The sequence below is a fragment of the Mytilus californianus genome, unplaced genomic scaffold (genome assembly GCF_021869535.1).
Source record: "Mytilus californianus isolate M0D057914Y unplaced genomic scaffold, xbMytCali1.0.p SCAF_15, whole genome shotgun sequence".
In the NCBI taxonomy this organism is placed as follows: Eukaryota; Metazoa; Mollusca; class Bivalvia; order Mytilida; family Mytilidae; genus Mytilus; species Mytilus californianus.
This window is the reverse complement of record NW_026262637.1, coordinates 1,727,933-1,872,111: the sequence shown is the minus strand read 5'-3', so window position 1 is coordinate 1,872,111 and position 144,179 is coordinate 1,727,933. Positions and strand designations below refer to the sequence as shown.

The window sequence follows — 144,179 nt, the reverse complement described above, 5'->3', positions numbered from 1 at the left end:
CTCTGATGGTTCTACATCTTGACAATGCTCATACATTGGTATCCTGTAATCAGCACTGATGGTTCTACATCTTGACAATGCTTATGCATTGGTATCCTGTAATCAGCACTGATGGTTCTACATCTTGACAATGCTTATGCATTGGATTCCTGTAATCAGCACTGATGGTTCTACATCTTGACAATGCTCATACATTGATATCCTGTAATGCATTGGTATCCTGTAATCAGCACTGATGGTTCTACATCTTGACAATGCTTATACATTGGTATCCTGTAATCAGCACTGATGGTTCTACTACTTGAAAATGTTTATACATTTGTATCCTGTAATCAGCACTGATGGTTCTACATCTTGACAATGCTCATACATTGGTATCCTGTAATCAGCACTGATAGTTCTACATCTTGACCATGCTTAAACATTGGTATGCTGTAATCAGCACTGATGGTTCTACATCTTGACCATGCTTATGCATTGGTATCCTGTAATCAGCACTGATGGTTGTACATCTTGACCATGCTTATGCATTGGTATCCTGTAATCAGCACTGATGGTTCTACATCTTGACCATGCTCATACATTGGTATCCTGTAATCAGCACTGATGGTTCTACATCTTGACCATGCTCATACATTGGTATCCTGTAATCAGCACTGATGGTTCTACATCTTGAGAATGCTCATACATTGGTATCCTGTAATCAGCACTGATGGTTCTACATCTTGAAAATGCTCATACATTGGTATCCTGTAATGAGCACTGATGGTTCTACATCTTGACAATGCTTATACATTGGTATCCTGTAATCAGCACTGATGGTTCTACATCTTGACAATGCTTATACATTGGTATCCTGTAATCAGCACTGATGGTTCTACATCTTGACAATGCTTATACATTGGTATCCTGTAATCAACACTGATGATTTTACATCTTGACAATGCTTATACATTGGTATCCTGTAATCAGCACTGATGGTTCTACATCTTGACAATGCTTATACATTGGTATCCTGTAATCAGCACTGATGGTTCTACATCTTGACTATGCTGATACATTGGTATCCTGTAATCAGCACTGATGGTTCTACATCTTGACAATGCTCATACATTGGTATCCTGTAATCAGCACTGATGGTTCTACATCTCAACAATGCTTATGCATTGGTATCCTGGAATCAGCACTGATGGTTCTACATCTTGACAATGCTTATGCATTGGTATCCTGTAATCAGCACTGATGGTTCTACATCTTGACAATGCTCATACATTGGTATCCTGTAATGCATTAGTATCCTGTAATCAGCGCTGATGGTTCTACATCTTGACAATGCTTATACATTGGTATCCTGTAATCAGCACTGATGGTTCTACATCTTAACAATGCTCATACATTGGTATCCTGTAATCAGCACTGATGGTTCTACATCTCGACAATGCTTATACATTGGTATCCTGTAATCAGCACTGATGGTTCTACATCTTGACAATGCTTATACATTGGTATCCTGTAATCAGAAAATGATGGTTCTACATCTTGACAATGCTTATACATTGGTATCCTGTAATCAGCACTGACGGTTCTACATCTTGACAATGCTTATACATTGGTATCCTGTAATCAGCACTGATGGTTCTACATCTTGACAATGCTGATACATTGGTATCCTGTAATCAGGACTGATGGTTCTACATCTTGACAATGCTGATACATTGGTATCCTGTAATCAGCACTGATGGTTATACATCTTGACAATGCTTATACATTGGTATCCTGTAATCAGCACTGATGGTTCTACATCTTGACAATGCTTATGCATTTGTATCCTGGAATCAGCACTGATGGTTCTACATCTTGACAATGCTTATGCATTGGTATCCTGTAATCAGCACTGATGGTTCTACATCTTGACAATGCTCATACATTGGTATCCTGTAATGCATTGGTATCCTGTAATCAGCGCTGATGGTTCTACATCTTGACAATGCTTATACATTGGTATCCTGTAATCAGCACTGATGGTTCTACATCTTGACAATGCTTATACATTGGTATCCTGTAATCAGCACTGATGGTTCTACATCTTGACAATGCTTATACATTGGTATCCTGTAATCAGCACTGATGGTTCTACATCTTGACAATGCTTATACATTGGTATCCTGTAATCAGCACTGATGGTTCTACATCTTGACAATGCTCATACATTGGTATCCTGTAATCAGCACTGATGGTTCTACATCTTGACAATGCTGATACATTGGTATCCTGTAATCAGCACTGATGGTTCTACATATTGACAATGCTCATACATTGGTATCCTGTAATCAGGACTGATGGTTCTACATCTTGACAATGCTTATGCATTGGTATCCTGTAATCAGCACTGATGGTTCTACATCTTGACAATGCTTATGCATTGGTATCCTGTAATCAGCACTGATGGTTCTACATCTTGACAATGCTCATACATTGGTATCCTGTAATGCATTGGTATCCTGTAATCAGCGCTGATGGTTCTACATCTTGACAATGCTTATACATTGGTATCCTGTTATCAGCACTGATGGTTCTACATCTTGACAATGCTTATACATTGGTATCGTGTAATCAGCACTGATGGTTCTACATCTTGACAATGCTTATACATTGGTATCCTGTAATCAGCACTGATGGATCTACATCTTAACAATGCTTATACATTGGTATCCTGTAATCAGCACTGATGGTTCTACATCTTGACAATGCTCATACATTGGTATCCTGTAATCAGCACTGATGGTTCTACTTCTTGACAATGCTTATACATTGGTATCCATGTAATCAGCACTGATGGTTCTACATCTTGACAATGCTTATACATTGGTATCCTGTAATCAGCACTGATGGTTCTACATCTTGACCATGCTTATGCATTGGTATCCTGTAATCAGCACTGATGGTTCTACATCTTGACCATGCTTATGCATTGGTATCCTGTAATCAGCACTGATGGTTCTACATCTTGACAATGCTCATACATTGGTATCCTGTAATCAGCACTGATGGTTCTATATCTTGACAATGCTCATACATTGGTATCCTGTAATCAGCACTGATGGTTCTACATCTTGAAAATGCTCATACATTGGTATCCTGTAATAAGCACTGATGATTCTACATCTTGACAATGCTTATACATTGGTATCCTGTAATCAGCACTGATGGTTCTACTACATCTTGACAATGCTTATACATTGGTATCCTGTAATCAGCACTGATGGTTCTACATCTTGACAATGCTTATACATTGGTATTCTGTAATCAGCACTGATGGTTCTACATCTTGACAATGCTTATACATTGGTATCCTGTAATCAGCACTCAGGGTTCTACATCATGACAATGCTTATACATTGGTATCCTGTAATCAGCACTCAGGGTTCTACATCTTGACAATTCTTATACATTGGTATCCTGTAATCAGCACTAGGGTTTTACATCTTGACAATGCTCATACATTGGTATCCTGTAATCAGCACTGATGGTTCTACATCTTGATAATGCTCATACATTGGTATCCTGTAATCAGCACTGATGGTTCTACATCTTGACAATGCTTATACATTGGTATCCTGTAATCAGCACTGATGGTTCTACATCTTGACCATGCTTATGCATTGTTATCCTGTAATCAGCACTGATGGTTCTACATCTTGACAATGCTTATACATTGGTATCCTGTAATCAGCACTGATGGTTCTACATCTTGCCAATGCTCATACGTTGGTATCCTGTAATCAGCATTGATGGTTCTACATCTTGCCAATGCTCATACATTGGTATCCTGTAATCAGCACTGATGGTTCTACATCTTGCCAATGCTCATACATTGGTATCCTGTAATCAGCACTGATGGTTCTACATCTTGACAATGCTCATACATTGGTATCCTGTAATCAGCACTGATGGTTCCACATCTTGACAATGCTCATACATTGGTATCCTGTAATCAGCACTGATGGTTCTACATCTTGACAATGCTTATACATTGGTATCCTGTAATCAGCACTGATGATTCTACATCTTGACAATGCTTAAACATTAGTATCCTGTAATCAGCACTGATGGTTCTACATCTTGACAAAGCTTATACATTGGTATCCTGTAATCAGCACTGATGGTTCTACATCTTGACAATGCTTATACATTGGTATCCTGTAATCAGCACTGATGGTTCTACATCTTGACAATGCTTATACATTGGTATCCTGTAATCAGCACTGATGGTTCTACATCTTGACAATGTTTATACATTGGTATTCTGTAATCAGCACTGATGGTTCTACATCTTGACAATGCTTATACATTGGTATCCTGTAATCAGCACTGATGTTTCTACATCTCGACAATGCTTATACATTGGTATCCTGTAATCAGCACTGATGGTTCTACATCTTGACAATGTTTATACATTGGTATTCTGTAATCAGCACTGATGGTTCTACATCTTGACAATGCTTATACATTGGTATCCTGTAATCAGCACTGATGGTTTTACATCTTGACAATGCTCATACATTGGTATCCCCTAATCAGCACTGATGGTTTTACATCTTGACCATGCTGATACATTGGTATTGCACAAACAGTATCATGCGTTTCTAATTTTAACTTTAGATAACTTTTTTACGCTTAATCCATTGTATTGCACAGATTAGTGTTTTAATCTGAGAGAACATGGTTTGTTAATTAGTTAAAATTGTGCTTTGAAATAGTTTTCTGTAATGCGAGAACACTTATATCATAACTCTGCAATTTAAAAAAAAAATTTGTTTGTTCTTAGTACTGGTCTCGGATGAGTCAAGCCTATTTTAAACTGATTTTTACAGTTTGTTTTTATGATATTTATTGGCGAAGACCGTACGGTGACCTATAAAAGTTCATTTCTGATTTGTCTTTTGCTATTTACTGTAAAGTTGCCATGCTGAAAATCATACCATTCCAAGTCTTACTCATGTTAGCTGAAACTCGTTGCCATGTTGAAAATCATACCATTCCAAGTCTTACACATGTTAGCTGAAACTCCTATGACTGACTAGGGTATAGAAATATGGTCATCCACGGATTTCTCCCGTTCCGGCAGTAAAAGCCTTACTAGGTAGAGCGTCCGATTGGCTGTGTGGGATGTATAAATACGCAGTCACGTACAGTCGGAAATTGAACGTTAAGGGCATACGATACAGTTTTGATCCCATAATGAAATTTTGATGAAAATTTGCATATAGGCTATTTTTTACCTGATTAAATCAAATATGTAATAAAAAATATATCATCATGTGCTACTTTTTGAGTAAAATAAGGTTGAAATTTCAGATATTTACTCAAAATTCGGATTTGTGGACGTATTTTTCATTTCGACAGAAATACAGCACTTTTTTGTTTTAAAAGATAAACACAAGCTGTTTTTTGTTAAATTTTTTGTAATTTCTGTTTTATATAAATGTTCTATAAATTTGTTCAATTTTACTTTTTACAAATAACTCATATTTATCAAATGTTCATGAATGTAGAAAAAAAAGTCATTTTTTGCTGTATATTTATCAAATTAAAAAAAATTGCACTATTGACTTTTTCATGAAAATTGGTACACATAATCTTCCTACGTAATCAAACCAAATGTCATTTTGAAAAAGAGGGGTCCATGAACTCGTTTTCAAGTTAAATCAGTTTGAATGATAAAAATCAGTCGAAAACTGCATCTTTTCCCGATAAGTCACAGTTTGACGTCGCGAAAATAACAATTTACGTTAGCAACGTCATTACCTCCCCTGTAACTGTATCGTATGCCCTTAAGGATGGTAGCTCCTCTAGTTATTGAATTTTTACCAGATATTCGGAATCCCCTTGTTTTATCCATGTAGTGCCATAAACAATTTTGCCCGCTAACCCCTACTTTTCTTTTCATAATTTTATTACATATAGTTTAAAAAGCCATATTTGAAAAATTTATAAAATCCTAGTTATTTTTTCATTGTTTTTGAAAGAAAAAAGGTACCAGTGTTAAATGTAGGGAAAATCCAGAGAGAATCATTTCCCGCCAAATTTTCAAAGGCTTATATCTCGAAAACAAGCACACGGGCCTTTTATTTTTTTAAGCTTTTTTATCTCTTTTATTTGTATTCTATCAATTTATAACAGTCTTTTAAAAAACTTGTTCTTTTGAAACAGAGTAGCAAACATCCTTAAATCAGATATCTCGTATATAGAGAACCATGTTATCTGTACGTTAAAATCCTTGTAACAAAGTTCTGAGGGATGTGTTAGTAGCGTGCTGCAAGACAAACTCTCTGTATCTATCCAACCTCTTTTCCCAGTAGCAATCCAAATTTCCTACCCATCATATCCCGGTCGACACTACCTTGCAGAACACACCTATTGTACCAGTTGTTGATTTGTTTTCGTCCTAAACATGCATGAAATATTTGTCGCTGGACGTGAAGCAAAAATCAATCATGTTAGTTGATATACAAAATAAAAAGTTTGTCATCCCAGTGATTTCAGTTTAAAGAAAGAGGACTTTTAACTAAAATTATCACTGTATATCTACGGTTGCAATTACGAGTTTCTTATGTCATTTTCGTTATTTATAAAAACAGTTAAAAGCGACATAAGACATCAAATGCAAGAAAAAAAAGACAAATAGTTATAAAATGACAACACCATGACCAAAAAAGTAATACGCCGAAAATTTAAACAATATTATGCAAATCACGTCTGGAAAAATTAAAGAATGAGCAACACTTATTATCACCATTAAAAAAATATTCGAGAGCATAAATCCTAGTAACGACATGAACCGAACAGTCCAATCTCCATAGTTTAACTTTTCAAAATGGGATAAAACTTTCAAGGGGGCCATAAAAAACACAAGTCGAAGTAAAACAGACAACATCATGGCCAAAAGAAAAGATTCAACAACATGAACCCCATCAAAAAACCGTGGTGGAACTACAGTGTTTCTGATGGGACAATAGTTGCTTGTGCCACACCCACCGTGTTGCTCATGTTATTATTCGGAAACGTTTCATGTTGTCTTGAACCAGTCCGAAAGCCATACAGTGTAGACTTAAAAATAAAACTTTCCAAACAAATGAATTGCAATTAAAAATGTAGACAACTTTCGTTTTGTTGTGTTGTGGCGTTTTCCCTGGTCCGTATGTGTATTTGGCTGTGTTTGAGGAATGGTGTTGTTCTTGTTTTGTTGTTTTTGTGATGTATTTTCATATTAAGTTCTTTGTTTTTGTTCTCTTTTAAATATCATCTTATTTTGAAAAGAACATAAGTGAAACAAAAGTTAACTGTTAGCATTATTATCAATTGGAAAATATCATTGTATCCTAAACGAATATGACAACACAATACTTCGAATTATAAACTACTTCGCCTTGTGAAAATATTTCAGAAATATAGGTTAATTACTTCTCAACCTTTTTTAATGTTTTAAGTCCCCGTGACAAATACGTCCATACCATATATATATATATAAATATATACATGGTACATGGTTTGTCATCCCAACTCCTCTTTCAGTTTGCAAGCGAAAACTTTTATATAATTCAAAGATTTATTTTTATGGTTTGCATATTATCAGGATGGATTATAATTTTCTTAAAAACAAAACATGACAAGTTTAGTTATATGTACATGTTACCGGGAGACTGGCTACTGGAATGACGATGGTCCTCCACCATAAATGTAACCGGGAGACTGGCTACTGGAATGACGATGGTCGTCCACCATAAATGTAACCGGGAGACTGGCTACTGGAGTGACGATGATAACGAGATGCAACCCACGACCGATTGCAGATATTGGCGATGCCAACGATAGACAATGACTAGGACCTAGTCACTTGACTGAGAACACTCGCTTTAACTCCACTGGTAGAATTAGACACAAGTCTTATGCAGTAGTTAACAATTTAATAATTTCAGGATGGAATACATGTAGTTTTACAAATTAGGCGGATGTTGTCATTCTCACCGAATGTCCCTTAAGAAGAAAAGAGAACTCTTCCAGGGACTTCCGCCGACGTATTCGAGTTCGTTTGCGTTACCGCACATGGCCGTGAGGACCAAACTCCAGAAAAAAGTAAGAATTTCAGAAAACATATTTAAATCAAGAATTTTGCTAGGTTACAATTTCATAATAAAAACGAGGTTATCGAATGACAATGAAATAATACAATAAGCACTTAAAGGATTTACAAAAGAATATAACAAAAGAAAATAACAAAAATCTGTCGCAAGAGTTTTAGGTTGATTAAGCGCTAATTGAAATGACTAAATGATTAGTTATGCTTTATGTAAGAAAACTTTAAAAGAAATATGTAAAGCTGTGACTTTGTCTGTTATTTATCAAAAATATTATATTGAAACAAAGTTCCGTCTTTGTGAAAATATACTGACACTTAATTGTTATTTATAACACAAAAAAAGCTTTATAAAGAAAAATCGTTACATGTTAATAACATTACTTTGACGGACGAATATTGCAAATCAAATGATGTCGATAAAATGATAATTAGTATAACAATATAATGACAATTTATGACCGAGCAGTTTGTCAGTGAAAGTCGACAAATATCCGATTTAAGAAAAAAATTCTTCTCAAATAGTTCCAAATGAAGATACGCAATTTACACAAATTATCGCTATCACATATACAAATGTATTATGCATACGGGTTTCACTGACTGTCTATCTAACTCCTCCTACAGTATTCAAGCTAGAACATTGTATCATGTAGAGTGGTTGCTGACAAGGAAAGTACTGTAAACATACCGAACCTAATGGGCTAGACAACTTTTTATGCCTAGTTCACACGTACATTTAATTCGAATTGAATTCGAATCGAATGCGAATCGAATTCGCTAATCGCGTTCACACACTTTTCCGTTTTAATTCGAATTGATTCGAATTGGCTAATTCGCATTAACCAATTCGCATTAGAAATCCGTTTTTGTTGATACGAATTAAAAGTTAACGTCGTTCGGACAGTAAAGCAAATTTGACGCGTATTGCAATTCGAATTAGAATTAACGTTTGGACGTAAAACGATTCGAATGCGAATTAAACTAATTCGAATTAGTTAATGCGAATCGAATTCGAATTACGTGTGAACGCAGCATTATATACTTTTGTCTGTTGGTCCTTTTAGTTTTGTGCCATGACGTTGTCAGTTTATTTCGACTTCTCTGATTTAACATATATACAATGTATAACTATGTATTGTCAAGTCTAAATTGCAAACAACGTTCAAACCTATGATTGCGTTGGATAAAAACCGCAATTTTTATACGAGTGCATGCAAAACAAATTTCCAGGTAGAGGGGTCTAAATACAGCACAAACAACATTTTCCAAAAGACAAAGAAATGAAAAAGTATATTTTAATAAAACGCAATTGACTAGCAGGTCAAACAACGGATGTTCTTAAACCCTGCTAACTGCCATTTACGATTGCCAAATAAACGAATCACCAGATGTAACAAAACGGATCTTAACTATCAATTTAATACCAAACAGAAAACAATAAACTTGCGGAAAAGATGGTATACCGCAAACAAAAGGTGCAAAAATTAGCATACCATATCCGGATTTCGACCATTAATGTCTCTTCAGTGATGTTAGGAATCGAAACGGTATTTGGAAGGCCACACAATTTACCTCAATTTAGGATAGACTCTTTAATTTTGAAGAGTCGAAATAGGATGAACGGATCATATAAACCCGAAGGCAAATATAATACAAGCCCAAACGAAAAAATATAAACAAGTCTAAATTGAAAACAACGTTCAAACCTATGATTGCGTTGGATAAAAAACGCAATTTTTATACTATGTATTGTATATTTTTTTCTCAATATATGATCAGTCACACTTGCATTATGTATCATAAAAGCTCAAGCTGCTGAAATATTTACCTATAAAAGAAATATATCACTTAATTTTATTGAATATTATTTGTTTAATCTCAAATAAAAATGTTATTGTCATGTCAACTGTTTATGCCTTTCGGGGCCCTTAATTGGAATAAATATCCTTCATCTCTATACCTGTATACTGTGGGTTTTCAAATAGACAGGAGTTTGATTTTCTTTAAATGCTCCACAAATGACATATAAAGTTGCTTACATCCACGTAATATGGGCTCTGGTTGATGGTTGTCACATTGGCAGTCATACTACATCTTCTAATGTTTACATGGTCTTTCACTTTGTCATTTTATGCGATATTAAGCCTGCGGGGTACATGGGTTACTCGGTTAACGCCTCTTATACAGTTTCCAAGCTATAACTTTTGTATCATTCAGAGTGGCAGTACATAAGCTAAGGGTGTGCATAATATGAGGTTCTTTATTTTTTTTCCCGAAATGGACAAGATGTTAAGATTAAAAGGTCAGTGGTGTACCCTTTTTGTTAAGTACACATACAGTGGTGTAAAAATGCATCGATGACGATTTTTTTTATCTGAGAAATTGAATTGATTACATTTGTCCCATATTTGCTGTTAACTGGATAATTCACTTTTGTATATATTTCTTGTATGTTTTTTTTTAATTTTGATTTGTTTATATGTTTCGGAGTTATGTGTGACGTCCATTTTCTCTGAACTATTAAACATGTTTGTTTAGGGACCAGCTGAAGCCCGCCTCCGAGTGCGAGATTTTCTCGATGTGTTGAAGACCCACTGGTGGCCTTGATCGAGCTGTTATCTGCTCTTTGATCGGGTTGTTGACTCTTTGACACATTCCCCGGTTATATCTCAATTTTATATTGTATAATATAAATTCACATATGTTACGTTCTGTCAGTTTTGCAAAAATTAAGTTAGAAAGTTTTAAAGGAACAACTGTAAAAACAATAATTATCTTACATCAATTCATAACGGTGATAGAAAATAGGTTTTACGGAAACAACTTGAACCATTTAAAGCTGTACTTCAATATCACTGTTTGGTAATCTATAGTTTGATTGCCAGCACATTGGCAACTTTCGGAGAACGTGTTTTTCAACAGTCAATAGGCATTTCTATAGAAACCAAATGTGCTTCTTTTCTTGTCAACTTGTTTATTTGAGTTTTCCAGGAAGAATGAAATAAAAAGCTAGCATTTTCCTCCACCTTTATGTTCTCTTATATAGATGATGTCCTCTTACTAAATTACGTCTAGATATTGGCAATGGTTGTTGGTTAGGAACAGTACTTTACGACAAAAGAGATATTTACAGCATCCAAATTGTGAACTTTTCTTTTCTATGTAACAATATTCCGGCAGCGCCTGTATATGGAGTAAATATATCCTTGTTGATGCAATATTCCAAGGCATAATTTCATATTATGTGTTCCTTAATAGAGGGTTGCTGCTTACAAGGAAGATGTTGAATTAAGGGTTCCAAGTGATAAAATTAAGGTCATCCCTTCGAAAATTTAACGGACTCCATCATGAGTTGGTTTACCATTATGGGATATCTGTGTCACAAATGACCACGAATACGTCCCATTTGTCATAGCCACAATCCCGTCCACTTTGTCTACATTGTGACAACACCTAATTAATACTTAATATGGGCAACACGATGAGTGCCACATGTGGAGCAGAATCTGCTTCCCTATCTGGAGCACCTCAGATTTTGTTAGGGTTTGTGTAGCTCCATCTTGAGGTTTTTATTTTTGACTTTTTTCGCTAGGAAACATTTCCGTCTCTATTCATCACATCCTAATTTTCCAATGGCAGTCCAATTCCCCAATCCTCATTCCAGGTCGACTCTTACCTTGCAGAACTTACTTAATGTATTGTAATCTTGTTAAATCTCGTATGAACGCATATTTTCAACGGATCGTAAAGAAAACATCAATCAATCTCAATTAATCAATATTTCTAGCGGAAAGATATTCATGCATAAGGCGGGGTATCATTTTTGTCTAGACTTACATTAGCTTCAAATGTTTGAAAGTTTTCATTGTGCTCCATTTAAGGTCTTGAGTACTTGAATAATGTAGAAAGTGAATATCTGTTGTACCGGTATACAATGCGTAAAGTACATTGGTTCAGAATTACAATACAGGCAAAATAAAAAGAACAGTAGAAAAACAAAGGATATGGGGTATCCATTCATGACACAAAATCAGTCTTGTTTCAAATTTGATAAATTATACGAACACCCAAACGCAATGATGTAAGAAAAAAACAATAAAACTTTTGAATAAGTATTATAAGAAAAAAAGAAAAATCCGATGATTGATTCATATTAAATAAAAAAGAATAGGTAAATTACAGATATTAAAAGGAGAGGTCGTTGCCTTGCCACCGGTTTTTGGTGGGGTTCGTGTTGCTCAGTTTTTAGTTTCTCTGTTGTGTATGTGTAGTGTTATCTGTCTTTTCGTCGTTTTTCGATTTTGGCCATGGCATTATCAGAAAGTTTTCGACTTTTAAAAGTAAGTTTGAATATCCTTTTGGTATCTTTTGCCTCCCTTTTATTATTAGACATTGAATGACAGCATAAAAATTCTGACAGACGCAATACTAACAGATTAGTTTTCCACTCTCACCGTCCGATTCCGAAAAAAAACCCCACATTATCTGTTTCAACCTTTGGTATTAGGTTATTTCAGTTGATATCAAGGTATGCCGTTCTCACATGATTTCACACTAAGTAGGTTTTCCTAATTCAAAATTTGCACAAGAAAGGCCATATTGGTCTTTTACGTTTGCTTAATTTGTGTCGCTGGATCTATTGACGTATATCACACACCTTCTTTTATTCGTATGCAAACAAGTACGACCGAAATTGGAACGTTACAAGTCAAATAATATATACTAAAAAGATGTGGAATCATTGCCAAAGCCAACTATGATTTGAGACAAAATACCTGTACCTTGGATTACTCCATTTTGGCGTTCTTGTAAATTGTGGATATATGATATTTAACTGAATTTGGTATTCAGTTTTCCTTTTAAGTTTACTTCTTTAATGATTTGTTTGTCCTTTTCATGTTTTGTCATTTTGTGATTCCCGTTTAGCCCATCTCGTTGGTTAACATCTACTTGTTATGTTTGTACATCAATTTGCTTTGATTGTGAAATATTTCTTTCATAAAGCTGACATGGTGACTTGCTAACGTAGATTATTACTGCAGTAAAGGACGACGAGGGGGGTATTTAACGACCTTGACTACCCATGGAGGTCTTCAACGGGCGGTTAAGGGATATGGCGATGTACAGTTTATAGTAGAAATTACCTCGTTGGTGGATTTAGGGATACTGATATCAGAATATATCACAGACATTAGGAAAATAAAATTTTAGCTAATGTTAAATGCTTTATTAAAGAAATACGAATGTATATTTTTATATAAATACATGATGCAATTACCAAAAATAATTCAAAATTTCAGTTAGCCAATCAGATAAATTGTTTTAAATAAATGTAAGTAGCAAGTAAACTCAATGACAACAGCCGAAATAGGTGTTATACATAAATTACATTTTAATAGACAACATCATAAATTCAAGACAAATTCATATTTACAGATTTAGTATGATACACATGTTCTTGCTTTCTTATCAGCGTATGGAATTTACTGACCCTAAATGTATCGTATTAGGTCACTAGCACACTGTGTAACTAAAAATATATCTGAATTTAGTCCTACAATGTAAGATTCTAAAATAGAGCCTAACAATGCTAGATCTGCAAATTTGCAGTAGCAAATTATGGTCCTTTCCTAAGCGGGATTTGAACACAGGCTCCTGTGTTATCGTGGCACCTAGATAATTTGAATAATAACTTTATTTCTTTGCTTGCCAAAAACAAATGGTTAATAATACATTTAATACATAGCATATATGGCATTTGTTAAAAGCCCTTGCCATTAACATTATGATTTGACCTTTAGTTTTTAGATACACAATGTATTTAAGATTAGAAAATAGAATCTCGTGTAGTAAAGGCATTGCTCATTTCTTTCTTCAAATCGGATGGGGCATACCTCATTGAGACAGCAATCAAACATTATGAAAGCAAAAACATAATTTGAGGGTCAACATTCACTCTTCGTCATGTACAAAAGTGTATAGCACACTTTGTACATACATGATTTCAATTGTATTTCTTTTAAAGTTAAATTTTACCGAGACTTTTAAAGATCTTCAATTAATATAACGATAACTTCCCTAAAATTTACTAAACTAAACATTATTATATTTAAGTAAGTGGATAACAAGCAAGCAAACAGAAACTATAAGTCGATGAATGACAGACACTAGCCTGACCAAGAGAAACAGAGCAATATCAGCTCTGGACCTGTGTCGCTGATTGAGGTAACATGTATCATAACTGATCATTCCCAAAAATAAGTGAAACTAAGAAAACTTTGATCCTTGTACAATGAGTGCTGTACAATTTCAAACTATTGGCAAACAAAAAGTGGCTACACGGTGGATGTCAAAATTGCTTACACGCTACAACTCAATATTACCAAGCTACAGACCAAACATAAATTCATTCTCTTTAAGCTCTAACATTAGATCTTGCTTCCTCCATGTACAGAGACGTTTAAAATCTAGATATATATCAAGAAAACACATACACAATCTTGTACTATATATTTTCTGAATTTTAATGTTGATGATTAAACAGTAATCATGTATGGAAGAGAACACAATTACACGCTGAAAGAACGATCCCATTAGTTAGTTAAAAGACCTGTATCCAAGTCAGGTGTATGGAATCTTCACAAGGCGACAAGGTGTATAAACCAGGAGAGGTGGGGAATCTCTATAAATATATTTAGCAAACACCTTTACATATATATGTTGTGTACAAGTTATCATTTTGTACAAATTATAATTTGTATTTTGACTTTGTACAAATTATAATTTGTACAAAAAGTAATTTGTACAAAATTTGACTAAAATTCACTTATAACTTGTACAATAATTTATAGTATGGATTTTGTTATAAGAAAGCATTAATTCACACTATAGAATTTTTTATCAATGATCACGAAATAAACCTTATTTACAAAATACAAAAATAGTTCTTTATCATTTGTTTTAGCATGTGAGTGAATTATGGCATCGGGAATTGCACAACATCTTTTGTTTTTTACATTTAAATTTAGGAGTGCTGCACCCCCTTTGCATTTACATGAAAGAAACCCCTGACCACCAGTTTTTGAAAGTTTTTACTGCTTCACGTAGCGAAAGTTGAAGATCAGGTGCCATTGCTGCGAACAAAGATGTGTCTTTAACAGCTTCAATTTGGTTTCTAGACAAATATCATGTTTAAATTTCTACAGCTGTTCCAATGCGGTACCAAAATTCTCCAGATTCAATAATTACACCTAAGATATTTCGAGGATTAGTTGGGACACGATCATACTGAGGAATTGGTATAATGACATTATCCCCCACAGCAAGTTCTGATAATTTCCGTTTCATTTTCTTGGTTAGATATTCAGCTTGGATCTGTTGGCCAGACAGCGCACGCTTCCTAGCATGTATGGTTGGTTTTGCAACGTCAGTGTCATCCGAATTGTCACTGGGGCCAATTTCTATTATACTATCAGAATTGTCACCGCGGCCAATTTCTATTACACTATCTGCATTGTCACTGGTGCCAATTTCTATTATACTATCATAATTGTCACTGGGGTCAATTTCTATTATACTATCAGAATTGTCACTGCGGCCAATTTCTATCATACTATCAGAATTGTCACCGGAGCCAATTTCTATTGTACTATCAGAATTAACTGGCATGCATGTATCAATGACATTTTGGGTATTTTTGTATTTTGTAAATAAGGTTTATTGTGTGGTCATTGATTAAAAATTCTATAATGTGTATCAATGCTTTTTTTATAACAAAATCCATACTATAAATTATTGTACAAGTTATAAGTGAATTTTAGTCAAATTTTGTACAAATTGTAATTTGTACAAGCACTTTTTGTACAAATTACAATTTGTACGAAATCAAAATACAAATTATAAATTGTACAATTTTTTTGTACAAATTATAATTTGTACAAAATGATAACTTGTACACAACATATATATATATATGGGGGTCATTTTTTTCAATTTTATTATATAGGGGATATCAAATTTAGAGTTAAGGAAGTATCTTGGAGGTGTTGCAAAGAGGTAATTTATTCATCTATTATTTTTAGGGGGAGGGTGTTAGTGGAATATTTTTTTTTGTGGGGTGTGGTGTCATTTTTTTTTAAAGAGCCTAATATGTTAAGAATTTTGTTGAAGTTTCTCCTCTATCGGGTGGTATCATAGTTTTACCTTTTACATTTGTCGTTGCATGAACATGTAATGGTCCTTGATTGGCAAACATTGAGGCGATACGCTATCTTTATCCAATTACAGCCTCGATTGAGGTTACATATATATGTCATATCTTAAAAATTATTAAAAAGTTAAAATAAAGGATCCATCAAATGAGTCTTACATATAAATCTACCTTTCGTCAAATTGTAAGACAGCTCTACTAGTAAAATCAAAATGACTTTACCTGCTGATTTAGATATTGTGCTGTCCTTTTTTTTTCGGTTGCTGTAAAATGCAGGTCTCAAATTTACAAAAAAGATATTTATACTTCAGAAGCCCTTGTTATCAAATAAATATATGATTCGTTATCGGTTTTCTCTAAAAACGCACATAAAAAGAAAGAAAATCTGTAGACATACAAAATAAAACCTAAAGTTAAACAACTGTATATTGTGTTGGTGCAATATATGAAAAGCACCAAAATAAAATTATAATTATAACTATGGGCTCTAAAGAGCCCGTGTTGCCCACCCGCATCTTCAACAATTGCCACTTTTTTTTTGTAAAAAAATCATTATTAAAGGGAAATAACATTATAAAGAGGTAAATGACAATTTCAGCCTTGTTGACGTATTTGTTGATCTTATCCTGCTGATTATTTTTCTTTTTAAAATTTCATTTAATCTATTATAGTCAACATCGCCAAAAAATGATACATATTATGATTTAAGGGTAATTACTCCAATAAAGAGTCAAATGAAGATTTCGACCAGATGGCTTATTTGCAGATCTTGTCTTGCTGATCATTTTTGCGTTTTAAAGTTTCTATCTATCTATAATAGTTTTCAAAATAATAGGCAAACATGAAAAATTGGGAAAAGTCGTCACTTGAAGTCAATGACTTCAATTAGGAATCGATCAACGACTTCGGTTTTACTAATTTTTTTGCAGATTTTATCTTACTGATCATTTTTTGCTATTTAAAATTTCTATCTATCTATTAAAGTTTTCAAGATAGACAAAAACGCAAAAAAATGGGGAAATCGTCATTTAAGAGCAATAACTTCAAGAAGGTGTCGACTAACAATTTCGTTTATGTTGACTTATTTGTAGATCTTGGCTTGCTGATCATTTTTCAAACATTGCATTTTACCCCTATGTTATATTTTTAGCCATGCCCACCTTGGACCTTGTTGGTCGGCAGGCTGGGTCATAGGACACTAGATACCCAAATGATGATTGTGGCCAAGTTTGTTTCCAATTGCCCCAATTGTTTCAGATGAGAAGAACTTTGCAAAAGTTAACGGACTCCGATGGACGACAAGTGAGGAGAAAGGCTCACTTGACCCTTTAATGCAGTTGATCTCAGTAATAATTATACATATACTAGTATGCGTCTAAAATGTGTACAATAAAACCAAAATAAAAAATGGAAAAGGTAAATAAATATACAAATATCAACAATTATTTCGGATAACATATATCCTTCATCAGCATGATGTGAAATTAAGTCATATTAATCTATACTGTTAAAAATCGTGAATGTAATACAAATTAAAAACCGAAAAACGCTTGTATAATTCTAAAATATTGAAGTTAACACAAATTAAGTATTTACAAAAATCGAGGCTGCTTTTGAATACACCCCAAATGAAACAACACTTTCAGCTGCTGTGATAAGCACTGCAGCATTTTAACTTCATAAGAAGATACTATTATAAAATTGTGTAGACAAATATATTGGCTGAGCCGAAATATTTGTCAATACGATTTTATGACATCTTTTTTTTATTAAATATTTTATAGATCTTTTTGTTGTTCAAACTACAGTGCGAACATACATTATTACAAACAGTAAGTGAATAAAATATATATGACATTATTATTATGCGACTAGGAAATACATTGTTATGAAGGTTTACAAGTCTTCGATGTGAATATATACAGCATATGATATTATCTTATTTTATAACATCTTGTTAGTATATTACTTTCTTACATATGTATCGCGACACAAATATTAAGACTTTTATGTATATATAATATATAGAAAAGTTTTATGTTAGAAAAAAGTTAATCATTTGTAATGAGGAATGAAAAGAGTAAAGATATGAAGACAATTATAAATGACTAGGTGAAACTGTTTCAATGGAATTTTAAACATGTGTATCCCTTTAATCTATAGAAAGAGGGACGAAAGATACCAGAGGGACAGTCAAACTCATAGATCGAAAACAAACTGACAACGTCATGGCCAAAAATAAAATGACAAACAGACAAATAATAGTACAGATGACACAACATAGAAAACTAAAGACTAAGCAACACGAACCCCACCAAAAACTGGGGGTGATCTCAGGTGCTCCGGAAGGGTAAGCAGATCCTGCTCCACATGTGGCACCCGTCGAGTTGCTTATGTTATTACAAATCCGGTAAATAGTCTTATTCGGTAAGTCACATTCGTGAAAAGGGAAGGGTATTGTAGTTACGACATAAGGAACATATCCGATATCATCTGTGAAACGGTTATTCCATAACGGTCAACCAACTCGTGATGGCGTCCGTAAAATTTACGAAGGGATGACTTCAACTTCACCATTTGGAACTCTTGGTTTAATAGCTTCCTTGTGAGCAGCAATCCTCTATCAAGGAAATCATGATAGGAATGTACAGAAGTCCGCGAAGAAAAGGAAATTTCCTTCTAATAATGGGGACATTTTGTATTGGCAAATGCCAATATATATTATAAATGAATGAGGTTCTTCACTCTATATAGAGTAGATATAATAAACAAATTTATCAAATGTTAGGATGGTACAAAACCTGCCGTGCCAAGGTCTTATCATTTGTCAGTTCAAAATATGTACGGTTCAGTAGTGACACAGTGTACATTTTGTTATATTTGTATTAAATAGGATAGTTAATGGAAAGGTCTACACTATGAAATTAAGTGATCGAGGCAAAGCCTCATTTCATGGTATGTACCTTTTCCTACCCGTTGCAAAATGTTTGATACATACTCTCTTCTTGTGTTTTGAGCTTTTGATTTTGCCATTTAATTATGGAGTTGTCTCATTGGCACTCATACCACATCTTCTTATATCTATTTCCGTTTTGAATTTTTCTCGGAGTTCGGTATTTTTGTTATTTTACCGTTTGGACGAAACCTATGGTTAAAATAGAAAGGTCTTATCAAGACGATTAAGGGTATATTTGGTTATATTAAGTGGTCATAACAATCTTATCTTTTCTCTTAGCTATTATTCTCATCAGTAATGAGGAACATTAAACTTCATTTTGCCAAACTTGCGGCTTAATTTATAACAGTTAGACCAGGAGAAGCTGCAATTACAGCAGTAAAAGTCAATAAAAAATACTTAGAAGTATATAAAAAAAAACTGTTCTGTTCTGTACAGGTATGTACCTCCGTTTACTTCATACCACTTCACCAATCGGATCAGCAATTAATATTTACTTATCGAAAAGCGGATACAAATCAAAAATAAAATTTGTTTATGTGTATTAAGAAAAAGATTTAAAAGTCTTTGGTGCTTTAAAATATAAAATGATATTAATCAAAACTAGTACACAGCACAATTGCGGTAATAAGATTCACCACTTGTATAAAAATGTTATTTACAAATTAGTAGTTTATAAAAGATACCAGGCTTATTATTTTGTACGCCAGACGCGCTTTTCGTCTACAATAGACTAATCAGTGACGCAAATAGAATAAAAGGCCCCACCCCTTGATAAAATAAGAAAGAAAAAAAACTCGTCATTTCGAATTATTGAAGTAACGGACCATGCCGACTGCTTCATTTTTACTTACCATGATATTTCTATATTTAAAAGAGATGCCAAAGATACCAAAGGGACATTCAGACTCACAAGTTGAAAATAAACTGACAACGCCATGGCTAAAAAAGAAAAAGACCAACAGACAAACAATAGTATACAAAACACAACATAGAAAACTTAAGACTGAACAACACGAACCCAATCCAAAAACTGGGGGTGATCTCAGGTGCACTTTGATATTATGAAAGTTGATAATGATTATAACAAACTTATCTACTTGCAAAATAACATCAAAAAGTTTCAAGCAAATACCAAAAAGTATAACTACACTAACACACCTAGTTTATCAATCAAATGATTTACATATTTTTGTGCCTATATTTTTTTCCACAAATACCATCATCATGTACTCTAAAACCGCCAAGTGAATAATTTTCCTAAAAAAATAAACTGTCCAGATGGGGCCTCGGAAAATTACCCTTTATTAGCAATCATAGCCTTTTGCAGTTACAACATCATTATTATACAAAACAATTACAAAATTAATGAACTAAAATTACACAAGCAAAATCATTCAATTATAGTTAATTGTTATAAGCTATAGATTAAAACTAGATAAAATGCTAATCCAAACTAATTAGCCAGATTTGACACCGAGTGATAGCAATACACCTGTATGCTTATTTTATGTAAAAAAAATGTACACGCACATGCAATTATGGGAAGTTATGAAAAGATATGCGTAATTGAGTAAAACAGATGCTGAAAACATTCTTTCTCTGATTGACTGATTGAGTTAGCAAAAGGTTCAAGAACAAGTCTTCTTAACATCTGAAAATAGAAAATGAAAATACTGCGAAGGGTTTTGTAAAATCCCTAATTTCGAGTTCAAACTTAATATCAGTAATGTATTTTTCTTAATTTGAATAGACCATTGATTGTTTAAATATATTTGTTGAATAGACTTTACTTGTTTTCACTATTTTATAGTGACTATGAACAAAAGACATATACACGGATTTAAAGAATACATTTAATTAATCTAAATAGTATTAATCAAAAACTTTGCTTTTTATTAGATATTGATCCAAAGAGTGGAAAAATAAAGAAAACATTGTGTATTCCTATGTGATAGCATGAATGCATGTGGGATATATATCACAATATCTTAGAAAGGACCAAACCAAGTGAAGCATAATAAAATGGTCAAGGTAACCTATTTTTGCATGGTTGATTACCTATCAATTGAAATGCAGGTCCAACACAAGATATGTTTTTTACATACTTCTTGTCTCTGTTATATTTTTTTGTGGGTACAATCACGTTTGTATGTGTATTATATTAATCTGAAAACACTTATCTCATTTTTTTAACTTTCTTTTTTACTGATTAAACACGAAAAACCTACGAAGATAATATTTGACTTGTTTCCAGAATTTGAGTCAGAATAATATGTCCAGATAGGGTGACATGTCTTCTGGTGGACTTTTAACATGTGAACTAGCATGTTTTTATTCTGCTGGATCAGCGTGTCGGTCTAAGCATGGACGTATTATATTACTTCCATGGTCTAACACAAAACAGGATTCATTCCAACACCACATTAACATATTCTCACCCTGATATGCCTTTGATCCTTGATACTAAGAGACACGACATAAGTTAATCAATTTCTAACTTGTGTGTTTTTCTCCTCTTATGAAGGATATCAATTCAATGTACTGCCTTTACATTTGATTAGAAATTTTTTTAATTTCTATTATACTTTACAGCAATTACAGACTGAAGCACTTAACATTAACTTGTAAACAAGGTAGTAATTGGTTTTTCTCTCTACAACATCTTTATTGCACTTAACTTTGATTTTATGGCAAATAACTCGACTTACAGCAGTTGGCCGAGAATCCCTGTGAATAAGTCACTGAATAACCAGGGATATCACGCTGTGAATTCATATTTGTAAATAGTTAGTTTTACAAATCAGAGTTAACACAAATATTTTTGAATATATAAATAAAGGCAACAGTAGTATACCGCTGTTCCATAGTCATAAATCGATTAAGCGAAAACAAATCCGGGTTACAAATTGAAACCGAGGGAAACACATCAAATATAAGGGGAAAACAACGGAACATCAGAAACACTGAACTGCAACAAAAACAAACGCCAGCATACATAGAAATTGGATATTTGACAATTGCCATATGTGTTAAAGTCACATGATTACAGTTTTGTCCGCTTTTGTTTCTCAGTACTATAACTTTCTGATCATTGCATTTAACCCTTTCTTTAAAAAAAACGTCAATTAGTTGTCCTGTTGAATGGGTCGTAATTGCTTTTCTCGCAAACAGCTTGAACTTCAATTACATATTGTAAGTGGTAAGTTTTGGATTCTTATTTAGTTTGTTTCTACATTCTGATTGAGCTGTCATATGATAAGTTATAAGCATATGAGTTTGGAGACAACTACTGTCATTCGTTTTCAGTAAGCATGCCATTTAAATTTACCACCACTCAGAAGCATTTAAGGCATAGCAAATATCGTATTTCTGAAAATAGTAGATATCTAGCTATTCATGATCATATGTATCTTTTTATATCATTTAAAAATGTGCTGTTTTAGCTTTAATCAATTTGTAAATTTCGTATGTTGTCATAAATTCATTTCTGAAAACGGCATCTATATCTTTTTGTATATAATTGGATATATGAGTACATTTGTGAATTGACGAGATCAAGATAGTTAAGAAAAGATTTATATTGTGATACATAGAATTATGCACTTTATAGCCCATTATTATTTTTTTTATATTAAATATATGTGATCCTATGTTGGTTTTGATTACAAGCACACATACTTTGTTCCAAAATTCATGAAAGTATTCACATTTAAGGAAAAAAAGTGTTAGTAGTCTTCAGTCAAATTATACAGTACACACATACTGGTATCTTGTATGTTCCATTGTTGTAGTAATTGTTTACATGGGAGGATGTAATGGAGCAATTTCCATCGGTAAATTTTATATTTGTTATTTTTTAGATAAAAAAAAGTATATTGAAACATGTAGCGTGTACTTATTGGAGTGATTGATTCTAATTTGAAGACGTTTTTCCGTTTTAAGAATCATATAGGTCTCTCATCATTTTGGATATTTAAAAGGTTATATATTGTTTTAGATAACACATTTTTCAATTAGTTAAGTTGTTCTGTTTACAGTCAAGGACAAGTTTATCCAATTAAGAAAAACTAAACATTTTCGTTTAAATTTTATATTTTTGTTACCCAACAAGATTTGCTGCCTAATATTTTGAAAGTTTGTGATGAGTATGTTAATTGTTGGTGTTTTATAAGCTTTGTTCTAGCTTTTTATTGAATTTAGGTAAAATGAGGGTAATGTATTACTTAAGTTGGGTATTGAGTTTAGTGATTTGAGCTTGCTTTGTCTCTTTTGTCTCTTGTGTGGGTCAATAGATTTTTCTCGTCTTGTTTTATTTAAACAGGACCAGTGTTACTGTTGAAGACTTTTGTCTTTTTCAATGAATAATTTAAACAAAAAGATCGATTATTTTATGAATTTAATCACTGAATCTATAAAAATAAATCTTAATTATTTCAGGGATTTCGTAAAATCCCTAGTCAAAATCAGGGATTTTACAAATTCCTTATAAAATATATATAGCTAGTAAAATTCGAGTGATAATTCATATTTACTGATAATAAAAACAAGAATGTGTCCATAGTACACGGATGCCCCACTTGCACTATCATTTTCAGTATTCAGTTGGGGTCAAAATTTGGCATTGAAATTAGAAAGATCATATCATGGGTCATATGTGTACTTTCAAGTTGATTGGAGTTCAACGTCAGCAAAAACTACCTTGACCAAAAACTTTATCCTGACTTGACCAAAATCTTTAACCTGAAGCGGGACAGACGGACGGACGAACGAACGAACGGACGCATAGACCAGAAAACATAATGATCTTACTACTATCGTAGGTGGGTATACACATAAAAATAAATTACCTTTGATATCTCACGCTATACCTGAATCGGTTTCACTTTTGTCATCTCCATCACCTTAAATCAAATTTTAGAAATACAAATTAAAACGGTTATAAAGTTTGTGTCTTACTATCTCGTGCACATTTGTTCTTATGTTCATTTTGTATATACAGTTTGTGACAAAGGATTAGTTTGTAAATAAGTATTTTTATAAGCAGTTGTATGTAATGAATTAACAAAAATTATTATGCTATTTGAAATAAGGAGATAGATAGATACATTATTCTCTAAAACCAATTAAGAAAGGTACAGAGGGGGAAACATAATAATTAAACATACAATGATTAAGGTGGTTCATGGAGTAATTTTATACAAAAACAATACAAAAATACAAAATAATAACACAAAAATACAAAAATTCAAAAGTAAACACAAAAAACAAACAAAATCAAAAATAAACCCAGAAATATGATATGAATAAAAATTAAAAGATACGGATTCTTAATAAAATGTCCATTCACCAGGTTTCTTCTAATGCAGATACATTAACAGCATATTTGTTAGCTTTAAATATGTCATTTCATTCAATATTCCATTTGCTTATCTTATCTCCATTTCTAGTTATTTGGCCGTTGGTACATGTTTTTTTCCAACTGATACTCCGTCTCAAAGATCAATGATATTTCTAATGGGCAGTGGACGTCTGAGTACAATATTCTAAAGTTGAGTACAACGGAATGACGAACCATTTGTACGAAATCGGTAGTTCCACAGATGAACTTTTACTTGTTAATTTGCCTGATATATTTCCGTCAATACGATCATTCATTGTAAACAAATTATTAAATTTGCACATGCCAAGAAGCAAGTTGCTAAACTTTTTTTAATTTCTATCCTTATTACCTCTTATTTTATGAATATTACAATTTACTAGTTTGTCCTTCTCATTTTGCGGTATGCAATGAAGATCATTGATCTCATCGACAATATTATTTGGATCTATTTGTATAAAATCTGGATCGGTGTACGATCGGGTATTGAAATCTCCTGCTAAGCATATATATTTACAATCGCTCGACAAAGTTAATAGTTCGTTCTCAATTTCACGGAAACCATCGCATGAGATATATTTAACATTTTCTGGTGGAATGTATACAGTGCCAAATAGGGCATCTTCATCTAGTTTAGTTTAAGCAGAAGAGAGTTTAAACCAAAGGACGTATTTGCTATTACTTTTGATAATTTTAATGTGTCCCTAAAAAGTTTCTTTGAACCCCACAATTAAACCCCCGGATCTCCTGTCATTGAATCTCCATCTGTTTTTATCTCTAAAATATAGCTTGGAATAAAAATATCATCGCAGTCATCGGTGTTTGTCTCTTGTAGGAAAATAATATGATATGAGTTTATAAGTTCAATCAAGTCCGGATATTGCATTCATCTTTTTATACCGCAAATGTTCAAAGAAAGTATTTAAAAAAAAAGAGTTCGAATCTTAGAGTCCCCATCCGCAACATTATTCAGGTAGATTACTGTTGGAAGAGTTAGTTCGTGCTCTTTTACTTGGCCTGTTCGCAGGTCTAGTCATTTCATTAGTTACTTTTGTTCCCTGAATCTCGTGGTCTGGCATTAGGTTATATACATTTCCATCTATTATCAGTTTATCTTTTATGATCATTGTAGCATTTTCCTTGTTCTTTTGCTTCTTTCATTCTTGGATAAAGATGTCTTCTCCTTTCTTCGATTTCTGGGGGATATTGAAGTGGTTCCTTTTCGGTTTGGACCGACTTCTTGAACCATTCTCAAGTCTCTGTTGTATATGAATCTTGCTACTGTTGGCTGTGTTTATGTTTTACATTGTAATTTCTTTTATTACGAATCGATGGACATTGCCTATTTCAACCAATTTATTTATTTTTATGTCCTGTTTAATAAATTAAAGAGATGTGGTATGATTGCCCATGATTCGACGAGTTCAAATGACACGGATTTTTTTAGCAATTTTAGGCACAGGGACCCGGTTAGCGGATATATTTTTTTATGTGTTTAATCATTGTAATTTTATGAACTTAATATAAAAATAAGAAGATTTTTTATGATTGCCAATGAGACAACTCTCCTCAAGAGATCAAATGACACAGAACTTAACAACTATAGGTAACCGTGCGGCCTTCAACAATGAGTCAAATCCATACCTTTGTTTGTTTTTCGTATTTCCTGTCTATTTGTATTAAATTATTATCGTTGGCACCACGATTTGTATGTTAACTAGCAATGTGTAGTTACTTTCCATGTCCTTATACTGAAAAATTCTTAAAGGATCTAAATCTGCTTTTTGAATAGCCTTCTCGTCTTTTAATAAAAAAATAATCAAAAATATTGCACAATGTGACTATAAATCATACAAAGACATTCAATTCTTTCCTAAATGATTTTGCTATGAGACGCATGAATGGGTTTTCCATGGAATCAAAATAGTTAAAAGACAAATTAAAGGACGAAGACGAAGAGCATTGATGACCCTGAATTTCTAAAGGTTTTGCCACCTAATGTTATCAACGCTCAGTCAAATTGTCACAATCGGGAATGGGATACAGATTTATAGATTAGACGACTAGTCTGGTATTTAAATATCCTGGACATTCAAAACATGTGGCTATAGTGAGTAGGGTCATTAAAGACTACTTTTGTATGCTAACAATGTTACCTTGGTATAGATCCGTTATATCCTGGTCTGTTATAATACATTTCCATTCTTCGTCCTCTGTTACTCCATGATGGTGTGGATAAACACTATACACATTCCCTAATTCTGTAAGAAATGTTAAATCCTATGTGTTATGTGTTGTAATATTTTACTTTCTTTTGAAAATTATCTGTTTTTTTTAAAAGAAAGATAATGTTGCAAGAATAGTGTCATAAAAGTTCTATTCTTTTATTAAACGTAAAATTTTACACGCCAGAACGTGTTTTTTTAATTTATTTTTTATTATTTTTTTCGTTATTTTGTATCTTCTTAACATATTTGAATAATTTTGTTTAAATATATATAAATTACTGTTAATAAATCGCACCTACATTCTGTTCATTTCAGGATACTTAGATAATTATAACATACAGTACCTCTGCGTCTATTGTATCTACCCATACTTGTTATTCTTCTGCTCTTCCTAAAAGGTGTCAACATTAGGGTTTCTCTCACGTCAAGAAATGGAGTACGAATGTTAATCGTTTCTGAAAAATAAATTAATTGGTGTAAGATGTCGTAAGTTTTATCTTTTTTCATATACCTGACAGTGTGTATTCTACTTAATGATTTCTATTTTGTCTGCGCTGAAACCTTAAATGTCATTTTCAATTTGGTCCATTCGGTTTGTCTTAATACTTATAATCAATATGTTTATTCCATAAATTTCTATAAGTGCTTAATCAATGGACTATTGGAAAGAAACACACTTATATTCATAAATTGTTAAGTTTGGGTATAGACGTCTATACAAATAATGAAAACAGCTAGTTCCATAACTGCCAACACATATAAATATATGATGATGATGATGACAAAAAATAAATGCGTATTTTGACCTATGTAAATATGAACTCTGCTTTCTACGGGACGACACGCGGAGTCGGATTGTTAACGGAGATTATTAAATTGGTTGCAATGAATTACCGTGATTTTCCAGTGAAACAAAAACCGATAATTTCACATGTGAAATAAACTCGGTTATTTCACTCCTCTGCCGTTATACAACAATAGTAACAACATAAACGGTACCAATGTTTTTGCGCCAGATGCGCATTTCGACAATCAATATCTCCTCAGTGATGCTCGAGTCCTAAATATTTGAAAATCCAAAGCTTATTAAAAAGATGAAGAGCTATAAACCAAAAAGAACAAAACAGTATAGCCAAAGCCGGACAAGGAATCAGAGCTTTGCATGAGGGAGATACATTCCTTAGTTTGAAATAATTTCCAAAATTTTGTAACAGCAAATTTTAATAACACAAAATCCGTATTTTCATGCCAGTACCGAATTACTTCACTGATAATTAACTCATGCGCTACGCGCATTCGTTAATTAATGTGTTGTTCGGTCACTCGTTGAATATATTTCTATATTTGAATTCTTCGATTAGCCTTTCTATAAATGGAGAATAGAAACGGGGAATGTGTCAAGGAGACAAGAACCCGACAAAGAGTAGAAAAGAGCCCAATGCCACCAATGTTTTATCAACAGAACCAGAAAATTGTTTACAAGGCAATAGTTCGCAGTTAGACATGTCAGTCTATCTGGACTCATTATTCTGATTCCAGCCAGACCAGTTTTTGCTCTCACTCCTTATTTATACGTGCTTACATGAGAGGCAGTCAATACCAATTTATAGACTTTGGCTTAACATGGTCAGGGATAGAATTATTTAAAGTGATTTTGTTTTTGCAGAACTGCTACCATTTTTAAGAACACACTGTTATCATTATCAGGTTGATCCACCTGAACAAGATGCTTTTTTGAGGGTCCTATATTTTGTTGGATTATATGATCTTTCATGAATGTATTTGGATTTCGGAAACATTCGTATCAGTTTTTGCTTCGAATCATGTTAGTTGTACATTTAGTTTCGAAATTGTTCTGCAAACTGCAAATCTCCTCATTTCTAATTAATTTACATTATACATTTTGTCTGAAAGTTGAGGTAATGTTTTGGCCTTTGTTGGATAAATCAACATTATTTCAGTAAAATTGGTATTATTACTGCTATATCATTATGTCCAATACGTTTGTTTACTTTATTATGTCAATTCGCAGTAGATATCTATTTTTCAATTTCACGTCCTATATAGTTATGAAACAAGCGTTTGTCATCATGTCATACACTTAATTTATGTAAATGCCCTACTTATCTTTTGAAAGATTAAATCGCCGACGTTCACCATTTGGCAATCCAATAGGTGCATGCACTATGCCAAATATCGGATGGACGCACGAAATCATTTTTTTTTCATTTACTAGCACTAGGTCCACACCACTGCCGGTATACTGAGGATATCATCAACATACTAGTAGTAGTCAGTACTTTCATGATGTTTTACAGACTTTTCCTAAGCTCCCCGTCGATAAAATAAGAGACTATTAGGAAATTAAGGTTCCGAATTCCTCAGGCAAAATTGACCTTTAGGCTATTTTTAAGTCCCTTTTGGTACCTGTATTTTCCAAAACAGTTCTGAATTTTGGTTCATCTATGCTCATCAACGTCGTACTTTATTTGGCTTTTTTACTTTTTGATTCGAACGTCACTGATGAGTCTTTTGAAGACGAAACGCGCATCTGGCATGCGCAATTATTAGCCTGGAATCTTTGATGATTATATTGGTCATATAGATAGAGCTTGAAGTATTTAGGAAAAACAAACATACCTGGATCTCAAGATGTTTGAGTTTGAAGGTTATTGATAGGGCTAAATCCTGCTAATCGCTACGGACTGAACAAAAATAATTAAGTGGTATTTTCTGTCATGTTTTCTGTTCTTTTGTCGGGGTGTTGTCTCTTTGACACAATCCCAATTTCCATTCTCAATTTTATATCGAACAACTTTAATGTTTCTATTAATTTATTTATGGTGGTTTATAAACCTGTAGATTGAAAGGCAATATGTTGTCTAGTAGATATCCAAATAAGGCCAAATGTCACTGTTATGGATAACCTATCCGAAACTGTACATAATAGAACAGTGATTCTTCTTTTTGCATTTCAAACACGATTTAGTACAATTAAATCACATAGCAACATTAAAATATATAACACTGCTAACTAGTATGAGTCTGAAATGGGCAATATTTGTACTCGATTGTACTGTTTTTTACTCGGCCAATCGGAATTGGTCTGAATTTTGTTTGATATTTTTCGACTATAGTCTGAACCATACTAGACATTCTGAACTTGTAATGACATGTACTCTACCATTTCTAAACCATTTAAAAGAATCTGATATCTGAACCACACTCGATCAAGTCTGAACCATAATCGACCAAGTCTGAATCATACTCAACGAAGACTGAACCATACTCGACTAAATCTTAACAATCCTCGATCTATTCTTAATCTCTCAGTTTCTATTAAGAGTTTATTCATTTACAAAATTTGTTTCCCTTAGCTAGACATTTGACCAAACGGTACTATATAAGTGATTTGTCAGATGAGAAAAATAGCCCAAGGCCACAATGGGTCTTCAACACAGCGAGAAAATCCTGCTTCAGCTGGCCTCTAAACACAAATGTATACTAGTTCAGCAAAAATGGACACCAAACTAAACTCCGAAACATATTAATGAACCAAAATAAAAAGAAAAAACCACACAAGACTAACAAAGGCCAGAGGTTCATGACTTGGGATAGGCGCAAAAATGCGTAGGGGTAAGTATAATGCCATCATAAATAACACGAAAAGAACATAATCCGTATAAGGCCAACAACTGGTTTAAGAATAAAAGTGTTTATTTTTGATGCAAAGACTTTATGAGTGAATTAATATTAATTCCAAAAAAAAAATTCCATCTTTAATGACTTGACAACAGTATCGTAACTATATCCCCTCTGAATAGGCCTAATTAAATTAAAGATTCGGTTAGCGTTTAAGGTGAATGACGACTTTTTTTTTCTTTTTATAGAATATTACCATAAAATATAGGATGTCAAAATTCCAAACGTATACGATATCTCCACGTTGATTGATATTTACAAATGATGTCTTTGTATCGAAGATAAAATTTAGTAAATAAAGGTAACAGTAGTATACCGCTGTTCGAAACTCATAAATGGATTGAGATAAAACAAATCCGGGTTTCAAACTAAAACTGAGGGAAACACATCAAATATAAGAGGAGAACAAAGACACTACAGAAACACTAAAATGCAACACACACAGAAACGAACTATAAGATAACAATAGCCATTTTCCTAAAAGTTTTGATAAGTTTGTGATATCGAAAACCTTGTTGTAATAATTTTCAGTACTACAGATATTTCATTCGTTAAAACCAAAAACGTTGTTACATACACGAACTAATCGAACAAATTGAGATATATAAATATTAAGTATTAAGCTTCCCGTTAAAGATCTATATCTATATATTCCGTTCATCCTATTTTGACTCTTTAAAATTCAAGAGTCTATCCTAAATTGAGGTAAATTATATGGCCTTCATAATACCATTTCGATCCCTAACATCACTAAAGAGACATTAATTGTCGAAATCCGGATATGGTGTATAAACATTTTTGCACCTCATGTTTGTGATAAACCATCTTTTCCACAAGTTTATTGTTTTCTGTTTGGTATTTATTAATATTAAGATCCATTTTGTACTGGTGATCAATTTATTTGGCAATCGCCAATGGCAGTCAGCAGGGTTTAAGAACATCCGTTGTTCGACCTGTTAGTCAAATGCGTTTACGAATTTTTTACACTCTAAAAGTAATTAATTCCACGATTTTTGTAGGCCTTATTTATATTTATTACCGGTTTTGTTTTATTATACCAAGTGTACAAGTAAGTAGAATAGACAGTTTAGTAGAGAACAATGGGCTGGATACGAAATAAATCTAGATTTGTAATGTATTTTGTGCAGCTATTAAATAGTTGGCACTTTTATGTTTTTCGGGTCTGCTTGTAAAGAGGTAGCTAAAAAACAATTCGTTAACGATGTAATTTCCCCAAATTGAATCAGTTGGAAAGTCATTACCTTTGCAGAACCTCAATATAAAACTTACGTCAAACAATAATGACATTATAGGCAGCCGGGACAAAAACGAATTCCTTGCCGAGTTTTTTGGGTCGAGTACGGTTCACATTTTGGCACAGACTGGTCGAGTAAGGTTCAAACTCCTGGGATCGGGTATTGTTCAAGCCTTAATGTCCTTTGGTCGAGTATTAAAGTGTTTGCTATGGAATCGACTTAACTCGAATATACTCTTTCCGAATGGATTAAGGCGATGTAATCAAAATAAAACAAAAATGTACGGGTCTTAAATACACATGCTTTACCGATCTTTAAAGACACAAAAGTCTCTTTCCTCAAACGAGAAAAACGAACGGCCTATGTTATGTACAAAAAAATGAATGAAACACAAATATGTAACACAGCAACAAACGACAACTTCTGAATTACAGGCTCCCGACTTAGGACTGGCACATACATACAGAATGTGGCGGGGTTAAACTTGCTAGCGGGATCCCAACCCTCCCCCTAACATAGGACAGTGGTGTAACAGTACAACATAAGAACGAACTATCAAAATCAGTTGAAAAAGGGTTAACTCATCAGATGGATACAAATAGAAATACATCAAACAAAAACACAGAGTGGACGTGGTCGGGTACTTGTACATCCCAACAGCATAAACACATAAGTACAGATCTGAGAGTACTCGTAGTTATTGACAGCTAGTTCAAACCCAATACCAACTGAAAAATAAATCTTGCATCTAAGACTAAATTATCAATCATTACACATCCAACATCCAATGGATTTAGTGTATAGGCGTCATAAACAGTCACAGAAAAACATGACCTTGTGCAATTCCAGGATACAGGTTTCGATAGATTGTAGATCCATGAAAGTGCATATGTATATAACAATAATATTTAGTTTGCTTTTAATTTACTGATAACAACATCAATATTTATACCAATAAAACAATATTCAAAGATCTAATTACAGTGTTGCATTAGTAACCTTTTAGAAAAAGTTTATTTAAAGGATCGATACGTTTACCAGGATCGTTTTTAAATTTCCGGGCACGGTAAACAACATCTCCGTAAAAATCAGGATCTGAAATAAGTTTTCTACAGGTACAAACAAACTTCAAAACCAAATGATGTCTTACATCAATATCTGAGTTTTAAGTTCTATTGTGATTTCATTAATTCAATTAACTTTGAGCAGACTGGTTATTCTTTCCTTGGTTGAAAGAAGGAACAAGATAACAAGAAGGAAGTCTAAAACTATAGTCGAAGAAACAGAAGCAATATAGTAGGACATACAACAACCTGACATTAAAACAATACATAGAAATGTACGAATTAACCTTACCTGAAGCTGTTGGTGATGACAGTTGCTGCGGAAGGTTATACAATCTTCCAAATTCTTAATTTTCGTTCTTATTTGATAAAAAAACTAATATATTATGTGATAGTGTAATAACATAAAAACAGAAGCCGGATTTGTGATAGAAAAGCACTTGGTGAAAACAGTATTTATTTCAATCTTAAACGAGAATGAATTTCTTAACATGTCTTTGACTTTCAACATAGAAAAAACTTATTCTTACAGTTTATTCATTAAAACACTTTTATTATCCCTTTTTCGATTATGGTAATTTAGTTTTTCTTGATATTGACAACATTCGATGTGTTATCTTAACGAAAGAAAGCAAAACGATCCCTATTTGAAGAGGGTGGTATTTGAATAAAGGCAACAGTAGTATACCGCTGTTTAAAAGTCATAAATCGATTGAGAGAAAACAAATCCGGGTTACAAACTAAAACCGAGGGATACACATCAACTATAAGAGGAAAACAACGGAACAACAGAAACACTGAAGTGTAACAAAAACAAACGCCAACATACATAGAAACGGACTATTTGATAAAAAATTGTTTGAGACAAATGCAAAAGCTTCATTTGAACACTGATTCCTGACAAATATCATATCAATTTCAAAAAATCATTTAAACGATAAACTTATTTTTAACATATGAATATTGATACATTGAGAAAGATTTTGATTTTAGCTCAAATTAACTATTTCTGGAGGATGATTTGAGAATTGAAATTTGCTTAAATGGAATTATGGTTTTCTGTTCTATAGAGTTCATATGATTTAAGGTGTAATACCACCAAATCATAGTACGTCACATCCGGTTGCATACGAAAATAGGTCGAAAAAAATATTCCCTTGAATTTGACATTTGTAGGTAATTGATCCTACATTTCATTGCAGTAAAACATTTCTGTGTCATAAACATATATCTTGGGTATTTCAAAGCACCATTTTTTTTTATTTGGGGTTTCTATAGAATATTTTGGAAACTTGAGGTTACATGGTTACTAAAGCTTGTACACGGGTTACAAAATTGGAAAAAATTGATTGGTTAACTTCCAGTGATGGTTATTTTGTTATATACAATGAAATGTTATGTGAAATATTTTCTATAGTACTGGACAGGATAAAACTTTACTCATGCCAAGTATTTCTTTTTTTGAAACAAAGATAAATTCTGCACAATATTTGAAAAGTGCAAATTTAACAAAGACTAATAGGGGAAAATCAATGGTGGTATTACACCTAAAATAGGAAGCTGTACATGCACCTTTGACCTTGTGAATACTCTCATGTGTATAAATTTCTTGCTATTCAAGTGAAATATTACAAATAATGAAATATTCTGAGTGGACTGAGTCTTCAAAACACATTTTATGAGAAAATTTCTTTGAAATAGGACTTTACCATGAATATTAGTTGACAGAACAAGCCATACTTAGAGTTTTGGGGAGCTTTTTCTCCTTATTTCTTATATTCTGCTATACTAGAAAATTTTTCATAAGAAAAACTTTAATAAATATATAGTTTTAAGTAAATGAAATTACTTTTAAAGCAGTAACAACAAATTATTCACCAAAAGAGAAGCTTTTTATGTCCCTCTCTGGAACGCGGCGTAATTTAAGTTCTACGTAAGGACTTATTGAAACCTCCTTGGAGACAGTAAACTTTTATTCGGATAGCTCATTCAGCTTGAATACTTCAATTAATCATTTATCATAACATTTCTATCATAAATGAGTGAAAGTTACCCCCAAATTTCTATTTATTGGCCTAAAAAGTAGAAATTTTGAGGAAATGAGAGGTATAAATGGACCAAAAGAGACCTTATAAGGAAGACAAAGAGGTCCATTAGTAGTATTTATCATCCTAAAGTCATCTTTTGTATCATATTCAACCGTTTGTAGGCAGATGAGATAAATATTTGAACATTTATTGGTCCACACTTTATTCTATCATGATGCGGCTTGGTTTGAATTTTTCGAAGTAATTTTGCTCGAATCGCTGTAGATGTCGTCTTACATTATACTAGATTTTTCTCAAACTATTGAACTGATTATGACAAAACTTGACAGGAATGCTTGAAATAACCAGTATTACAAAGGAAAAAAGACACATTCAGTTTATTTAACATAAAAGTCTTCTTTAGGTGTAATACCACCAAATCATAGTACGTCACATCCGTTTGCATACGAAAAAAGGTCGAAAAAAAATATTCCCTTGAATTTGACCGTTGTAGGTTATCGATCCTACATTTCATTGCAGTAAAACATTTCTGGGTCATAAACATATATCTTGGGTATTTCAAAGCACCATTATTTTTTTATTTAGGGTTCCTATAGAATATTTTGAAAACTTGAGGTTACATGGTTACTAAAGCTTGTACACGGGTTAAAAAAGGGGGAAGATTTGATTGGTTAACTTCCAGTGATGGTTATTTTGTTATATGCAATAAAATGTTATGTGATTTTTTTTCGATAGTACTGGACAGGATAAAACTTTACTCATGCCAAGTATTTCTTTATTTGAAACAAAAATAAATTCTGCACAATTTTTTGAAAAGTGCAAATTTAACAAAGATTAATAGGGGAAAATAAATGGTGGTATTACACTTTAAAAAAAAAAAACCAAAAAAAAAAACCAAAAAAAAAAAATCAAAAAAAAAACTCCAAAAAGAAAACCAAATGTCATATAAGAACCAGAAAAGGTGATTTTCTTGAAAATCTTGCAAAATTTAGAAATGTTCATTCTTGACGTTTGACCTTGATTTACCGAAAATTGAACCGTGCGAATTATTGACGACAGGGCGAAACAGAATGTACAGTTAATAAGCTTTTGAATGATATATAATAAAGACGTATGTTAGGTGGGTGCATTAAAGTCGTTAAGCAAGCGACTTTTGAAAAAAATGTCACTCGCCTTAAACGTTAAGTTCAGATCAAAACAACTTTTAAAAACTTACCTGTGCTTTTGATTTCATCTAATACATCCGACAACCATTTGTCATCATTACCAGTGACATTGATTTGTTTAGTTTCCTTCAAAACATTTGGTACCTGTATATTTTCCAGAACTATTGTTATCACGTTTGCTGGGTTATATTTAAAATCCTCAAAATTTGGGAGTTGTAAAGAGTCTTCCGTTGTAGTTTTTCCTATGATATATATCATATTCTGAACAGTGACAGTGTGAAGTTGTTTTGACGGCACATGCAATAATTCTTTTCGTGAAATCTTCTTGGACTGTGACAAAGCAGAATAAAACCATCGTATCTCGTTGGTATTCCCCATAAGCCAAATCAATCTATAATTTTCATCATACATTGGATGATTACTATCATATGACTCATTTCCTGAACGATCTTCGGTGTATCTCAATATATATACCATGGACACTACAATATAATAAGTTAAATACAAATTATGTCCTCACCCTGTTTGATGGTACCAATGTGTCCTCTTGTATGACCGTGAAAAAATTTTCAATTCACATTTTGAAATGGTGGAAAGCCTTAAGTGCCAATAATACACATCTTGGTTCGAAATTTAACTCAGTACAGCCAACAGCTGGTTAAAATTCAGAATCAGTATACCACTACTTATATAAAAAGAAGATGCTGTTGAGTGATTTCCAATGAAACAACTGTCAATTGGTCGGTTTCGTTGCTATAGAACTGTTTGAATCGGAGGTTACCACTTATCAAGTTTCCATTAATTCGGGTACAGACATGAACTGAAGAATACATTATAAATAAAGGAGTAGCCAAATTGTAAGCACATTCAAATTGTGTTTTCATGTTGTACTTTTTCGGCCTTTTGGTTTCGATGCTTACAAAACCTGACGTTTGTGGATTGCAAAACGTTAATTTCTAAGGATACCTCACCCCCAGTTTTTGGTGGGGTTCGAGTTGCTTAGTCTTTAGTTTTCTATGTTGTGTCTTGTGTACTATTATTTGTCTGTTTGTCTTTTTATTTTTTAGCCATGAGGTTGTCAGTTTATTTTCGATCTATATGTTTGACTGTCCCTCTGGAATCTTTCGCCCCCCTCTTTTGATATCGTATTCTACAAACCTTGTTGGAATAGAAATTTTGACACTGTAAGCTCCTATTTTAGAAAAAGGTCATAGATAATTTATAATCATAATGTGAGCTTCATGTTTTCATAGGTGCATAAAATAAATCAAAGACGTTTAGCTTGTCCTCAAAATCACACCACACCTTAGCAATTCTTGATATTATAATACAAAATATCCAAGCAATCTTTTATAATTTTGTTTCAGCTTTTATGGCTTTCTTGTTTTCACGTTTTGAAAACAAGACATCTTACTTACAGAGATAAGTTTTGATAACAAGATTTGTCGGCACAAAATGCCTCGATTGCAAAAAAACGCCTGAACCCATTATTAGTGGAAATTTGAGAATGAATGTCTGTACGACTGTTATTTTTATGAAATATTAAAAATGCAAAGCCAATAATTTAGACACAGTTCAGCGGAGCGAAACAAGACGTAAACTCAATCTATAACTGATCATAGAAGACTAACATACTAAAAATCAGCTCAATATGTGAAAGCAGCGAGAAAAAAAGTCCGTATTACTGCTTTTTTCATGAAATTTTCAAAGTCCAAACCCAGTAATTTCTGCAAAAACCAGTGGAGCGGACCAAACGTAAACTCAATCTGTAACTCATCATTGTAGACTCACATACTAAAAATCAATATGTGAAGGCGTTTAGAAAAAAAAGTACGTATAATTGTTCGTTGCGGAATGACGGAATGACGGAATGAAGGAATGAAGGAATGACATAATGACGGATAAGGGTAAAACTGTATGGCCCAACAACTCTTTTTCAGGGCCATAATGAAAAATGTTAATGCTATTTTGGGATACGAGGTTGAATTGAAAGGTAAACCTAATGATTGTAAAAAAGAAACAAAGCTCTGGGATTTTGTTTTGGACTCCAAAGTCAACCATGTAAAATGGAAATTATGTTGTCTAGATGAAAGCTAGAGGGAATCGAAATGATCAGTTTTGAAAGTTTCATTAAAACCAAGAATATTAAACTAATCTATAGAATATTAGAAAGACCAACACGAAGTTGGGATGCAATTATCAAAAACTAGCTGACACAAATTTTGGTATAAAAATGTTTTTATTTATATGCCTGTAAACATCCTACCAAAACGCTTAAGCAGTTACTGCATGGTGTGAGATTCATTAAATGACTGGACATGAAAGAAATAATATTCTAAAAAAAACGTATCTGTTAATAATAATATGAAATGAAAATTGAAATTTTTGTTCTTCCCTTCCTTTTCCAAGATTCATATCGCCAATGTTAAAGATTTTTGGAATATCGAAACAGAAACTTAAAATTTAAAAATTTTAAATTATAAAGAAACTAAGGTTTCAATTCCCTCAGGCAAAGTTAACCTTAGATGGATTTTCGGGAAAATTTAGCATTCGGAAAGGTCAGAATGAAATTAAATTTACAAAAAATATATTCAAAATCTGCTCTATATATTTTTAAGAAAGAAGTAAATGATATTATCAAAATTATTACAAAATAAAACTAAAAATCATATACAGTGTCAAAAAATAGCAACAATCAACATTTAATCTATTTAGACGTGGATCAGTTTAAATATAAATATATATATTATTTTCATTTTGCATTAATACTTTGGTGATCGAATATCGTGCCAGTTTACATACTCTATATAGCTATATACACTATGTAATCAATTATGTATTCCTTCGATTGTGTTTCAGATAATTATTGTTAAGATTAATAAAAGCTTCTTACTCTTTCTGTTTATTATATCCATAACATCTGAAAGCCATTTGTCATCAGTACCAGTGTCATTGATTTGTTTGGTTTCTTTCAACAGATTTGGGACAGTCATTTTGTCCCGGACTACAGTGACTGTGTCAACGTCAAACTGAGACTGAACTTTCGGATACAGTAAAAAGTCTTCTTCTTTTGAAAATTTAGCTACGACACATATGATACCCTTAATTGCTGTCTTTTGCAGTTCTACTAAAGGCATTAAATTCATATATGAGTCTATAGTCTTTTCTGATTTTGATAAATCAGAATAAAAGCATCGTACCTCTTTGGTATTCCCCATAAGCACAATCAACTTATAATCATCGATATCATTACGTGTAGCACGCCGACGATTTCTTTGAATTTTTCCAAGTACGCTCTTATTTATCAACCTCAATGTGTATACCATGGACACTACAATAAAAGATTTAAATAAATATGAGGAAACATATGATTGATAGTACTTATATTTCGTTTTGAAATACCGCCTTTCAAAACTCAACAAGAAGACTTATTTAGGACAAAGCCAACAAGTAAAACTTTCAACAGTAAACAGCTTCAACCTTCAATTATATAAGATTACATGTACTATCCTATGTAGACTACAATGCAGAGATTAAAAAAACAACAAAAAGAACCTCAAGCTACATAAAAAGCACACTTTTCACTGTTAGTGTAGTATCATACATGTTTAAAAAATATTCATCAAAGATAAAAGTTGCCACCTTCTTCATGTGCCTGTCACAATTGGAAGCCTGAAATTCAGTCCGTGTCGTTTGTTATTATCAATTGAATGTATTTTTTGTTTTAGTCATTATGATGACTTTGGTTATCTCGTTTGAATTTTCAAGTATGCGGTTTGGGCTTTACTCATTGTTGAAGACCATAAGATGATCTATGTTTGGTTGGATCAACATCTTTTGGTTTCTGCTTAATATTTATCTCATCGATAATCAAACCACATCCTCTTGTTCATATTTTTATTAACAGAAAGAAAAGAAAAAAAACCACTTGATATACACTGAGGAGACAGTAATAAAACGACAAAAAGATATTTAGTGGTCAACTTACGGTCTCCAACAAAAGATATTTTAACGATATGTTAAGCCTGAAGTCGTTTAAGTCCAAATCAGTCAATGACTTTTTTGACAGATAATCAAACAATGTACAATCGACAAACAGTTATTATACACACAGAAGAAGAAGTATACTTAACAACAAAATTATTTTCATTTACCTGTGTATAATATGACGCAGGTTTCTTCAAAAGTGATGATTTTCTAAAAATTGTTTGACATTTCACCGTGATATCATACTTAACTTTGTTAAAACCTGTTTATTTACTTTTGACTTTATTATTTATCCCTTGTAATTTTTTATTAACTGTGTATTTGCATTCAGGTGTCACAGGTCAAATTTATTCGTTCATTGTGTGTTAATTTACGTTTTTTGATTGAGTTAAGCCTTCCAATTGATATTTTATAGTGTGTTTTTCTATGTTGTGATGTTATACTATTGTTTCAGAAAAGGGAGAAGGTTTGGTACCATTAAAACGTTTAATCCCGCTGCAAATGTTTGCACCTGTCCTAAGTCAGGAATCTGATTACAGTAGTTGTCGTCTGTTTATGTAGTTCATACGTGTTTCTCGTTTTTATATAGGTTAGACCGTTGGTTTTTCCGTTTGAATTGTTTTACACTAGTAATTTTTTGGGGCCCTTTATAGCTTGCTGTTAGGTGTGAGCCAATGCTTCGTGTTGAAGGCCGTACCTTGACCTATAATGGTTTACTTTTATACATCGTAACTTGGATGGAGAGTTGTCTCATTGGCACTCATACCACATCATCCTATATCTATATATAAGGAAAACGAAAATGGGGAATTTAAATTCATGCCAAAAATCTTTCGGTGGAGGAGAGTTGAATTTGGTGATCTAGATGGGTAAACACTGACTGCCTCGCTTGACATATAATGCATGACATATATATTCCAAAGCATACATACATCCGAATAACTTGAAAAGAAGTAATATCAACTTGTCATTAGGAACCCTTGGTTCAATATCTTTCTTGTAAGCAGCATCCTTGGGAAATATTTATTGTCCATGAAAAGCGCAATATGCAAAAACTCTTTGAGAAAAAGCAACAAGATAAGTTAAAGGCTATCAAGCAACTTACTTTGTCTATGTATCACATCCATAACATCTAAAATCCATTTCTCATCATTGCCATCTTCATCAATTTGTTTGGTTTCTTTCAAAATAATTGGTACCGTCACATTGTCCCGGACCACTGTTACAATGTCATTTTTCAAAGATCCTAAATCCATAATAGAAAAGTCTTCTTCTTTTGAGGATTTAGTTATAATACATATAATGCTCTTTATGTTTGTCATTCGAATATTTCCTGTTTTACTAAGCATTAATTTCATACTTGGATCCATGGTACTTTCTGACATCTTCAATGTAAAATAAAACCAGAGTATCCCTATAGTTTTTCCTTTCAACAAAATCAATTCATCCCTCATCCCCTCAATCTCGTTAAAATAATGCAGTGGTGGATATCTTGAAGGACCATACATACATATGTATACCATAGACGCTACAATATGAATTGTAATATTATTCTATTGTTATCATGTAGTTTAAACTTATTCTACATGCATAGTTAACTGTGTTACTTTCTCCATCCTCGTAAGTCCCCTTATTAATTGTTAATTTATTACACAAATCATGTCAAGAACATTATGTCAAAACTAGTTTTTAAGGAATATTTACGCTTGTCAATGTTATATGTTCTTACAGAGGAATGTGTTTGTCTCTAAAAGAAAGAAAGATACCAGAGGGACAGTCAAACTCATAGATCGAAAAAAAAAAACCGAAAGACCAACAGACAAATAATAGTACACAAGACACAACATAGAAAACTAAAGACTAAGCAACACGAACCCAACCAAAAACTTGGGGGTGATCTCAGGTACCCCGGAAGGGTAAGCAGATCCTGCTCCACATGTGGCACCCGTCGTGTTGCTCATGTTATTACAAATCCGGTAAATAGTCTAATTCGGTAGGTCACATTCGTGGTGAAAAAGGAAGGGGATTGTAATTACGACATAAGAAACATATCCGATATTATCTGTGAAACGGTTATTCCATAACGGTCAACCAACATCGTGATGGCGTCCTTAAAATTTACGAAGGGATGATTTCAACTTCACCATTTAGAACTCTTGGTTCAATAGCCTCCTTGTGAGCAGCAACCCTCTATCAAGGAAATCATTATAGGAAATACAAGCCCGGAAATATCGTACCAATTGGGAGATATATACTCCGTATGCAGGCGCTGCTGGAATGTTGCTACATAGAAATGGAAAGTTCACAATTGGGAAGCTGAAATCATCTCTTTTGTCGTAAAGTTTTGTTTTCAACCGACACTAATTATCAATTTCTAGATGTAAGTCAAGATATGAGGCAGACTTAACTGTATATGTTGTATCCTTAATCTCTAAATCAGATCAGAAGTTTTTGAAACACATAACCCCTCCCCCCCCACCCCCAAATATAACGGTATTTACACCACGAATTTTACTCTGAGTACAGACAACCCTGTGCACCCGGAAAAGTTGAATTGCATGACAGGAACTAGACAATTCAATTTAAATGCAATTTATGTTCAGAAAGTTATAAACTTTCTGGATTTTGATATCAATTTTTTTTCATTCATGCAGAAGGTGCCAAAATAAACTAAGTTTGGATAGAGGTTTGAGAAAATCCCTCATATAATAAATGTTGTGAGTATAACCAATGTTATTTCAACTGATTGGGCGGAGCTTACGTTTTAATTTGCACAAGGACAGTCTATTTGAAGATATGTGTGATAAGGGTGATTCCCGTTATAATAATTATTATGAATTTCTAATCACCAATCAGTGTCACCAATGGCACGAATGAAATAGTTTTAAATGTATAGCATTTATGTGTGCTATAGCTAAGAATTTCAAAATGTCGGCTATTGCATTATTCTATCAAAAACCTTTGTTACACCCTATTTTTCCTTCCTTAAATATGATCATACTATTCACCTTTACCAAAAAAGAAATTTTCGATTTACACATGTATGTTTTACCGCTTCTCAGACTTACTATTTATGCACATCTGCTAGTTCGGGTAAATCATTCTGTATTACGAATCATGGCAGAAGGTAAGAAGATAATTTTTTATTGAAAGTTTCCTCTCAACAAAAAAAAATAGTTTACAACTTGTCAAAGTTTTTTTAGTCACAGATTCAGCAACCGACGGCCACTCCAATAATAGGCTTTACAAAGAGGCAGAAGCTAACCTGGTTAGCACCAACCCCAACAACAACAAAAAATGCATTCGTAATGAAAGGAATAAAAAAGTATGTCAAAACGTTATAGGATAACGACATATGTATAATTTGCAACTACATGCCGTCGTCATAGTTATACTTTCATATCCACAATTACCAAAATGTGACAATTTTTACATGTTTTAAAATAAAATTGAGAATGGAAATGGGGAATGTGTCAAAGAGACAACAACCCGACCATAGAGCAGACAACAGCCGAACTCTATTTAAAAAAAAAATCAACGCCTGTGTCTCTCTTTTTACTTTGCGAAAACACATATAGTGTTTACATATTTTAACCCACCAATGACCACAATTAGACACTTCATTGATGAGTTTATTCCTAAACACCTATCCATAGATGGACTGGTCTATGATAAGCGAACCGGTTAAGCCCCGCTTAGAGTAGTGAAATAAATCAAGTAATAGTATTGATTCAAATGGACAATAGATGGACAATAGACATCTGCAAACATTAAGTGATTTAAACTGTGTAACTGAGTGGACCGTATCAAATGAAACTCATGTGTTTGTTTATTTTGCTATCATCTGCAGACTGGAAATAAAATGCACATCAAAATCCAGGTAATTTTTAATTTTCTGTAACATAGACTACATGTAACTTTTAAATATCTAGGTCCTGCCACGCCTTAAAACTTTCATAGATGCATCAGTTTGTCTGTGCTCATAGCAGATTTTGTTGTGTAAACACGGTCATATTTTGCAATTCCTTTTGATGAACCTTAAAAAAGAAATATTTGGTGTTTTTTAAGTAAAATTAGAGATATGAGAATACGTACGTCTTTAATGCGATGCAATAGTAGTTTACCGATGTTCAAATTTCGTGAATCCTTTAAGAATATACAAATCAAGATAAAAAAATCTAAAGAAAATTAACTAAATCGCATGAAGTCCAAACGAAGCGATACCAGTTGCGTCGATACGATAACCATAACTAATTAGTAAATATTATCTTATTAATGTTGTAATAAGATCTTTGAATATTGTTTACATTGGCACAATTATCGATTTTGTCATCAACAAATAAAAACATAAGTAAATCTGTATTCTTTTCGAATGTTTTTTATGGGATGTATAAATACACATCCATGTTTATTTTCTATATAGAGATTGCTTTTTCTATATATGACATAACACATATTCATTATAAGGTGAAATTCTAACTATTCTATTGCCTGTCGATACTCTTATTTTGGCATTGCACAAGTCATGTTTTCTTTGACTGTCCATGACGTTAAAACACTAATTCCCTGGAATAAGTTTTAATTGATTTTAGTGTCTGATGCATGATTTTTTTATTTTTAAATGTTTTTGGCTTTTAACAAGCTTCCAGTAACTGCGAGTACTCTCAAATCGTACTTTCGTGTTAATTTGACCTGTCATGAGTGATTCTCGTTTCTCTTATTTCATAAAGATTAGGCCGTTGGTTTTCCTGTTTGAATTGTTTTACACCAGTCATTTTGGGACCCTTTATAGCTTGCTGTTCGGCGTGATTCAAGGTTCCGTGTTGACGGCCGTACTTTGACCTATAATTGTTGAATTTTTACACACTGTCACTGTGATGGAGAGTTGTCTCATTCGCACTTATATCACATCTCATTTCTATATAGGCGGCGATGAACGCACCACCCACCCGAATCTAGTCACAATGTCTCAAACGGGAATATCAGTTATCGTGAGGTTTATCGAAGCCTGTCCCCCCTAAAAAATGAAATATTTCAACTTTGCACATAATGAATAAAAAATTAAAAAGAAATACATATGAATTACACAAGATTTAATGTTATGACGTCAGAACTTCTTCATATAATGCTTTTTTTTTTTTTTTATAAAAATGGAAAATATTATGCAATTATCTTTCCATCGTGCACAGCCAAGAAAATAATTCAAAAAAAGAAATGCTGACATACTTGTTGAAACTAAAATATATTTAAAAGAATTGTTTTAATTCAGTAATTTCACATTATCAGACAGCATATAACTGCTGTTGTATATTGAGAGATATGATATAAAAAATATTATAATAAATGATTTGGAAAAAAATCTTTATTATTTTCAAAAACACTGTTAAGCTCGTTCTTAAATATAAAGATTAAATATTATCATCTTTTTTTTTTAATGTTAGTAACAAAGGAGAGACGGGTTGGAGATTTTCTAACATAAATGATGTAATTTTAAAGGAAAGATGAAATATACCAAAGGGATACTCAAACTCGAAAATAAACTGACAAAACCATGCCCCCTCCCACAAAGTGACAACCCCCCCCCATACAACAGGATATAAAACACAACATAGTAGACAAAAGACTGAGCAACACTAAACCCGCAAAACAGTTAGTGATATCAGGTGCACTGGAAAGGTAAACAGATCCTGTTCCATAAGGAGCACCAGTCGTGTTGCTCATGTAAGTACAAACTCGGTGATTAGTCTAATTCGGTAGGATTAATTTTGGGGAAAAAGACAGTATTGTACTTACAACAATTGAAACATATCCATCGTCAACAGATATTCCATCGGCCAACCAACTCGTGATATCGATGGTGTTCGTAAATGTGTTAATGGGATGATTCCAACTCCAAAAAGGGATGTAATAGCTTCCTTGTCAGCAGAAACCCTCTATCAAGTTCAATCATGATAGGAAACGCAGGCCCTTGAATATCGTATCAACTTGGAGATATATATAATATGCAGGCGCTACTTGAATATTGCTACATAGAAACGAAAAGTTGTATCTCAGTTGGTCATTCATTTATATGAAACAAAACAGGAGCAGCCCTCAATTTGTTTTGATGTTGGTGACCTTCTGCTGTTGTCTGTTCTATGGTCGGGTTGTTGTCTCTTTGACACATTCCCCATTTCCATTCTCAATTTTATTGGAATGGAAATAACTTGCTGTAAAGTGTAGATAATTCAAATGTTTTGATACTATTGCAAGTTGAAAGAGTCTTAGATTGTATGTACTCTAAAAGATCTCTAGAATTTGTTACTTGTTACCTAGAATAGGTAGTTTCGCAGTTACATTGTAGCTCGGCTTTGATCGTTGATTAGATTGATGTTGATAATTTCAAAAGAAGTTTCGCGGAGCACCTGAAAGACCAAGCAATACATTGTTGTTTGTAAGGACACTTAGGTAATTTGGGTATCTAGGTAAAATCCAGTTCTTCATCTTTGGTTAACATTCCAAAACAACATTAAATATACATATGATTATCAATGATTGGTAAGTGTCGTTGGTGTATACAATGAACTTTCAACTTCCAGGTAAATAATAAACCTATATCATTTATCAAGCAGTTCATGTTAAAAAGAGGCGAACGATACAAAAAAAAACCATTCAAACTCATAAGTAGAAAATGAAATAACAACGCCATGTAATGTGATTTACTCACAAAAACTATATTGTTCGAGGCTTTATCTGGATGCACATCAACATATATAATATAGTATAATGAAGGTAGAACATGTGCTTTGCAACATTTGGGTCTTTAAAGATTGAGGTAGCATATGTATTCATAGACCCATTCGGATTTTTTTTAATTCTGACTTCAACAAACTGACAGTCTTAATCCATTCGGAAAGAGAATCTACGTTGTCTAACTTGCGTTTAATCAAATGCTGAGCATTATCCCCGACAGAATAAATCAGTATTTTAAAGTTGTTTTTCCAATTGAAGGATAATGTGGGATTTCAAGTTTTGCAGTTAATTCGTGTTAAGGTGATAGATATAAGGAGATGTGGTATGAGTGCCAAATGAGACAAATCTCTACCCAAGTCACAATTTGTGAAAAAGTAGACCATTATAGATCAAAGTACGGCCGACAACACGGAGTCTTTGCTTACACCGAACATCAAGCTGTAAAGTGCCTCAAAATGACTAGTGTAAAACCATTCAAACAGGAAAACCAACGGTCTAATCTATATAGAAAACGAGAAACGATAAACACTTAAGAACCACATCAACAAACAACCATTGAACAACGGGTTCCTGACTTAGGATAGGTGCAAACAAATGCTGCGAGTTTAAACGTTTTAACAGGCACCAACAGTCACCCTAACCTGTAATACTAGTGTAACATCACATAGAAAGACACACTATAAAAATATCAATTGAAATGGCTTAACTTAATCAAATGAAATTCCTAATAATTACTTTTTCATATAAAATAATATTGTTTGATGCTCTGCCTGTTAAAACAACACAATATTTGTCGTGGAGACAGGAAAAAGAATCAACACCCTCGGGCATTCTGAAAGTGGTTAAAATCTTTGAGCGCAATGTACATCATGGTTTTTTAATGCGCTAATAATTGCATGACCGAACAGCTTTCATCGATTCAGATAAAGTATCAAGTTTTGTCCACCCTACTCGCGCTTTACACATTATCTTGCATGTTCTCAGACTGCATTCATCCTTTCTCCTCAAGTCATAGGTAGTCTCCACTATTTTGGGTATTTTGGTAACACAACTCATCTCAAGTTGTGCACTGTCTAGCAATCGTAGAATTTGATTTAAGAGTTAAAATAATATAGATATTTATCTTTTAGACAAACAATTGTGATTTGATAAAGGAGGAATGCGAAAGGCTTAAGGAGCACGTTACATCATTTAACATGCAACTATTTAATACGTATAGTTTTTAATACAGGTTTAGTCTAGAACAGCATATCGTACCCATATATCGATTTTCATTGAAATCCTACAACAACAAAACTACTATAACAGGTAATTAAAGATGATGAACTACATCAGTACCTAGAATCTATTATTCAATACCATCATGTTTTATTTGTAAAGTTAATACGGAATATTCATCAACAAGGTCTTGGTATCTTCCTATTAACTTTTTACAAAAAGGTTGAGAAGTTCTCTGACATAACCATTCATTAACCTTCTGCTCGGACACTGGTGACATTTTATAAAGTATGAGTAGCAGCTGCAAGCTCTTGAATAACAAATGAGTTGGGAAATGTATAATTACAAAATTAAAATCGCCTCGTTTGTCATAGATTCTGGTACTGAAATGACCGCTTATGTCAAATAGAGGCATTAGTCTAAAAATGAGGGAGAGGAAGCCGTGTCTGTCGATTCTTGAATTTATAGTTCTGGAGGATATATTAATGAAACCCAATCAGAAAAGTTTGAGGTGTTAATGGGAAGAACATCATTAATATATCTGAAAGTGAAATTAAACGATCTGGCTTCTTTGATCTTCTTGTTTTGACAAGTGTCGGAAGATCTCCGAATCATGTGAAAATAAGACAAGGTCGGCAAGGAGAGGTGCACAGTTTGTTTCCATAATAATTGCGACAATTTGTTGAAAAAGTCTACCTCAAAATTCAATTTGTTTTGTTTGTTCTGTTGTCAATAAGAAACTTCAGCATACTGATCACTATTTCCTCTGTGTAGCATGTTTTACCTTTTTGTTCACTATTAAAAAAATATGTCGTATGGTATTCCAAAGTAATAAATTAATAGCGTATGCTATCATTTTTATATTATAAAGCATTGTGGATTATTTCTTTTAGACGATTTTTAAATTTTTACATGTGTAGTGGTGATTTACAGGGTTGAAAAGTCAGATGATTGATGAAAGAATAAGTTTCAAAGAAAGATCGAGCTTTGAAATTATCCAGAAGTTCTTCAGAGGTTTCTAGAATCCGAATATGGTTAATACAAATATGCGAGTAAACAGTTTCACAGTATTTCTGAACACCCTCTTTCACTGCGGATATAATGTTTGTCAATTTAACGGACACTTCCGTTGTAGAACAAGCAGATGAGCCTGCAATGTACCGTTGTTTCTGCGGAATTTTGTGAAACTGAGGTATCTAATACAAACAAGTAAGTTCCCAAATTTGCTGTTCAATGTAATGTTCATTAAAGCAATGAAGGACTTATGATTCGCCATAATCTCATCCTTGTCAAATGATATGTTTTTTATATTTGATTACATGCGTGCTCATTTATTCGTAATTCTTTTACAAGACACTCGTAGTAGAACGATTTACAGACAAAGACATGTTATTGGACGCTTTGTCGGAAGGATCTGTTCTGTTGTTTCCCTAAATTTGTGACTATTAAATCATACCCTTAACGTTTAACACAGTTACTATAGAAAATTCACAAAAATCGTATGTTTTTTACCAGGAATCAATTCGGAAAAAAACATTTAAACACATAGTTTAATTTGCCATAAAAAACTAAGTACAAAAGATGTTTCTCAAAATTAGCCATTTTGTCAGAACAGCTTAGTTCTTACTGCAAATGTGACAATTAGAATCAAATTTGAAATATTTTAGCACAAAGGTTTCTCCTCCCTAATTCCTAACAATACTAGAAATCTTATACATAAAATCGTTTAGATTAGACCATTGGTTTTCATGTTTGAATGGTTTTACACTAGTCATTTAATTTTTGGTGCCTTTTATAGCTTGCTGTTTGGTGTGAGCTAAGGCTTTGTGTTGAAGGACGTACTTTGATCTATAATGGTTTACATTTACAAATTGTGACTTTGATGGAGAGTTGTCTCATTGGCACTCATACCACATCTTTTTATATCTATATAATAGGTGAAAATGTCAAAAGTAGGGATACAACAGTCAACATTGTGTTATAATCTTAATCACTATAAAAACAAACAATATGTCAACAAAGAAAAACAAAAAGGTATATAGAACATAAGCAAAAACGAAAGACAAGAATACAAAAATTTACCAAAGCACAATAACACAATGACGGGATGTATAAGTACCCAGCCAAATGGATATAACCAAAAATAGACTAATATCTTATATAGATATAAGAAGATGTGGTATGAGTGCCAATGAGACAACTCTCCATCCAAGTCACAATTTGTAAAAGTAAACCATTATAGGTCAAAGTACGGCCTTCAACACGGAGCCTTAGCTTACACTTAACAGCAAGCTATTAAGGGCACCAAAAATGACTGGTGTAAAACCATTCAAACAGGAAAAACCACGGTCTAATATATATAAAAAACGATTATGTCTGTTTGTTTTGTTCACGCATTGTGGTCAATATAATGGAATTTTATGCGACTGTCATACAATTGAGAGGTTTAGCTAGCTATAAAATAAGGATCAATACGCCATTTTCTACATACGAAAATGCTTGTACCAAGTCAGGAATATGACAGTTGTAATCCATATGTTTAATTTGTTTGAGTTTTTGATTTTGACATTGGACATGTTGGATAAGGGACATTCCGTTTTGAATTTCCCTCTGAGTTCGTTTTTTTTTTGTTATTTTACTTTTTACATTTATCAGTATGCATGAAATAAAAATGTGTATTAAATATTTGCATTTTGGCTTTAAATGTCTTGAATTTAGTGCAAAAATGCAAAAACAGCCGTAATTATAATTAAGATAATGAAGATTTGAGCAAAGACTTTACCAAAAACAATTATTTGCAACACCATATATTTTTCGTATATGTAAAATTACGTATTTCGATAAAGTTAATGTTCATATCTATTTTGTCCAAAGAACCTAACAACAAAATGGTCACTTTTTGTCAAATACGACAATTTCAAATGCATTTAGACGTCACAATGACGTCACGCATGATCTGTTTGCACTAGACTGTCCATATACTATTAACCTGGTTATTTGTGAGTGAAGTCTGAAAAACATTTACGCTTGTTTGTAATTTCAGGAGCTAAAATATGGCTCTTATAATACCTCCTTTGTGATTAGTTAATACAAAACAAAGCTTTTTAAAAGATGATAGCCAAATAACCACGTCGGCATTTTATGCACAACATTTGAGCAATAAGTTATCGTCATCCTACCAATGCTTTTGGAATTTGCGTTTACAAAAAGAATTTCTGAAAATATCTATACATTTTTATTCAAATAATATGCTTAAAAAAGTAAAATAAAACAAAAAAGTGAACTCCGAGGGAAATTCAAAACAGAAAGTCCTTTATAAAATGGCAAAATCAAAAGCTCAAACACATCTAACGAACTGAAAACAACTGTCATATTCTTGACTGGGTATAGACATTTCCTTATGAAGAAAAATGGTGGACTTAACGTGGTTCCTAATTTTAAAACAAGTAGGATATGATATGCATATCTGCATTGAATGCACAATTACGATACTAGCATCAACGTCAGATTTATAGTTTTGGAGTTTATTTTTCGCTAAAAACAACTAACGGAGCGACTGACGGACGGACTGACACAGTGAAACAATAACGCTCTTACATTATCGATGTAGGCCCCAAACTATCTTGAGACTATCCCATTTCTATTTTGAAATCGTGTTTAATTCAGGTTTTAATGCATGTTATCAAGATGTTTAGAAGCCTCAAAACGAATTCCCTTTCAACCGTCATAAGCCATCGACTTGTTAGATAAAAATATATTTAAATGCCTTGTCGCTTTAGCAAACAGGTTTGACAGGATGTGCACATCAATATTGTGTAAGGACAACGAATAAGGGATTTTTTTTATCTTTGATGCGACATTATACAGATAAAAAAATCTCTTTAAGAAACTGCCATCTACAAAATTTGAATATTTATGAAATACCACCAAAGATAAAGAATTTTAGGTTGGCATGTCAGACGGGCATTTTTGTCAACATGTGATATAATAATGCCGCTCGAATCAAAACATTTTTATGACAAAAACAGGAACAGAGATGAAGATATTAAAAAAAACAAAAGTAACGAAAAGTTGAAAGAAACCTTGTTAACACAATGTATGCTCTAATTGCAGTTCCTGTAAATAAATCGGCGAAAAGTTCAAAGAAAAGATTGAAGGACATACTGACGGATTGACAGACAGACATACAGAGAGGAATAAAACAGTATTATCCCTCCCTTTGGGCAGAGGTATAATTATAGTTATGAGAGTCTCCAATAACTTATAAAAATTGAAAAGACCACCATTTCATTACATGGATCGATTTTTGAAGCTCTTCTAGTTCTGTTAAATCTTGCTTCAAAATAATAAGTTGTTACAATTAAATATTTGCTTTCTGAGAGAAAACATGGGTAAAAAATAACAAAGTTTTACATTCCAAACTTTGTTGAGTGGCTTATGCACTATAAGAAGAAAAATTTTAGATACTGTTCGAGGATAATTTGGAAAATATAATAAGAAATGAAATTCGTTAAAAATTAACTCATTATAGATACAGGCTTTAAATTTGTACGCCAGACGCGCGTTTCGTCTACAAAAGTTGCATTAGTGACGCTCATATAAAAAAGTGAATGTCCCCAAAACGTTGACAAAAATTTCGAAAGGTTTTGCCAAATACAGCTACGATTACCTATTCATGGGGTGAAAAACCGTAGTATATCGAAAAGTTCAAAGTTTTCTTATAATTATGACGACAATAATGATAATTGATGTTAACATTGAAGTGCAGACTACTAGTCTGGTGATACCTTCTATAAGAAAACCTCCACCAGCAGTGGCATCATTCCATAGTTTGTGAATAAACTAATCAGATATACCAGGAATAATTTTGTACGCCAGATGATCGTTCAATCTACAAAAAAACTCGTCAGTGACGCTCACATCAGAAACGTCAAAAAGACAAATTAAATTACGAAATTTACGACAATGTTGTCGGAGTTCGGTATTTCTATTATTTTACGTTTGAACATAAACATATACTAAAGTTTTACTTGTAAATTATAAAAAAGAAAGATTTATTTAATTTTGAGCTAGGTGCAAGTTTGACAGAAAAGTTTTCAATATTCTATTCACCCCATCCTTGCACGACATATATTAATATCTCTTTGTGAAATCTATAAATCGTAAAATAATGTTAATACTCTTGATATATTCACGTTCCATTAATTAACAGTCAAAGATATACAACGTATGTGTTTAATACATGTGACATACATGATATAGGGAACAGTTAACGAAATTAGTGTGACGTAAAGCTGCTTTTCTTTGAAGTGAGAATTTCTTCAAATTATAATATTTCGACAGCTTGTTGTTTTGTCACCCTATCGCTATCTTCTTCGAATGTTGTAGTCCTACAGGGTATTGTTTAGTAGTGTTTTATTCTGTACTTGGTATGGTGTTAAACACTCATATTGGAATAAACTATTTTACCATTAAATATTAGTAAAGATGACAGTATTTAACCGGTGTTTAAATCTGAAGATAACGATTAAAACGATAAGATAACAAACAAATAACTGAAGGGAATAGAATGTTCTCCGAAAGGAGCGAGACTAAGTGAGCATACCCTGTAATGAATGTATCACCCACCATTTTATTGTTATCAAATCGTTATAAAACATTCAAGTTAGTGCACAACATGTGAAAAATGGATCTACATTGGAAAGTTAAAGTAGTTTAACTCTTGAATGGCACACAAGACAATGGTCATTTTACAATCATAAAAACAGCATAAAGTTTCATATCAACCAACAAAAGTTTACTCGATTTAGTGGACTTTCGAGAAACAGCGTTAAATCCGGTAGGTTAAAGTCAAGTAATTCTTTAACAATTAACAAAAAAAAAACAATAATAATAAAAAAAAAAACAATGAAAAGAATAAAAAGGTGGCTTCCGTTAAGGTTCTTAATTTGTTTCAAAACATTCCCTTGCTTTTATAGTGATTAAGATTATATTACAATGTTGATAGCTGTACCCCAATTTATGACGTTTTTACTTTTTATGTCTGTTTGTTTTGCTCACACATTCTTGTCAATATAATAGAATTTCATCGGAGTTCGTAATTTTTGATATTTTACTTTTTGCTTGTGTATGACATGTGGACAAAAGGACGGACAATGATATGTAATAAAACGCCTCATCCTCACAATATGTGAAGCTAAAATAGAAAGTGATATAATTATCTTCCATCATCGTTGTTTGAGATATTTTTTAAGCATATGAAAGACTTACTTGCTTTATTGATTGCATCCATAACTTCTGAAAGCCATTTTGCTTGTCTACCAGTGGCATCAATTATGTTGGTTCCTTCAAACAGATTCGGTACAGTCCTTTCATCCCGGACAACTGTAATGACGTTTTTTGGCCAACATTCGAAATCTTTAATACTTGAATACAGAAAAAAGTCTTCCTCTTTTGAACTTTCTTGTACGACACATATAATGCTTTTTACAGTTTTTCTGCAAAGTTTCTCAAGCGAAATTTGCGTTAATTTGATCTCTGAATGTACGGCATTTTGCAACTTATACAAAGCAGAATAAAACCATTGTACATCTAAGGTATTCCCCATCAGCAAAACATCCTCATGGTTGACATCATGGATTTCACCACAGGAGAATCTCAATATGTTTACAATGGAAACTACAACAGAAATTACTAATTACGTCAGGAAGTGGTTAATAGTTTGAATTTACTTGTATGAATAAATAAAGGCAACAGTAGTATACCGCTGTTCAATAGTCATAAATCCAGTAACCGTTTGCAAAATTTAACATTACCTCAAATGAATCATCTTTGCGAAAATGCACAATATGCATTGATATTGGCAAAAGAAATCAACGAAACATGTTTAAAAGAAACATGTATAAAATACCACCAAAATCCACAAATATATTTTGTAATGGTTCTACCAACAAAGTTAGATCTTCCATATTTTTGGTCTTCCTACAGCAAGATTGAAACCTGCTTCCATGACATCGTGGCAATACCGCCTACACTATTTCCAGCGCCCGAGACCACTTGAACAACAAGGCTGTATGAAAATATAAGTTTCGTTATTGAAATAATGCCTTTCCTCCTCATTGTTGAGCTAAATGTGAGACGAATTATAAATATATATATTTATCATGGAAACACTAAAACCACAAGCAATATGATTGAGAACGTCTGTACTAAAGTCGTCACAGGTTTAGACGTATATTTATATTTAATCATGTTGAATAGCACATCTTTGCTTTTGTTCTCTTGGTTATGATGATGTCTATCGATGGAATTATAATGTATAATTGATTTTGGTACCTTTTAAATGTGAAAGAATATAACTAAAACATCAAATGTCTAAAAATTAAATGAAATGCATCGAAAATTGCATTAACTTTAAATAAAATGAGATGCTTTAATTCTTAAAGTTATTCATGTAGAGCTATAAAAGTCAACTAATTCAGGGAATTTAATCTTTATCACAGATCCTTTTCAGAAATTACGTCAGAATTAAAGACTACCACTGACATTCTCTATCGGATAAAAGAGGGGCGAAAGATACCAGAGGGACAGTCAAACTCATAGATCGAAAACAAACTGACAACGCCATGGCTAAAAATAAAAAGACAAACAGACAAACAACAGTACACAAAACACAACATAGAAAACTAAAGACTAAGCAACACGAACCCCACCGAAAACTGGGGGTGATCTCAGGTGCTCCGGAAGGGTAAGCAGATATGTGGTTATGAAGGGCTAACACCATAAATTATATAATACTTCGTCTGAAATTTTGCGTTAGCAAATTCTAATTCTTCCCTCAGCGGGATTCGAAACCCCGCATCTGAGACATCGTGGATACATCTTGAACTGTGTCCAGTGTTCCAGACCCCTCAACCAACTATGCTTGATTAAAATATAAATTTCGTTAGTCCTTGTCGGTTTTAGTTAGGGTTGTAACACAGTGTATGATGTATAGTGGCAAGTAAATGATATACATTGCAAATCAGCTGTTTTTGTCTGTCGTAAAGGTGGATAATGTTATTATCATGCAAATAATATATGTATAATACAATTACAATTTGAGGTAGCGGCATGGTAATTAAAATTATCATCCTTTACGACTGACAAAACATTGCAGATCTGAAAGGTACACCATCTACATGCCACTATACAGCATGTTCTGTGTTACAACCCTAAATAAAGCCGTATGTACGTCCACAAATATATCGTTATTAAATACGCGACGTTTTGTGCGTTGAATGTACTATTTCTTCTGGTGAATATGCTGTTTTTTTTCAAAATCCAATTCACATATATAGAAAAACCTTCTTAAGTTCTATCACGATGGAATAATTACACTTAGGTCCTTCTTGCTTATTCTACGTCTTTGTCAAATACAATATATCACCAAATCAACTAGATATAACCCATACTGGTCTTTGTCTATTCATACTATTTATTTTTTTGCGATTTTGTAGTCTGGTCAAATCAGTATTGTCCGTCTTTTTTAATGCATTTTAATGTTATATTTAACATTGCCATAAAAGCGGGAGTTTTAGCCACAAAACGAGATTCAACCCACCATTTTTTTCTTAAAATGTCCTGTACCAAGTCAGGAAAATGGCCATTGTTATATTATAGTTTGTTTCTGTGTGTGTTGCATTTTAGTGTTGTGTCGTTGTTCTCCTCTTATATTTGATGTGTTTCCCTCAGTTTTAGTTTTTAACCCGGATTTGTTTTTTTCTCAATCGATTTATGAATTTCGAATAGCAGTATACTACTGTAACAGTTGCCTTTATTTATCCTCTCTGTAGTCAATGAGTGCTTCGGCTACGATCCATTACATATTATAGTCTTTTTCAACTATAATCATTTGCAATATTAGTGGCATTTGGGAGCTATATGAGGTAATATGTTATCTCTCTTTGGATATATTTGGCTAGGAACAACATCTTTTTCTTTCAACCACATGTTTATTATCATACGGAAACATACATAACAATATATAAAGGCAAACAATGACGGACCAGACATGAACAATCTACGTATAGTAATTGCAAATAAACATCATCACCCTCCTCCCCCACCATTAAAAAAAAAACCTTTGGTCCCCAAAATTTTACAACAATGAACATTAGACTATATCATACTTTCAGCAGCACTTACAAATATACTGCAATGAAAAGTAAACTACAAAACCATATACAGCATATCATCAGCATAATTAAGACACTCTTATTGTTTCATAAACATTTCTTATATTTTTATGCTCAACTATACATTTCAAACAGGTCTTGCTTTAAAGAGCAATGGTTTTTCAACAGCCTAACACACGTATACAAAATGATGTAAGGGATGTTCTATTCTATTCAGTGTACGGATTGCACATAACTTCACATAGACAAAACAATTATTTCAACGACGAAAGAAGAGAATTACACAAATTAAATTCAACTTCTTAAAATGCTGATAAATTTCAATTCTGACAACAACTAAAATACATAAAAAAAAAAAAATAAATAAATAAATAAAAAAAAATGGTTCAAACGAAAATCAACATCGGGTTATTTTTCTATACACCCTGAACACACGTCATACACATTCTACATAATCCAATACTTACTCAATCCTAGCATATTAAAAAAAAATATTATTAAGTACAATATCAATATCAAATAACATAATGAGACAAATATGGGAAATATTGACAATACACCAGCTTACGCACACAGTGGCGGATTTAGTTGCACATACATGTAACGTTTTGCTACAGCATTAAGTTTGCTTTGCGGAAACCAAACTGATAAGTTTGTACGAGATAATCTATGTTTGGTGCATTAGTGCGTTGTGCAATTACACGTATTTTTCGGTTTTCATCACTCGAATTAACCTCCGAAGTATCAACACCATCACGATAACATATAGGTTTTTAAGAGTACGTTTCGGTCTGGGCGTAATCATCTTAGGTTTATTTGTGCTGTGAGCTGTATCGCTAACTATAGACTTGTCAGTAGTATTCTGTTATACGATGTTCGATGTTGTAGTCGACTGAACGGACGAATCTATCCAAACTTGACCAGCCTCCTTGACATATGGCTGTCGCACATAAGGGGGTTTAAGTCTGTTTACATGCACGGCGTGTTTAATAAAATTGCCTGTTGTTGGATTGCGCAACATAACCATATGATTGGTACAAAGTTTACTAATCTTCATTGGTCCAATGTACTGAGGTTTAAGCTTTGGCCTTGGCCATTAGGTTTGGATAAAAAATACACATAGTCCTTTTCCTTATAACACAATGAATTCTCAGAAGCATTTTGGTTTGAGACTTGTCGATATTTGCACGGACGGTTTACTGAATTAACGACAAATATTTTTCCAGCTGTTTAACATACTCCTCACAACTTTTCAGAACTTCAATGTCGGATTGCAACACGGAAATTTAGGTCTTGATCCATACACAATCTCATATGGTGAGTATCCAAACGATCCATTCACAGCGATATTCATACAGAAAACAACAGACGATAAATATGTGTCCCAAGATTGAACATTTTTCTGCACTTATGGCGTTAATCGCTTTGCAAGACTTTGATGAAACCTTTTGCAAAGGGTTAGGCACTGGTGAACAAAGCTGGGAGTGAAATGATGTTTTAGTAACCAATGTTTAGTAACCAATTCTGAACAAAAATGCTGAAAACCTTTTGCCATATTCCATTCATTGGTCGGTAAGACGCGTATCGCACACTTCATATGTAGTAAGGAGTTGGAATAGTGCATGTGCAACTGAAATAACGTCCCTTTCAGTAAGAAAAATCGAGCAACCAAACTTGTTGAACATGTTACATGTAGTACATGTAGTAAGAATGTAACAATTTCATTTGTCAGTTGTCGGAATGGGACCGAAAATATCGGCCTGTAAATCTTGAAAAGGTTCGAGCGGTGTCCTGTAAGCGGTGATTCCTAATTTCGTGTTTATATTTGTCAATTAACGAGTCAGACAAAAGTGACAAGAATTAACATAGATCGACATCACATCGGACATTTTCTAAAAAGTAATGTTCCTTGATTCGATCGTACTTGTCACTGATTCCTCCGAGTGCTGCTAACATAGAATCATGATGTATTTTCTAAAACTTATTGATAATTAGATAATTGTTTGGTTCATTTGATTGCCGGATCCTCTTATGAAGACAGACACTATCATAAAACATGAAATTTGCACAACTTCTTCTGATATTTTTTGAAAGAGGGTTTCATTGTAAGTGTCTGTGTACATACCTTTCACAAAAATGTCACTTTCTGATGTAAGAACCTGTGAAAAACGTCAGTGTCGAAATAAGTGTCTGTTTGCATATCTGTCATAAGAATATCGTCGGCAGACGGTTGATTACACTGAACATAATAAACATCACTGTCATTGTAGTAACACGGGGTATTGGTCCTGTATCATATGCGAGTCAGTTTTACCAGTACTAGCAGTGCTTTGAAAATTGTCAATTTGGTTACAATTCGTTTTTGTTTTGTTCTCATGTACAATACGCCATTTTGTCCATCGACATCATTTGGAAAATCTGTATCACCGTCATAGCCTTCGGCAACCGCTATATCAAATTTCGGAAAAAAAACGACTTTTATTTATAACTTTATGGGAGTTGTCAAAAGTGTCCGTTTTAACTTGGCAGTCAACATCTAGAATTGGTCGAGTACATGTTTCACTTGTCTGGTAATTTTATACCATCTGTTTCTTCGTTAATGTATAGCAAGATTCAAAGATTAGTTTCATATGAATATGGTGTTGTACAATATTAGTATACCCCATACCAGTATTTTCGGCGAATTAACTGATCCCTTTTAACATAATAGACATTTTCCTTGCTTAGATCAAAATTTGACATAAAGACATCAAATGTACTAGTATTAGTTTTAGCATCACATTTGTTTTCAACATCATTACAGTTTTTAGTTGTATTTGTACGTGTAACACAATCATTGCCATTTTTATCTAATACAACATGCGAACATTGTGGTCTACAAATCTGATAATTCTCAATAATAACAGTAAAATCTGATAAATATTTACCTTTATGAATTTTGATATGATCTCTAGTTGGATTTAAAATTCAGAGGTATAAAATCATCTACTGAAACACCTACAAGAGCTTTTGCGATAAATATGCCCTTTTTCATACAAAAGTTGCTATATTGCATAACAACAGTTGTCCAATATTTACACATTTTATAACGTCACCATCAATCAATTTGTTCTGAATCTGGTGGTATAAATACTGACTTCCTACACTTAATTTGCTTTGAAGAAACAGAAATTGTAATGGTACCAAAATTTAAAATCATATTATGTGCTTTAAAATATAGAATTTCAAAATTAATGGATTTGAACACTCTACAATAACATATACTTTCAAATCATGAGTACCATGTACAGTAGTACCAGAAACATGTGCAGTACCAAGCACGCACATCTTTTCATCATTTGCTTAAATAATATCACAACCATTTTCATCAATTTCTGATTTATATTCTAATTGTAGTGACTGATATAACTCTGAAATCAAATTTATATTAGAAACTGAATCTGACACATTAAAATTTTCACAAAAATGAAACTGACAATGACATAAAATCTGAACAATGAACAGAAATATTTGAAGAAGTTTCAGAAATATTATCACTGGTAATTGTACTTGTACGCTTCACCCATTTTATGTCTGTCTCTACTGGGCCTATACCACTCCAACGGCACTGTTTTGCAAAATGACCATGCGCACCACATTTATAGCAAGGTGACGGAATACTGTTTCTCCTGATGTTGGGGGAACGATGGATTCATAGAATTGCACTAATTTTGTACGTGAAGTCTGTCAACTGTATTTGTAAGACGAAAAATCTGTTCTTTCTCTGCAAGTTCGGCGCCATCTGTTCGAGCTCATTGTACACACTGCTTAGCTTTTTGCATACCACTTGAAATGATACAATCATTCGAAGCACCTAAGATTGTACGATAACCATAGGCCTGATCCACCTGCGCACTATGTAATACCGCGGCATGGTTTTTAGGATTTCATACCCGCACAAAATATTTAATATCAGACGGTAGGCCAAAAATACATTTTGTCAAAATGTCTAAATCAGGTGTTTGTAGTTTAGGAGCCTCTTCTACAATTATGATTTAAAACTCCTCCAAGAGTTGGCTTGGCACCAACTGCGTACTGTTAAAAATTTCGGATTGGACCAATAAATTTGAATTGTTATAGTAGTCATTATTGATATATTCAGTTTTGATTGCTTTAAAAAGTTTTCGTCGTTTATTAGGTCCATGTACTTTTGATTGTACCGTATTAAACCGTACTCTTGAAGGGCCAGAGAGTGTACATAAAAGGCTGCTATAACTCGTTTTTCATTTTCAGGAATGTTAAAAACTTGATATGTCATACAGGATGTAAACTTTTCCAAAAATGTTTAAGCATTTTCATGAGCATAGCCACTACTGAAAATTGGCACAGTAATTTCCTTATTAATGATGGAATAGGGACTGTGATATATTGTGAAGTTCGGTCACTTTGTTTTGGCGTCGATGACGGAAATTTGGCATACTGGGAAAGAGATGGTAGCGATTCATCTATATTGTCAAATAAAATGTTGTTTTTGATGGGCCTTCGAGGCGTTTGATTCTGTGTAAAAATCATTGTAATTTCGTTTTTTTCTACTTATTGTCGCTAACGGGTTCTTCATCATGTAAATTCATGATAACTATTATTGGGGCTTGGGAACTATATGAGGTAATATATAATCTTTATTTCTATATATCTGGATAAGAACAACATCTTTTCCTTTCAACCATATGTTTATCATTATCCGGAATCATACATATCATAATATAAAGTCAAACAATGACGGAACAGACATGAACAATCCCTGTTAAGCAATTGCATATATACAACACATTGCTGCTTTTGTAAAAATGTGGTAAAAAATTATGAGGCTTGATACTTTTTTGCACAGTTTTAGTGATTCCCTTCAGGAAAATTATGAATTTACTGCTTTTTAAGACTAACTTAACGTTTAAGATGAATGTTCTTTGAGAAAAGTTAGAGATTTTCAGAAAATATCATACGCTTTATGCTAAATATTTTACCTCGAGCGATAGTGAGGTGTAAAATATCAGCATAAAGGTCATTGACAACCCTTGGTAAAACTAATATAAATTCAAGCCCCCATGAATCATTTCTACCCTTGAAGGAAAAAGTGGCCAACTATTTTGTATTCCCATTATTGTGTACGTTGACGTAAAAGACAACAAAAAAAAAATACAACAAAAAACTAACCGAATTTTGACATGCTTAAACCATTTACAACAACATACTTAAACAGGTTTAAATGAAGTTAAATGAACATGGAAATATTGTGTATTTTTCTGCCAGAAAGGTATGCATTAATCTTTCTTGCAAAATCCAATGAAGTAGGTTGGATGTGTATCGCTTCCAACAAATAAGATCTGTATTACAACCACAAGTAAATATTTAAGTCCTTGTTTGATTTAATTTGTATAATTACGCACTTGATTATTGAAAACCATTGATAAATCTTTCTTTTATTTAAGAACATTGGCTTTCAACAAATTCTTATCATCGTTTGTTTATGTTTTTATGTTTCGTACGTCACAGTTTGAGTCGATGGTTCAGTGACGTCTGTTATACCGATTGACCTCACGTAACTCACTGGTGAAAAGCCTACGACGTGGGAGTATAATTTACGTGGCCCAAACAGATCACGACCCCCTGACAAACAATATATTCGCATTTTTCCATGGGTGTGTACCCCAAGCATTTGAAGAACGTCATAATAGATAATCACTTTTGTAATTTCTTCAAAAATCAGGTTCCGACTTTTGTTAACAAAAAGTATAATAACAAAAATACCGAACTCCAAGGAAAATTCAAAACGGAAAGTCACTTAGCAAATGACAAAAACAAAAGCATAAACACATCAAATGCATAGAAAACAACTGAGTTGGTACAGGCATTTCCTTATGTAAAAAACGGTGGTTTAAACCTGGTTTTATAGCTAGCTAAATCTTTCACTTGTATGACAATGGCATGAAATTCCATTATATTGACAACAATGTGTGAGCAAATCAAACAGACATATTTGGTAAAAATGTCAAAAATTTGGGTAAAATGGTAACACTGGGTTGTAATTCAAATTATTATAAAAACAAACAAAAATGTCAACATAGAAAAACAAAATGGCATGTGGACACTCTATAGACAAAGCACATAAGCCAAAATGAACGACGAGAATACAAGAAATAACCAAAGAACAGTACCACAATGGTAGGATGTATAAATACCCAGACACGCCAAAAGGATGTTACCAAAAGTGGACTAAACAGTAAATGTTAAAAATATACAAGGACATATAAAAGAGCATTTTAATACGTAATTAAGATGATAACCAACGTCACTACCTAGAATCTATACTTCAAACCCATTAGGTATTATTTGTGAAGTTGATACGGAATATTTTTTTTCAAAGTATCCTTTGATGCATTTATTTAAGAAAAAAAAAGAAACAAAAATACCGAACTCCAAGGGATATCCAAAACGGAAAGTCCTTTATAAATAAGCAAAATCAAAAACTCAAACACATCAAACGAATGGGAAACAACTGTCATATTCCGGATTTGGTAATGATCGAGTAAACCGGTTTTATAGCTAGCCAAACCTCTTACTTGTATGACAGTCGCATATAATTCCATTATATTGACAACAATTTGTGAGCAAAACAAACAGACATGATAGGTAAAAATGTCAAAAATTTGGGTTCAGCAAACAACATTGTAATATTATCTCAATCACCATAACACATAGCTATTTCCACAAAGAAAAAACAAAATGGCATATTTACACTCTATAGACAAAGCACGGAATAAAAAAGACCATAGCACAATAACACAACAGCGGGATGTATAAGTACAGAGCCACGCAAAAAGTATATTACCAAAAATGGACTAACAGTTAAGGTTAAACATATACATTTGACAAAATAAAAAGATCACTATACCGCATACTTAAGATAATTAACAACGTCTGTACCTAGAATCTACACTAAAAGATAAACATGTATTATTTGTGAAGTTGATATGAACTTTTTATCAGAAAGGTCTTTTATATTTCAATAAACTGTTTAAGAAAAAGGAACAAGACATTCTTTGACAAAACCCTGATTCTTAAACTTTCTGCTTAAACACTTTTAACATTTTACAAAGTCTGAGTAGCAGCCGTAAGCTCTTGCATACCGAATAAGTTGGGAAATGTATATCCCATATGCAGGTGATGTTGATATATTGCTGCTTAGATTTCTTTAATTTCTATCCGGAGGATATATTAATGAAACCCAATCAGAAAAGTTTGGATTGTTAATGGAAACAACATCAACAATATATCTGAATATGAAATTACATGATCTGTGAAACGTATATCCCATATGCAGGTGAAGTTGATATATTGCTGCTAAGGTCGGAACAATTTATTATTTCAAAATAAAATTCATCTGGTTTGTTATAGATACTGGTACTGAGATGACAGCCTATGTTTAATTCGAGGTATAAGTCTAAAAATGAGGCGGAAGATGCCGTGTCTAATGTTTCTTTAATTTCTATCTGGAGGATATATTAATAAAACCCAATCAGAAAAGTTTGGATTGTTAATGGAAATAACATCAACAATATATCTGAATGAAACTAAATGTTCTGGCTTCTTTGATTTTCTTTGATTTTTGACAAGTGTCTGACGGAAATCCGACTCATATGGAAATTTGAACGGTATCGACCAATATTTCATTGTTTTGATCAATAACATATATTTTCTTATCCACAGGCATTAAAAGGGTACATGGAAGGGCTAAAACATCGTCTGTCTAAGTTTGATCTGTGATTTGAAAAAAATTCCACAAAATAACTTTGAATACAAATTGGTACAAGAGAAGCATATAACTCTAATGACACGGCATATTAAAACAATATTCAACGATCTAATTACAGTGTTGAGATGGTAACCTTTAAGAATATGTTCATTTAAAGATCGATAGGTTCATCCGGATCGTATGTAAATTTCCAGTCTCGGTAAATAATATCTCCTTAAAAAATAAGATGTGCTATCCCGTTTAAAATAAGTTTTCTACAGGTACAACCAAACTTCAAAACCAAATCTTTATATCTATGGAATGATTTAGCAAAGGTTTTAAGTAATTTTGTGGTAACGGAATCCCTGACTTACCAGTAATACATAGATTACGTTCATTGAAATTCAAATCATCACAACAAACACGGGCATAGCGAACGAGCTGTGATATTTAAACCCTTAAGACAGTGCCAAAGGAACATCACCGTCCAAAAAAAAAAATTAACAATAGGGAACAAAAAATCGTTCCTTTTATCATAAATTTTAGTGTACTAGAGCATCCGTGTAAAACTGAAATATTCAAATCTAGGAAAGGGCAGTTATCACCGTTTATATTTGATTTATTTAAAGTAAGTTCTTTTGGATAAATTTCCGAAGTATATTTAGAAAATGTTTGATTATTTAACGAAACAATATCAATGTTTCCTTCCGTGTTTAATAATTTTTTTTTTTAAAGTTTAGATAAGAATTCCAAAATAACTTACTTGATCTATTTATTGCATCCATAACATCTGCAAGCCAGTTTGCCTCATTACCAGTTTCAAAGATTTGTGTTGTTTCTTTCAGCAAGTCTGGTACAGTCATATTTTCCATAACTACTGTTATGACATTATTTGGCCAACATGCAAATTGTTTCATATTTGGGTGAAGTGAAACATCTTCATTTGAGTTCGCTATAACGCATATTATGCTTTTAATAGTGGTACTGCGAAGTTGTTCAAAAGGTACTTGCACTAATTGCATCTTTGGAGTCTGATCATTCTTTGACAAAACATTATCAAACCATTGTATCGCTTTGGTACTCCCCATTACTAAAAGCAATCCTTTATCAATGATTTCATTGCCCTTTACATTTTGGATATATCTTTGGCGGCGAATATAGTGTTCATCTCTGTATCTTAGTACGTATGCCTTAGACGCTACAATATGAATGTGTGAAGTAGAGAAAAATACAGATGTATACCCGTTATTGCTTTTATGACAACTTTTGAATGCACTATTCATTACAAGATGAATAATGATAGAAAATATCTATAAAACATATACACGAACAGCAAAAACAATCTGACAATATTTCACACAATGAGTATTGTATTAATACATTTTGAAGTATTCTGCAAATTTATCGATAGAGAACAGGGAAACAATATCGAAAAATTGTTGAGCCTACTTGTGAATTAACTTTTTTTCCCAATCTTACATGCCGTGTGTGTGTTTTGGTTTAGAAAATAATTCGGGAGAAAGCGTCATTGAGTCAACAAATAAACGACAACAGAAACCAAAGAATATATAATGGGTCACATACAATCTTCAACACAAGACAGGTATCTTTATAACAAGGCAAGTTTTTACATCTGCTTTTATATCTACTTTTTACAACTAATTCATCATTAACATATGACCCAGGAAAACTTATGACGAGGTTTCTGGCAGGCACATTCACATTTGCCAGACGAACTATTTGTATTTAATCAAAACACGTTTGTATGTAGCGATAAACAGATTAACACGTACATCTAAATGATGCAAAAAAAAAAAAAAAACACCAAACAACTCTAAAATAAAGGTTTAATAGATACATATACAAATTAAAAAAAATTTATACATCGTTTTAAAGAATGCTCGCAGTTACTGAAAGCAAGTTCAAAGAACTAAACCTGATGTAAACGTTCAATTAAAAAATATAACGGTCTTTTATATTTGAAAAATAACTGCATACACGTAAAAATGAAATTGAGAATGGAAATGGGGAATGTGTCAAAGAGACAACAACCCGACCATAGAGCAGACAACAGCCGAAGGCCACCAATGGGTCTTCAATGCAGCGAGAAACTCCCGCACCCGGAGGCGTCCTTTAGCTGGCCTCTAAACAAATATGTATACTAGTTCAGTGATAATGGACGTCATACTAAACTCCAAATTATACACAAGAAACTACATTTAAAAATGATACAAGACTAACAAACGCCAGAGGCTCCTGAACGTGCATATCCAATCATCTAGAAAATATCCACCCACACTTATCAGAATGTGTCTCAAGTGACCATGGATTTATTCCTCATGTCGATAGGTTACAAAATGAAATTTTTAATTGCCTTTATTACTTCGAATGAGTAACATGACGGATGTCACATGAACTATTTACCCTAAAAAAATATATGTTTTTGCGGTCTTTCAAATACCCAATTTTGAATTATTGCCATATTTCCCAGGATCCTAAGAAGAAGGATACTACCGGCACTAGCTTATATAGAAGGTTGATTTATATCTTGATCTTTTCCTCAACATTCTTCAGACTAAACTCTGTTACAAAAGTGATCATTTTAGCTTTCTAATTGTAAAGTTTCTACTCTCAGCAACGAGATCCCGTTTGAACCAACGTATAATGTTTACATATCACAACGGAAACGTTGTTCATGTTCATGTTCACACTTAACTGACTTCATTTTCAAAGGTTGTGTTCCTTCAACAGAACATGTGCTGACACATTTATGAGGAAAAATGACTTAAATCAAAACGTCTACAGTTTCTCGGTCACCATTATGAATTGATTAACCGACACGATATGTCTATGTCTCAACTCATCTGTGACACTTTTAACAGTGATGGATCTCTATGTGGCAGAAAATTGGCACCGTTTATGTTATTACTATCACTGGGTCGATGCCTCTGCTGGTAGGCTGATAGTCCCCGAATGTATCACCAGCCCAGTCATGAAAATACGGATTTTGAAATATTATAATTTGTTGTTACAAATTTTTGGAAATTATTTAAAATTAAGGAATGTATCTTCCTCATGCAAAGCTCTGATTCCTTGCTCGGCTTTGGCTACACTTGCATTGTCCTTTTGGGGTTTTAGCTCTTCAAGAAACTTTGGAATCTCAAATATTTAGGCCTCGAGCATCAATGAATAGATATTAATTGTCGAAATGCGTATCTGGTGCAGGAAAATTGGTACCGTTTATGTCATTATTATTGTTATGTGCCTTTTTTCGCTTTTGTAATGGCATTGTCCTTTTACTGGACTTTATTTTAATCACCCCTTTTTTAATATAAACATTAATAACCGGCAAACGTAGTGTATTGATTGTCAAAACAATAGTACACAGGCTTAGATTCTTCTGTTATGCGTCTTACGAATCCAGACTAAAGGATTTGTTTTTATATCGCGGACGATAATATCCTTTTGGTGTCTTTTGCCTCTCTTTTATGAAATAGATATGCCCTAGCTATATAGTGAAATTATGGAAGTGTATTAGCGCCACACATTTTTTTTATATTTTTTCCTATGTTTACGTCATAACATTCGTACAATTGTGAAGCTATTAAGTCAAATAGACAAAATGATCTTTCAGCTTAAAAATGAATTATTTCTAATAAAAAAATAAATGAATTTTGATGTAAGAAATCGTTTGTTGAAATCTCAGAATATGATAAAGATTATTTGATAAAAAATCGTGGGATTTGAAATTTCAATCTAGTGAAGTATCTATTTGAGATGCTTGGGTAGCAATATGAATGTACATAATTATAATAATAAAACTTTTTCATCTACTCATTAGTATGCCATGATAAGCATTTTACTTTGCAATAAGTACAAAGGGTGGTAAATTTTAATATATGCAGCCTCCTCCATTCATAACAGCTGCTTCCATTGAAACTTAAATAAGAAATAAGATTAAAAAAAATGTTTGCGTTATTTCGTAAATGTTTGCGTTATTTCTCAAAGGTTTGCGTTATAAAGTAAACAAAGGAAGACATATAAGTAAACAAAATGTGTGGCGCTCCCGTACTTCAAGTTACCTGCCTTTTAATCAATAATTTGACACTCTATTTGAATTGAATATACAACTTACGCATTGTCTGTACTGCATCAATAAATTCTGGTACCCAATCTTCGTTGTTTCCAGTTGCATCAATAGGTTTTGTTCCTTTCAGTAATTTCGGTAAATTCATTTGATTTATCAGTACTGTTAATACATTTGTCGGCCAGAGTTTTATGTGCTTAATGACCGGATGAAAAAGATATTCAAGTTGAAAATCTTCTGAAGGTACACATATTATCCCTTTCAGACTATCGGTATTCAAAGATATCCAAGAATTTGGTTGTACACGGATCTCGAAGTCTCTAAAACTTGTCAGTTTTGATTTATATTTGGAAAGAATTGAATTAATGAATGAAACATGCTTGAAACTGCCTAGAATGAAAAATGTTCCATTAGTCTCGTCACAATAAGGTTGTCCATGTATTAAATTAAAGTTTCGAATCCGCATAGAATTTTTCTTCATGAAAAGTGTTAAACTATACAGCGTTGATCCTGCAAAATAAGTTGCATAGCTGTTAAACACAATAGTACGATAAACATCTAATACTCAGATACATATAAGAACATTTTGAATAGCAATATTGCACCTATTTGTTGTGGTAAAGAAATGTTTTATAGAAATACCTCGATCTACTGCTTAAATCGTCAAATATTAAGTAAACGTTAACGATTACACCTCATCAGAGGCTAAAAACATTTTTCTATTTTTCATTTTTAATCAAATTTCCAAAATCACAAAAACAAGACAAAAATTGCACTATAAACTTGTTCCGATAGGTTTTGTGTTTGATACCAGAAGACTGAAAAGTTTATTGACGAGAACTGTTGACGTAAGCAGAAACACATTATTCAATATTAAAAGAAAGACCTTGTGTCATTGGTCAAAGTTATAATATATATTTCGATAAGAAGTCTCTAGATTTATTGTAGTTTCTCGAAGAAGCTAAAATTTGCAATCATTCAAGAAAAAATATTCAATCTTTAGGATCAAACCCTCATTATAGGTTTTACACAAAAGAAACATTTATTATGTCATTTGGTCTCTGGTGGAGAGTTGTCTCGTTGGCAACTATACCTCATCTTATTTTTATATGATCAAAGATCTTCAAAAAGATATCAAAGTCGCTTGAACCATGTTAGAAGTATATGTGCACATTATCAATATTTTATTTCACAAATATAATTGATACAATGTGTAAAGTAGCCGTGAAGCAGACACAATAATGATTCGTAATGCTGGCCAATAAGCCATGAACATAAGCTGAAGGCTAGTGAAACATATCAACAGGACACATAAACTATACACCAAATAAAGCTGACGTTTTTTATGTAGTTAATGAAAATAAAACGAATCAAATAAGAAAAATTAGTCAAAAGTAAAACAACAAAAATACCAAACTCCAAGGAACAAAATGGAAAGACCCTAATCAAATGGCAATATCCAAAACCCCAAAACATCAAACTAATAGAAAATGACTGTTATATTTCTGACTTGGAATATGCATTTCATTATGTAGAAAATTGTGGATCAAACCTGGTTTTATTGCTAGTTAAACCTTCAACTTGCATGATAGTATCATAAAATTCAATTATATTGATAACAATGAGTGAACAAAACAAACAGATATAATAGGTGAAAATGTCAAAAATAGAGGTACAACAGTCAACATTGTTTTATTTTTTAATCATTATAAAAACAAACAAATATGTCGACAAAGAAAAACAAAATGGCACATAGACAAAGCACAAAAGCAAAAATGAATGACAAGAATACAAAAAATTACCATAGCGCAATAAAATAATGGCGGGATGTATTAGTACCAAAACACGCCAAAAGTATATTAACAAAAATGAATTAAACAGTAAAGGTAAAAAATTTACAAAGACAAATTAAAGAACACTTTAACATGTATAACACGTAATTAAGATGACAACGTCAGTACCTAGAGTCTATACTTCAAAACCATCATGTATTACTTGAAAGTTGATACAGAATATTTATAAACAAAGTATTGGTATCTCCCGATGAAATTTGTCAGAAAAAGGACGAAAGTTTCCTTGACATAGCCCTGGTTCATCTTTTTGATCAGACACTGGTGACGTTTTATAAAGTCTTAGTAGCATTGTTAGCTCTTGGATAACGAATGAGTTGGTAAATGTATATCCCATATGCAGGTGAAGTTGGTATATTGCTAGTAAGGTTGGGGAAATGTATAAGTTCAGAATTAAAATCGTCTCGTTTGTCATAGATTCTTGTACTGAGATGAAAAATTCGTAGTATAAGTCTAAAAATGAGGCGGGGGAAGCCGTGTCTGTTGTTTCTCTAATTTCAAGTTCTGGAAGATATATTAATGGAACCCATTCAGAAAATTTTGGATTGTTAATGGAAAGAATCTCATTAATATATCTAAATGTGAAGTTAAATGATCTGGCTTCTTTTATCTTTTGTTTTTGTGACAAGTGTCTGAAGAAACAATTACTGATATAAAAATATGAAGAGGTCGACAAAGAAAGGCGCACAGTTCGTTCCCATATGAATTCCGACAATTTGTTGAAAAGGTTTACCTCCAAATTCAACAGATATATTGTCATTAAGAAACTCCAGCATACTGATGACCTGCTCCTCTGTGTAGCATGTTTTTCCTTTTTGTCCTCATTAACAAAATATGCCGTATGGTATCCCAAAGTAATATATTTATAGCGTATGCTACCATTTTGATATTGGCGATTTTTCAATATTATATGGGGAATGGTGGTATTCATGGTTGAAAAATCAAAAGTTGTGATATAATTAATTTCAGAGAAACACCTAGAAATAAAATTCTCCAAAAATTCTTTAGAGTTTTTTAGAATCCACATATGGTTTATACCACTACGCGAGTAAATAGTTTCACAGTATTTCTTAAGACCCTCTTCCACTGCGGACAGAATATTTGTCAATCTAATATACAATTCCTTTGCAGAACATGCAGATTAACGGCGAACAACCCACGAAAGGGACACGGCCAATAAATCTAATCAAAGGGATATTTACGCGTCATAATAATTCTTTACAATAGCTTTAGTTGATCTTCTATTATAGGAAAACACTACATATTTGTTCTTATTTCTATGGGTGCCAAGTCATACCGGGATTTACGGAAACACAGAATTGTAAATCAGGTAGAAAAGAATGACCCAAATGTCAAATGTAAGGAAGAACTGCTCACCCTTCCAGAGCACCAGGATTTATTACCCTTTTTGTAGGATTTTTCGTATCTTTTCTCTTTTTTTAAAACATTGGTAGTCCCCAATTTCAATTTGTGCTTATGACTTTTATCGCAACAGTCCCGATTTAAGTAGATTGTTTATATTTTGATGTGTAAATTGTTTTTAAAATTTGCATTCGTTGTATATACTCTAGCAGATCATATGATTTTTTAGTATCCACGTCTGGTTAACTCTCCCTTGCGTTAGAGCAGGTAGTTATACAGTAGCTTTTAAACCCGGTTTTGATTGCTGATGAAATACATGTAGATTTTACTAATTTTGAAAGGAAGAGGTTTTGTGGAGTATTTAGCCGAGTGAAGAACATTTGAGTTTTTCATCTTTGTTTCAAATTTGAAAAAAGAAACTAAAACCGAATGATAACTGTTTAGAATATCCTCTTTTATAACTGTCGTTGGAGTGCATATTTAGTAGAAGGGAATTCTCAACAACAAAATACTTTTTCAAGCAATTAATATCATGTATAATACACACAACAACTATATTGATTGAGGCTTTTCGTTCCTGGTTTCAATAACACTTTTGCAATGAATGTATGACGAGTGCTTCACACCAATATGCTCACCGATGAAAAAAGTAACACGACCGTTCAAAGAACCATTAATTCTTATTATATATTATTGTATGAACAACTTCACAGAATTAATTCTATTGGAAGGAGCATCTACATCTCTATATGCATCATCGTCTCGCATGATATTTAACTAACCTTAAGTATTTTAAAGTCGCTTTTCCAGTTTATGATTTACGTGCAATTGGCAACACATTTCGTAGAGACGAGTTGTTGTCAATGCTTAGGTCACCAGTCGTGTTGAAGGCCTCATTGTGACTTTAAAATGAAGAACAGCAATACAAGCGCTGTTCCTTTGCTTATTGTGTGGGTTTTTTGCTGTCCATGTACTAATTTATGTCAATGTGTGGATACCCAATATCCCTTCTTTTTCTATAAATGCAAAAAATGGTCATCGCTGCTTCTATGAAACCTTACAAAAATATTAAATCAGATAAATTTTGTTAGGTCTTGAGTCTTTGAACCTAAGAATCTGGTGAGTTTTGTTTTGCCTCAGTGACAATGTGGGGGCAAAGGGTACCTGGGCGTGCTCACAAAGTGTTTTTCATTGAAAATGTTATCGCAATTTTGGAATGTTACAGCTGTCATTCTAGCTGATCACAAGAAACATATTATCACATTTCAACATAAGTTCCTAATAATGATCATAATAAGGTTCAATTGAAAACTTCCCAGTACAGTATGTAAATCTGGATGTATCTCACAAAGAAAAGGTTATGAAACCGTTTTGTTTGCAATAAATTATTGTAAAAAATAAGCATTTAACTTATCTTAAAATGATACTTTAAAATACAGTTGAACAAAGAACGTACCTGTCATAGCTATAGCATCCATCACGTTAGAAACCCATTCTTTCTCTACAACACTAATACTGATTTGTTTTGATTTTTTCAACACATCTGGAAGCATAATGTGATCCCTTTTTATTGTAACGAATTTTTTTGGTAACAGTTTAGACTCACTGAGACATTCCAGCAATGGTTTTAGATTATAAGATTCTTGTGATGACATAGAAGCAACAAATACAATATGTTTCACTTGGTTGAGAAGCTTTTTTGTCATTTTTGTGTTCTGTATCTGACAAATTGGTGTAAGACTTTCACAAACAGTTAATATTGATTCAACCCACTCTACATCATCGAAACATCCCAGTAGTACCATATTTGTATGATCGAGATTCGTTATCGTTATCCCTTTGCTGTCATCATCATTGGTACGAAAAAATGGCAGTTTAGAAGGTGGAATCAATGCATTATCTTTAATCTTCATACTATACACCATTAGTACTACAATAACACAAAAGAAGAAAATATAGATATGTATTCGTGTACAGTGAAAACAAATGTCTGAATCAATTTCCATTTTGAAGAATGTCAATCTAGATTTTAACTAGCAAAGAACATTCTTACATTTTGATTGTGTATCTCAAAAACTGTTAGCACGCAACTGATCTTATTTTTATTATCTTCAATGATAATCTCCGAAAATTGACTCTTAATGAAATAGTGCTCGCATGGTAGAGGTTGGCTTCACTGTGAAATTTAGTCATTGTTCGACGTGAAGAGAAGAAATCGTAGATATTCGTAAACCATTTAGAACAGACAAAATCATCCTACATTACCATATTTTAAGATATCAGTGTGTGCAACAGGTAAACAATTTATCAAGTCTCTTTAAAGTAAAACATATGTGAGTCAAAATACTTAAACGTTTATATCCATATATACAAAGGAAGAAAGATATATATTCAAAACATCGCAGGTGACCGTTTCTAAAGTTGCAAATCATACTATACATTATACTAGTAAAAAGTATAGCAAATATACTCCAAATCGATTTCAAAAAGGGGAAGTCTACATAAACTGACAAAATCAAACGCTATAAATGAATATAACAAGTGAAAAACAGCTACCATAGATATGCTAAAGTCACATTGTTCCAAATGTTTAAATTTGTAGTATTGTGTTGTAAATGTAGTATTTGTTTATAAATTTGGTCAAACTGGTCTTCCTAAAATACATGCTGTGTATGCTGTGAATATATGAACTATGTATTTTGTTTTGCAGCCTGATTTTTAGATGTCCTTTTGGTCATTATTTTCTTTACGTGTTTTGGTATTTATGCTTCCTTGGCTTTCAAATATTTGGCTTTGAGTGTTCCTGATTAAGATAAATCAAGAAAAGCACCTGAAGAAACGCTTTGCTATGTGTCGTTGTAAAGACTCTTTTAACTTATTTGCTTAGAGGTTGTCCTTTTTTTTTTGCCTTGATAAATTCAATAATTGGTCGAATAGAGACTTTTTTTTTCTCTTACACCTCTGATTCACCTAAGATGGAATATTGAACGTTTTTTCGTCTGTGTTATATATGGAGTTATAACCTAATTATTGAATATTTGTTTACTACTTTTTATTTTAGATACATAGATGAATGTCAAATGACCTGAGCCGTCTTTGGCAAATTAAATATGAATTTGGGCCCTTAATTCTTCTTAAACTTCGTACTTAATTTCACTTTTCAAATTTTTTGATTTGAGCGTCACTGTTGAGTTATTTGTGATAAAACGAGCATCTGGCAAACGTAATGAAAAGCCTCTTTATTTTCGGAGATTTTTTTTAGCCACAACTTGGTCGTTGCCAATTGTGAAGACGATATCATTTTTTAGACGATTCCATGTTTTATACGAAATGCACGTCTGGCGTATCAAATTATAAGCCTGGCATCTTTGATGAGTCTTTTTTCCCCCCTCTAAACCAATGGCTGTTGTATGAATGATCGGCATATGGATTTAACAGTCAACTTTGGTTATTAGTAGCAACACACATTATATGATAGTAGTGCAAATGAAGTGGGATAACGGTTTCGGTTAGAAAAAAACATGAAAGTCATAGATTTAGATTATTGAAATCGTTGTCCTAATATCTCTTTTATTCAGAATTTTTGTAAAAATTTGTTATCAAAATTACATTTGGAACCATTGTATTTTCCATCTATGTCAGGCTAAGTTCAAATGTCATAAAAATCTTAAAAATGAAACCCAAACAAATGTGCGATTGACATGTTAATGCATGATATATTTCTTGCAAACTTATTAATAAGTATTGTCTATATGTTACCGCCAACTTCTCTTTCGATGCAATCTGGATTGTCAGTAGTTTCATTGATTGGACTTTCAATTGCTGTAGTGCTTCTATCAATCATTGTTGGTACAGCTTGTACAGCTCGATTAATCGTTGTTGTGTGGTTAATCTCATCAATGGAATATCTAACCGACCCTGAAATAAAAAAGCTACTTATGAACCTGGTTAATGAAAATATGATACACTTAAATAGTGGAATATAAAATCGAGAGCATACATTGAGGTCCATGAATATGACAAATTCTATGTATTTTTCGTTTATATCAGCGACAATAAAGTAATGGTTACTTTGGGGATCATTACACAAAGTTTGCAGACATTTGGAGTATAATAATACTCGGAAAAGAACAATATGTATTTTAAGAATACCAAACACAAAAAAGGCAATGTGTTAAGCTTCGAGATACTTATACTGAATTGAAGAATAACAATACTGTAGTTGACAAATTGAGACCATTTTTTTTGAAAAGATTAGAATGAATCATTAGAATTATCCGGACACGTCAACTGCGCTTGCATAACGTTGTACCTAATGATTCAGATCATCAACCGTATAATTGACAACACATGTTACCAACCAAAAAGGACGTTTCATGTTATCTGCATTAAACAATTGTTCTGAAAATAAACAATTTACAGATTAACACATCATGTGCCACTTTTTTTTTAGCAAGGACTGAATACCTTGTAAGAGTCCTGAGTTTAGCCCGGTTTTTTTTATAAAATGAGAAAAGCCCCATGTTGTATATTTGTGTTCTGTTGTTTGTCTTTTCGTATGCTGCAATATACCCAATACTTATCTTGCATGAATATACGGATATAGTTTATTTGAAATTTGCTGTAAAAAAATCAGAAACAAAATTTAAAATAATGGAACGTATCTCCTACATGCAAGGCTCGGATTCTTTGTTCATGATTGGATATACATTTGTTCTTATGTTTTTTTTTCTAGAAGCTTTTGAACGTTTGATTTGACCTCAGGCATCATTAAAGAGTCGAAATGCATATCTGATGCAGTTAAAAGGACACCGTTAATAGCATAACTACCACTGAGGTAGTACTTTTTGTAGTTGAATGAAAGATCCCAAATGGTATCACTAGTCCATTCGGTGTTCGCATAAACGTTTTTTTTAAGAATTATTCTAAAATGGGGAATTTATCACCCCAATTCAAAGATCTGATGCTGGTTCTGCTTTAAATTTACCAGCCAAACGTTCGACTATATTAACAGACGGAATAAATTATAAAACAACAGCAGTATTTCTGATTTTTTACAGGCATTTCCGAAAAAAAACCTGATGTTTAGTAACATAAACCTCTAACTTGTATGCCAATTGTTAATAATTCAGTTATATTGACAAAATGAAGTGATAAACCAAAACAGACGTACTCATGATACATTTTTTGTACACAGGAGTCAAAATTGTGTAAATATACATCATAGATATACGGTACTTGGTGTTACACCACCAAATCATAATACGTCATATCAGGTTGCATACGAAAAAGGGTCGAAAAAAATATGCACTTGAAATTGACAGTTGTAGAAAATTAATCCTACATTTCTTTGCAGTAAAAAATTTCTGGGTCATCAACATATATCTTGGTTGTTTCAAAGCACCATTATTTTTTATTCGGTGTTACTATAGAATATTTTGGAAACTTGAGGTTACATGGTTACTAAAGCTTGTACACAGGTAGAAAAAGGTGAACATTTGATTGGTTAACTTCCAGTGATGGTTATTTTCTTATATACAATGAAATGTTATGTGATATTTTGTCTATAGAACTGGACAGGATAATAAACTTAACTCATGCCAAGTATTTCTTTATTTGAAACAAAGATATATTCCTGAAAATTTTTTGAAAAGTGCAAATTTAACAAAGGACAATTTAGGAAAATCAATGGTGGTATTACACCTACTTCTGAATTTCAAAATGCAAGCACATATACAAATAAATCTGACAAAGACGAAAAAATCCACAAAGATAATCCTTTATATAAAAGTATATGTTTTGGGCTTTGGACGTTCCTTTATCAGGATGGTCCAGAGTGGTGATCTGGAAGGAACAGGTTTTAACAATGTTGTTTTCATTTTGTTTATCCTTGTCTTTATTATTTCCTTAAGTTGTACTTTATCGGGAACCTATATGTAAACTATGTACGGTATGTACTAACAACCTTCAAAACTTTTTTGTTGGCGTCTTTAGATTTGGTGGTATGTTGGAAGTTTCAGTTTTTGGTGTTGTATGTCTGTGAAGTATGTTTACAGTTTGCTGCTGGATCCCAAATATAGTCACATTAAGCTACAAATGTATTATGTCTGTTTGGGTTGCATACCCAATTTTGTCAATAAAAACGGAACTATGATCAACTGTTATACAAATGAGAGCTTTAGCTAGCTATACAACCAAGTGTAACCCACATTTGTCTTATTAAAAATCCAAGTACCAATTCAGGAATATGACAGTTGCTTTCCATTCCTACCAATCATGTTGACTTACTCTAACGTTTGATTTTGTCAGTTTTTATAGACTTCCTCCTTTTTAAATTTACCTTGGAGTTCTGTATTTTTGTTATATATTTTTTACGATATCGGTTTTTATGAAAATATTTTTCTAATAATTTGCTTTGGTCTTAAGACTTCTTGATTTAAATGGAAAGTGCCGCTCACGGAAAAAAGAAAAAAAAAACTCATTTTGAAGTGTAATTTTTCGAACTTAGAGAAAGCCACATTCGAAACATATTTTGCACTACTTAACAGAGGTGAGATATGTATCTATATGGATAAATCTGTGTTTAACACACAATCTGACAAACTATAATTTGCATTTTGATAAATGATATACACAAAATGCACCATAAAATTCATCAAATAGTTAATCTTGTTTTATTATTCATTAAAGAATACAGTCTCAGGTCATGTCTTTTACGTATATCACTGATAAGTTATTTCAGAAAACGAATATAACTTTAAAAAGTTTAAGGATAATCTCATGTTTAAAAAAAAGTTTAGTGGAAGGAAACAAAAACAGTTTTTATGATGCAATCTAAAGGAAATCAAATAGACATAAAAAATGTAAACAACATTTTATAAATTTCGTGCGTCCGTAGCCATACTTGATGATTAATTTTAGATTACTCTTGTTCCTTTGTCGGTATTGTTTTTTCTATGATAAAGTCTTTCAAACAAATGTTCAAATGTTTAATGCTGGTGTCATTCATAATTTGTCACTACAACATTTGAATTATGTTTTAAGTTTCTAAAAAAAGTGGACTCAAATTATGTAAAATTGAAATAATGAACCTGTTCAAGGCAGTTAAAAAAGTCATTGATTCGAAAGACTTGTTCGAATTTGATTTAGTGCAAATGGATGTCACTCTTGCATACAAATGACACTTTAAACGAACGTATAAACATTGCATTCAAGTTCAAACTGCTATGAAGATTTGAAATTATCAATAGCAACAGTCGTTAATCAATAATATAGTGACTGCTATCGAATGCTAACCAACCCAAACATTAATCTGAAACAGTCACAATTGTGCCCCTCTTCTTGCCGACTTGTTCTGTATTCTTATGAGGCTGACTCCATACAGGTACTTTTAGGAACAAAGAAAAGAAGTTAGCAATATCCTTAAACTTTAGTGTCCGCTACATAGATGATGTTCTCTCACTAAATAATTCAAAATTTGGTGATTATGTTGAACGCATCTATCCCATCGAACTAGGGGTAAAGGATACAACAGATACAGTTAAGTCTGCCTCATATCTTGACTTACATCTAGATATTGACAATGAGGGTCGCTTGAAAACAATACTTTACGACAAAAGAGATGATTTCAGCTGCCCAATTGTGAACTTTCCATTTCTATGTAGCAAAATTCCAGCAGCGCCTGCATACGGAGCATATATCTCCCAATTGATACGATATTATCGGGCTTGTATTTCCTATCATGATGTCCTTGATAGAGGGTTGCTGCTCACAAGGAAGCTATTAAACAAAGAGTTCCAAATGTTGAAGTTGAAATCATCCCTTCGTAAATTTTACGGACGCCATCACGGGTTGGTTGACCGTCATGGAATATCCGTTTCACAGATGATATCGGATATATTCCTTATGTCATAACTACAATCCCGTTCCCATTTCACGAATGTGATTTACCGAATTAGACTATTAACCGGGTTTGTAATAACTTGAGCAACAAGACGGGTGCCACATGTGGAGCAGGATCTGCTTACCCTTCTTCGATCTATGAGTATGAATGTCCCTCGGGTATCTTTCGCCCTACTTTTTTGAGCTAAACATGATCTGAAACGTCTGAACAACAAACATAATTTCAGTTATTTTTCAGATTTTATCGAGTTCGTTTAGAAATGTCGTACTGTACAGAAAACTCAATTGGAGCACTGTTCGTTAGCTTTTCAAACAATTCAGTGTGTTCGAAACACTAAGGTGTTTCTACACCAAGATGTAGATTATTTTAGGTTTTTATAGCTTCACAACACCGTGGTTGGCCTTCCAACTAATTTTAAACGAGCGCCACCGAATTCGAAGAGTCTCGTGTAGACGAAACGTGCGTCCAGTGTACAAAACTATCAGCTTGTCATCTTTGATTATTTGTAAAATGATGAATGCCAATTAACGTTGTCAGTAAACAATTTTATGAACATGACTAATTTGAAAATATAATAAACACCAATCAAAAGATGCATAGGGCTTGTATCCTCAAATATATATTTAAACATACGCGTGTAGAAGGTAGTAACGGCAATGTTAAAATGAGCTGTAATATAAGGTTTAGCCTTTTATTAGACCCCCGTCTGTTTTTAAACTGTTTACTTTGTTACCCCGGTTTTTTAAAATTCATTTTGTGTCATTGTTCTTTTTTCAATGAAAATGATCAGTTTCTGCGTTTTTGTTGTTGTTTGTTATTTGCTAAGGTACATATACATCATGGGTTTTCATTCTTTTGTCGTGGATCGTTCCTGAAGGAAGTTAAGGAAGAAAAGCGCGTCAAACACCTAAATTCATATTTATTTAGAGTGATTTCGTATATTTCAAAATACATCATTACAAATGCAAGTCAAAATTCTATGAGTGTAAATCATGACGTTGCTCGATTTCTGTTTCTTCCTAGAAATCTTAACAAACATGTATTCCTACTTTAGAAGAAGTTTGCATATGCCATTAGTTGTAAATTGCAGATAATTGTCAGTTTCGTAATCATTAGCTTTAGTTTTCTATGTTGTGTCTTGTGTACTATTATTTGTCTAATTGTCTTTTTCATTTTTTAGCCATGGCGTTGTCATTTTATTTTCGATCTATGAGATAGAATGTCCCTCTTGTATCTTTCGCCCCTCTTTCAAGGTACATTTGAGTATTTTAAAAACATATTAAAATACGTCTGATTTTATTTATAATTTTATTCCAATAACTGTATACATCTTAAAAATGGTTATTTTTAGTGCATTACTTTAGTATTCAAAATGAAAATGTTGGTTTTGCAAAATAGAGCTTTAAAAATGAAAACAAAAACTGAAATTGTGAAATTCGACGTCAAAGAGATGCAAAAGATACTAAAGGGACATTCAAACTGTTAAGTCAAAAATAGAATGACAACGCCATGGCTAAAAAAAAAGCCAGGACAAAACAACAGTTTACAAAACAGTAAAATTACAAAAATACCGAACTCCGAGGGAAATTCAAAACGAAAAGTCCCTTATCAAATGGCAAAACCGAACGCTCAAACACTTCAAACGAATGGATAACAACTATCATATTCCTGACTTGATACAGGCATTTTCTTATGTAAAAATGATAGAATAAACCTGGTTTTACAGCTAGCTAAACCTCTCACTTGTATGACAGTCGCATAATATTGACAACGATGTGTGAACAAAACAAAAAACCATGATAGGTAAATGTAATATTTTTTCTGTCTATGAAGAAATAACAGCAAAAATGTGGTGCACACTGAATAACCCGCGTAGCGGGTTATTTAAAAAGTGTGCACCACATTGTTTAGGTTATTTCGAATAGACAGAAAAAATGTTTGAATCATTCCTTATAATTTAATTCTAAATTCCATTTTTAAGGAGTAAATTTTGAAAAAAAACGTTGGTGACGTCACGGTCAAATGACAAAATTATATTTGAGCTGATAGACAAAACACTTTCAGCCAATTAGAAGACGTGTTACATCCACCATTAAATTATTGTGTTATAACCTTCATCACTATAAAAAGAAACAATTATGTAACAAAGAATCATAAAAAAGGCATATAGACAAAGCACATTAGTAAAAACGAAAGACAGGAATACAAAAATCTACCATAGCACAATAACACAATGACGGGATGTATAAGTACAGAGCCACGTCATATGTAACAAAGAAACACAACAAGGCATATAAACAAAGTACATTAGCAAAAATGAAAGACAAGAATACACAAATTTACCATAGCACAATAACACAATGACTGGATGTATACGTACAGAGCAACGTCAAATGAATATCACCAAAACAGAATAAACAGTAAAAGTAATATGCATAAAGACAAACAAAAGAATACTATAACACGTTATTAAGATTATAAACAACGTCAGTGTCTAAAATCTATACTTCAAGTCCATCGTGTATTTTTTTGTGAAGTTGATACGGAATATTTATCAGTAAGGTCTTGGTTCCTTCCTATGAAAAAGGACGAGACGATCTTTGACATACCCCTGGTTCATTAACTTTCTACTCAGATACTGGTGACGTTTTACAAAGTCTGAGTAGCAGCTTTAAGCTCTTGAATACCGAATAATTAGGGAAATATATATCCCATACGCAGGTCAAGTTGTTATATTGCTACTAAGTTGAGGAAATTGATAATTTCAAAATTAAAATCATCTTGTTTGTCATAGATTCTTGTCACAAAGCAAACAATAACTGGTGGTGATCTCAAGTGCTCCAGAAGGGTAAGCAGATATTCCTCCACATGTGACTACCGTCATGTTGCTCATTTTAGGGCAAACCAAGTCATAAGTCTAATTCGGTAGGTAACATTCGGGGAAAGCAGGACAAGATTGAATTGATGACAATTTGAACCTATCCGCTATTTTCTATGGACATTCATTTAGGTCATCCAAGTCGTTATGTTGTCCGTAAAATGAACGAAAGGGTGCGTTTAACCTCACCACTCACCTGGAACTATCGGTATAATATATAGCTACCTAGTTAGCATAAACACTCTATCGGGAAAATCATGAGAGGAAATACAAGCCCTTTAATGTCGTGTCAACTGGGAGATATATACTTCGTATGTAGGCGCTGCTAGAATGTTGCTAGATAGCAATGGAAAGTTCATAACTGGGAAGTTGAAATCATTCCTATTGTCGTAATTTCTATTATCAACCGTCCCTCGTGTCAATTTCTAGATGTAAATCAAGATATGATGCAGCCTTAACTGTATCTGTAGTTTCCTTTATCTCAAGTTCGTTGGGATAGATGTTTTTAGCATAGTCACCAAATTTTGAGAAAACATCAACCATATAGAAATAAGAAGACGTGGTATGAGTGCCAATGAAACAACTCTCCATCCAAATGACAATGTGTAAAAATAAAAAAAATATGGGTCAAAGTACTGCCTTCAACACGGAGCCTTGGCTCATACCGATCAGCAAGATATAAAGGGCCCCAAAATAACTAATGTAAAATAATCCAAACAGGAAAACCAACGGTCTAATCTATGTTCAAAACGAAAAAAACGGCAAACATAGCGGAAAGTATAGTTTAAGGATACGGCTAACTTATTTTCTTTCTTCATAAGAAGTACTTATATGAAGTCTGCCTCATATGAATAAAGAAACAACTCGACAAGATAAGGAGCACACCTGGTTCCTATGGGAATGCCGATTGTTTTTTCAAGAACTAGTTCTCAAAACGTAATAAATATGTTGTCAATCAAGAAATAAAGCATCGTGATAATGCATATATCAGTTTCAAAGATTTTGTTTGTTTGAATCAGGGTGATTTTTTTTTTTTACAAAATACGATTTCTAACTCCCTAAGACAAGATACTTGTATCGTTGTTGGCTATTCTTTTTTACTAAACAAAACAGGCATAACCCTTTCAATTCGCCATTGCGTTTGGAATGGCCAATACTTATGTAAAGTGTAGAAAAGTCATATGTTTTAATACTTTTGCAGGTGAAAAAGACTTAGATTGCATTTACTATAACAGATCTTTGGGATTTTTTAGTATTAACGCCACCTCTAGAATATGTGGTTTCACAATAACCTTTAAGCGCGGCTTTGATTGCTGATAAAATTGATGTTTTTGATTTAGAAAGAGGTTACGTGGAGCACTTGGAAGACCCAGCAATATAACGTTGTTTCTAAGGACACTTTTAACAGTAGTTTATCGATGTTCAAATCTCGCACAAAGAATAGTAACAGACATACCAAGTTACAAACATAAATTGAGTTCATCATATGAATCTATAAAGGAACAAAACCGTGTAAATTGACATGGTCAGCGTGTCCTTCTATACGTGTCATAAGTGTTGTATCGTAAAAACAAGCCAAAGCTAATCCATTGTATCTCCTTCATAATCTAACTCACTGGCGACATGTTTTCGTTACATAATAGAAAAGTCGTCTTTTATGTCATTTCACCGATTGATTCCTTACTGATTTATGAGTTTCGAACATCGGTTGAATATTTGTGCCTTGATTTAACTCAACTAACCAAGTCATCCCGTTTCTCTCCTTTTGAAGTGCATATATACCATTATGCACCATTCATTCGAGACCACACTAGTTGTTAATTCATTTTCGATTTGTTTTTGTCTAAACAATATTCAAAATCATAGAACATTGAGATTTAAATGTAATGTTATCAAGCTACGCCAGATGATTGCTTCCTGTTTAGGCCACATGAATTTATACTTAAAATTAATTTGCTCTTTTTTTCTTGAAATCTACATTTTAATGTTTTGTTCATGAGTTATTTCGCCGAGCGAAATCAGCAAATTGTTCTTTAAAAAAAGAATGTCATTACAATAGTTATACGGAATTTTGGGTGGTTGCCGTTTGTTGCTGTTGATTGTTTTACGTGCATTATATTTTACATAAATCAGGCCGTAAGTTTTCTCGTTTGAATTGTTTTACATTTGTCGACGTCATACGGGGCCTTTTAAAACTGACTATGCGGAATGGGTTTTACTCATTGTGTAGGGCCGTACGGTAACCTATAGTTGTTAATTCCTATGCAATTCGGTCTCGTGTGGAGAGCTGTCAAACCACATCATTTTATTTTTATATTTGTTCTCTTGTTCAGATTCCAACTGATAATGTCAATGATAAAGAAAGAAAGGCAAAAACTAATCATTACAAAAAAAATAAAATAAACAGGATCATAACAAGGTTTGTGGAGATATCTATACATTGCAGCATGAAACAAAATGTGGCTAAACAGTTAATAGAAAGAATTCATAAGCAAGTCAAGTAAACCAATTCAAGGTAAAAAATTCAACAAAAACAAACGATGACAGGGGACTGCCGGTTTCACTTTCATCATAGATTTGTAAACGACGTTATTGAACACAGATTTGAAGAAGCAATATTTTAACACAGACATATGTTGACGAATGTCATTTCGACTTGACACAGATTGAAGAATATGACACCGTTTTGAGGTTGTTAAAATTGATACATCAGACACGCTGTTCGTCTGCAGAAAGTTGAGCAGTGGGCTCGAATAAAAAAAATCAAAAGGCCAAATAAAAAACTATGTTGAAGAGTATAGAAAGTAGACAATTCCAAACAGAGCTAAAAAACGTTTGCCTGCAGGTTGAATTTGTCAAATAATTCAACAGTAAATCTAAGGAAAAAGAACATATGAAATCGCGACACAAAAATGCTGACAACTAGGCTGGTGATATCCTTGGGAACGCATCATTCACCAACAGTGGAATCGACCAAGTGATTGTAAAACATCACGACATATACCAGGCTTGCATTTCGTCCATCAGACTCAGCATTGGCGCTCTAATCAAAACAGTTTGAGAGCAAAATCACATACGAAGATAAAGCGCATTTCAAAAACCGATAATTCTGAAACTAACACGCTTAAAGCAATCTATGCCTATGAAGGAGGTAAACCTATGTGTATCGAATAATTCAACATTATATGTACAGTACATGTACATACAAATGCTGACTACTTGGTAAGTGATACTTTCAGGAACGAAACACCCACTAGACGAACCTGGTAATTACGTGTTTAAGCATACAGTATTAAGAATATACCGTGAGGAAATGTAGACTATGTGCATCTTTGTTTCACTTGTGCACATATTTGAAAGTTCAAAGCAGTTAATTTATGTTTTCAAAGAAAATTAACAAATGCCATCAGTTTTCAATTCAAAAAACGTAATGATGTTTAATTATAAATGGCCAGTATTCCGAAAACTCTTTTCTCTAAAAAAGATGTTGTTTGAATATAAAAAAAAATGAAACAAAATGTTATTCTGAACACATGAATGTATAAATAGATAAGAGCTATACTGTGAAAGTATCAACAATATCTTTTCATCAACCACTAACATGAAATACAAAGAGATTAGAAACTACATATACAATGAATAATTTATTTCTCGTTATTCCATCTGTTCTTGACCATATTTTATCTTCTTCGTCCTGTTGATGCCTATATTCGATCTAATTTATACACACAATATGTCTGAACTACCGCTTGTGTAGTAATTCTAACCCATGAACTGGTCAATCAACTTACCAAAATGTGTGTCAGAAGTTCAGATAGAAATCTGAATTTGATCATTTCAGCGTAATGTTAGAAATAATTATATTTAAGTAACACTCAATGTGAGAACGATCTTTATTTTTGGACGTCAAGCGATCCACAAAATTTTTGTTGGGTAATATATTATAAAAAAAACCAATATATGTGATAATTTACCTTGTTCCTGGTCAATTAAAGTAATCTGGACCTTTACTTCTAATGGAATACTCGTGTCTATCCCACAAATGCTGACCATTGCATCCAAAAATTTTCGAATGGAATGATGAAATGCTTTTCCGTCTTGTAGTATACTGATTGGAAGTAATGTATCAATAGTTATAGAGCCCTCATTGATGTCTTCAATTTCATGACAGGTACCTATTTTCACAATCTCAATCGCATTTTTCATTGCCTTCACGATATCATCCTTTTTATATTCCAGATATTCTGGGGTCTCTATCCTCCAATGTAACTTACAGCGCTCTATGTCTAAAAGATAATTCAGAATATTAATTTCATGTTTTAAAAGACAGCAAATAAACGCTAGGGAAATAATTCAATTTATTGAAACGTATAGACTTTACAATGCATAACCAAGACTGTCTAAATATTTTTCTTCCTTTAGCCTGTTTTGAAGTGTTCTTGTGAATCAAATATCTTTGGCTAATCATAATATCAAAATAAAATATGATTTTTCAATGCATACTTTTAGCGTGGATCATATCAATTTCATTACTAGAATTTAGTATTTTGTATTATACGCTGTTTTCAGTCCTTTACTCCTTGTATGGACAAAATGGATCACTGCATCCTTAAAATGACAAGGTCATTGTGCCTGCCCACTTGTTCAAGAAGTCCTGTATTCTTATGTACATTAATCAATGAGTTTGAATGTCCCTCTGGTATCTTTCGTCCCTCTTTTTTAATCAAGATGCGTAAGATACCAAGTGCGCAATCAAAACTAATAAGTCGAAGAAAATAGCACAACCCCAAAAGACGAAAAGTACTAACATGTCCTCAAAACTAAAGACTGAGCAACGCAAACCCCACTAATACAGGGGGTTAAATATGGTGTTTCTGAAGGTAAAGTGGTTCCTGAACCACATGGGGCACCCGTTTTGTTGCTCATGCAAGTACACATCTGCTGTTACGTCTATCTCGACGATTACACAATATGAAAAATAGGACGGGATTGTGGTTATGCTAATTGGCCCATACTAGTGCCAACTAGACACAGACAATCCAAAAAGGTTATTTAACTCGTTATGGCATCCATACAACTGTTGAAGGAATAATTTCAAATCGACTATTTGGATATCAAATACGTTAATTAAATCTTGATCATCAGGAACGCTCAAAGCCGAGTATTTTAAAGCCATGGATGTTTAAGAACTGAAATAGATTAAGAATGGAATCAGGCGTATTATAGCTTGAAATACTACATAAAACATATCTGCTTTTGAAAAGGATGTATTTGCCGATCTGAAGGACTTGAAATCAACCAACATTTGTAGGATCGTATTGCTCAATTTTTGATATTCTATTTTGTGTTTTGTAAACCGTTGTTTTTTTTTATACTTTCGTTATTCCTTGTTTTTGCCATGCTGTTAACTGTTTCTTCAATGAGTTTTGACCGTCCTTTTGTATTTTCCGCCTCTTATTCAGAACAGTTCGACCCAAATAAGTGGTTTATTTGCGTATTGTAGTGTATACATCACTGCTACTTAATCATATTTAATGACTTCGGTGAAACATTATCATAACATCCGATGAACTTTAAACTTATCATACCTATAACTTTACCTCGCTCTTCACTATACTTTTGCTCCTGTGTTGTGCACCTTTCGTTATCTGTAATGAACAATTGTAATAATAGTATGTAGTGTAATTCAAATTGTTCCCTCTTACGTTTACGCTCAACTAAATAATTAAAATAACTTGTTGATTATTGTTTAACAATCATTAGCAAAACACATGATTACGATTAAATTTTAAAATGTGTATTTCTTGATAACTTATGAAGTATCACACGTATTTTCCAAAAAAACATCTTTCAACACTGACACAGGAAATTTTCTAAAATTAATCATTAACTAATCCATAAAGTACATTATTGTGTCAGGAAAAGATAAGGTTAATGTTTTAATGAAAACAAGCTCTGTTTGTAGAATCATTGAACAGCAAAGTATATAGAGTTCATAAGATGCATTGTCTCAAATGCATGGAAGGATCAATCAGTAAAAAAGTACAATTTATATGACAGGCAATGGATGCTAAATGACAAAACAATAATAAAGAAAAAGCTGTCATACAAACTTAAGATTTGAGGTTAACAAATAATTCTTTTTCTTCATAACAAAAGCCGTTCAAAAATAAAAATGTACTTATATTTCGCCTTTTTATCATTGTCATATGGTACTTCAATAAAAAAGGTAAATAAGTTTGTTATGATATACGTACATTGACCACCTTTTGGTAAAGTACTGTCGTTTTCTGTGTGTTGATATTTCTTGTTGTCTATAGCTATATCGACTAGAAAATTCAATTTTTCTATGACATGATCCATTGTTCCTGAAACTAGATACATATAAGGTTCTAAGGAAAGGTACTTTACATAGTTAAATATATAACACATAAAACGTATGTTTATTACAGCTTCGCTAGACCAAAGACCAATTATTTTGGATATATTAATTAGAATCTAATAAATGAGGTTAATGAAAATAATACTATCGTGCATCCGAATCGCTTTTCCAGATTAACCTTAATCAAAAACGCTTATCTGGAGTATCCTCTTTCTTTGGTAGAAACTCATTGCCCAATAAGAAATTTCCTGACAATATTTTTTGTCGTATGTCTTTTCGTCGGCAGAATTATTCGAGGTTCTTTTCGACGTATTTGTTTTTTACTCTCCGTGTGGTGCATCCTGTCCTCTAAATGATTAAAAAGAAGTTGGTGTATTAATGATCAACACATAGTTATTTCAAACGGGATAGCACATTCTTATTTTTACAGACATGCTGTTTACAGACCCCGTAAACTTAAAGAAGATACGTGTAAACTTATCTTTCCTTTAGATAAACATATTTTGTGAGGTTACCAATTCAACATTGTGATTAGATATTTGAAACAGTTTTTATTGATTTACATATTGATTTGGTTATCAATAAATTAAAAGCAAACTAAATATTATTGTTATATACATATGCACATTCACGGTTCTACAATCTGTTGATACCTGTAATTTGCCATTGCAAAAGGTCATCTTTTTATCTGACTGTTAAAAACGTCTTTATACTAAATTCACTGTATGTTGGATGTGTACTGATTGATATTTTAGTCTTAGATTCATGATGTTTTATTAGTTCTTATTGGCTTTGAACTAGCTTCAGTGTGAGCATTCTCACAAATGCACACAGCTTTTGATGTTGTGTGAATACCCTGCCACGTCCGGTCTGTGTTTTTGCTACTTGTTTTTTCTGCTTTGTGTCGATCTGATGAGTTAAAACCTTTCAACTGTTTTTATAGTTTAATCATATGTTTTGCTGTTACACCACTGTCCAAGATTCGTTTAGGATTTTGAAAAAGCATTTGATATTCTTGAATGGTCATTCATAAAGAAAACACTTGAATTCTTAGGTTTTGGTCCTGATTTCTGTAATTGGGTAAAATCTTTATATTTCAATATCGAAAGTTGTATCATAAATAATGGTCATTGATCTAGTTTCTTTAAGATAGACAGAGTGGTTCGTCAAGGGAATACTTTATCCCCTTACCTTTTTGTACTAGCTTTGGAACTGAAACAGTGCAGCAATGAAAAATAATGCAGATATTAATTGTATTAAGATGGACAACTCTGAATATTTGCTTAGTCAATATGCAGATGACTCAACCTTAACTTTAAATGATGATGAAAAGTCGTTAGAACAATCTCTATATATTTTAGAAAGGTTCTCTGAGTGTTTTGGTTTACGAGCAAACTTAGAAAAACAGAAGCCATTTGGATTGGGTCAAAAGCACATTCAAAGGAAATATTTCACCAAGTAGAAAGATTAAACTGGAATCAGACAGGGAAATTTAAACTCTAAGGTATAAACTATGATCTTTTTGCTGTCGACAAGACTGCCTATATTTTTGAAGAGAAAATTGAAAAGATAAAGGCATTACTAAATACTTGGATTTACCAAGATCTTTCATACCTAGGAAAAATTACAGTCATCAAGTCTTTAGCATTGCCAATTCTCATTCAGTCATTAACTCAAATCCCTCTTTTGAAAATTTTAAGAAAATTGAAATTTTTTTTAAAGTTTCTATGGAATGGTAAACCAGATAAAATCAAAAGAAATGTTCTAAGTGGATCATATGATACTGGTGGGCTAAAGATGCCTCATATTGAATCATTCTGTTATGCACTCAAAATGGCATGGATCTATAAATTATTATACCCTTTCAATCATTCTCCTTGGAAAATTCTTTTCAATGATTAATATGGAAAATATGGTGCAGATAAAGTTTGGATGATGAATAGGGATAGTATTAAATAAATTTCAATATATTTTAATAGATTTTGGAAGGACATCCTTTTAAATTGGGCTAAACTGAGGAATGCTGCCCATGACCAAAATTACTTTATGGGCCAACCTTTTTGGTTTAATACACATTTAAAAATTGATAATAAAACTATTTTCTATGAAAAATGGTGTGAGGCAGGAATATGTTTTGTCAATGATTTACTGAATGAGAACAATGAATTTCTCTCTTTAATCAATTTAAAGAAACATACGATCTTAATAGTATTTATGATTTAGCATAAATTCGGTTATTAGTGTAAGCATAGATTACTTGTGTTATTAGCTGTTTCACCTCTATTAAATGTAGGCTATCAGATGTATGTTTGTCAATGCGCAATATGACTACGCACGCGATCTTTTTCATTCCGACATTTGAAAGAAACAGACGGAATATTATTTGGTGATTTAAAGAAAATTATTTTGGTGATTACAAAGATATAGGATCCACATTGTGCAGGTTTTGTACCACTTTTCTACAATTGGAACTCAGGTGGTATAATTGGAGTTAGCCTCCCGCAACAATTGTGGGATATTTAATGGAATATCAGTGTTTTAAAGCAAATTCATTTCAATTTATTGCTTATTTTGCTTATTTTTACATGTTATAATAGTTTTACTATCCGGAGGTAGCGATCGGTGTTTATGTATAAGTATTGAGCTATTAATGTTTTTTTATGTACTGTTACATAGAGATATACACGTTTTATTACATTTCATTTCAACGCTTGACACCGATCTGCACATTTCACTCCGGCGGTCACAGCTTGATGCTAATTGAAGGTTACGCATGTTCAACATAATTATTTTTTATCTCTTGCATCACCATAACCTTAACTGTAAGCATCATTATATATGCAATAGCAACAATTTGTTAGCTGTCTTATTATCAGTATAGATGTTATTACTATCATTATAAATGTTTTTATCATCATTCTAGATGTTATTATCGTCATTCTAGATGTTATTATCATCATTCTAGATGTTATTATCATCATTCTAGATGTTATTATCATCATTATAGATAGTTATATATAGTACATGTGTTTTAAATACCGTCTAGTATTCTGTTAAATTACCACTGTGTCCGTTTAATTACTTTGACGGATTTTATAATATAAAATTAGCACATATCACCTCACTTGCGCTATTTTAACAGCATCGTCATTCGGTACAGATTGTTTAATCAGCCTCCTCGCTCGTGTAACCCAGAATATTTTATTGTTATCGGAAGCTGACCGACATTTGTGCAACGGTATCACTTCACGTATACACAAATATTTCATTCCTGACAGATGAATGTTAAACTGGTTGGTTATAGGCGTCAATGAACTTTTAAAGGTCGCTAATTGCAAATTCTTTATTTATAGTACAAAGCAATATTCTGATTTGGTTGTTCAATGTAATCTTTTACTTGTTTGGCACTAAGATGAATACAAGAAGGTCATCAACAAGATGAAAAGCCACTGCAACATTAGAAGCTGCATCAAGACAAGAGGAAACACAACTTTAACCAGGTTCAGTATCAGCATCTAACGATCCCCCAACTTCAGGAGGATAGTTGTTCTTTTGATGTAGTAAATCGACCAGGTAATGCAATCGGTAAAGATCATTCAAATCTCACGCAAACAACTAGTTACTCTCCTAGTCTTGATTATGATGTTAGTCAGTACTTAAAATAAAATCAAAAAATCAAACGGGCGAGTATGTCATTTTTGTTCTACTTAGGAACAACTCTATAATTGAAAATGACAAGCAAAAAGTGTCATATGAACAGTGGAAACTTGTTATTAAACCAGTTTTGCCTCATACAAAAATAACAAATAAAGAAATTGAACTTGAGTATAAATATAATGTTGCTGAGATACTTTTGCAGCGGAATTAAGCTCGATATAACGTTCGACGGTTTGGGACTTGGCATTCGACGACTATGTTGATATAGCAGTATTATTATATTCTCAATCGATTTGGCTGTCATTAAAACGAATATTCTGTTATCTACGTTTAATGTTTACAATATATACCTGATACTGTTCACATTATTTAACACACATTTCGATGTTTCTTTTTCGAATACAAAATCTTTCTAATTAGATACGTTACAGTCTGAGATAATAAATTCCTAACGTAATTATCTACAACCTGCGATGCCGATTACGATTTGAACTTTTCTTGACCTTAGAAATGATATATAGTAAATGTAAGGAAACCGTTAACTCTCTGAAATTGTAAATTCATGTCGACGATTTGCAGACGATAATCTTATGAAAGATCAAAATTTTTGGTGATCAAGTTTGTAAAAGTAACTTACAATCGAAAATAGTGTACAAACGATCTCTACTCTAATGATTAATACTAATAAAAAAAAAATTATTCTAACAAATGAAATGATTTACAAATAATATTGTCATCTCGCCAGATATCAAGAAAAATATATATAGTATTGAACTCCATTTAATTTTATCTAAGACTGACCAGTGCTTCGAAGGAACCACACACGTTATTAATGAGCGGCCTAGAGATGCTTATCCTATTTTTGCTTAAACGAAATAACTAACTATTTACAAGTTTAAACCTGTCGCTGGTCAATTGTTTTGTTATAAGTCCCCTACCGATTGAGTTTAAGTGGATTTAAGGTTCTCACTATGTTCGTCTTTCTGTCTGTCCACCTGTCAATCCGGCAAATCAGTCTTCCACATTTTTGTTTTCGTGCTTGAAGATATCGATTTGATATTTGGTGTATTGTTTTATCATGACAAGTTACAGATCAAGTATGAATGTTGTTCCGGTCTGATGATTTTGTGCAGAGTTTTGGTCAAATACACACAAATAATTAGTTTTCCGCACATTTTTTCGTCATACTTGAAGACGTTGATTTGATAATTGGTATATAGTTTTATCGTGACAAGTTACAGATCAGGTTCGAATTGTGTTCCAGTCTGATGATTTTGTGCAAATTATGGTCCTTGGATTAAGAAAATTCATTAAAATAATCATTTGTCCGCACATGTTTTCGTCATGCTTGAATATATTGATTTGATAATTGGTATATAGATTTATCATGACAAGTTACAGACCAAGTTCGAATTGCGTTCCAGTATGATGCTTCTGTGCAAAGTTATGGTCCTTGGCCTGAGAAAATGCACTCAAATAATCAGTTTTCCGCATATTTTTTCGTCATACTTGAAGATATCGATTTGATAATTGGTACATAGTTTTATCATGACAAGTTACAGATTAAGTTCAAATTGTGTTCCAGTCTAATGATTTTGTTCAAAGTTATGGTCCTTGGACTAAGAAAATTCCCCCAAATAATCAGTTTTCCGCAATTATTTTTTTTTTTATTGCTTGAAGATATTGATTTGATAATTTGTACATAGTTTTATCATGTCAAGTTACATATCAAGTTCATATTGTGTTCCAGTCTGCTGATTTTTGTGCCGAGTTTTGGTCCTTGGGCTTAATACTCTATAAATTCACACACATTATCAGTTTTCCTCAATTTTTTGTTGTTGTCATGCTTGAAGATATTGCTTTAATAATTGGTATATAGTTTTATCATGACAAGTAATTGCTCAAGTTTCGAGTTTTATTCCGGTTTGGTAATTTTGTGCAGAGTAATGGTCCCTGGACTTAATAAAAATTTACTTAATAATCAGTTTTCCACATTTTTTTTTCTCGTCATGCTTGAATATATTGACTTGATATTTGTTCTATAGTTTACACCATGATAAAGTTATAGATCAAGTTAATATCTGGTTCCAGTACAATGAATTATTAACCGGTTGTGACTATGTATTGCGAAGACCGTACTTTGACCTTACTTTTTTAAAATTTGACTTGGATGGAGAGTTGTCTCATTGGCACTCATACCACATCTTCTTATATCTAATTACTTTCAGAATGCTTGTTTTGATAGAACTCCTTTCTCTAGATATCAGTTTAGGAGTCCTAAAATAGTCACTGAATATTTTCGGATTAAGTCAAGGGATACATAGTTCTCGTTTCTTCAGGAAAGGCGCTGCTACAGAGCTGCCATAAATGGTTGAACTGATTCTTAACCTCAGGCAATGTGTAGATGGAAGTCTATGTCATTTCGTTCATATATTCAAATACAACAATGGGTATAACTGTTTGAATTTTTTCTAATTTTATGTTTAGAACTTGCAATTACATTAGTAATACTAGCCGTTATGTAAAATTAGCAGGTTCGCCAGTAGCCATTAGAGTTTGGTTTCCACCTTTGTAGAAAACGAATTTATTCAAGCTCGGAATAAACCAGGTGTCATTCATCTTGTACAAGATTAAACTGGAATTCGGTTTTCAATATCTCTCATTTTACACATATGCAGATATGCGGAATTGATTGAGTTGACAATACGACAGGAGTATAACATATAAGATGTGGGAAAAAACTGTGAATATAGTTTCTGTTCTTTTACTGAATATCAGATTGTTGTGGTCTTAAGTTTGCCAAATAAACATGACATTATTCCGTAGTAACAGAAACAATGATTAGAACCAGAAAGATGATAATCAGCTGGCTGGCTAGTTTGATCATTCGTCAAGGGGGATATTGCAATCAATACATACGATACTCTGATGTATCTCCCAATTCCATATTTAAATGCCAAGATGGTGAACATTTGACTCATATTGGTAATACATTTTGCTACCACATTTCAAGGCGCGCTAGAAGCCTTTCTTGTCTACACACCACATACTTTCCACAATGTGTATTAAGAAATTGCAGGATATTCATTAGAATTCAGTTATTGTTAGGGTTTAAATATATGAGTCCTTTATATTGTATTTGGTTCACAGCTTCTACGCAGCTCTATCCGCTTTTAATGGAGGTTGACCTGACAGTCATTTATGACTGTCTTGGTCAATTTGGCACATTTCGCTGCGTTTCCTTTAAATATTCGTCATTTGGCGTCATATTTCATTTAGCATCCAAAACATTTGATACTGTGTGTCTCTGTATCCCAGGACCACCACACAAAAATTTACGAATCTCTGTTTCCCAGGATTCATTTATTGTAAATAATTAGTTATCTAGTTATCTATCTAGTTATCTTTTTGTAGTCTGCCAATATGAAAGGTGACTACGTTTAATTAATTATGTATTTACTATATATATATCTTAATTATTTATCTATTTAGTTAGCTAGTTATCGTGTCGTAGTTTGCCAATATGAAAGGTGACTACGTTCATTCAAATATCTATTTATTATACATATATATATCTTAACTGTTTACCTAGTTATATGTGTTTATAATTTTATAATAAAGCTGTGGCCAAATACTGCCAATACCGTGTTTCTAATCATTGTTTATCAATAATGATAGAATTTATGATTCAGCATAAATTCGGTAATTAGTGTAAGCATAGATTACTTGTGTGATTAGCTGTTTCACCTCTATTAAATGTAGGCTATCAGATGTATGTTTGTCAATGCGCAATATGACTGCGTACGCGATCTTTTTCATTCCGACATTTGAAAGAAACAGACGAAATATTATTTGGTGATTTAAAGACCCACCCACCCACCACTATGACTTATACTACCTAGCATAATATATCATGAATATATTTTTGCTGTGTCTTTACTATATTTTTCAGGATGATCCTTGTACAACAGTTTGGATGAACCGTCAACTAAGCAGTATATGTGGAACATCAGATTATTATCTACAGTGTACTTGTACGTTGTTTGCTAGTATAGCTATGCCATCTCAACGTGTGTTGTGTTTTAAGACTATTCATTCTTAGACATTTATAAATACAGTAATCTGTGACTTCGTTCGTACATGTATCATGGAAGAACAATTTTTGAATGTGCCGGTTTATATGAACATTCCGTAGTGATATTTAGTTACGGGCACATTTCGCTGCGTTTCCTTTAAATATGCTTATTTGGCGTCATATTTCATTTAGCATCCAAAACATTTGATATTGTGGGTCTCTGTATCCCAGGACCACCACACAAAAATTAACAAATCTCTGTTTCCCAGGATTCTATTAATTGGATACTTCATTTATTGTAAATAATTAGTTATCTAGTTATCTTTTTGTAGTCTGCCAATATGAAAGGTGACTACGTTTAATTAATTATCTATTTACTATATAAATTATATATCTTAATTATTTATCTATTTAGTTAATATCTAGTTATCGTGTCGTAGTTTGCCAATATGAAAGGTGACTACGTTCATTTAAATATCTATTTACTATACATATATATATCTTAACTGTTTACCTAGTTATATGTGTTTATAATTTTATAATAAAGCTGTGGCCAAATACTGCCAATACCGTGTTTCTAATCATTGCGCATCAATAATAATACAAATTTTCTTTAATTCTATGGTATATATCATATGATCCCAAGTAGTTGGAAGGACCACATCAAAAACTGTGAAAAGAAAATCAACATCACTTGCGATAATTTAGACTATTTGAAAACAAATCAGAAATCATGCCTATATTTTTATAAATTATTTGTGTCTACATGAAAACCCCATAAAATAACAAAATAAATAGAAAGAAATTTTGCTTATGGAAATAGGTCATTGGGATCTTTTCTATATGCATCCCTTCAAGTGTTCTTTGAGTAATAAATTGATCAGTTTTCAATACAAAATTCTGCACAGAATTTTATGCACAAATGATCAAAACAAAACATCCTCTTGGGATCAGATATTATAGATATCTATGGAAATTTTTTCACTGTTCTCTTGAAGTACTATATTTATTTTTGTAGATTGAACTCACTGTTACCTTGTGTTAAGATTGCACTAAAGAAATTGAAAAATTATTATATTATTGAAAAACTATCTTCCACCTTTCACATTTCTCCTGCAATAGGTGAAAAAAAAGAAAAAAAAATAGGAACCATTTCAACAAATAATTTTATGATACAAGAAAGATAACTCATACTTAACTGAAAATAAATGTGTAACACAATTGGATGCACATCACAATTGGACAGTGGTTAGTTTGCATCCTATAGATATTATATATATGTATGTAAGAATTAAATGTGGGTTACTATGTTATGATAATAGGAGTTAAAATACTGTTTTTTATATGATTTTCAGATATTGTCGGGAAAAGAAAATAACAACAAAATACAAATGTATGTCCCTATATATATAATTTTCTTTATGAATACATGTACGAATAGAATAACTATGTTGCATCAATAATAATAATAATCTTTTAATATCAATTCAATCATATATGAATATAAGCTAATTTTTTTTTTTTGGATTTTTTGTTTGTTTGTTTGTTTGTTTGTTTAGTTTTTTTTGTTGTTTTTTTAGTTTTTTTTTGTATGTGAAGGGGGATGTTAATAGAAGCGCTGACACTGACAGGTCAAAATAAATAAACATGTATTGTATTCTTCTTTGATAGAAAAAATGCTTATAGTTATTGTATGAGTTGAAAAAAAAAATAAAGAATTATAAAAAAAAAAAAGGTTCGTTTAGGATTGTGCGGCCCTAAACATGTTTGACCCCGTCACATTCTGTATGTACCTGTCCCAAGTCAGTGGTTGTCAGTTGTTGCTGAATATCCTGTTCGTTTTTCGTTCATAGTTTTGTACATATATCTGTTTGTAATTTTTCTCGTTTTACAGTTGTCATTTCTTGGTCTTTATAGCTGACCATGCGATATGGGTTTTGGTGATTGTCTGAGGCCGTATGGCGACAATTAACTTCTATGTTATTTGTTTCCTGAACGAGTATTGTCTCATTGGTAATTATACCATATCTTCTTATTTCTATTTTTCAAAACCAACCTCTAAACTTTTACAGCAGGGATATAACTGTCAAAATAGGTCCCAAATATTACAAATTTAACGATTGATAATTGAAGCAAATGATATAAATGAAAAAAATATGATGCCAACTGTAAGAAATTAGTGACAAAAGGATATTTCACACCAACCTTTTTAATGAGTTTAACACTAATATTTTTTTTAAAAGAAAACAAGTCTAGTCATTATCGCTCTTGTACGACATGCATATTGCAAACTGCACGAAAATAATAACAAACGATATCTTACATTATGTGTTTCATGGTTGTAATGCTAATTTTGTTCATTTATATTTTTTACACTTTGTCCTTCAAGTATTTCGTCTGTGCCTAACTATTTGTTTGGTGACGAGTGTCCGATCTTTTATTATTCTATATGGGTCGGAGTTCATTTAATCACTTGTAAAAACAAGAAAACCGAATAACCAAGATCATTTGATTTCACATACAAGTATAATGATAATGTTCTATTAGTTAACACGTTATTGCTTTTTTCCCATGTCTTTCCATCAATATATTTTCATTTTCATGAAGTAGAGATTAAAGAAACCACAGATACAGCTTCCTTCACTTCTATTTTAAACTTAAGCGTCTCGGGAGTATATGTTGAGTTTCGAAGAGAAATACCAACAGATCATTCTATTATCTTTCAAGTGCTGTTCAGAAGCTTTACAGAAGCTTTTCAGAGAATTCAGTATGTTTTTGATTATTACATACAAATAACAACTACTGATCAAATGCCTATGAAATCTGCTAATACTGCATCATATAATTGTCATATTCGTATTTCATTCAGTCTGCTTAATGTTTTGCTTAAATTGCAACTAATGAGTATCATGTAGACGGAAACATATATTGCGTGCCAAAAGATAAGTTTGGTATTATTGATGAGATTTTACCTTTTTCAGATGACTCGATGACAGCTTTATTCTGATCTTTAATGAATTCTATCTCTTCGATATGGCATTTAGCTACTTGTGCTGACACTTGATGAACCGCGTCTTGATGTAAATCAACAATAGTTTTTGCTGATTCTGCTACGTGATTCAACATATTTTTGTTGTCTCTCTTACAGTTTTGTGAAAGTTGTTCGACATTTATGGTCAGACATTTTATTTCCTCTTGAGAAATCATTTGATTCTGTATGACCTCATTGATATTCTAAAATAGTAATGCATGTCTAAATATTTCTTGCAAACATTGACTCAACATGTAACACCAGTATTTTGTTCTTGTTATGGATGTATAAATATCGTGCGCTCAGGGAGGATTGAGCGCTCACAAACATATTTGAACCCGCCCCATTCTTTATGTGCATGTCCGGACTGTATATGTCGTTAGTCATATTTGTTTGTTTTTTGTTTGTTAGTTGTTTTGTTGTTATGGACCTCTCCCCTTCATGAATTTTCCTTGGATGTCGGTAGTTTTGTTATACTTTTTAAAATGAAATGAATTTGCGTTTTTCAATTGAAATATGAAATAATAGGTATTTCAAGTGAGGAGTCAATTCATGAACAGCAGAGTTACACACACCAATTGTATCTTAGTTAAAAAAGAGGGAACATTCATTAAAAGCAGAATAATCTCTGCTGTTGGTGATACCTGTCAGGGTTTGGTTTTCTTCAGTTGAGTTTCCTAACAAATAGAATTGATTTCGGTACGGGTCAATTTGTCAGATATATATTCTGATTGGTTTCACAAACTCCATAGTTTTGGTGTATACTGCTGTCTGTGAGGTGTGTCGTTAAAAGTTGGCGTTTTATGGGTTTAAAATAATAAAGCTGCGTCATATTTCACCATCATTGCCATATCAAGTGAACTAATGTGAATCTGTACTTATACATCCCGTCATTGTGTTATTGTGCTAAGGTGAATGTTTTGCCATTTGATAATGGGCTTTCCGTTTTGAATTTTCTTCGAAGTTCGGTATTTTTGTTATTTTACTTTATATTTTAATTTGTCTGATGATTTTAGAAGGATTCTGAGTATGTCAAATCTAACTACGTTTGTCTTCGAATTAAGTGTCTTTGTGTTTTTAAAACTAGATAAACAATTTTCCAATGCGTTGTAAAGTGTAGTTCATAGATGGTTTTAGCTGTAGCAGTCGTAATTGCTTATCCATAACATTAGTTCACTTGATATGGCCATGATGGTGAAAGATGACGCAGCTTTATTATTATTTAAGTGCTGTTGTTGAAAGACCCACAGGTAGTTTTAATATGTTCAAATCTAATAAAGATATATAACAATTCCCTCTTAGTACATTTGATTTTGCTCTTGTTTTAGTCTTATAAGTTTTCAATTTAATGTGATATCACCAATTCACGTTTATTGATACAAAGAGGTGTGGAGTATATGCCAATGAGATACTATCTTAACATATCCAATAACCAAAAACGTGTACTGTACATATATTATATAAATCAAACCAAACATTGATAACTCATTAAACATATCAATGAGTGCTTGCAGTTTGAAGTACTATGATAATGGTTATTGCTACACTCATTATTTTTTTGTTCAATTAAGGCTGACACTAACGTCTGTATTACCCGCATATCGATTAAATGTACTGACTGTACTCTTTGTGAGTATTTAGATTTTGTATTGGGTTGAGCGGTAGTGTAATTCACCATTGTTCAAATAGAAGAACAGAGGAATCGTTTCTATTGTTGCAAGAGAAAGTGATGATTGTTTACATGTTTTCTACTGATTATTCTATTTCAAGAGAAATCTTTCTATTTATCGTTAATAAAAATCTCATAATTTTATGACGATATCATTTGATACTTTCTGTTCTGTAGTTCCGTACGAGTATTTGTAAATTATTGGAGTGTAGTCTTTTCTTTAAAAAAACATTATTCTATTTCTCAAGGAATTCTTCTCAGATGCGTCACTAGATACAGCGATGTTTTTGATGACTTCATGAAGTATCCGGAAATGATTTGACAAGAACTGTTTGATTTTCGTTGCAGTTAGCAGATGTCTTGTAAACGGATGGAGCTTGCAAGTGTCAATTGAAAAAGCAGAAGAAAAAAATCATTTCATCAGGTATTTTTTGCCAACAACGCACCGTCGAACTTGAAATAGTGGTTATCACATATATATAAATAAGGAGATGAGGCATCATAGTCAAAATGACTTGGATTTGAGTCGCTATAATTTAACGTATGGCCTTTAATAATGAGCAAAATTCATACCATATTGTCATCAAACAGTACCAACTAAAAATGTTAAAGACTTCAAACAAAATGTCAAGATGGCTTATTAATGATAAAAAAAAACATACAACAAAATTGCAAACTCTTAAAAAAATAAGACAGGGACAAACGAAAGATGTGAGCACTTAAACCTTCCCCATCATGGGTTAATGGTGTAAATGTAGTAGCAAAATATAAGAATATTTAACAGGCCTTTAAACAACATAACTGTAAAAATTGAGGATGTGACATCCCAACTGTAAGTAATTGTAAAAGTTCAATGATAAGTTAATATTGATATTAAAAGACCTTCGAACAAAAAGGGATGTTGAGATCCCCGAGCCCGAAGGAGTTCTTTTTGTGAGGCGGTCTTTTAATATCAAAATCAACTTAATCATTGAACTTTTACTGACTTACAAACCGTCAAAAACACAAGAAAAGTACACAAAGAAACCACTTGCAGAAGTCTAATTCCCTTGAAATGGACGAGTCTACATATATTCAACTTAAATGATAGTTAAACAGTACTCAGACTGATCTCTACAAATAACAGTTATCTAATTGCTGCGGAAACGGACCGATTAAATAGCAGTACATGATTTAAATATTTATCTATTTATGTTTAAGCATTAAAATAACACCATAGGATAGTTTTATAAAATTTAAGGGTAAATCTATATTTTTGAATCCAACTTTTCAAAATAAGGATTTTTTATTTTATAAATGAGTAAAACAAAACCCTATACCGACCTCATTTACAACTGACCAATGAATGGTCTGCACTAAAACTTCTTGTTATATATATTTGATGTTTCTAATTTGTCAGTAATCATGAAGTAAACTCGCAAAGACCAGACCATATGAAAACAGTAGGTAAACTCTTCCAACAATTAGATATTTAAATAGATAGTTTCACAGCTTTTAATCGAACAGACCTAGATGTATAGGGTCAGATAAATGTTTATTTTGGTTTTGCTTCTTTAATTTTCCTACACGGCGTTACGTGCAAATGCAAAATAATTAGTGTTGTCTGTTCAGTCAAATTAATTAATAAATCTTGTTTTGTTTGTTTTTTTTAAATTAAAAACTACGCCTGTAAATTTTAAAGAATAAAATCGTTTTAATAGCCTAAACTAAACATCTTTAGCATCAAGTGATGTTGGTTTTTGTGGTTCGATCACAACGTGTATAGATGAGATATTTTTGCAAGGCTGATCATCATTCTTAAATTGAAATACAATGTATTATATGAAAACAAACACTTTTGTTTTAGCCTTTCGTCATTCCCTTTTCACGTGTAAATGAAGCATAAAAACCTTTAAAAAAAACACGGAATCTATATATACTTAGATATACAGACACTTTACAAAAATTCTTGTATTTGCATTGAAAATTTTGAGACTAAATTCATTTTTACATATCCGGGTTTTTTCGAGAGAAGTTCGGGTTTTTTCGAGAGCGTCCGTGTTTTATCGAGTAATTATACAAATTTCCTCTACCTTAAAATGTTATGTGTCAGTGTATTTACGTTCAAAAACAATAAACAAAAGGTTCAAATTAAGTACTTTTCAAGACACGAAACCAATGCATTCATCAGTTTGATAATGGTGTACTCACACTTACATTTTAAAGCAAGTATCGTTCATTTGTATATATTGTTGTTTGTCATATCTTATTAATTACATGTACAGTATATATTCGTGATGTCAACAATCTAATGTAAGCATAGACTATTTGGTTTGAGACGTTCATACATATAGTGTTAAGCTGATGAACTATTCATTTCATTGTTAGTTACATATGAAATTTAATTAAAATTTAATGGCAATGGGAATAATAATGGGGCGGATTAAGTGTGTATTTGTGTGTGTGTGTGTGTGTGTGTGTTTTATTATTATTATTCATGGATTTTATTTTTGCGGGGGCAGGCCTCTTTTAGTAGGATATTCTTTATTATATGTAGTATTTTTCTGATTCTTCACTGCTTTCCAGTAAGTTTCTTTCTGCTTTTTAAAATCTCCGGGGTTCACCACAAAAAAATATTATTAACTGTAAAAACAAAAGTAGCATGAAATGAACTTGAAAAGATTATGAGTCCCTGTAATATGTTTTAGAGACTGTTTTATAAAGGATCAAGTAATTTCTAATTTAACACTGGAAAGTTGTGGTAGAACATTTTCCGAAAATATGCACTAAATTGAAAAGGTTAATTTTGATCATCGTAGTAATATGTTTTGGTGATTTGTTTGGAATATATGATATTGTTCTTCACTTATTTACAGTTATAAACTAGAAAAATCTTTTTTTTTAAGTCGAGAATACCTTTTTTCTTATTAAGATTATCTTAAAAAAAAAAAACGGACCATTTGTTTAAAAATCAGGACGGTTTCACAGTTGCTCTCGAAAAAACCCAGACAATATTAAACACTGAATTTATTGGTTAAATACAAGGATATTGTGCTTCTTTGTTGCTCAAAACATGTATAGTATTCCAAATAAGATGGGTAGTCGTGTAAAAAACTATTATAATTACGAAATAGCAGGTAATTGACCTTATCGCATGTTTTATCACTCGCAAAAACCCGATCTACACTCGAAAAAAATGGACCGATTCACTCGAAAAACCACGATCCTAGCAGGACACTATACCTACTGTGATATGTACACATGATCTTATCTTCGTGTTTATGAACATGGAATAATTCATGAAGTTTAAAGATTGTTGTTTGCATTATGTCCAGTGGCAAATAGTTCATGCACATGTTTGTCCATGACGACAACACATAAATTTTAAAAACAATAGGTAGGTCTTGCAATAGGAGTTCGACAGACTGGATGGACGTGAAACTTGGAACACCAATGAGGGTATATTGAATGAGGACAGAAATTTAGCCTTGCAACTGCGGGCCAAACTGGGCCCCTCAAATAATTGGTGCAAGAGTTTTCTTCTAATTTGCAGAGAGCTTTATTCTATGAAATAAACAGTGAAGACGGTCATCGATATTTACGTGTAGGTACCAATATCATATAACGCATTTAATTTAGGTTAGGTACTTTCAGCTCACTTTAGTTACTGTGAGAATTCATGAAACTGTATTGTTTATTGTACTTGAGTTTTTGGTATAATATTCTATACTACCACTCTCCTTGTTAGTCTCATGGGAGTGTGTTTGCCTCGAGAGAGGGAGGTCGTTGGTTTGAATCCCGATTGGGTCAAACAAAGACTCTAAAATTGCTTAACGCTTAACACGCAGCATTTAAGAGTAAGAGAACGGAGTCAGAAATATGTCCGGGAAGGGTGACTTTCCTTCCTACGAACTGTTAGCTTGCGAATTTACACTTAAAACATCCTGCTCAGCGTGTCGGTTTAGTACAAAGCAAGGTTGATATTCATATTATATTTACATGTTACCGTCCTGAATATGCATTTAATTTGCCGCTGGACGTCATCCATCATCATCATTTATATTTCCGTTAATATACAGTGAAGTGTTTTTCTTCTACTGGTTTATATCAACACTTCTTTAATTACCATCGATCGAAATTAAAAACAAGGCAGGTGATATTGTTCAACCAAACAATCTGCTGGGAAATCTTTGCCGGTAAATGCTATTAAATCAAATGTGTTTGGTTAGATATCTTTGACAGTAAATATTAGTAATTAAGTCCGTATGTTTTAGTCATAAGGCGGTTTTGAGCTTATTATTCCGTATAGGCATCTTTCTACTTCAAAAGACTGTATGGTAACTCTTAATGTTTTGATTTGTCTGTGTCGTTGGGTTGTTGTCGGATCAATGTATATCTTTATATCCTTTCATTTAAACTCAAGTATTGACTTGAGTATAGAAATATTGTTGACATCTCTCGACTTCTCCCGTCCGACAGTATATCCTTAAGCTTGCTACACCAAATGAATAAGGGGTACTTCCGTTTGCTGTTCGGATGTATACATATGCAGCTTGGTCCGGTCGAAATAGAAATGTCGTATATATCCGATGTCGGTTTAGTGAGAGCTTCACGCTATATAAACGTTAAAGAAACATTTGAATAACCCTTTGAAGGAGAAATACGATCTACGCAAAAGTTAATTGATTGTAATCTCTAAACAACAACAACGGTCAGCTAAATCTTCAAATAAGTCAAATGACTGATTTTAACACTTTTTGGCGCTTTTGTAAGGACAATTGTAGATGGAAAAAAACATTAAATAACAAATCCGATTAGTAAGAGAATATCTTTAAAAAAATGAAACGGCTTAAATAAATTTAATCCTTATATAACATCAATTTTTTATCCAATTTTTGCTTTTATGACAACAATACCAGATATAAAATAAAACTTGAAACAGCAAATTTTGTCACCTAGACGAGACTCTCGTTGTTGTTCGCTTCAATACATGTCCACTCCATGAAAAAAAACTCTGTTCTAGTCACCTCCGTCTAATTTATTTGGATAGGATACAATTTAACTCATGATGTGGACTACCTTATTTAATGTAAAAAGAATTTAAATGCAAAGAGAAAAATGAGGAAAGAAATGCTAAAATTTACGCTAAAAAAATCATATAAATAAAAAACAAATACATAAATTTTAAAAAGTGTTTGAGACGATTATCAACTGAAGACTAATGATTATACCTCACTAAATGAAGCTGGTTTAATTTAATTGATTGCTCATTTAATGTCAAGTGGCAGATATGTCATTCGTATGCACGACAAGATGCAAAGTTGAACGTCCTGAAGCAAATGAAAACAATTTTAGAGTGACAATTTATTAAAATAGAGCGTTGGCTAGACGAAAAACGTATAGTATGCCCTATTAGGTAAAAGTTGAACTATGATTAAAATCGTAAGCTATTGAGCCCCCTTTTTTCTCATCGATAGACGAATGCCAAAAACAAAACGACATGAATTTACAATTGAATAACGCTTGTTCGAGGTACAATTAGTAAACAAAAGATATTCTTTACAAAATAAGATCGTCCCAGGTATCTTAGAAGATAGCAAAGTGCTCTCGACCAATGAAATTGTAGGATTTGGTGTTTCTTAATTGTGAAGAATGAATGTAAATCATGTTCTTAGTTAGGGATTATCCTATTATTTGGGTCTATTTACAGTTCAAAACATAGAGTTTCTATAAATGAGTTACAAATGTCCCGAAGCACATTTATCCGATTGAAAGGATTTATCACACAGTGATTGAAACTGACTAAAAGTTGAGTTGTGAAACAAACAAACAAAAAATCAAAATAAGTTGAAGTCTACTGGTGCAGTAAAATTGGTACCTTTAATGTTATTATGAAAACAATAATACCTTCAAATTACTGAAAAATTAAACAATATCAAAACAATACAAGAAAAGAAAAAAAAAGTTTTAAAATAAAAAAATAACCTGAATCTTTAGCTTTTCAAAACTCTGATTACTGGACTAGCGGTTGGGAAGAATAGTTATTTCAAATATTCCGATAAAAAAAAAATAGGAATTTAATATAAGTTTTGAATATATTTAAAACTTTTAAAGGCATTTTATATGAACATTCCCCTGACATAATGAAATTTAAAAAGCCGGACCAAAATATTGGCTGTGAAATAAAATGAGTTGTAACTCAAATGTATTTATTGATTTAAGCTAAATGAAAAAAGATATAAGTCTAGGTTAGTCTATGAAAAGGTATATACTATGAAATTTAGAGCGAGGGGCTTGCCCATCTTAATTTCATAGTATACACCTTTTCCTGGAATATAGCAAAGTGCTCTCGACCAATGAAATTGTAGGATTTGGTGTTTCTTAATTGTGAAGCATGAATGAAATTTTGTTCTTAGTAAGGGATTATCCTATTGTTTAGGCCATCTTACAGTTCAAAACAAAGGGATTCTATAAATGAGTTACAAATGCCCCGTAGCCGATGTATCAGCTTGAAAAAAATTGTGATTTAAACTGACTAAAAGTTGAATTTTGAAACAAACAAAAACAATCAAAATACGATGAAGTTTACTGGTGCAGTAACATTGTTACCGTTAACGTTATTATGAGAATATTAATAACTTCAAATTACTAAAAAAAAAAAAAAAAACAATATCAAAGCATCATTCAAAATTATAAGTCGAAAATAAACTGACAACGTCATGACTAAAAATGAAAAGACCAACATGCTCACAACAGAACACAAAACAAAACATAGAAAACTAAAGTTTGGACAACACGAAGACTGATAATAATAAAAATAATAAACCCTCCACTAAAAATTACTACAAAGAGTTAATGTCTCAACAATAGAAACTTCGAGGACCATATCACATATGTTAATGCCTGTACCAAGTCAGGAATGACAGTTGTTATCCATTAGCTTGTTTGTTTGAGCTTTAGATTTTGTCATTTGATTAGGGACTTTCCGTTTTTAATTTTCCTCGGAGTTTGGTATTTACGTTATTTTACTTTTTACTAAATCTACAAAAGAATAAACTCAAATATAAAAACAATGTATATTTATCACCGTTCAAAACACAAAATTGCACCTTAAAAAACTGATCTCCAAATAAAATATTATATCGGTTATTGTCTTTGGCAAGTTCTTCATTCTCGCTTTAAAATAAACGTTACAACATGATTTTGTGTTTATTTTTTATTTCTATTATATTTTTCACCTTTTTCATATTTATATATATATATATATTTCGCAGATTAGATCATGAATTGGCATTACGCCAAAGACTCGTGAAAAAATATGTGAATTCTGTTAAGTTCTAATTTTTGATATAATATTATTTGTAACAACTTACATTGTTTATTTCAGATCTCATTGATTCTATAATCGGAACTATAGCCTCTCTGTTGTAGTCTGTATATTTGAAGGTGTCAACGTGTTGCTCTATGCATTCTTTATAATATGGAAGTGAATGGATCTCTTCAGCTAACCGAACAACAGAACATTCTAAGTTTCCCCACAATGTTTGAAGCTCATTTTCCGAAAGGTCGTTTATATCATTAAGATGACATAATCTATTTCTCCCCTTTCTAATTGTATCTAACCATAATCTTCTGTTATCGGATAATTGAACACAGTTATATAAAATGGCGAACAACAAGGATATATCATATGTCTTTGGATCTGTTTCTTTTCTAACTGTAACACAGCACAGACATTGCTGAATAACTCGTCCTCCGGATCCTTTCATAAAATGACCGGGTTGTGAAAGCCCAATTTCATATAATTTCTTGAATTGATCCTTTCCAAGGCGAAATTTAAGTGAACTTGTTTGAAATAAAGGCAGATTGGTGCATTGACAACACTTATAATCTCCAACAAGATGAAATATTTCATGTTTGTGATGTTCAAGAAAAGTACTAATGTTGTTGTTATAATCAGGGCATCCAAGAACACCACTTACAAAAAATGTTCTAACAACTGGTAAGGATATCTTATGGCAAAACATAATCAGTCTTAGGAACTGTTTTTCAATATCAACGTTTGCCTCCATTTCCCTGAAATAAGAATTGATATTTTTACTGTAGATACCATTTCATCTTATTCGCCAAATATTTATAAATTTTATAGATAAAACATAACGAGTACTTTTCTATGTTTTTTTTGTTCAACATGAAACTTTGTGAATGTTTTGGTTTGACGGATATGTTCCAATTGTCGTAACCATTCTCCAATACTTTACTCTCAACTGTGAGAATTAACACCAAATTTGAGCTAAGCATGAGCTACACGACGAGAGCCACACGAGAAGAAAAATATTTTTATTCTTCCTGAGGTCCTGATATAAACCAATGGTTTTGATTTGATACGTGTTGCTCAATCTTAAGTTTTAAAGTAGTGTATTTTCGTTATTTTCCGCTATGTTTTTGAATATTTCTCTTCAACTTATGATCTTTGATTTTCCCTTGCTATCTTTAGCCTTTGTTGAAGGTATGTTTCAAGTCATGTCAGTCGTTAAATGCTGATTTATTGCATGTTGTGATACATGGATTGCACTCATATATGACTGTATGTAAAATTGAGAATGGAAATTAGGAATGTGCGAAAGAGACAACAACCCGATCGAAGAGTAGAAAACAGCCCAATGCCACCAATTGGTCTTCAACACAGATACAAAAAATCCCGCACTTGGAGGCGGGCTTCAGCTGGTCCCTACATAAACATGTGTACTAGTTTAGTGAAAATGACGTCACACTTAACTCCGAAACATATAAATGAACTAAAAGTGAAAAAGTATACAAGACTAACAAAGGCTAGAGGCTTCTGACTTCGGACAGGCGCAAACATGCGGTGGGGTTAAACATGTTTTGTGAAATCTCAACTCTCCTCCTATTTTGTAGCCAATGTAGAATAAAGCAATACGCACAGTAACACTCAGTTAAAATGAAGTCCGTGTCCGATGTCAGAATACGTAACAGAAGAAACTAAGCAAAATGACAATGATAAAATAACAAAAAAGCCGAACGGAATAACCCTAGTGAATGGCAAAATCTAAAGAACAAACACATCAAACGAATGGATATCAACTGTCATATTCATGACTTGAATACAGTGTACAATGATTGTCTTATGTAGAAAGTGGTAGGGTAAACCTGGTTTTATAACTAGCTCAACCTTTTTCAAAGAACTACTAGCAGTTACTGACATGCCAGCTCCAGGCATCAATCAAACTGACTGAAAGATTAAGTACTCCTTATATAAAAAATCAAGCACAGTCCCTCCCGTCAAGGGTTTATTATCATAAAGCCAACAGTAGTACACCGCTGTTCAAAAGTCATAAATCGATTGAGAGAAAAAATCTGGATTAAAAACTAATACCGAGGGAAACACATCATACCATCATAAAACATACGAGAAGAACATAACCCGTATCATGCCAACAACTGGTTTTAGAATAAATGTGTGTATTTCCGATTCAAAGATCCTATGAGTGAATCAATATTAATTTTTAAAAAAATGTTGTCTTTATTGACCTGACAATAGTTCGTAACTAAATATATTCTGAATAACGATTGATGTCCATGTACCGATGATAACATTTAGTAAATGTTTTGACAAGTTTGTGATGTCGAAAATCCTAGTGTTATAATTTTTTGCAGTAATACAGAGGTTTATTTCATTAAATCAAATACATTGTTACATACACGAGCGAATCGAACAAGCTGAGATAAATAAACACCGTAAGATGATGACAAGGGAACGTCACAATCTAAGGATGTATAATTAACAATAGGGAATGAAAAATCATCTCTTTTATCATAAAGTTTTGTGTTAAACTTCCCGTTAAATATATATAGGTAGCGATATGCTACATGTATGTGCTAATATCTCAATTCAATTAAGAGTTTGAAATCTCCCGCTTATATGGCAATGTTAAAAATACCGCTATGACAACACTATGTGACAGAAATACAATACAAACAAACACAAGAACATTCAGCACAGAGAAATACATTAATAAATGATATAAATGTACATTACAACATGTAAAATGCAAATTAACAACGGAGACTAAGTTTACAGTACACTGCACATGCACCAGGTACTAGGATGATTAATTCATACAAAATTACTGAAATCTTAACAATTTTAGCATTTGTGCTAATTATTAGATGGGGTTTGTTTCAAAATATATGTGGCCACACTTGTGTTCAGTTTTAATATTTTAGAATATTTTGTATTTGATACATAACATATATCAAGTTTGAATCTGAACACGAATGCGGTCACTTCTCATTTAGACAAAACCATTTGAAAAAATTACGTTTTGTGGCATATTTGATAGATTTTAAAATATTTAAGCTTAAATTTAGACGTCTTTATTGACCAAATCAGTCCAAGTCTTTTACATAAATTAATTGAATCGATACTTGTTTAGAAAATGTCAAAAATCTGTCCTCGGATGTACTTCAAATTTTAGGCCGAAATAAGCCCTTACCGGACCGTCTAGCCTTTTTATTTGCATATAATATCAAAGAGAAGAGTCATTTAGTTTCAATATTCAAACGTGTTTTTTATTTATCCATATTTAAATGATTTAAAAAAAAGTTGCATGCATACTTACGTTTCTTATTTCAAAAAGGATGCTTTTAACAAACGTTGTACTTTTTCTTCAATTCCATTACTGATGGTATGTTCTGTTTTATGCAATTCTGCAAAAAATAAAAGACTTTGGGAAGTACACCACTAATTCTTGACCCCATTGCTTTCTATGTTAATTTCCTCAATTTCAAGCAGGCACAGCTTTTTTGTTTTAAGTTCAAATAAAGTGACAATCATTACATGTCAAAGCAACACTTTATTGTTGTGCCACGATAATTGACAGTATTTTTTTAATAATAACCTTCATTCATTTATTTTCATTCGTATTTCTCGGCGTATATTTTCCGCTAAACTAGGTAATACATATTGTCACTTTTGTACATTTGCTTGTTATGCAGAATGATTTTCCATAGTTACAATATAACTACCGTATTAAGTTATTAATGCATCCTACTTAATCCATATTTATCATTTTATAATGTCAGAATTATCCAAATTCATACTTGTCAACTAGAAGGCCATTTTGGTTTACTTTCATATTTATGTACACACGTTCTATTTTTAGGTGTATTGATTTACTTGATCCTTCAAACGTTTTGAGAAAATATAGTCAGTTTCAACTTAGTGCTCAGACTGAACAGCTGATTTCGACAGTTTACAGTTTTTTTTATTATTCATGTATTTTTGCACACACTGCAAATTATTTCACATATATTGTAATTTATTTATAATAATTAATAACTATTATTAATGATATTAGCTTTTGATACAGCTGCTTTTATTTATCTTAACAAATCTTGCTTCTAGTTTTCCAAAGTTTGGACTTTCAAAATAGTTTAATACTGTGACTTTTATAATTGATATTTGCATAATATCTGCCAACCATTTATAATAACGGTTAGCTCTTCATCAATGATGTCTTGTACTGAAGAAATCAGCATACCTTTAATGGCAGATATAAAGAACTGGTTTCCAGAACTTAGGATGTACCAAAATAGGTACTTCAGATCTGACAAACAGGCAAAATGTACCCTGTTTTTAAAATTTTATTTAATTTGTGTTTATTATTCAAAATCATAAGTCAAAAAGTGTTCTATATTGATCACAAGTCATTCGGCTTTAATTTGATACCAAACCTATCTCAATATTCTACATATATTGAAAGTTACACCCATGCCTAGGAACTATTTTGTGTTAAATATGTTATACTTTCTGGTATGTGCTTTCTGGCCGGGCCGGAATTAGTGGTGCTACACCTATAACAGAACCAAAGTTGCCATATTGACCTCAGCATTACTTAATTTCATTCTAAGATCTATTTCAGTCAATAAAAAACATATAAAGCTTTAGTCCAAGTCAGGAATATGACAGTTGTTTCCCATGTTTGATGTGTTTTATTTTCATTTTGCTATTTGATTAGGGACTCTCCGTTTTGAATTTTCCTCAAAGTTCAGTATTTTTGTGATTTTACTTTTTCCAAACACTATTATACTGATTTTAAGGTCAAATTTGACTGCTAGTAACATATGTGTTATGCAGAGAAAACTGCATATAGGGATATTACCAATGACCAATATGATTAATTTGTTCTCAATACCATGGTTCTATTTGTAAAGTTCTACTAGGAAAACAATGTGCTTACCATTAGATAGTCATATTTGTATCAGAGGTTGTTCATTAAGATAAATACATTAGTCCAAACCAAAGACATAATTGAGAAAATTGTCCCCCTATTTTTCTTCAAATAGGAAAATTGACATTTTTGGTATAAACCCTACTTTTGTGGTGCAATATAGTTTATTAGAGCAATTCATATATCCCTCAGCTGGATAACTTGCAAAACTGGTCCAAAATTGCATATATGTACAGTGAGATTTTGGATTTCTTATATGAAAAAGGGACGAAAGATACCAGAGGAACAGTCAAACTCATAGATCGAAAACAAACTGACAACGCCATGGCCAAAAATAAAAAGACAAACAGACAAATAATAGTACAGATGACACAACATAGAAAACTAAAGACTAGGCAACACGAACCCCACCAAAAACTGGGGGTGATCTCAGGTGCTCCGGAAGGGTAAGCAGATCCTGTTCCACATGTGGCACCCGTCGTGTTGCTTATGTTATTACAAATCCGGTAAATAGTCTAGTTCGGGAGGTCACATTCGTGAAAAGGGAAGGGTATTGTAGTTACGCCATAAGGAACATATCCGATATCATCTGTGAAACGGTTATTCCATAACGGTCAACCAACTCGTGATGGCGTCCGTAAAATTTACGAAGGGATGATTTCAACTTCACCATTTTGAACTCTTGGTTTAATAGCTTCCTTGTGAGCAGCAATCCTCTATCAAGGAAATCATGATAGGAAATACAAGCCCGGGTATATATGAGTATATACCAATTGAGTAGATTGTAAAAGGCTACCATATAAAAACCAATAAATTATGAAAAATTATTGATTTATTTCACCAAGAGCTATTTGTTTTACAATAAACAAGTCATAATATACATGTTTTATTGATTTTATTCCCAAATAATGCAAAAATAAGAACTTGGGGTCTTAACTGCATGAATGTTGTATGACCATAAAAGGCAAAAATACCTTATTGTGTCAATTTAAGAGCTGTAATTTCGCATAAACAGAATGTTTCATCCACAAAAGTTGATTAAACATGATAGCTGACATCAAATATGACCAATTTTCATTGGAATAGATAAAACTTCTAAATATTGAATTTCTGATGATTCTCTGTAATATGAAGTACACCACTAATTCGTGGCCTCATTGCTTTCTATGTTAAATTCCTCAAGTTTCAAGCAGGCACAGCTCTTTTGCTTTAAGTGACAATCATTACATGTCAAAACAACACTTTCTGGTGTCTTGTACTGAATAAAGCAGCATACCTTTATTGGCATATAAGAACGGTGTTCCCGGAACTTCGGATGTATCATAATAGGTACTTAAGATCTGACAAACAAGCAAAATGTATCCTCATTTTAAAATTGCATGCAATTTTTTTTATTATTCAAAATTTTAAGTCAAAAAGTGTTCTACAATGATCACCAGTCATTCAGCTTTCATTTGATGCCACAATTACCTAAATATTCTACATATTTTAAAAGTTACACCCATGCGTAGGAACTATTTTGTGTTAAATATGTACTACCTTCTGGTATGTGCTTTCTGGCCGGGCCCGAATTAATTTTGTTACACCTTTGGTTCAAGCATTGTTACATACAATTTCATTGATTATGATTATGATTTAGAAATGAAATATTTACATAACTTTGAATTTTTCAGAATGCTAAGGAATGCTAAGGACTTTTCGCCCCATGAATGAATTAACTTATTTGTACTTTGCAAAGCCTGAGGAATTTCTGGTGCTCAATGCCCATCAATTTTGTTCTTTATTTGACCTTTTAGGTTTTCATATTCTAGAGTTACATATGGTAGCTGTTGTATACTAGTATCTATAATGAGTTAATTTATAATCACTGGATCGATGACACTGCTGGTGGAGGTTTCTGCAGTCATTAGGAAGCTCTTGTTGACAACAATTAGCATTGATATTGTCATAGTTATGAATAGATTGTTTACAATACTTTGATATAAAAAAAGAAAATGTTGTATGATTGCCAATGAAACTTCTCTCCACAAGAGACCAAATGACACAGAAATTAACAGCTATAGGTCATCGTACGGCCTTCAACAATGAGCAAAACCCATACCGCATAGTCAACTATAAAAATGCCCCGAAATAAAAAATGTGAAACAATTCAAAAGAGAAAATTAACGGCCTAATTAATGTACAAAACAATTAACGAAAATCAAATATGTAACACAGAAACAAACGACAACCACTGAATTACTCATTTAAATGATGACGCAATTATGAGTTCGGTGATCGTTATGGAATATCCGTTCCACAGATGTCAAGGGATATGTCTCAATTTTCGTAAATCCAATCCCGAGCTTTTTTCCAAGATTGTGATCTATTGAAGTAGACTTTTCACAGGATTTAAACTTACATGAACAACATTACAGGGGTCATATGTGTAGCAGAATCTTCCCAACACTATTTATCAGCCCAGTTTTTTGTAGGGTTCGTGTTGCTCAGTCCTTAGTGTTTGTGTACTTTTGTTTTTTTTACATGGCGTTGTCAGTTTATTTTTGACTTATCAGTGTGATTATCCCTTTAGTATTATCTTTCCACTCTCTTTTAAATTATTCTTTACATGATTCTTTGATATGTGTTTTTGTATATATTTAAAAATGTGTGTGAAAGATGTGAAATATCTAAGCAGCATGTACACCTAATTCCCATATTGGCACTTTAATCTTTTCCAAATCTCAACCTGATCCATTGCTCCCATCGGCAGAAAGTTAATTATTTTTTCATAACCGACTATTATCGGATTTCAAAAGAGCTAAATGTCTCGTTTTGAGTTGGACCAGATGATATACTCTCTATTTATTTTAGACTCATGCAGTCAATAATTGTTTTATTGAGATTCCAGTTTCCAAGATTACTTTTGGTAGAAAACTGATACAGTAACTTTATATAGAAGCATTGTTCAGCTCTTGTATTACATGTGCTGTAGGAGGTGTTATGTGTTTACAATGTAATCTAATAACGCGCGGATTATTTGTTCTAAGATGTTAAATGTGATGATTTTGAGTTTTAAGTACGTATATGTTTCATTATAAAAAAAGGAGATGTGGCATGATTGCCAATGAAACAACTATCTACTAAACTTCAAATGAAATGGATGTAAGCAATTATCGCTACCAAACAGCCTTCAATAATGCAAAAAATCGATACCGTATGGTCGGATATAAAAGGCCCCGACATGAAAAACATAAAATAATTCAATTGAGAAAACTAGTGGTCTAATTTATAACAAAACAATTTACGAAAAACAAATATAAAACATGAACCAATGAGAACCCCTGAACAACAGGCTCCTGACTTGGGACAGGAACATACCGAATGTGGCGTGGTTAAACATGATTTTCTCTAATCTGAGACAGTGGTGTAACAGTACAACATAAGAACAATCTATTAAAATCAGTTTAAAAAGGCATAACTCAAATGGTAACAAACAGAAATACATCTTACAAAAACACAGAGTGGCATGTCATTTCTTGCGTTGTGTCTTATTGTAAGGACATATTTGTTATTTTCCACGATAAATTATTAGAGCTAAACCAGAGTCAAAAACAACTCAAACTCCACACTTGTAAAAAATCAGAAACCATGCCAGCGGTGGTTTAAGGTAGATTGGGGTTCTGTATCAAAATCCATAGATTTTTTAAATTTTTTGTCAAAATGAAGTCTATACCATGCTTTTTTCAAAAAGATAATAAAAAGTATGGGTCACCTGGATTTTTTCACGCTATAAGTTGTGTAAAATTGTCAGATTTTGTATAGATTATGCATGAAAAAGCCAAATTTGTGTGATAAAAAAAAGCACACCATAGAATTTTCAGAAGCTCTAATAATATGCTTTTATGTTAGAAAAAGACACAAACGAGGCCACAGAACTCGTTTTCTTGCTACATAATAAAGTACGTCAATTCACAACACATTCTTTGTTTGTCGTTAAATACAGCCATCAATGAGATAAAACACATAAATTTCTATATGAACATGAAAAGTCATGCACATAAATTACATACTACTCTCGAAATCTGCTCATTTAATCTAAGATCTAGACCGAGTGTAATATGCTTTATAAAATTCCAAGATTGAGAAAGACACCTGAGCAACATTAAAGTTATTATTTCAGTAGGAATTTTATGTTCAATTTCTTAAATAATGAATAAATTTATTGTAAGTTAACCTTCTAAAATTTCTTAAATAATGAATAAAGTTATTGTAAGTTAACATATGTCTAACTGTTTTTAATGTTTACGTTTCAAACTGCGTTATCTGAACACAAACAACAGTCAACCATTTTGTTTATTGTTTATCCTGCTTGAATTCCTTCCCTTTAGTACAAACATTTTTTTTTCATCTTGCTAGATAGATATTTCCTTTTTAATTGATTCCCTGTACCCAAAGTATTACCTTTTTCCAATATCTGAACTTTAGGCATAAGGCAACATGTTTGTACTTACATCTTTTAAAATACCTTGTTTTCTTTTTTCTTTTCATTTTCTCGTATTTTGATAATGATCCACCTGGAAGGTAAACTATAAATACATAACAGGAAATACGTCATTCGTTTCTACATGTAAATTGTTCGTGTACGTAATCGATAAAAATTTAAATCAAGATAAATAGTATGCCTGGTTAAATACTTTTTTGTATGAAAATAAGTTTAAAATTAAAAGTAAAACGAGCACTCTTTGACACATTCCCCATTTCCATTCTCAATTTTAATATCAATTGTCTTTAGATGCCAGGCATGGTATCACTTACAAAGAAAAGTATTGAAAGATGAATAATGTGAATCCAATGTTCCTGTCCTTATAGCTTTTCCTTTAATTTTAGTTGATTTTATGTTGTGAAATGACACTTTAAGTTCTCCGAACATAGAAAGTGAAAGATTTAAACGGTCTTAATGTCATTAAATGGGTATCCGGTAGAAATTTGCAATATATTGTGATTATCAAACAGACACGTTGAGTCCTCCGTACATAATTAGACAGAAACCGTTCCCTGTGCTAAATTTCAATTAGAATAAAAGATAAAGGAAGTTTATCCAATGCACCGTGGCCTTCCTTTTTTGATATTCGTTGAATTTCATAGATTTTGTATATATATAGTAAAATGGCAGATCATATCGAAAATAAAAAAGTGATTGAAAAAACCTATTGTTATTGATGCTTAACCTAACTGTTAGCTAAATTCGATAGACTTTAGGCTATTTCATGAAGATTGAAAGATCAAGCAGATTTATGCAATTGACTGGGACGCCCTAGCTTTTTCCTTCAATGTTTAGAAAATGACATATTTCAAGTCCTATGAACATATCAAAAACAAAAAAAAAGTTTGAGAAAAATCCCCTTTGGTAGTATTGCTATCCATACCTAGCATAACTGTAAGCCACTGTCGTTTATGTGGTTGAGATCGAAAGGAAAAGGAGGTCTATTCAATGCATTTGCATGGCTTGACCCTCCCATTTTCATTAAAACTTTACTCAGTATTCGTTTGCAATATATTTTTTTTACATAAAAGCGCTTTGAAAGTGTTTGTTATGGTTTTCGTAATGGTTTAGATATTTTTCAAACGTTCATAAATAGTCCGTCGTAATGAAATACATTTGTTTGTATTCATCTTTATCAATAAGATTGATAAACTGTAAAGATACATTCGTACACTTTATAAAGTTTTATGATTGTATTCGAGGACAATAAAACGATTTTATCTGCAATGTGTACATTTTCCCTTTGAACTTACTGCCTAATATTTTTTCAGTGTTAAAATCTATCGATAGGATTTCTTACCTTTGAATTATCTCATTGATTTTCTCTACTATAAAATATTTACAGGATTTTCTTTACTATAAAATATCAACATGATTATCTCTACTATGAAACATGTTCAGGATTATCTCTACTACAAAGTACAAACATAAAAAATTGTATCCACAGGATAAAGATATCTAGTATTTTATGCTCTTCATAATATCTACAGATTTCCCTCTACTATAAATTATCTACATGATTATCTCTTCTTTAAAATATTTGCAGGATGTTCTCTACTATAAACTATCTAAATATTGTCGCTACTATAAACTATCTGCAGGATTTTGTTTATTAGAAATATCAAAAGGACTTTTTCGGCTTAAAACTATGTACAGAATTGTCTCTACTATTAACTATCTATATTTTCTCTACTTCAAAATATCTAAATTATGTTCATTACAGTACAATATTAACAAGATTGTCTCGACCATGAAATATCTACTTGATGATTTTTGATTTAATATATATACATAACCTCTAATATAAAAAATAACCACTGGATTTTATCTACTATAAAATATCTGCTGGATTTTCTCTACATCAAAAAATCGACAAGGTTTTTCTCTACTTTACGATGTAGATTATTTAGATGATTAGGTGATTGAGCTATGAAATAATTGTTCTGTTCCTTCGTACTAAAGTTCAAACGGAAAAAATATATTGTTATATTATTACCACTGAAACACATATAATGAAATATGTTCCTTTCGGAATATTAAGGGTATAGAAAATTTCTTCCAAAAAAAATATATCTTGTCACATTGTATAATAAAGTTCCCAGCGGAACTGCTTTAACCGGAACAAATATACGTTGACAAGTAAAGCAATAAATAACTCAACGTACGAGTTTGCATTAAATGAGATGTCAATGTCACGGAAACTGCATTTCAATGGTATAAATAACTGAAAGACATTTAGAGGACAATTTGATAAAGCTAGAAAAGTCCGACCTGTATCAAGTCAGGAATATGACAGTTTGTATCCATTCGTTTGATGTGTTTTAGCTTTGTTTTTTTGCCATTTGATAAGGGAATTTCCGTTTTGAATTTTCCTCGGAGTTGAGTATTTTTGGTATTTTACTTTTTATATATCGGTATTCAAAAAATTAAAATCGTGAAGAGTCCGTTGATTTTTCTGTAAACATAATTATTAGTTTTGAATTTAAGGAATATATTTAATCTATGCATGTCGCCGTCAAGTCAAATCAGGTAGAATTATTATTTTGTCTCGGTTACAAAAAGGATATTAGAACAAAATAATAGTTGTTGATACATATCATAAAACATTTCATGTAAAAATAAGATGTGGTATGATTTCCAATGAGACAAACTTTTAGCCTAAGACCAAATAAAAAAGAAGTTAACAACTATAGGTCGCCGTACGGCTTTCAACAATGAGAAATACCCAAATTGCATAGTAACTTGTAAATAAACTCATCATAGATAGTAAAAGACCTCAAAATGTAAAATGTAAAACAATCCAAACGAGAAAACTAATGGACTGATTCATGTACAAAAAATAATCGAAAATACTACCGAATAGTAGTAAGAGTCTCCTGACTTGTGACAGAAATATAAAACTATTGTGGGGTAAAACATGTTTGCTGGCGCCAAACCTTCTCCTAACCTTGGACAGTGATGTTTAGGTTACACCGGTGAATTACCTGTTTGAATTGTTTTACACTAGTAATTTTGGGGCCCTTTATAGCTTGCTGTTCGGTGTGGACCAAGGCTTCGTGTTGAAGACCGTACTGTAACCTATAGTTGTGAACATTTTATACATTGTGACTTGAATGGAGAGTTGTCTCTTTGGCACTCATACTACATCTTCTTACTTTAATAATAATATTACAACAAATCTGTTGAAAAGGTTTCAACTCAATACAAAGCACAAAAAACAAGTAAAAACAAAATGCAAAAGGCACAGTGTATAGATCTAAGAGTGCTCTCAATTTATGACAGCTAATCCAAAGCCCAATAAAAACAAACAAAACAATGATCTATCTAAGACTAGCAATTTCATAGTGATAGTTTTGTAACAACAATCTAAGTTGCCGATTTCGAATTCAGATTAAGAAAATAAATTGATTAGAAGATACTGTATATAATCGGGGTATAGTATTAGAACAGCGCTTTTACCAAACGGTACAACTGTTTGTTAATGTAAAAAGTAAAAGATTTATGTAGACTATCTCAGTGAACACGCTACAACATAGCGTGGCCTTTTAAATTAGACAATACAGTATGAATGTTCTCATTGTTGAAGGCTGTACGGTGACCTATAATCGCTTACATCCATTTCATTTATCTGGTAGATAGTTGCCTCAATGGCAAATATACCACATCTCCTTATTTTCGAAAGAATATACTTATTTCTAACCCCTCCTCCTCATAGGAGTTATTTGCTCTTGAATGAAGTTTTTCATTATATTTGTCTTTATTTGTTTTTTGGGGTTTAAAATTAGGTAATAGAGAGAAAGTATAGGTATCAGTAATGATCTTCTGCTGTATTGGAAAAACTGTTTTTAAGATAATTTTACATTACATCAGGATTATTACCGTGCGTTTCAGTCGTATAGATAAACGCTCTTTTATTGTACACGATGCTATCTTTAGGATTAATTATATCTTATTGCATTACAACCAACCCACAACATACCAAACCTTTTGTATTTAAACGTTTTGAAAGTCGAATTGATAATCAAAATTTACAGTTAATGTAATCATATTGGTTTAAATGAGACTAAGAGTTTTCAATTACTGATACTGAATGAAATCAAATATGACTTATCAAAATTACTTCATTCGAAATAACACTTGACCAAAATATTCAATCTCATGAGTTCGGAGGACCAAATATATGAGAGCCCTTAGAAAATAATAAAATGGAAAAAAAAAACGTCAAATATGCATTTTTATAACAAGTTCTTATTATAGACAAGCGGTAAGAAAACATAACTATCTTGCCTGACTTGTACCAAGTCAGAAATATGACAGTTGTTTTCCATTCGTTTGATGTGTTTGAGCTTTTGATTTTGCCATTTGATAAAGAACTATCTGTTTTGAATTTACTTTGGAGTTCGGTATTTTTGTTATTCTACTTTTTGCCATTGTACGACCACAGTTTTGCAGTATCAAAAATAAATATTAACGTCAAATTACAACTTGAAGTTGTACTGACAGTTCTGCCGGAAAAAGGATGTAAGATAATCACAATGAGACAACATTTCACTGACAAAAACATCTAGAAATCCTACAGTCTTCAACGATATACAGGAGTGTCTACACATACTATAAAACTTTTGTCGCACCGAATAAACTAATAACTTTTTATGGTAGTGTATGCATAACATAGCTATATTTTTGAGGAATTTAGACAAAATATTGTAAATTAGCTGAACTGTTTAGATAAATCATCTGTGCATAATTAATTTGATGACACATATTTGTCATATTTAAAATTGAGAATGGAAATGGGAAATGTGTCAAAGAGACAACAACCCGACCATAGAGCAGACAACAGCCGAAGGCCACAAATGGGTCTTCAATGCAGCGAGAAACTCCCGCACCCGGAGGCGTCCTTCAGCTGGCCCCTAAACAAATATGTATACTAGTTCAGTGATAATGGACGTCATCCTAAACTCCAAATTATACACAAGAAACTAAAATTAAAAATGATACAAGACTAACAAAGGCTAGAGGCTCCTGACTTGGAACAGGCGCAAAAATGCGGTGGGGTTAAACATGTTTTTTGAGATCTAAACCCTCCCCCTATACCTCTAGCCAATGTAGAAAAAAACAAACGTACAACAGTACGCACAGTTAAACTCAGTTTAAGAGAAGTCCGCGTCCGATGTCAGAATAGGAAACAAAAGAAAATAAACAAAATGACAATAATACATAAATAACAACAGACTACTAGCAGTTACTGACATGCCAGCTCCAGACCTCAATTAAACTGACAGAAAGATTATGTCTTCATCATATGAATATCAGGCACAATCCCTCCTGTTAGGGGTTTAGTATTATACCATCATAAAATATATCAGAAGAACATAACCCGTGTCATGCCAACAACTGGTTTTAGAATAAATATGTTTAATTCCGATGCAAAGACCCTATAAGTGAATCAATATTAAAGCCAAAATATGCAATTTTTAATCACCTGACAACAGTATCGTAACTATATCCCCTCTTAATAAGTCTGTTTAAAGGTTTTGTTAGCTTTTGAGGTGAATACTGACATTTTTGTGCTTTGTAAAGAATATTACCATAAAAGATTGGATGTGAAATACCCGAACGTATAAGATGTCTGCATGTTGAGTTATATTTACGAATGATGTCCTTATACCGATGATAAAATTTAGTAAATGTTTTGACTAGATTATGATATCGAAAACCCTGGTGTAATAATTTTTCAGTAATACATAAATTTCTCCCGCTAAAATCTGGAAGCCAATACATAGTTGGGACTTTCATTGTATTTGGTTCTGCTTGTAAAGCGGTAGCTAAAAGTTTATGTTTGTTACAAATGTCGTTTTTTGAAAATGGAGTCAGTTGGAATGTTGGTGAATTGGTGATTTCTTTTTTCAGAACCTCAATGTAAAATTTACGTCAAACAATAATAATATTATTAGCAGCTTTATCAGCCGGGACAAAAACAAATTCCTTGGCTAGTTCTTTTAGTTTATGTTTGATACGAGAAATAGGTTTTTTGTGGTTATTTTTAAGAGTAAAATGTTCTTTAAAATGTTGAATACGTATATCAACTATGTTCATTACTGAATTAAAAAAAGAGTCCAAAGATTTTTTGTCAGCTTTTTCCCGTTTTATCCATTTCAAACAGTAAGTATGGAGTGAGTCGTGGATGATATTACGACACTCATTCCAATTAATAATTGACGGGGGACGATATTTAGGTCCTTTACTGAGGAATGATTTTAACTCTCGGTCTTGAACGATGTTAAGATCTCCTGTTATAACATGTGAAATGGGTCCATAAATGTATTCGGAATTACTGCAATTACATGAAGTAGGTGTATTTTCACTGATATTAACATCTTTATTTACATTCATATATTAGTACTCTAGTGCACCTATTTCTACATAAGATCCATATTCGTTCCGATAAAACCGGACCTAGATAGAAAGTTGTCAATTATGTAAAATATAATGCTACATAGGGACATCCACGTAAATTAAAATTGTTCAACCAGGATTTTATGATAATGATACATGAACAAAGCACGCCCATCGTATTAATCACCATTATTGTACAAGTACTTCGCGTTGTAACCTACACTATCAATTATAACTTCTTAAATTACATCATTTTATTTTCATTTTACCATATTTACTCGACATGTAGCTTCTACACTTTCTTATCTCACAATAAGCAATTTCAAATTTAAATCAAATTAATTGTTAAAGTCTATCTTCTTTTTAGCATATCTCTATTTATCAAATTGTACTTAAATGTCATTATGTTTAACAATACCGTAATAGATTACATTTACTATTTACCACAAAAGTGTTTTGCGTATTTGTTCAATTTTGTTGTATGTTTGTTTGGATTACTTAACTTAGTTATGTTATTTTATATCTCCGATGTATTGTTTTCACAATTTGGCTGCTAGATCCCAATTATTGTCACGTTATATAGCTATAAATAAGAAGATGTGGTATGAGTGCCAATGAGACAACTATATATTCAAGTCATAATGTGTATAAAGTAAACAATTATAGGTCAAAGTACAGCCTTCAACACGGAGCATTGGCTCACACCGAACAGCAAGCTATAAAGGGTCCCAAAATGACTAGTGTAAAACAATTCAAACAGGAAAACCAACGGTCTAATCTATATAAAAAACGAGAAACGAGAAACACTTATGAACCACACCAACAGACGACAACCACTGAACTCCTGACTTAGGACAGGTGCATAAAAATGCAGCGGGTTTAAACGTTTTAACAGGCGCCAACCTCCATCCTAACCTGAAACAGTGGCGTAACATTACAACATAAAAAGACACACAATAAAATATCAATTGAAATAGCTTAACTCGATCAAATAGACATATTCACAAAGAAGTAAATATACACTGATCCAATAAATTTGATCTATGACACAATATGAATAAAAAAATGTATCAATATCAAAAAGGCAACTTTAACCTAGGACAAAATGGCGTTAAATAAGGTAACGTACACAGGTAAATTTAAATATAATAATTTTGTTGTTAGGAGTACCGAAACATTTTTTACAAAATGAATTTGTTGTTCATAGTACGAGTGCAGAGGTGAAAAATTCGTCATACTAAATACTTATCAGAGGCGGTACATAATAAAAATTGTAAGACGAGATATAACACAAAATAAGTAAACATTGAATAACAGAAATGCATTACAAATTGTGTCAACAGGTCAAATTAACACGAAAATACGACTTGAGAGTACTCGCAGTTACTGAAAGCTAGTTTAAAGCAAAAACATTTGATAATAAAATGCATCAGACACTAAAATCAATTAAAACACATCACAGGCATGAATTTAGTGTTTTAACGACATGGACAGTCAAAGAAGACATGACTTGTGCAATACCAAAATAAAAGTAACGACACGCAGTAGGATTATATGGTTATGTCTGTTTTGGTTGATAACACATTTTTGTCAATATAACAGAACTATAAATAACTGGCAATTATGTACAAGTTTGAGCTAAAGCTAGCTATAAAACCAAGTTTAGCCCACCGCAGAAGATGCCAAAACTAAGTCAGCAAAATGACATTTGTTTTTCAGTCATTCCGTTGGTTGACATAGCCGAGCTTTTGCTTATGTTAGTTTTTATCGACTTCCCTGTTTTGAATTTACCTTGCAGTTTAGTTTCTTTGCTATTTCATTTTTTTGTCGATGTAATTCAGTCGTGTTAGATTTATAAATTACTAAAACCGTATACTTGTACACAGAAACACATTCGGTGTTATTCAAATCAATTAACAAGACATACATTGCTATGCTGAGTTCAATGTTACTAAAGTCTTTGTTTTAAAGTGTCGAAACTGTATAAATATGCATTTAGGATACTCTAAAACATTTAAAACTACCAACAGTGTAAACATGTGCAAAACAATCAAGTGTAAAATAACATATATGGTATATAAAATAAAAGTAACTAAACTCAATTTAAAGAACAAAACAGTTTTTCTCAAATCTAAGTAAGACCGTGAAAACACAGTTGTTGACTTAGTGTTGTATTGTTTTGTTTCAAAATTGTAGTCTTGTTATTGTATTCTATTGTTCTGGATTTGTTATCTTTGTAATTTTTTCCAAAATTTATTCACTTTTGCTTTGTTTTATCTTGATATATACGTGTTTATTGTTAAGATTGATTATGATATTATTTATAATGTTTAGATTTTATTATATTATGTTATTATTTTTTTTGTTTTATCTGGATAAGGAGTTCATATTCCGATATTGCTTAATGAAATGGAAATAAGCTCGTTCTTCAAGTTGATTGGTATTAACCAGAACAAGTCTGTAGGTCAGGTAAAACAAAATTATTTTATCACCAATATCTTTTGCAGTGGGACAAGGTTCATCGGCAGATTTGACGTTTGTACTATGCATGCATCACAAATCCGGTATTTATATTATATGGTATGCATTTTACTGAACCAGTTGCGCATTAAGACAATAAGTGGCTCCTCATTGAGGCTCACAGCAAACAATGGAAAACTCTAAATCTAAATTTGATAATGAAGTTGAAAAACTGATGGAAATGTCGTCCAAGGTAAAGACTTTTTTGGAGTTAAATCAAAATGATTTTGGTCCATCTTTAGATAATTGAACAAAGCCCGATCAAGGTGTATTTTTAGACGATAGAGACAGTGTATTGTCATCAGCATTATTTATATATCATTGCAGTTAAAAAAATGATTGTATATAAACATTTCTTTGCAAATGGAAAATTGATATGGCGAGTTTATACAAATATCAACGATTAATTGACATCCATATCTTGCTTGGAATAAAACAAACATGAAGATTGTCTATGTATATGCAATTTTATTTCTTTATTCCAAACACAATAAACAATATATATAAATGTACATTGTAAATACATGTATACATTTTGTGTACATGTAAACAGTAAAAAATAACAATTGTAAAATAAATAAACATTCAGTCAATATTTTGGTATAGGTAAATTTTGATTCATATTTATTTTCAAACGTTTCCAAATTTATATTGTATATGTCATGATTTGTATCACAGTTTACAGGTCATTGGTTTGTTGGACTGTCATTGCATGAAGACTTAGTATAATGTACACGCTAATGATTGTTTATATGTCCACTTGTAAAGACATCTTGCATTCAAACGAAATTTTCTTGAGATATTATTATGTATACAAAATTTCAAAACTTAACAAATGTACACAAAAACATCCTTCAAAATAGTGATTAGTAACATTTAGTAAATTGTAAAATGGAAATTTTCCCGCCGAATAAATTTTGTTTTTAATGTTTCAATGTTTAAGTTTTGTATAAGCCCTGTTGAAAATTAGTTGAAATTTTTAAATCTGTTAAATTTGGGTAAAATAAGAATGCCATATATAGCAATATTCTCGACAGTTATATTTTAGAGAAGGAAACAATTCAAAAACAGCAAAGGTAATATAAGGGGTTTCTGAGTTATTTCCTCACCAGAAAAATTCGTCAATTATGAGTGCTTGTATGGCGTCATTTGACAGCTATGTAGACATTCCTGTATCTTGGCTTTTTTTAAAGTTCAACAAGCATCTTCGGGGTCGTTATTGAGCAGGAAAATTTAGAAATAATGTGTGTTCCATAGGTTGTAATCAAATTTAACAGTTATCATGATTTAAGATGCCGAATAGTTCAGTCAACATTGAATGGAAGTGACGATTCCCCTCGACGAACGAATGACTTTTACTTACACCGAAGTTTTTGACGGAATATAAACGAACTTGAAGATTTCGTATGGTCTCTGAAAGTTACCTGTTGTATAGTATTTATGATACAAGGAGCATTTATAATGCCAAAGACTGAGTAAATATATAAATAAAGATATGTGGTATAATTCTCAATGAGACACCTATCCAAAAATATAAAGGAAGAGGGTGTAAACAATAAATACTTATTACTAAATTAATATCAACGAATTCAATATCACTATAAATATTCTAAACAACGTACACTCACACATTACACATATTAACAAAGTCATTATTGCTGTTTGTCATATCATATACAAAGCTAGTGGAACATTTGAGATGATTTTTCTTTTTTAAAGTCATCAGATCAAAATGAAAACGTATTGATTGCAAAACATATTTTCTCAATGTATACATGCACACTACATGTATTAAAACATGAAGTAAAAGTTGATAATATACATGAAAGTAATGAAAGCCTTTAGATTGTAAATATAGTGCCGTCTTGTTAGAATTATCACAGAGAAAATGCTAAAAACTCAATACATAAATCTCAGTATAAAATATGTAGAAGTGGTATGACTGCCAGTGAGAAAATTATTCAACAAATTTTAAATAATGGGGCATACCATAAAATTTTCATTAAGTATAATTGTTTGATCAGCATACTGTTGACCCTAAAACAATAAGTTTGTATGCCAAACTATCTATTGTCACTACTAAAAAGATGCATTAAAGTTGATTCTATAGAATAGATCACATAAACAGATTGAGTATAGCTGCCACTGAAATGAACATCAAGTATGATTAACAGGAATATATAATCTGTAAAAAGTGAATTCAGAACTGCCCACAATGTGAACGGAATAAACAAATCAGATGGAAGGTGATTCAAACCTTCAACAGATATACTTGAGATCAAAATATATAAAAGCCGGCACAACAGTCAAAACGTCTAGGTTCAACATTTCTCATGGATGGACGGTTGCAACCTTACATTAAGCACAATTACCAATTTTTAAAGCGACAGATACCATACATGACTTTGTACCAGTCAAACTTTCGACTTAACAAATAATAGAAAAATTGGTTCTGTTTGAATATTAATCAAAGCATATCAATTATGGAACAATAAAACAATATACAGCGATTATAAAAATATGTCTGAAAATGTTCGAGTAGACACTAAGTAATTTTTTTCATTTTGTCTTCTCATAGCCTGACATAGCACCATTCAGTGGAGACTTAGTAAAGATTCGAAGGCACATCACAGAGGAACAGCTGTGAAAGTCCCCAGTTTCATCTTCTGTGTCCATTTCAATTTCCTGTTTGTGTGTAACGTAATCGATCACTTCCGGTAATGAAGAAAACTCCCGTCCGGCAAATTTCAAATGAGCATTGGATGGAGATTCAGACAGAGCTGTCTTTGGATTACCGTACATAAAGAAAATGTAGATTACGAATGGCAGTTAATATACAAAATACAACACAACATACTATTATCTATAAGAAACATGTAGAATAGCTCCTCCAATGGGTGTACACGGTAATTACAATCTAAATGTCTAGATGTCTCTTGTAGAGCAGGTTCTAATAACCCATCCGGAGCACCTAAGATACATTTCAGTTCTTGTAGGCTTCTTGTTGCTTACTCTTTATTTTTTTATGTTGTGTTTTGTGTCTATTGTGTGTCTTTTGCTTTTTATGTTGTGTTTTGTAGACCACTGTGTGTGTTTTGGTCAGTTTTCGTTGTTTTTTGGCCAAGTCGTTGTTAATTTCTTTTAATAATACCTGTATTTTCAGATGATGACAGTGCTCCTCGTGTCTGACAGACAAAGCAAAATCTCCATCATCTCCATCCGTACCACTAATCCTTCAAATACAACAACTTATTTTAAGGAGAAATCATTAGTGTATGCGTGTGCATGGTGTGGGTGTGTGTGCGAGAGAGAGATATATTGTATATCTTATGTTGATATCTATACTGGAAACTCTCAGTTTTTTGTATGCATCATGTGTGCCTGTTTGATATCATTTACATTTCAAATGAAACATAAGGTACGCCAACGCCACGACGGGAACAAGTTTAAAATAACTTAAATATAAAAGGTAGCAACATTTTACCTTGCAACATAATACACAAGATCACCTCTGAAAGTTGTTGCAAAGGTTCATTAACATGCAAACAGCGTGGCAATCACCCTACGCAAGGTGTTGGATTTTACGTATCTATTCAAAGTAACATGAGTATTTTTACAACCTGCAGTTTAAAACGGTTGCATCATTTTAGGAATGTACTGTCGGACGAGATAACTATATTGCTATACCCCAGTCAACTATAGTAGAGAAAGAAATACATGTATATTAGTATTTGCTATAGATGGAAATAATGTGCTAGAAAGCTACTATGTTCCTATGATAAATCTGTCAAATTATTCATGTTAAAATGGACATCAAACTTTTAAGAATATTTTAATAATGAACTCATTTTTCTCACTGGAGGATTTAGTACAAGTACTTACCTTACGAGATAGGATTTGTCTTTACAGTCCGGAGCCAATAAACAGTTCTCGGCTTCTTCTCGGGTCATATCACCAACAAACCAACTAATAAAGCGAAAGTTTTAAAACTCACATATTTTCTCAACGAATCAACTAATGGTACAGTTTTAAATTTACTTTTAACCACCAAAATCATGTAATAGCACAACATTGATCGAAATATATTAATACTACAATTAACTTTTTCATATGGATTTTCAATTTTGTTTCAGTTAAGCAACAAGCTAGACGTTTTAAGCTTAAAATATGTTAGGCAACTTTGAACTTTTATATTATAGAGAGGTTTGCATTGCAACTTATGTCAGCCCCTCCCCTTCCCCTTTTGCCTTAAAAAATAACCCCCCCCCCAAAAAAAAAGACATACATGTGCATTTAGTTATATCTGTTATCTCGTTAAATTGCTGTGTTTCAACGTTAACTGATTTGACATTTAATGAATCGCAGGCAGTAAGGATTTTGTAAACAAACATGTCATTCCTTCATATAGGCACTTGTGGTCTCAAGGTCGAATTAATTAAATATATAAAGCAAACCTTGATTTGATTCTTTTGTCTTTATCTCTTGTCTTCAGAGATCTTTTAATTAACAGATGTAACTGAAATATAAAACAATAAATGTATAATAAAAAGTAATTAGGTAGGATAATAAAAAGGACAGCAGATAAATAGATAACATCTAATATACTAAACCTAACTAAACTAAAACTAAACTAAACTAAACTAACATTTAGTAATTTGGGCACTGAAACATCCAATACCACACCCTTTCCATATATGAATAACAAAAATACAAACCCTATCAAATTATTTTTAATAATAAATACACCTTATCGTGGTTGCAATATTTCGTTGAGATGTGAATATATTTGCCAAATATCTGATATATTTACTACTGTGATTTTATTCGCATATTATTGTCATATAATTCTTATTAATTTCTCGATTCAAGCTTGAAATAATTAGTTCAGCGGGTCATACCTACAACAGATAACATTTTAAGTGCACCCCCTGTCCAATCGATCTTACGACCTTCAATAATAAGCAATAGCATTAACGGCAGGTCAGGTATTTAAGGTCTCTACATGACAAAATGAGAAACAATTAAAACGAGAAAAACAACCGGTTTGATCAAAAGATCATAGACAGCAACGAACGATTACCATTGAATTAAGTATTTACAAGTTTAAAATGGTCCAATGTTTGTATCTTTATGAATATTCACTGATATTTCACGGTCGAGAAATCCATTTTTTCTTCAAAAAATGACAAAATTTTCGTACGTGTTAATGGGATTTTTACATGTATTAAGCATATGAAACTACCCCTGACAATAATATTTACATGAAAGGTGTTGTCGTTGTGGTAATTTGTTTATTTGAGACTGGCATTTGCCGTACATTTGCGGGTCCAAGAAATATCCGGAAAATAATCAATATCTACTTTTTTCACGAAAACTCGTTGAATGACATTTACCTTGATATCACGACGTCGTGAATCGTCTACTCCTTTTTAATTTTTAATAACTTTAAAACAAACTATACGGAAAACTTCAATTATATTTTTTTCTTTCAAAATTTTGTTAATTTAAGACAAAGCATTGCCCTTATCGCGTTAATTGTTAAATGCGTTATATTTTCCATGATTGAAAAATTGTTAAGGGGAAATTATCAAATCAGTTTACATCATATATTGTTCCATCTTATATACATGTTTATATACCTGACGTATCAATTCACATCTGTCGTCCTGCTTTTTGATTGGACCAAATAAATCAGTTATCCTCTTCAAATCGGACAGCTTTATACCAGCAATAGGGTCTTTAAAAAGTGTGTAAATGTATATTATTATGGAGAAAATTAACATAAATACGCTATGAGTACAACGAATATATATACAATCTATGTACATTGTCGGAAAATATAATATTTATTTGTATGAGCTTTAGAAACAGGACGAAAAGCGAGGCTCGCTGAGCTTTTCTCCTGTTTCGTAGCGAGTACAAATAAATTTTATATTTTCCGACAATGTACATATATTGTTTTTATCCTGAAATTTACATCCAACACTTTAAACTTTAGCTGTTAAAATCTAAATCATTGTCTCTATTTTTTCAAAGAAATCGACATAGTTTAAACACGGACCGCGAAGAGGACCCCAAAAGCGAAGAGGACCCCAAAATAAACTGTTAAGCAAAACGAAATATCCACATTACCGTTTGCTCAACCTGGAAGCGGGGTAACAGGAGACTTTATTTGTATAAGTACAAATAAAGCAAAAATTTATTTGTGTACCTGTTATTTGAACAATGGATGGCTGATTGTAGGATATAAGAATTTCAGATATTAGATTCCTTACATTGTATGTGTTCAGTAATTCAACACAACTTCATCGTTTTGTCAATGAATAATACAATAGTGCATTGTAACAAGTAAGAACTAAATGATATACATACTTCTTTATCAAAAATGTACCTGATGAGGTTAATTATATATCTTGGTGCGAGTTTGTTCTACATTAATATTAAGTTATAGTGTTGTGTACGAAAGCGTATTAGGGCCATCCTTTTTTATTTTTTTTTTCAAATTGTCGACTTTAATCTTGGAATTATCAACTTAAATCTTGGAATTATAAACTTTAATTTTGGAATTATCAACATTAATCTTGGAATTATCAACTTTAATCTTGGAAATTCCAACTTTAATCTTAGAATTATTAACTTTAGTCATGGAAATTCCAACTTATATCTTGGAATAAACTTTAATCTTGGAAATTCCAACTATAATCTTGGAAATGACTGACATTTACTTCTAGCCCATAGTTTATTGTGTTTCTCAATATATACTTCTACTTATAATTATTTTCACGGCTAATTTTTTTTGTAAAATGTAAAAGAAAAAAGACGTGTATCTAAAGTCTTGTATAGCTCCACGTACCCTAATATCCATGAAAAGGGTGTAACTTCCTATTAGTGGGTATACGTGGTATGCCAAAAATATGGGTCATAATTTTGCGAGATTTTATATATATTACACTACTTTTTAATGACATTCTATATTGATATGCATTGTTCTTTCATAACTTTATATTGATTTGGGGTATGTTCTACATATCTTATATAAATATGTTATTGGAAATCTTATTTATGGCTAATTGTGTTACATCAAAATGTATTTGAATCAATCAATCTATGCATTTAAAAATCTAAATATTGTATATAAGTAAATGTCATTCTTTGTATATATTATTAGTGAATGTTATATAAAAATGGGTACATTTTTTTAGTCAAAAATGGAACACCCTACCAAAAAAATCGAAGTTACCCTCTCCCCCCTTTCCATGTGTTAATGTCAATATTTCAATATCCATTTGTTATTATGTATGCAGTACATGCATTTATTATATCATATTGCTGAATAGGCGGATGTGCATCGATATTTACAATCGCAATCACCAACAAAAAGTAAAGTAAAGCACATCAAACTGAAGTTCACTGTTTGGCCGAGGCAAGAGTCCAGCGAGCCAAAAGTCACGATGTTCTCAAATCAGAGTGTCACTAGGCTAATGAAAGTCGGAAAAATCGGTGTCGCACCAATGAGGGTCGGAAGATTAAAGTTGGAATTTCCAAGATTAAAGTTGATAATTCCAAGATTAATGTTGATAATTCCAAGTTTAAAGTTGATAATTCCAAAATTTATGTTTGATAATTCTAAGATTAAAGTTGGAAATTCCAAGATTAAAGTTGATAATTCCAAGATTAATGTTGATAATTCCAAGATTAATGATGATAATTCCAAGATTAAAGTTGATAATTCCAAGATTAAAGTCGACAATTTGAAAAAAAAAAAAAGGATGGCCCTAATACGCTTCCGTAGTTGTGAATATACATTGCATTTGTTTGACTTTTTTTTAATACAAAACAAAAGTCGAAGTAATAAAATTACCTTTTCTGTCAACATTTAATAGAAATTTCAAAAGGTTTATGGTACTTTTACTCTTCAGACCTTCTTCTCTCGGAAATGCGTCTTTCAATCTCTCTAGAAATTTTTCAAAGAACTATAAAAAGATACGAAAAGATTTTTAAACAAGAATGTGTCCATAGTACATTGTAGTACACGGATGCCCCACTCACACTATCATCTTCTATGTTCAGTGGACCGTGAAATTGGGGGTAAAAACTCTAATTTGGAATTAAAATTAGAAAGATCATATCATAGGGAACATGTTGGAATGGCTAGGTTTACCGATGGTAAATACAAGTCTCTTCCCGAATACTAAAAAAGTTGATACATTTTCTTACTTTGATCTTTAATTTAAATTTTGAGGCGAAATGGCGAACCATACGGTAAGGATTTTTTGCTTATTGTTGAAAGCTTTACATATAATTGCTGAATCGACGTTTTTCGGACTCTGTCTCACTTGCAATAATATCACATCTCCTTTTATAATTCAACTTTGTGTACTAAGTTTCAAGTTGATTGGACTTCAACTTCATCAAAAACTACCTTGACCAAAAACTTAAACCTGAAGCAGGCACTATCATTTTCTACGTTCAGTGGACCGTGAAATTGGTGTCAAAACTCTAATTGGGCATTAAAATTTGAAAGATCATATCATAGGGAACATGTGTACTAAGTTTCAAGTTGATTGAACTTCAACTTCATCAAAAACTACCTTGACCAAAACGTTTAACCAAAAACTTAAACCTGAAGCGGGACAGACGGACGGACGAACGAACGGACGCACAGACCGAAAAACATAATGCCCCTAGGTGGGTCATAAAAACATCATACTTATGTTTAGTAAATTTGACACTTGAATAAAACACCTCTAAAGCTAACGTATCTGAGTTCAGATCCCTATCTTAGAATCTATGCCTACTTTTAGTGGAACCCATGACTCTATTATGGGAAATAAAGGCAACAGTAGTATACCGCTGTTCGAAACTCATAAATCGATAGAGATAAAAACAAATCCGGGTTACAAACTAAAACTGAGGGAAACGCATCAAATATAAGAGGAGAACAACGACACAACAAAAACACAACATTAAAATGTAACACACACAGAAACGAACTATAATATAACAATGGCCATTTTCCTGACTTGTACAGGACATTTTAAGAAAAAGGGAATCCGGAGCGCAATCATAGGAGTTATGAGCCAAAAAACAAAACATTGCTCAAAGGAGCCTATAATGTTGAGCCTTGAGCCCGACGGTAAAATTAGGTTGGAGTCAAAGCACGTGTTATCCTACCAATCACACTTTATTCAAAGTAGTTCAGCAATAGTTAGGACAACATTTATATTACGTCAAGCAAATTATAATGCATGATTGAGAAAGATTTTTTAAATAAGTATATTCGTAAAATTCGCATCAAAAATGAGAATTTAATTGAAATTGATCTAATAACTAAACTCCGAATTTTTATTTATCCCATTTATATATTGATAAACAAATCGTATATTAAAAACAATTGAGAACATATTTAGAATATAGTAATAACAATAATAATGATAATAATAATAATAATAATAGTAATTATAGCAAAATAATTATTATAATAATAGTATTAATATTAATTATAATAGTTATGTAAGTTTGTAATGCACAAACCTTAACATGACAGCTATGATCAGCATTTGGTCCTTCGTTGTCAATATCTCTCCAGAACTGTTTTGTTTCTTCACTGTTCAGTTTCTGCATCAGCAATTTACATGAACCACCTGTGAAAAAAAGAACTCATTACAGATACCAGAATTGTGTACGCCAGATGCGCGTTTCGTCTACAAAAGACTCATTATCTCGCTCGAATTAAAGAAATTAAAAAGGACAAATAAAGTACGAAGTTGAAGATCATTGAGGACCCAAAATTGTAAATAAAACCTGCTGCGTTTTACATTGATATGGACAAATGTTTTTTTTTTAACCCACGCCAATTAAACAATCAAAATTTACCTGACTGTTTTGAATACAGATACAGAAACTTCTATTTATATTTTCGTTCAAAAATCTCATATAAATCGGGATTATAGGCATATCATCATGAGTTCTGCAATTGTAGAAGTTTACACTTGACGTTAAGAAAACAACTGTTACAGTCATTCAATAAATCAAATGTATAACATTTAGAATTAAGTGCCATATATCAATTATGACAACATAAAAAGTGTTTTAAGAACTTAAAGCGTTGCCAAAGGAACAAGCATTCTGAGAGTATTGCATGTCAATACATAGTCCCCTACCGGGTAAAAATTCATTATACTGGAACAAAATGCTAACTTGTTCTATAACTTGTCATGGTGTAAACAAAAAGAAAATATCAAGTCAATATCTTCAAGCATGACTAAAAACAGTGTGGAAAACTGATTATATGAGTGAATTTTTCAAGTCCAAGGACCATAACTCTGCACAAAATTATCAGACTGAAACAAAAATTTGAACTTGATCTGTGACTTGTCATGATAAAACTATATACCAATTATCAATCAATATCTTCAAGCATGATGAAAAAAAGTGTGTAAAACACTCTAACGCTAGATATGATTAATAATTCTCTAAAATTAGATATGATGTAATACAATGTATATTTATTTTCAAGTTATAATCAAATATAATTAATAGTTCCAAATAGTTTTTCTTTCATTTGTCACAAACTAATATAGTCTATCTCCAAATTCAATAAAAATGTTGTCAATAAGAAACTCCAGCATACTGATCACTTGATCATCGGTGTCGCATGTTTTACCTTTTTGTTCGCTATTAACAACATATGCCATATGGCATTCCAAAGCATTAAATTTAGAGCGTATGTTACATGTACCATTTCTATATTGAAAAGCATTGAGCAATATCTCTTTTAGACGATTTTTCAATTTCACATGGGGAATGGTGGTGTAAAGGATTGATTTGTACAATCCCTTTGTAGAAAATACAGATGAACCTGCAATATACTGTTGTTTGTAAGCAATTTTGATGAAGCTTTGGTATCCGATACAAATCAGGTGAGTCCTCAGATTTACAGTTCAATGTAATTTTCATTGAAGCCATGAAGGACTTCTGATTTGCAACAATCTCATGAGCTTATTTACTACATGGACTAATTGTGTAAACTATAATCAAATCAAAAATTTAGTATACACCTCATTGGCAAAACCAATGAAGTTCGAACAATTGAAAAAATCTGTTTTGATGAAAAAGTCGACAAAATCAACAGTAATACAATGCCGGTGATTCGTATATTTTAAAGAAAGTATTTGTATAAAAGTTCTGTGTTATTAGAAATAAACATGCAAATACATAATGTTTTAATTTCATTAATTATCGAGATATTTACATAAGAAGCTTGTAAAACGGAAATTTGATATAGGTTGATCTTCGCTGCATATTGAAAAAAAAAAACCAAAATCTAAAGTCACTAATTATCAGAATGTTCCATATAATTTTTAGCATGTTACAACTTCCTAAAAAATATCTATTTTCCTCATATAAGTTTAGAGTACGCTGGTCAAGTGAACTTTCAATATAGAAAATGTTTTTTTCGTGAATATAACGATTTAAAAAGGACTGTCTGTGCAGTTTGAAATAAAAATTAAGAGCAATAGTTTTACAAAGTTAGTTTTTTGTTTAAAGATTTTTACTATTTTGTTTACAATTTTAAGAATAGGTCGTCTCAATTTGTCTACACGTATTTCCAGTCTTCTCGGTGTATTCTCATGCGATGTTTATATCGGGAGAATGTCCGTTTGAATTTGCTAAGTTACTTAATTTTAAAAATGTTAATGTTCCCTGCATATCAACCGATTCTTTTAGTATTGTTTCCTGAATTTCTGTGATATAGCTGCATGCATATACGGACAGTTGACATGTTCAAGCTATACAGCCGGCAGCAAAATAAGTTGATACTCCAGGAATTTATTTTGCATAGCATAAATTTAAACAAATTTTACACAAAGCTCCTATAGCCAGCTGAATTTGTCGTTTGCTATTTTAGGAAGGAAATGATAACATTATATTATTATGTTTTTATTGGATTTGTTTTTATTGTTACTATTTATCGGGATGTTTCTTTTTTTTAATTTATGATTAAAAGCGTCCTTACCTAAACGGGACAAACATTGAACCAAAAATATCAATTAACCAAACTCAACAAACAAATTGTCCATCAACAGCTGTTTGCTGATATCAACTTTGGTGTAAATAAACTCATCATTGATACCAGGATTGAAATTTAGTATTTACGCCAGACGCGCGTTTCGTCTACAAAAGACCCATCAGTGACGCTCGAATCAAAAAATTTAAAAGGCCAAATAAAGTATTGGTATTGGAATAGTCAGGTTCTTTACGCGATTCCTATTTTTATAGAAAAAGCTCTGTTTGATGAGACGATTTAGTCGACCTTTCAATTGATCATGAGAAGTAGAAGCGTGAAGTGTTGACAACAAGATTTGATAAAACTACAAAATTGTAAAGAGTGTGACATACTTGTCGTGAGTAGATGCTACTTGAAAAAATGCATAACAACAATACTGAACTTCATAGATATTCAAAAAAGGGAAGCCCATAAAAACTGACCAAAAATAAAACGCTATCAATCAACGGAACAAGTGAAAGGGTTAGAAACCTATATGTTCAAAGAACATCGTAGACTTGGAATGCGAAATATATTCAAGCATACGCAACATATTTACATACATTATTACTGCATGTCTTTATAAATGTCCACGAAATTCTGTTAGTTATACTCATCAATGGTTATACTAAAAAACTTAGAAAGATACTTTTTGCATTGTGTTTGAAAATGTTATGTTTTAATTAATGCGTCTTCATATAAATACAAAAACAAGGTATCGTGACATGAGGTCCTTAGTATTCATCGAAATACAAACTGTTTGTAAAAAAATTACACTTGACAAATAAAAACAAATCAGCATTTGTACGTCTTTTAAAATGTTATTTGTTGTTTGAATCTGAGGTTTTCTTCAGAAAGTTATATGAAATAATGTAATATGGTATGATTGAAACTGTGACAAATATCACACAAATTCCAAATAACGTAGATTTCAGCAATCATAGGTCACTGTACTGCCTTCAATAATGGGCAAAACCAATACCGTGTGGTCAGCTGTTCCAATTTAGTAGCCTGTAAATCAGGAGTTATCGTTGGTTGTTTTCTGTCATTTTTGTCTTGTTTTTTGTTTTATCATAAATCAATGCCATTTGATTTTTCTCGTTTGAATTGTTTACATTTTGTCATGTTGGGCATTTAATAGCTAACTATACGATATGGGTTTTAGTTACATCCATGTCTGTTAGCCTATGGTAGATAATTGTGTTATTGGCAATCATACCATATTTTATTATTTGTATATTGACCACAATCATCCCAAGGGTATCTAGTTTAAAGATTTGTGTTCAATGGTCCCGTCTGCTGACCAATATGGCTACCGAGGCTACAAATAGAACATACAGGTTGAAAGCAAGTTCTATCCATTATACTCCAGATTTCACTAGTACCTTAACAGGAAAAACTTATTTTACAAAATCCTCTGAACCTCTGGACTGTTCCACGGACAATGTCGTTTACGGAATTGAATGTACTTTATCTGGACTACTTTATGTTGGTGAAACTCGACAAACTTTGGGTAAAAGGATGAATCGACACCGGTCTAATAAGAAAGATCCGCAATTTAGGGTTCTTTATAACCATTTGTTTATGTCTATCATCACTTCACGATAAATATGTTGTTATTTCTGCGGACAAAGCTTCAAATAATATTGTCTTTGTATGTAAATCGTACTACTACGAGTGTCATGTTAAGGAATTATGAATAAATGAGCACTCAGGTAATCCCACATACAAAAACATATCATTTGACAAGGATGAGATTTTGGCGAATCATAAGTCCTTCCTGGCTTCAATGAACATTACATTGAACATGTTGAACAAATCTGAGGACTTAGCTAATTTGTATTGGACACCTCAGCTTCACAAAAATCCGTACAAACAACGGTACATTACCGGCTCACCTGCATGTTCTAAAAAGGAATTGTCCATTTTCCTTGGAGTTCGGTGTTTTTGTTGTTTTACTTTTTAGACTGACGAAAATTCTGTCCGTAATGTCTTCAGAAATACTGTGAAACTGTTTACTCACGTAGTAATATTAACCATATGTGGATTCTAAAAAACTCTAAAGAACTTCTGGATAATTCCAAATATTGATCTTTCTCTGAAATTAATTCTATCAAAACTTTTGATTTTTCAACCCTGTATATATACCACAATTCCCCATGTGAAATTAAAAAATCGTCTAAAAAAAATAAACCACAATGCTTTTCAATATAGAAATGGTAGCATACGCTATAAATTTATTACTTTGGGATACCATACGGCATATTTCGTTAATAGTGAACAAAAAGGTAAAACATGCTACAAAGAGGAATAAGTGATCAGTATACTGGAGTTTCTTATTGACAACATATTTGTTGAATTTGGAGGTAGACTGTTTCAACAAATTGTCGGCATTCTTATAGGAACAAACTGTGCGCCTCTCCTTGCCGACCTCTTCTTATTTTGATATGAGTCGGAGTTCCTTCAGACACTTGTCAAAAACAAGAAGATTAAAGAAGCCAGATCATTTAATTTTACATTCAGATATATTGATGATGTTCTTTTAATTAACACTCCAAACTTTTCTGATTGGGTTCCATTGATATATCCTCCGAAACTAGAAATTAAAGAAACAACAGACACGGCTTCCTCCGCCTCATTTTAAAACTTATACCTCGAATTTGGCATAAGCGGTCATCTCAGTACTAGAATCTATGACAAACGAGACGATTTTAATTTTGAAATTATCAATTTCCCTCTCTTTGTTAGCAATATACCAACTTCACCTGCATATGGGATATACATTTCGCAATTCATTCGGTATTCAAGAGCTTACTCCACCATTTTCTACATAAGGAAATGCCTGTACCAAGTCAGGAATATGACAGTTGTTTTCCATTCATTAGATATGTTTGAGCTTTTAATTTTACCATTTTGTAAAGAACTTTCCGTTTAGAATTTTCCTTCGAGTTCGGAATTTTTGTTATTTTACTTTTTGCAGCTGCTACGCAGACTTTATAAATCGTCTCCAGTGTCTGAGCAGAAATTTGATGGACCAGGGTTATGTCAAAGAACGTCCTCCTTTTTCTAAAAAAAAGTTCATCGGAAGATACCAAGACCTAGTTTATAAATATTACGTATCAACTTCACAAATAATACATGATGGTCTTGAAGTATAGATTCTAGGTACTGACGTTGATTATAATCCTAATTACGTGTTATGGTGATTTTTTTATGTTTCTTTGTAAATTATTAACCTTTATTGTTTAGTCCATTTTTGGTAATATGCCTTTGGCGTGACTCGGTACTTATGCATCCCACCAATGTGTTGTTGTGCTGTGGTCATTTGTTTGCATTCTTGTCTTTCAATTTTGCTTATTTGCTTTGTCTATATGCCATTTTGATTTTCTTTGTTGATATATTTGTCTGTTTTTATAGTGATTAAGATTGTAACACGATGTTGACTGCTGTACCTCTATTTTTGACATTTTTACCTATTATGTCTGTTTGTTTTGTTCACACATTGTTGTCAATGTAATGGAATTGTATGCGACTGTCATACAAGTGAGAGAGTTAGCTAGCTATAACACCAGGTTTAATTCACCATTTTCTACATAAGGAAATGTCTGTACCAAGTCAGGAATATGACAGTTGTTTTTTCATTCGTTTGATGTGTTTGAGCTTTTGATTTTGCCATCTGATAAGGGACTTTTCGATTTGAATTTTCCTCGGAGTTCGGTATTTTTGTTATTTTTTCTTGGAAACAGTTTTAAAAAGAATAAATTGGAAAGAGACAGACTTTTCCGGAATTTCAAGATCTTTTAACAGTCTATAAAAAAGAAACAAAAAGTCAGCCGATATCTTAAAGGGGTTATCACCTTTACATGACATTATTAGCCGACTTCTTATGGGACTAATTGCCATTGAATTGTGCTTTTTATCGTTTTTGGGGATTTTTTTTTCTTACGAAATCTTATGAAAAAAATGTGAAATAATTCAAACGATTAAACTACTGGCATGATTTATGACAACACAATTAACGGAAAACAACTATGAACATGATTACAACCACTGTTTAACTGAATGACGATGTTAGTCCTATTTTTTTCCTTTTTAAAGGAACTATAGTTGATAAAGATAAACTGTAAAGCAAAAATAATCAACAAGATAATATCTACTCATAAGTCAACATGGCTGAAATAATTAGTCGAATCCTAGTACAAGTTATTGCTCTTGACTGACAGTTTTTTTTACTCATTTTTCTTTTTTTATGGAAACTGTAGTAGATACAAAGAAATTGTAAAAAACAGAAACAATAAAAACAATATCTAAAAAACAAATCATATGATTGAAATCATTAGTCGATCCCTGTAGGACTAATTGCCATGGTATGATTATTGTTATCAATGTTTGTGTTTTGCACGATAACTATAGCTGTATAGTACACTGACAGAAATTGAAATAGATAAATACCAGAAGGACGATAACTACAAATAAGTCAAAAAGCCCGAAATCGTAAGTTGACTCCTTATTTGAGTGCTTATCCTTGA

The 144,179-nt window shown here is 32.3% G+C and overlaps 1 protein-coding gene across 1 annotated transcript; it reads right to left on the bottom strand.

Annotated features, from left to right (window-relative positions):
• Positions 1-24,165: 24,165 nt before the first annotated feature.
• On the bottom strand, positions 24,166-118,726 carry LOC127725935 (uncharacterized). Its single transcript, XM_052233240.1, has 18 exons — positions 118,651-118,726; positions 112,547-112,634; positions 109,277-109,979; positions 100,197-100,458; positions 89,368-89,484; positions 88,699-88,758; positions 87,085-87,396; positions 76,089-76,247; positions 73,786-74,259; positions 69,166-69,627; positions 65,794-66,228; positions 54,357-54,764; positions 41,242-41,664; positions 39,043-39,480; positions 36,200-36,631; positions 27,258-27,368; positions 26,842-26,946; positions 24,166-24,209 (listed from the first exon to the last, which is right to left on the bottom strand). Exons 3-18 carry the CDS (start codon positions 109,973-109,975, stop codon positions 24,166-24,168), a joined length of 4,941 nt encoding a protein of 1,646 aa, XP_052089200.1. The 5' UTR covers positions 109,976-109,979; positions 112,547-112,634; positions 118,651-118,726.
• Positions 118,727-144,179: the final 25,453 nt, after the last annotated feature.

Coding starts and splice junctions, on each gene's coding strand:
- LOC127725935 (XM_052233240.1), bottom strand. CDS start 109,975: ATGGAGGCAAACGTTGATATTGAAAAACAGTTCCTAAGACTGATTATG. Junction 100,459..109,276: donor TGAGATCTGAAATAAACAAT/GTAAGTTGTTAC, acceptor TTACTATTTTAG/AATATCAATGAGGTCATACA. Junction 87,397..88,698: donor AGAGCGAGGTAAAGTTATAG/GTATGATAAGTT, acceptor ATTATCTTTTAG/ACATAGAGCGCTGTAAGTTA.